This window comes from Aulonocara sp. 'chitande type north' Nkhata Bay, linkage group LG12, assembly GCF_057382095.1.
Source record: "Aulonocara sp. 'chitande type north' Nkhata Bay isolate Kocher_YH1m ecotype deep benthic linkage group LG12, A_spYH_male_GT1.1, whole genome shotgun sequence".
In the NCBI taxonomy this organism is placed as follows: domain Eukaryota; kingdom Metazoa; phylum Chordata; class Actinopteri; order Cichliformes; family Cichlidae; genus Aulonocara; species Aulonocara sp. 'chitande type north' Nkhata Bay.
The window spans coordinates 32,499,494-32,643,672 of NC_141355.1; the positions used below are offsets into that span (position 1 = coordinate 32,499,494).

Genomic DNA, 144,179 nt, shown 5'->3' on the forward strand with positions numbered 1-144,179 from the left:
ATAATAGGAATACATTACCATGATCACAGACCTTTGAATCTCTACCCACATCTTTGATTTATACCCTGAAGGTAATATTGTAAAATTAGTGATTATAGAAATAAAAGCACCATTGTCAACAGCCTGGCTGAAGAATGATTAGCAGTACCTTTACCTCATTATTATTTTACCACAAAGTGTTTACAGTGTTCCAGGTGTCTACTTTAACTTGTGATAGTCACACTTTTTCCTCTTACGAACTATAAAAGGTGGAAGAAAACCTTTGACGGTATATATTCAAAAACACGTGTTGCTGGAAGAATGGAGTCGATGAGAAGAATCAGACGGAACAGCAAGACTCTTCTTCAGGATCTCTTTTACAGAGGAGTTCACGGAGGAGACAGAGACACTCCTGTGAGTCATTCTATGGGCATGTTTCTGATCCATGGCTGACATTGCATCTGAACGTTCTCCTTTTCTGAATATTTTTTAAACAGATCCCAGCTCAGCCTAGAGATGCTAAAATGATCCATTCCATTGCCAGTCTGATTAGAGCAAAAAGCAAGCTTCTCCTCCTTGAGAATCCAGACACTGTGGAGATCTACAAGGTCGGAAAAATCTTGAACAGCATGCTAATTTGATGAAATTAGTAACAAGTCCCTTTTTCCCAACACATGACGCATGCAAACTTCAGGAACCTAACATATAATTTTATTATTTTGCTTAAGAATTATGACCAGGTAAACTCTGAGATCTCTACTTGCAAAGTTTATTTACTGAGTGTGAATTTAAATGAGAATTTAAAAAATTACAAAACTCAAAAATAAGACAAAAAAAGAATATACTCACCAGCCTTTTTATTTATAGGTGGATCACTGTAGTATTAGGATGGACTCACTTTTGTCTTCAGAACTGCCTTAATTTTTGTCGGACTAAAATGGTGCTGGAAACTTTCCTCACAGCTTTTGGTCCGTGCTGACATGACACATCAAACAGTTGCTGCAGATTCATCAGACCAGGCAAAAGTTTTCCAATCTTCTATTGCTCAATTTGGGTCAACCTGTTCAAATTATAGCCTTAATCTCTGGTTCTTAGTTGACAGGTGTGTCACCCAGGGTGATTTTCTGCTGCTGCTTCAAGGTTTGACGTGTTGTACATTCAGAGATGCTCTTCTACAAACCATGATTTTAACAAGAGTTATTTGAGCTATTATTGGCTTCCTATCAGCTCAAAGCAGCCTGGTTATTCTGCTCTCACCTCTGTCAAGAAGGCACCTTTACCTAGCAAACTGCTGCTCCCTTCATATATTTACCTTAATAGGGCCATTCTCCAACAATCACACAATGTTTAAAGTCACTTAAATAACTTTTTTTCACTCATTTTGATGCTCAGTTTGAATTCCAGCAGGTCATCTTGACCTGCGGTCCGCAATCCCCGGGCCTCGGACCAGTACCGGTCCGTGAGTCGTTTGGTACCGGGCCGCGAGAATTGAGGCTCAGGTGTGAAATGTATGGTTTTCAGGGTTTTTATCGGTTTTCAGCGTTATTTTGTTATCGTTTTTATCGTTAACTCGGTTTTCCTGGCTCTTTTCACGTGTGTTATGAATAAATCCTCTTTTTTTCGGTACTGGTACTAGTTTTATTTTGTTGTATTTATCCGCGACACCTTAAAGGCTGGTCTGTGAAAATATTGTCGGGCATAAACCGGTCCGTGGCGCAAAAAAGGTTGGGAACCGCTGATCTTGACCATATCTATAAGCCAAAATGCAGTGAGCTGCTGTCATGTTGTTGGTATTAGATATTCACATTAACAAGCAACTGAAAAACTATACCCGATAAAGTGTCTGGTGAGTAAATATATACATGGATTGCATACGAAATCACACAAAAAATATATAAGAAGAGTGTTGGTATGATACCCATCATATAACAGACCTGCTTATTACAGTGGATGTAGCAGCATTTCAGTCTTGAGTTAATTCAAATTTTAAGATTTAAAGGTGAAAAATGATCAAAGAGGCAATCATCAGGACTGAAATTTTACCAAATAGGTCATTTCCTACACTATAACTACTAAATAGTTTGTTCCTTTTGTCTATTCAAAAGTCATTCAGAATTTAAAAAGAAAAAAAAAAGAATAAGTAAAGCATTACTTTGTTTGATCCCCGCAGTGAAATGTGTTCTCTGCCAAACTTAACTATCAGCTGCAGCAGCAGACAGCAGCCCTGGGCTCCCACGAAGCAACTCCAGCTGTTTAACAAGAACCATGATGCAGAAGAAGCACCTTAACATGTTTTTATGTTCCTTGGCAGCAGCACTGACTACTATGCCTGTGTGCAATGCCTATTAACATGTCATTATTATTACATGAGTAAGTAATACTCATTGGTCAGGCAATACCTGTCGTCAAACTTATTTATTTATTTTTAACCTCAGTTAAAGTTTGATGTCTTATCAAACACAGTTGTGATGCAGTTGCATGGCAACGACAGGCAGACAGACATGTGAAAGTGTTCAAAACAGACCTTGAGGTAGTTCCAGTAGGTGTCTCCAGGACCATATTTTAACTGATACAGACACAGAGCCACAGAGTGAAAACAATGCCAGCTACACTATCATAGGTGGGAATGACAGTAATACAAACAGACTGGGAGAGGGAGACACAGAAAATTTACAACACCTTGTATTTTATTTATTTTTATTTATTTATTTTTTTGTTTATTTATGTTTTGCTGCCATAGATATCTGTGGCTACCAATATATGTAGAGAAGCAGAATGTAGTGTAACTGTAAATAATTTCTTTCGATAACATTGATGAGCTATGAAAAAATAAAGTATTCTTTTTAAACTGTTCTTTGAAATGTTGCATGTATCTTGTATTCTTATAATTTGTAACTTTGTAATAAATTGCATTATTTAATTTAGTTCAGTCTGTTACTGTTCTTATTGTCTTGGAGCAACTGTAACCAAATCATTTCATTAGGGATTAATAAAGTATTCTGATTCTGATCGTCTCATGTAGCTGACTGAGCCTGGAGCCCATTCTAGCAGACCTGGAAAAGGTGATGTTTATCTCCCAGCCATCACAGCTAAGGCTTCAAGCCTGAACTCAATCAGAGGCAGTCTGAGTCAGTCGTGCCCTTACCTATATGACAAACGAAGAGGATCCTTCTCCTCAGTGGCTTCTCAGAAAACAGGAGGTCGCACAGCAAAACAGGTAGGCTGATATTTTGCTTGCAACAAAAACAAATTCAAACATGTTTTAAACCCTTCTTCTTACACTGTGCACGTTCTGCCCTCTTCTTATCAGAGCAGCCTTAAGGCACAAAAAGAGGCAAAGAAATCCAATGTCACTGTGACAATGACCTACCTTGGACAAAGACATCGGAATCTGGGGCTTGGGTCAACTCAGGATGAACTGAAAGTACTCCAGCAAGTCAATGGAGGAGAGAATATTTGTGTCTTCAAAGGCCTCGTAACTCCAGGCGGTAGGAACTGCTAAAGCTGAAACCGTATCGTTTGAATGGCCAACAATGATTCAGAAATTCGTTTTTTATATTTCTTTATATTTGACTCCCTTTTGCAGATTTTAAGGTGTTTTCTGCCATTAAGGGGGTCAAAGTAAGAGAAAGAAATCAGTGGCATTAAAGTGTCCACTGCCACAAGCTTAATTCCTCATCAAAGCAACATTTTAATGAGAATGATGAGAACACTGCCCTGAGGCAGAATTTCAGCCGAACACCAATAAAAAGCTGATGTGTGACCTGATGCACTGTCATCGCATAAAAAACGTCAATAGACAAGACAAGTTATTTCATCTTTGCAGTCGGTACATGTTGATATACACTGTACAAGCATCACTCCAGGGAAGGAATCTCAAAGTCAGGCAAGAAAGAGGTTATGGATTTCTGCTTCAGACTGCATGTGTGATGTGTTTACAAAATCCTTGGTAGGAATAAAACAAAGGAGCAGACAATACACAGAAGCACAATCCAAACAGTCGATCCCACAAAGTCAATGAGATATGTCGTGACTATTATTGCATTGGTTTTACACTTTATATACAGTGATATGTGATTTTGATGGCAAGAGTGCAGTGACATTACATACAGATTTAGTTATATCTAACATTTTGACATAATGTTTTGTTTCCAGTTAAGTTCATTTTAAATAGTGATTATGGCAACTTGTTCAAGGTTTACCCTGCCTCTCGCTCTATTGTTGGTGGGATAGACTCCACCTCCCACTGTCTTTGAATTGACTAAGCAGAATAAAATGAAATAGATAGTATAAAATGAAAAAATAGCCTTTTTTGTACTGTCTGACATATCTGTTTTTTTAAAGATATTTTGAGACACCAATCAATGGCTGGAACTGCAACATAAATTGCACTTGGATCTGCGTCCTGTTTTGAGTATTGCATCTCTTGATTGCACCTAAAAAGGGTCTCTTTCTAAGTTAATGTTACTATTCCCAAATGGGAGTTGCAAAAGCCAACCAGGATGTGGTATGTTTCCAGTGCTGTCAAAGTGGAGGTTCATTCTAAAATCAAATAAACATGTTGTCTTTCTGACCTTGGTTCCATTTATCCATCTAGATAGTTTCAGTGTGAGTCACTCAGTTTTGGAGATATAGCATGCAGAGAACTATTTTCCTTCCACTGAACTACACCTGCCAATCCCACTGAGCTGAGGGAAGCCTATGGTCTAGCCCCAACAAAAAGCTTGTGCACAACAAAGCAAACAACATTAACATTGATGGTGTCTTCTAAGAACTTCTGTTGACTCTGGTGTCTTCTTGTCTGCGTTGTAACATTAGCTAGCCACATTACTTCCTTTGGTTTGGTTAGAGGACATAGTTGAAAAAAAAGAGAAAAGAGTTCCTGAATGAAACTGCTCACACCAAAGTTAATGTTTTTTGTGTTTGTTTGTTTTTATTGAATCATAATTTCTGAAACAACACATTGCTGGTAAACATCTCAAATGTATTTTTTGGCACTTTGAGCACCACAAGGTGAGTTCTGTCTGGATCCAAGATTTTTAACAGAAGTCTGATACTGTATCTCTACAGCCAATGTCACCAAAAACTGGGCAACTCAATCCAAAGCAATTTAGATGAATAAATAACGCTACAGGCCAGAGGAAGAAGAATCTGCAGAGTGATTTTGAGGTAGACTAGCGCTGTAACTCTGTGCTTTTTAGGCCTACTTTTAAACTAAACCAGTTGAGGCAGCAAAAGATTGAACACAGTGTTTAACTAAAGATAGAAGCACTGCCAAACATCACCACATGATGACAATAAGCAAAGATAAAGTAAAATTTGATTAAAATCATAAAAGTGATTTCAATCTCCAAATGCAACCAGTGATGCTATCAATTATGACTAGTGTTTTGGCCCCAAGTCTTTTTGTGGGTTTTGCTCCGTGTGTGTGTGTGTGTGTGTGTGTGTGTGTGTGTGTGTGTGTGTGTGTGTGCAAGAGAGAGAGAGAGAGAGAGAGAGAGAGAGAGAGAGAGAGAGAGAGAGAGAGAGAATATGTGAGCTGTGTGTTGCAGGAGGGTTTTGTGTGACACATGAGACTGCAGGAAGTGCAGAACACCTGGCCACTGTTTTTGTGGACCACAAGCCGTTTGTAACACAAGACAAATGCATAAGAAACCATTACCAAATGTGATGACCTGCAGCAAGAAAAGCCAAACAAGACTACCTTCTAAAAAGATCAAACAATATCTACAATCTTAATATTTGTGCTGCTTGTATCTTTCAGAGCAGTTCCAGTTTTTGTCTCAGAGACATAGAGGTTACCCATTCAGTGCTTCCTTTTATGTCAATGGCATCATGGTGACCAGGATCAGTTCCTGCTGTGAGTACCGCTACACTCCTGGCTTCCAGCAGGGCAGGAAGAGCTGCTTCAGATTGACTTGGCTGGCTGGTGGGATACCCTGCTACAGGTAAGATTACATCCTCTGAGAGACAGACAGCATGGCACTGGCAGAAAAATGAGAATTTAATACCAAATGTCAAAACATGTTGGGTAAATCCATTGTTTTGCAGATATAATGTGTTGTGGGTGGACACTGAGGAAAAAGGAAGCATATTTTACAAGATCAGGGGGTGATGTTGGTACAGTAGGTAGAATATAATGAAAGCACATTTCCATCCCTTTCAGATGCACAAGTCTCCGAACCAAATACAGCTCTAGCCAGCAGCTGAACAACGGCGCAAAGGAGAACTTAAATCTTTCTCTCGAGCAGAGCACTGGCAATGGTACTAAGCCTGGAAATGAGGGTCTCAATTTTCCATTACTTCCTAAAGCTTTTCATCAACATTTTTTGATATCAGGCCCAGTCCTTGCTTTTGATCAACTACTTTAAAGACAAGATGTCTCACAAAGCATTTTTTCCTTCTCATTTTGTCTCTAATGTTTCCAAAGCAGGCGTCATCGAGTCATGTCCATCATCCCCTCTATTTATCCCAGCCAAACCTGTGAAGAAATCAGTGAGGAGGACAAGAAAACACACCAAGGAGGGCAGCAGAGGATCAACAGACAGCGAAGACCTTCCTGTAGCTGGAATTAAAGAGACTTCCAAAAAGAAACGACGCAAGGGTCAAACTAATCAGAAGGAGAGCAAAGGCAAGACAGCTGGAAATGACAGAGGAGAAGAGAGACAAGACGGCAAGAGCTCAACGAGGTCAACAGTGATGGAAAAATTTGAAGACAAGGCATTGTCTGCCAGACAAGAGCAGGACAGAACAACCAGCCCTGTCACAATCCTGCATACGGGGCAGCCGCCATCGAACATGATAAGCAAATTTCCCGGTATGCAAATTTTAATTTTTATCTGGTTTGATTCCTGTAAGACAAGATGGAAAAATAGTGGAAAATAGAATCTTCTGGCCTTTCAAGGGGAGATACGGATGACCTTCAAGCCTTCTGCCTGTGGTATCTCCATTTAATATTCTTTGCAGAGAAAGAAAACAGAAAAGAAAAAGAGTGTTTCTTTTTAAAGATTCATTGCAGGATGAGGAAGCACTGACGAAGCAGAACAGAGAGAAACAGAAGGGCCTTGGATCAAATGGGAAAAACAGAGATGGGGAAAAGCTGAAGGACTTCTATGAAGAATGTGTGGAAATGAGTGCTGCGTTGAAGCAAGGCCCAAGCAAACATCACTGGTTCAAGGCAAACAGTGAGTAAAGAAACCGCAGCACAGTAGGACCAAAGTGGAATCCCCCTGGAGAGCTGTAACTGATTTACATAATACACTTAAGCAGAAAAAGGTTGAATTTGCAAGAAAGTGATGCATTGAGAAATGTCTGCTTAAAGGAAGACGGATGACGTGTGGGAGAGGTTATGCAGATACACACATGCCTGTGTGCATAAATTTTAGCTGATCTGCTTTCTCTATTGCTCAAACAGAGGCACAAACTGAATTTTAGATTTTATTATTTACATTTTCAAATTAACCGCGGATATCAATATCACTGCATGCACTTGGCTTCAGGACAGTTGGTTTTATTGCACCTGAGTTGTTTAATTTTCTTTCTGTATGCCAAGTCCTGGAGAGGTGCCGGCTCCAGAAGAGGCTGTCATCGGGCCCCAAAGCTCAACGCTCAGATGTGGAGCTCAGTGCAGAAAGTGACACCATTCTGCAGCATGATGGAAAGCCAGAGGAAGAAGAGCACATGGTTAATCAGAGCGCTGGCACGGAAGAGTCCGTTAGAGAGCAAGACCTGCAGGCACAGGTGTGTGTATAACACAAATTACTGTGGTGAAACTGTGTTTTTGCCAGAAGCTTTCCTGGCATTAAATCACTGCCAAAAGCCTCGATTCAAGCAGATTCTTCCATTCTGTGTTTTTGTCAGAGCAGGAATTGTATCTGCCAAATAATATAATGAAATGTCAACATTAAAAAACAATTTGCCCATTAAAGTAATGCACGTTCCATTGTCCCACTTCTCAACTAGCTTTAAGGTTGTTCATGTTTTTCCACACTCTGACTATATTACCATGTTCCAGCTATTCACTAAATAATGTAGTGTTTACACAGAGAGAAACACAGGCTTTTATTGAGTGCCACCATTTTCTCTTTTAATTACTGCTTCATATTTTTAGCTTTTAAGCACAAACGTCCCCCCTGAGGAACTTGTCCAACATGTAAAATCTACCCTGATAACAGAAAGGTGGCAATATGTCTTAGGCATGTAACACTGATTTGGCAGATAAAATGTTGATTTTATTTCATTTGGATGAATTCAGAGGATTTATTCTATTATTTGGGCTTTGAATACAAAGACGAGTTGTTCAAATGGTCGCTGAGTTTTATCTGGGGCAGGCAGGCATTTCACTCGGTCATACCGATCATGATGAAAAAGCTTCCAACAGTTCCTGAAAAATTCCTCAAGGTCTAGCAAAATGGCAAAGTAGACGTGGCCGGACAGCCAGACCATATGTCTCCGGACTCTCATCTTGTCTGTGTTTAGAAAACCTCCAGCACCTGTCTCCCCCACATCTCTTTCCCACCCGACAACACATCTCACATTGTGTGCTGTTGCGCACATTTACAAACAGTAAATGCTTAATGTTAATATTCCTCTCAGGGCTCAGATGCAAAATGCATTTCTGTATGAAGGACAAAATAATAATCTGCACTTGTGCAAATGTGATTTCTGTATTTTATAACAGCTGCTTCTCTTGTAATTGAGGTAACTTAGAAGTTAAATGTAATATGTTTTTGTCTGTATCATATCTTTGCAATTCTGTGCTCGCGCATTCTGCACCACTCTACAACAAGATTACAGAAAAGAAGAATTCACAGATATAAAATATATATTCCACACAGCACAGTGCTCTAGTTTCACAGTAAGAAACTGTTCTTATGGATAACAGTATAGCGACACTGCATTATAACAGTTTCATTTCCCGCACTGTCGTTTTAGAGGGACTTACAGTTTTCTGTGACTTTCTCCTGGTTTGTAAATGTAGCTTCATGCCATGATGACAGTGCTGAGCATGTCTGATGAGGTGGAGCAGCTGGTTCTGAGGAACACGGACCTCACAGATGACCTTCTGTTGAGCCTGGCGGGGTCACTAAAAAGCAGTCTGTCTGAAGTCACACTACTCAATCTCAACCTCAACCTCATTGGCCCCTACGGTGCTCACATTCTGCTGGACGTTCTGAGAGTGAAGCCCCAGGTCAAAGGCCTGCAGTAAGTCCTACGCTCCACTGAGTTGTGTCTTATCAAAATCTGACAAAGAATAACATTAGAATTCAGAAAACATGCCCCCATCTAAAAGCATTTGAATATCACTTTTTTTAAAAAGAGAGAGACAGGAATATGAACGGAACTGAAGAGATAGTATAAAAATGCAGCAAATCCAAGAAACACAGCAACCAAAGTAATGGATATATAAGTATCACATTAACTGTGTGGGAATTTCAGCCATTTTTATACACAGTCCCCCATTTTCAGCAGCTTATATTGAATTGGTTTCCTTATTATTATTGTGATGCATTAGGCAGATAAAAGTCTGGAGATGATGAAGTTGTATTTGGTACTTTCCAGTGGAATTCTCCACACGAGGTCTAAAGAGATGTCCTTGCAAGTGAGAGAGCCCATCTTTAGGCTATGATAGCAAAAACAATTTAGAAATCTCGCCCATTCTTACAGGAAAACACTGTCGATAACAGCAAGACCAAAATATGTTTTAAACCACAGAAGACAACCAAAGGGAATGATGGAAGCATTCTTCCCTTGGTTAGAAAAACAACTTCACTGCTTAAAACCAAGTAAAGAACACAGTTGCTGCACAGCTGAAGGACTGATGCTTCACAGTGCAAACAATAAAACAAACAGCAAAGGTGACCCAAGAGTTTTTAAAGGCAAAGAAATATTGGATATTTTTTAATCATCAAGTCAGTCAACTGATTTTTGATTGTTTTTATTTACTGAAGCCAAAACTTAAAGCATAGAGACCCACAAACAAGCGGTAAGTGAAGGCAAATTATCGAGACAGCGGCAGAGTGGTGAGAAAGACCGGCCCCTCTATTTCTAGAAGGCCTTTGTTGGCGACAGTCAAGCTTGTGACTCTGCGTAATTATTCTGAGACTTCACTTTTTACAGATTAAACAAATGAGATGAGATTTTCAGCTGGCAGACTATTTCTAATACAGCCAATGAAAAGTGTATCTTCATCTCTTAAAGGGGAATAGAGGCAAAGATATTCCTGTAAGGGCTTAAAAATAATTTACCTGTGAAAACACATGAATATATTTCAGCATTATTCCCAAATGCACCAGTTCAGTTCTTCAGTTATTCAAAAGCCTTAAATCTGCATTTAACATACCAAATACATCAACCCCTCAACAGGAAAAGATGTAACAAATTAGTTTTCTGCAGATTCCATTTTACTGCAAAACAAAAATACACACACACACACACACACACACACACACACACACACACACACACACACACACACAAAATCCACCATTTGTGTCATCCAGTGTCATCCGGTGTAAAAAAAAAAAAAAAAAAGGCTTTCTGCCTGAACTTAGATGTCACATGAGAGAAAACTTAATATCAGGGTGCACACAGCTACATTTTCAAGTGAGCGGTTCATGGAGGCTCAAAAATAAATCTCCACAGTAACCTCTATTTTCTCTCTCTACAGCTTGTTTGGGAACAAACTGCGTGACCATGGAGTGCTGACCCTGTTGAACGGAATAGCTGAGCTGCAGGAACAAACAGCAAGAGCAGCTGCTGCTATCCAACAGGCTATGCTTTTCCCATCAGAACACAATATGCTACCTCAGCTGCCCTCTGGATGGAGCTCTTTCAGGCTTTTTACACTTTTAGAGCTGGATATTGGAGGAAATGGTTTGAACAGTGATGGGGTGAAAGTGTTAGCATCATATATGAGATCCCATTCCTATCTTCAGTATTTAGGGCTAGCACAGACCAGCGGTGCCGATCTGGCAGCTTGGAAGGAACTTTTTGACAGCTTAAAAGGAAACAGCTCACTGACTCAGATCATCCTAGACGAAAATAACTTGGGTGACCCCGGGGTCAGGCTGCTGGCTGACATGCTGAAAGAGAACATGAGTTTGCAGCAGGTGGATTTAGACAAGAACTGCATCAGCGATGTGGGAGGAAATGACATCATGGGGGCTTTGCTTTGCAGGACACAGTTTCCACTGAGGCATCTGAGCCTCCAGGAGAACAACATCAGTGCAGGACTAATGAGCAGGATACAGGAGGAGGTAAAATATAAATGAGTCCTGCAGGGGTGGAAGAATACATTCGCAAACCCTGAAAAACTATGTAACATAAACAAAACACTGACTTGAAAACTCATAAGGTTTGTTGTTTACATTCCGGAGGTCAGAGAGGCAAAACCTGACTCATTTGACTTGTTTGACCATCAAACACACACAAACAAAAAGAGCTCTTCCTTCCTATACCTGGGTGGCCCTGCTAAGAAACACTGCATCTCAGTTTAGTTCTGGCAGGTAGTGTGGGAGGCATGTTTACTTTGGTCTGGATGCATTTTCAAAGAGATATCAATGAACTGAACCTTATTTCTGTATGCCAAGGTTACATCTTCATCTTGATTTTTTTTCCCTACTTCCCACCAGTGTTACCCCTCGTGACTCCACACCTACTTCGCTAAAATCGACTCCAGCAAGACTCCAGGCTCGTTGATCCATCTGTCATTCTATTGAATAATTTGCTGCCTTCGGACAAAAAAGAAACCACAGTGATTCATTCCACCCACAGTATTTACAAGTGGATGACTTACCCACAACATTTTCCCCCAGAGCATTGCAGTAGCTCTTCTCCACTTCTACAAATCAAAAGAGTTATGGACAGTCAACTATGCCACATCAACTACCCCTATTTTGTTAGTTCTTGCATCTTCATGCGCTAGACAGTACTTCTATTCATAATCTAAGAAGCAAAACTAGGCCACACTCATCTGGATTTCAGGGCCATCATCTCATTGTTCTATCCACATAGACATTCTGAGCATAACTGTACCTGTGATCAAAGCTTGTCAAAGTGGTAATTATCTCCTCCTCTCAAGGCTGCCAGTAGTGATTCTGTTGAAAATAACCCGTCCATATTTCATCTGCAGTCTCTGCGAATTCCTTTCTGCGGAACCCCGATAAAGGCGCTCCTCGAATCCCCAAGCGGATGACAGATAAATGAGACTGGTGTTCCTGAAGATTACATCTGCAGACGTTATCCGGCGTTGCCGTACCACACTGAATAAGCTTCTGTTTGTGGTGTTTGTACATTTAGAATAAAGATGTCTAAATTGGGGTGTCATGATTTGTCAGGTCAATTCTTAGTCCTGCAGAGGGATGTTATCACAGCTAAAATAAGCCCGTGTTTCTTTTTAGTTTTGACTGCTGATATTCTAAGATATTAACAGCCACGTTTGCAGTAGATTCAATACAGAACAAAGTGGTACACCATAACGCTTGGCTAAGCATAAGCTGGCAAACACGAGTCACACTGTAATTCACAGACTCCTTCGATAAGGACTTTGTGCTTCTCTGTTACAAGTAAACCTCGGATCACTGACCCCATTGTCCATCTGCTAATGTATTTAGCCTGAAAGAAATCCTGCAGTGTTACAAGCTTCTTTCAGCTGCTTTTCCAAAAACAAGGCCTTCAACCAGAAGCTCAATCTGTTAGGAATTTACAGGTTGGCTAAAGAAACAGTTCCCCCTTTCAGGCCTTTGTAGATTACTGAGCAGTATCACTTGCTGCTGTACAGTCACATAAGGTCTTGGAAGTGCTGTGATGTCCACTGTTGTTTTAAAGTCAAGGTATAATCAAATCAAACACATCATTCGTCACATTTGCAGATACTGCTAATGGATGAACTACCTAAATCCTTGAAAAACAAAGAATCGCTCTTACACAGCTGAAAGTAGCATACGTAGGTGCTGCTGATACACTGTTACACAGGAGTAAGGTTTCAAATAAGCGAGACTGTGCTGTGGGGAATTGGATAATGGAAAGTCTTCAGAATCGAGTTTCTTGTCTCTGACTTAGGGCAAAAACAAAACAAATGAAGTGAACAATAGTTACCTATCCTCATGGGAAGTTCAGTGATTCAGACATTCTTTAGGGCAGGGTGATGCAATTTATTTCCACTTACAGTGTATAAATGGTCAGTGTCTGTTTCCAGAGCCATTAACTTTTGATGTCTTTGTAATTTTGCCCCACGGATACGCACAGGTGGATTCAAACTTCAAGTTAATTCTTGCACTGGTCACAGAAAAGTGTTAAGATTTGAATGAATGAAAATCCAGGATATGAAAAGAAGAGTGAAACCTCCTAATCTTTAATCAACAGGCTGAGCTTGTGTACTTGTTAGCAGTTGGCAGAGAAAGCAGCTTATGCAAGGAGAAGGCAAAAATCACATTCCAAACTATTCCATATCTGCAGTGTGAATTACTGTGAAGAATAGGGCAGCTCAGATCTTTACATTCTTTGTCATGCAGTATATATGGAAAACCAGAACCCAGCACTGTGCAAGACACTGATGTTCTTCTTTTGTTGCCTGTTTGTGTTAGGTCCTGCACCTGCCCCATTTCGATGTGATTCTTCATGTATTTTTTTAATCTTTTAAAAAGCTAAAATACCATATTGTATTATTTCCAGCACTAAAGCATGCTGGGGGAGACTGAATCCACCTGCATCTATTCCACCATAACAGTGTGAGTCACTGTATGACATGAGGGAATGGATGCGCAGAGGTGTAGAGGTGTTGTGTGTTTTTATGGAAGCCTGGGGGTGGTTGAGCATCTGTTCTATATGCCAGATCTATGCTGACCACAGGGATACAACAATTTGTTTCAGCTACACAGTCCAAGTTGTGAATCTCTACCAGATGGAAGCTGCTTTTTGTTCATTTCAAATATTTCTTTATGGGGACTGGAGACAGGCTGCAAGCCCTGAAACATTGCTTGGCTTTGCGGCAGGCTAATTATAAAGAGTCAGTTTGCCAATTCATGACAATGCAAAACAAATCAGCTAAGCCCTCGTCTTTACAGAATACTCTGCTCTCTTTTCATCTGTTGCAGTAAACAGAAGGGGAGCAGGAAGCTGATGTTGGCTCATTCTTGCTGCACATTCAAAGCACAAGATAAAAATGAGGGTTTCTGGACTTGTGACATGTTCTGTAGAGCTGCAGAGATCAGAGATCATCACAGGGTGCAATCCATGACGGAAGAGCAATTCACAGACGAGCTGTGAAGCTGTGATGACGATGAATACAAAGCTGCAGGAAAGTAAACTGTTAGTACTTCTACTGACAGTCAAACGTAGTGTGTGGCATATTATGACAGGACTGGTTTAGAAAATGAGCAATCTAGTGAGTGAGGAAATCCTTTGAAACCTCAGTTATTAAACCACTGTTTGTTTTGCACACGCTGCATCGCCACCTTTACTAGTACACTGTGTGACACAGTATTATGAGGATGCTGAATGAAGAGTTTTAGAGTCCGCTCCTTGAACAATTGCTCCTGCTGCTGTTTGACATTTGGCAGAAAGAGCAGCTTTTCAATATGGATTATTCATCAGCGGTTTGATCCCCCACTCAAATGTCACCACAACAATGCCTCTGACTTGGCAGCAGCGTCTGTCTTTCTGCAGCTCCACGGGGTAAGGAATTGGCAATAATTACCACATCTAATGTGGCCTTCAGACAGATTCAGTCTTTGTGTTCTAGCACAACTTCAAATTATTATTATTACACTGTTAAAGAGGGTTAAAATCTTGAGTTACCCTATCACTGCATTATTGCGTTCAGTGCACTCACTTATAATATATTCTAAAAAAGTAGCAAAGATGGCCGATACATGAACTGGTGCAGCATATCAGGATGAACCAGATGACTGGTGCATTGTATTATGCCGGAGTGTAGAGGGGAAAAAAGGTTATATGTATGCATGCCGCAAATAATGTGTATTTTTTTTTAAACCTGCATTCAATAACTGTTTGTGTGACGTAGCACAATAACATTAAAAGGAAAACTGAGAAAACTGCCAATATACTTGAAAATGTTAAATATTAACAAACTGAAACAACTCAGTGGAGCAATATTATTAACTTTATTTTCCCTTTTCTGTCACCATTGACAAATTTCAGTCCAATATTCTGTCTCACTTTGTTTCCACAAATGCCTGAGAAAAAAAAGTTACTACAAAATGATCCACACTGTTGAAAGCTAGTTCTTAACTTTACCAGTCTGTAAAGTTAATATTCCCACAGCTGCCTTCTGTAGGAATATTTAAGGCAAGAGCCGTGAGACTAAACTGTAAAGTTTAAGTTCAGGTACAGCTAGGTAGATTTGGTGTGCAGTAGTCTTTACATGCGCACAGACAACAGACTATAGCCTAGAACTAACATAATATACTATTGTTATAGTAGAACAAAGTACAAAGTATTTCTGGGCTGAACATCAAAACAGTGTGCTTTCAGATGTTATCATTCTTTTTGTAGTTGAGGGGAAAAAGCAGAATTGTTAGTAGGGAAATGAAATGAATATAGTAGTATTTGATACTATTATATCACTCTTTTCCTCCCCAAATTTCCTGTTGTAATATATGGAATGGGTAAACAGAACACCAGGGCATCCTCTTATTGGATCCAGCTGTGCCTGAGCAGAGTCTGCTGCATTCAGCTGGCCCCATTTCCCCAAGACATGAGAGTAAAACAAAAGAGTCTGTGTTTATCAGACAAGCGTTTCCATCTCTAGAGCATGAAATGAAAAGATGTGCCATGTGTTAAGCTCATATTTTAAGGTTTGTTATAAAAATAGAACAGAATATCCAAAAATATCCCGTTTATGTTTTTACTCAAATTGAATCCAAATTTAATTGAACATATCACCATAAATCTTAAACTGTGCAAACTGAACTGTTGCTTATAACTAATTAGCACTCAGTTGAACAAATTTGCCTTCTATGCTAATTGCAATGCTAGTTACAACGACACTGTCGGCAGGAAAATCCACCAATTTTCCACACACACACACAGAACTTCTCACTTGGGTCCTGTGAAGAAGAGAATATGCTATTAAAATACTCATAGAAAATCCTGCAGCTTTTCCATCAAAGCTAATTCATGCTTTCCACTAAAACAAGCTTTTGGCCTGAACTGCGAGTATGCAGGAAAGTATTTGCTTGGATTGGAAGACGACTCTTCTGAAACTGCTGTCAGGTAGAAAAGCAGAAATTTAAATCCCAGAGGCCAAACTGAAAAGAGCTCTCAAACTTCTTCATGTCAAGGACCACCAACATGCATCAGACCACAAACCTTTATGTGCCCAAAGGAACCATATCTGGAAAGACTTCAAATATCTACGACACATAACATTTTACTGCCTGTGTTACATAGGAAAGCTATTACTGAAGAACACTCCCTTACACAAAAAATGTGTATTTTATTGGACAAATGGGCCCTGGCTAAAACCTAAAGGGCCCAGCTGATCTAGAAAATCATTTAGAGTGTAAATGATTTAAATATATAATTATTTTTTTCAGGAAGCATAAATAGGTTTGGGTCTGAGTGCAGCGAGGATGGAAAATACATACGCCATTAGTTTTGATTGTTGATAATATGAAAGTAAAATAAAAGGTTTTGCTAGGAATTACCTTAAAATTTAGGACAATTAATTTAGGGAATTACTAATTAAAATAATTAGCTTTCTTTTAGATGTGTGGAGAGGCTCGTGCCCTGACAGCAATATGAAACTATCGCTGGCAATTATCTTAACTTAGATACTGAAAAACAATTTTAGGCCTATCAATAGGCAGGATCTCTGAAAAAAAAGAAAAGGAAAATTCACAAAAGGTAGGCGAAAATGTAAAAACTGAACAAAATCAAAAATAAAAAAAAAATAAAGATGGATAAAAAATACCACATATCTTAAGACCACAACATCGCAAAAGCCTGCTAACCTTTGTTTGTTATTAGCCGAGAACTCGGAATAAAAAGTCACTGATGACAGTAAACACCCAGGCACGCAGGGGTGTTAATAAGTCCTTCATGGACTCTTGAGCAAAGTCATTTAATGTTTTAACAGTGATTACCAAAATTTTGAAATCAATATGGAACTTAACAGGCAGCCAGTGTCAGTTTGCCAGTACTGCAGTAATGTGCTCATACTTCTTGGTGCCAGTTAAAATCCGGGCAGCAGGGCTGTAAAGCGAGCTCTAAATGATGCCTGTATAAAAAGCACTGAGACAGTCGAAGTGAGAAAAAAGACCTATAAATTACGTCCATCTTTCATATACAGTTTGTCTAAAGACAAAATAAAGCTCTGAAGCTCGTTCTGTAAAACGCTTTATTCTCTTACACAAAAGCTGAATTGCAAAAACAGCAAACTGGCAGATCTGTTGCACTTAAATAGACATGTTACCTGGTTTATATTTTAATGCTAAGCTGAGCTAAAAAGTAACCATCTGCTTCTTCTTCTTCTCATTTAACTCTTGGCAAGAAGATAAACAGGCATGCATCTAAGAACCCCTTGGCAGTTCCTGGGCAACAATTTGAGAATCACTTGCATAGGCTGCTGCAATAATCATTACAAACCCCATGAAACTTTACACTCCAGATTGAAGATCTTCCCCTAGGCTCTTCCACAGGACATAGCTCTCCTTGTCTGTAAACTAAAACGTGTGGTAACAAAAGCTCACATCCGGCGATGCTGAGACAGGTACATGGGAAGTGCTCTTTCAAGGTGGTGAGCTCCCTTCCTTCCTGGTCATGAGAGGACGAACTGTGTGGGGACTCTGTGCGAGGAGAAGAGATCCAGTTGCAGACGGCTGAATTGGTGCTCTGTTGGGTCTCCCCTGGACACTGTCATAGCGTGTTTGTTGAAGGCGGGTCAATGAGGACTTTATTTGGCAGAGGAATTTCGCAGCACACGACAGTACGCATGCACATACACACATACATGCACAAATTGGAATCAGTGCAGCCCTGCAACCCTGTTATAATGGTGAGAACGGAAGTGAACAGTGAAGAGGCAGGGGGTTAAAGGGGGCTGTCACAAAAAGCTGGTTTAATGGTTTAAATTTCACTTGATTAAATTAATTGTTCATTTGTCAAAGCGGAAATGTGTTCCTCGCTTTTGCTGGGGTTCGGTTGGAGTTTGATGGAACTTGACACAGACAGAGTAGTTGCGAAGCACAAACAGCAGGAGTGTTTACACTGCAAATTTTCAAATGTCAGACAGATTACTCTGAAAAAGTTCGGTCACACGTTTCACAAGAAGTTAAATATTTTCATAGAGCGCAAGTGGATTGGGGGTGAGTCCACAAAAGTACTTTCATGTGGTTTTGCTTCACCTCAACTGATTATGTAGATGGAAAAAACCCTAATTCAAATTCCTGGGGGTTTCTGACTCTAAAAATGTGTAAATTGCAACAGTTTCAGGTTTTTGTGACATGCAGGTTTGGCCAATAATATTATTTGCTGACATAAATGAACAGAGGTATACTTTCAATATCAGCAGAAGTGCAGAACAACTGAGAACGCACACACAGAAAGGTGCAGAGCAGTTTTAGTAGTTTTTGCAGTTCATCAGTGTTGCTTTTGCTGGAATTTGGCAAATTAATAACTAGAAAGTAGCTGGAGGACCTGTTGTCATGTTGGCATTTTTGAAGCAAAGACTGACCCAACATGGTAGAGTTCTGGGTTATCACTAAATGCTTGAAAGCACGACTAGTAAGTTGCACAGATGTTTGCTATTTAGTAGGCTAACAGTAACAGACTAATAAAAAACTGAAATTCACTGATAGCAAACATTGTCATTTGTGAGATCAAAACCTGTGTGCCTGTGTTGGCACACTTATAACATGGCCACACCCTGCACATCTGGTAGAAACTACCTACAGAGACAATTCTGCTATAAAGTTGGACATTTTAACATGAGAATCTGTGGAGATTGCTGAGCCAACCTTAACCACAAGAGGAAGTGCAGTAGTTGAACTTCTGCTTGTTCTTCATTTCTCAGCCCCACAGTTGCCATGAAGTAGTAAAGCGGTGAGGTCGCTATGCCAAAACTGCAAAAACAGTTTAGAAGTAGATCAAGTTCTGGAGGGGTGAATGCACATCCACCACCTTTAGCATGCAGCTGACTTGTTGTGGATGCTATGTGATTAGTTAGATTTCTAAACAAAAATACTCCAGGTTGTTAGTTGCTTTATATCCCTGTACTCTTAGCAGATTTGTGGCAAACTGATGTTGTAGGAGCATGGTGAGTATAACTGGAGCTTCCAGGTGCTAAAAAAACCCCTTTACTAATCAAATCTTTCTGATAATAAACCCACAGAATCTTTTCGCTAAGTAAAACAGTGCTTAGATCAGAATGAATTAACCTTTATTATTAACATTTACAACGCTCCTTTAACTCCAGCAAGATATGACAGTGAGCACCATTATCCACGTCATAAGTGGAAACATCTCAATCATCAATTATCCTTAACTGATCAAAGCCAAAACTAACAAGCAGGATCTGTTTTAGAGCTTTGTTTTTATGTCTGGTCACCATATTTCTACAGAGGGCTGACCATCTGTTTCTAAAATGGTTGCTATGGCCCAGCAGATGCTGCAGATGTGATTGTTTCTAGCACATCCCGAAAACTACACGATTTTCAGTGATTTGATCGGCAGTACACAGACACACGTGCACACTGACAGGCTGCTGCTTTCTGAAATGACACACCTTTTGCTGAAGGAGCGCCTGAAAACCGCGTGTAGCTCCAGATTTGCTTCCCTTGGATTTCAGCTGAGGGCGACAGAGGGAGGTGTTGTCCCCCCTCTCCCGCTTCTCAAGATTTCCCTCAGTCCACAATAAACTTTCATTTTGGGAAGTCGACACACACATACACACACCGCTGGGCTTCTACATCTTGTCCTGCATTGATTCCCCGGGAAAGCTGGACGAGACTCTAACGGAAAGACGGAAAGAAATATCGGAAGCGCACAGGTGAAGCTCTGTGGAGCGTCTTTTCTTTTCCTTAAAAAAATCACATTGCTGTTATCTTCTGGAAGGAGACTCAAAGAATTAGAGGCAAGACAATGGCAAAAAGAAGCTTTTTCACTGCTGGTTAATCCCGCATCGTTTCACTGTTTTATTTTTGCTGTCTTGCACTTTTTTACTCTACGCGCGACTCTTCAAGGAACACCTGGGATGGAAAAACTTTATCTGCCTCCTCTGGACTGTAGAAAAAACTCCCAAGAAAGAATGAAGTAACCGCTATGGAGCCGGATAATGCCCCGTACTCCAAACTGAAAACCACTGGAGTCGGGGGGTGAGTCGACATATTCAGAAGTGCATAAATGAGCACTTTTCTTTCTCACTTTTCTGAATTAAAGAGGGATTTCTTTTTTTTTTTCGGGTTCCCCCGAATCCATGTCCTTTCGAGAAAGATGTTGATGTCTAGCAGCACTGATACAAGCAGTATGTTTTACAGTAGTTGTTTGAAAAAACTTGTGACAGCATTTCTTGGGTTACTAAGACAAATGACTTGAGCTTTTAGAGGTATTTGTTTGAGAAATCGTGCAGAACAGGTGGTGTAATTAATGGCTTGCAGAGATAAGCATGTGGAAACTATTTTCTCTGCTCTTAACATCAGTTCAGTGAAAGCCAGTGTAGTCTGCTGTGCTGTTCTACAAGTTCTGCCTTTGCAGCTTGTATCTGAATGAGCTGCCAAACGATCTGGGACTGATTTAAGGGAAATGTATGAGAGGAGGAGACACTCCTCCTCTTCCTCCTCTTCCTTTTCTCTCCTCCCTGCTGTGCATCTTACTCAGCTGGTTGGCCTGGCTGACACAATGGGAGGAGATGTCCTATAAAAGTCCAGATGTTGCATCACATAAAATCTGCAGGACATACAGGAGGCTTGGTCACAAGTGGCACATACAGTTTCTGCTGCTGCTGTCAGTTTAGCGAGATTACAGTGAAGGTGGAAGGACTAAAACTTTCTGAAGCTCAAACCAGCATTCATTGTGCCAGTGGCTGACCAGTGGTTTTGTGGCTCTTTGGAGAAGAACCGCAAATGTAAGAATTCCTGAAAATGCTTTAATTATAGCACTTGTCACTAAGTGTGTGCCACTTCAAGCAGCACTTGTACCACATTCACCCAGATTCGTCTGCTGCATTTAAAGCCCAAATGATGTGATGCGTGAAAACCTGATATTATCATAGAGACAGCTGAAATTCACACCCATTTGAGATAATTCAGCACCTTTAGAGCAGCTCCATATGAGTAATCAGCATCTCTTTTATCACTTGTCTTGACATATAAATGTCACAGAAAAATCAATGGTGTAAAATTTGCCGTGTGCTGCTTGATGTTGGATATTAAGTGGCACTGTTGGCCTGTGAAAACAGAATTGATCTAAATCTAGTTGAATGATTACACGTCCCTGTGTAGGCTGAGAAAAGCAGCTTTTTCTCACTGCTGGGTTTAGATGAAACCCCTTTTAAAACCCACAGTCCAAAAGTGCTCGGCTAGGCTGCAGTTTGCCTCAGATAAAAGTCAGATGTTAGCGATAAAACACTGACATGTGAAACACTTTTTTTCCCCAAAGCATTTGTCTATCTTTCGCTTGGCATTGTGGGTTTTAAGGTGATGTGGTGCATCTTTTTTAAAGATTGTCAGAGGTGGCCTTATGGGAGCACTTACCTGCCTCTGCTGGGCAGTAGCTTATCTGGTCAGGCAGCAAGATAAGCCAGAGCTTGCTCTCTTGAAGCAGATGTTAGACTGTTTGAAAAAGCAAGGGCTGCTGCTGCTGCTGCTGCTAACTTAGTATGTCACTTTGCTTACTTAAACTGGTAATGTATCCTGCAAATTATTTCACATAACATTTTGCATTAAATTGGACTAAGCAAGAATGTGAAAGAGATACATTAAGGGCTCAGATGACATTTTTAAGGAATTTATAAGTTTTTTTTATGAAATGTGATTGAAGTGCACCTGAAAGCTGAGTTAATTGTAAAGCACAAAAATTACACAAACCTCTAACATCTGACATGTTTCCTTTTGTCTTTGTATTTAGGAGAGTTCTGATTCTTTGGACTTTACTCTGTTGTACCTGCTCTCTAAGGCTAACACAAGCACAAGGTAAGAAACTTTAAAGCAAAGGTGGGTAAATGTCTGTTATACATTTTCATTCAATGTATTTCTGAGCATGTGGTGTCACAAATATGCTTTAAAACCACTGAGAAAAAGAAAATTGAAATAAACTAATGAGCTGTAGAAGGCTGGGTAAGTATGTGGCCCTAACATGGACTTGTTATTGTGCAAACATTTGTCAGTTTACCACTGTTTATTTGTGAATAGCATAAATCCTGCTCAGCTTTACCTTTATGAGCAGTGCAGTCTGCCAACTACACAGACTGATTCATTGTGTTTACTCTTCGCTGGAAACCATATTAAGTTGTGGTCGAATGTGGGACAGCCACATCTTCTAATATATGTTCATAGAAGCAGGAGGTTTAAATACTTATAACTTGCTGACTTTACTAAACCAATTTTAAAGTGGTTTGGTTTCATTGCTAACGTCTCTGTTACAGCGAAAACTGAACTGGTAACTCAAATGTCGCACACAAAAACAGGTATTCTAATAATGTGCAATCAGATGTGGTTCAGACATTTATTTTGTTGGAAAAAAGATGAACCTGTGGACCTCTTTCATTCTGCAGGAGTTCATTTTTTTGTTTCTAAGCCTCTAAAGCTCAGCAAACCTCATACCCCCTCTTTGATAACTTAATTAAAGTGTTACCTGACCTATCAGCCACACTTTGCAGAGTCTTGTCTGCTTGAAGTACTTTCGCACTTTCATATTGTGACTCACACTCAGCTGTGCATCGATGTCTGCTGCAGTTAGCTTGCTGTTACACATCTGAGAGGCCATTATCAGCTTGTTGTCTGAGTCTGCTGTCAATCAAAAATCCGCCAGATTTTTATTCAATCGGCACTCATCCCAGTTTCTCGATGTCATTTGATAACGTAAGCCACTGTGTTCCCTGATAGCAGTTTCTGGCAGTTTTATCTGAAACTCTGCATGCATCAGATGATATTTCCCTCCTGTGATGACTGAGTGTCTAGAGACCTAGTATTTTATATGTGTTAATTTGCACACTGTCAGATCCTAACAAAGCACAATTTTGTGCTTGCAAAAGGCTAAAATAGAAAAATAGTTTTGCTGTTACACAACCCGGCAGATTGTTTGGATCATTTGCAAATAGATCACATGGAGCAGTCCTGCAGATATGAAATGTCTATGCATGTTTGGATGTTGTTGCCTGTACTTCACAGTCCAGATTTTGTTATTCTACAGCTTTTAGTCTGCATTGTTTTCTACATTTTGACATCAAACACCAGAAGAAATCTTCACTGTCAGTGTGCACAGGCCTTGAAGTTTAGTTCCTACAGTTACACATATATCAGCAGCCTGTGTGTTTTTTTCAGAAGTGTTCCCGATTGAGGTCAGCCAGAGTGCAGTAATCCCAGAGTAGATATGGGAGTTCGTTATGTATGTGTTGATGTAATACCAACCATCTTCTAGATGACAGCCAATCTGTCAGTGCCAGACACTGAACCAGCAAACCTTAGTGAAACTGACTGAGCAACTACATGTACTTCTGTTATGAAGTCAGTTAGGAAAGAAGCCTAAGACTGTTTTCAATAATAATCATGATAGTAAATAAAAAAGCATACATTCTGGGTGCAGAACCTCCCACAGTTTTTAATATGGAATAGTAAAAGTTTAGCCATGGCCAGCTAAACCACTGGTAATATACACTGCCCAGTAGATGGATTATTGTGCCTCATCAAAGGCCAACAAGCTTCTCTCAGATGAGAAATTTAGTGAAAACAAAACCCTTCTTGTACTTGAAGTTCTTAAAACACATTAATTTTTAGCTCATATGACCAAAAGGATTGTTGGCCTCATGCGTTAACGAGGCATCCATGCCCATCTGACCATTCACGCACAAATTAGTCCTCTTACAGTACTGCATGGCAATAGACATATTTGTCTTTAAGGATACTTTACCATTTTTGCAAGGATCACTTTTTCTCTTACTAAGCATCAGATTTTAGTGAGACTTCCACAAATCGTCTTGCACGTATTCACCAAAACTGTACCCAAGGTTGTGGTCGTGGTCACATGCGTCAATTTCTGAACAATGACCTGTGAACTGTGATGGATTGTGATTGTAAGCATGTTGAGCTACTACGTCACTGACGTTCTGGTTCTTCAAAAACAGGCTATGGTTTTTGGTTTTTTTGTAGTCATCCTACAAGTTTTGACCAAAAGGTTCTGAGAACTGTCTTACCATATTTGTGTTTGGTAATTCTCACATCAAAAGACATCTTCTCTTGCACACATGGACAGTTTTTAGTGACTGCTGTGTTTAGCCACCAGCCAGAAAGAGCCTTTCTGTGAGGAGTTTTCAAAGCTTGCATGGGTTCTCCAGGTATTCCGGCCTCTTCCCACTGTCCAAAGACATGTGTGGGTTAGGTAATTAGAAATTCTAAACTGGCTATAAGTATGAATATGAATGGTTGTCTGTTTCCGTACAGCCTGTGCAGTGTATCCTGTCTGTCACGCGATGACAGCTGGGATAGGCTCCAACCCCCAATGGATCTCCTCCAGTGTGTCGAAATGGCAAACCACTAGCCTGACTGTTATTTTTAGAAAATGGACAAAGATCCATGAAGGGAAATCTGGTGAGTGGTTGAGGACTTGAGCAAAGATTGTTTATGTCACGAAAAAACTCCTCCGTTTTCAAAGTGCTCTGAGCAGGCGCCAGATGCTACACTGGCATGTGTCACAATTAGGACGGTTTCCTATAAACGCTCCCTCGGATGCCTCAGGATGTTACTGTAGCACTCCCTGTTGACACTCTCACCCCGAGGAATTAATTTTCTGTGCGTAAACTGAAAAATGTTGAGAGAAATGCAGAACATTTCACATATGACACGCTACCTCTGGGCTTGGAAACTGTGGACTCTTCAATGGAAAACTGCTCGTAGCTGGAGACCCAGATCTCATCACAAACAATAGTCATGTGAAATTTAGGTAAGGTTTAAACAGAAGTTGATGTTGCCTCTCAATGCAGGCTTTAGGTCTTTGGTGAAAATGTACAGCACACAGTATAAGTGGTCAGAGCACCACTTCCTGAGAATGATCTAAAAATAGCAGTCGTGGTGAAAACCATCTGGTGATGGCAGAGAAGATGACCTTGAGCTGGAGATTGTCTAAATTGAAATAATGTAAGGATTTTTACGTACCTGTTCTCAGAACTTTTTGATCACATCACATAAATGTAAAGAGACATGATTTGTTATTCAGTGTTGTTGCTTTTCTTGATGGTATCTATAAAATAGACATTTTTTGTCTCTGCTAGAATATTTTTGCTGTCAAGCTGTTGCAGAAAATACAGAATCTACATTAGCAGCATACTAATAGTGGAAACATATTAATCTTCCCCTGCTTTCTGTGAAAAGTTTTTGTTGTCTGATACACTTGTACTTTAACTATGCGTGTCTCCAGGATGTGTCAGACTCAGTTCTCAGTTATTATTTTTTCAGCTCATCAGGAGGCCACAAAAAGCCAGAGGCAGCCCGCCTACCCGCTTAGATTTAAATATGCAGTGTAAGCCCTGAAAGTACATCACACAATGAAAGAACAATTTTGCTTTCCTCATACCATATTAACAATTCAAATCAGTTCTATATAAGAAATTTGACTGAAGAAGGCTTTTGTTCTTGTTTCACTTACTGTTTGATGTGTCTTTTCCATGTGTGAATTTTTCAGTCGAGCTGACCTCCCGCTGCCTGCACATACTGAGCTGGATTTCCCACCTCCTAGCGGGACTCGTGTCTATACTTGTTTTTCTTCTGCTGAGCCAGAATTGATCACTTAGCGATTTATATTTGCTAAGTGAAAAAGAATGGGTATTTACAATTTCTATGTGAGCTTTTAGTCTAAGAAGATGGGGAAACGTACAGAGAAGATTAATACATAATATATATTTAGCATGCGCTGATTGGTTTGAGATTTTTCAGCCCTACTAATTTAAACAGAAAAAAAAAACCTATATTTAGAATCACTGATTACCTAAATTTATGGCTAATAATAGAAAATAATATAATAATGTGAAGTGAGTCTGTTTTGATTTGAAGAGTTCAGTCCATTATATTTATAGTCAAAAGAAAAGGCTAATCCATGAAGTCAGGCCTGGCATGAAACAGGTAAGTTGGGATTGACATAGTTTAAATAGTGTAGCTGAGATTTGCCAGTTTAATGTGTAGAATGGTGTGAGCTGAGCTATAATGTGGGTATTGAGATCCAAATCTACTCAGTTTTGTTCATCACACGCTGGTTTATATCATAAAGATCCTGCAGTATTATGGTCTGATCATATAAACAAGCACTTGATGATAATGGGGAGGAAGAACTAATGATAAGAGACCCGTTGATGTGCTGAGATTGTGAGCTGACTTTAATGTCTTGACCTGACTGCCCGAAGTAACGATGTGCTTGATGTTTGACTTCTAAAGATGAGTAAATGTTATTTTTTCAAATGCAACATCGAAGTTAAAAGAATAAATAACTGAGACAACCTTGATGCTGTTACTTTAATGGGTCTCGGTTTGTGGTTTGGGACAAGCAGTGTTACTAAATGTATAATATTTCAGCTTTTTCTCTATTTAAATTTTGGTTAAATATAGGTTATAATGGTATTGGTTCATTGAAAGAATGTTTCTGACTCGATATTCTATTCTAATAGGTGATAAATGGACTGGTTTTTATGTAGCGCTTTTCTACTTGAGCACTCAAAGTGCTTTGTACTGGTTGCATCATTCACACATCTAACACAGTCTTCTAACACTCCAATACATTGGCGTTAGTTTCTTGCCCAGGGATATTTGGGATGCAGACAGGAGCAGCCATCGATTGAACCACCAACCTTCCGATCAGTAGATGAGGTCATCTAGTAATCGGAAGGTTGGTAGCTCTGCCTCCTGGTCACAAGAGAAATGGGACACTTTCCCAAGAGTGTACGTTTATCGCAAAGAGTTCTTTAGAAAAAAAGCACCCGTCTCTTGCTACAATGAAATGTGGATTTAATTAAACTTTAGCACAAAGGTGTGGATCCAATTAGGTGCAATGTAATGGATCACTGTTACCCACATTTTCCTCCCTTGAGAAGCAAGTAGCAATTAAAACCCGCAGAAAATACAGCAGTGTGTTTTCATGAGCTTGGGCCCCTGTCAGAGCGATCATCTTTAATCAGCAGACATTTCCAGATAAAGCGAGATAGCATTTCCGTTTCTAATGCACCTCTTAAAAACCCACCACTTTCCTTTCCAGGGACTCGTTCAGCCTCCTTACCCTGAAATTGTTCCAATTAAGCCTGATGTAACGATCACACAATTTCCAGCAATCCCCAAAAGCAAATATGGAAGTGTGACCATATATTGGAAATTTTATGCAGTCTTTTAAAATTGTCTTTGCCTCAGGTTTTTCCATTAGTTGGACTTTAAACTTACGATGCCATGACGGGAATTCACATCTTAATAGATGATCATTTATATTATTGCACTTTTGTTTTTACTTGAATACAGATTGCATTTGAGTAGGATGCTAATAATCAGATTCTTGTGTAAATTTAATTAGCTTATTAATTGCACACAGAATTAGCTGTCCGCTAATGTTTCTTTCTTGTTTCCTTAAAGATGTAGATGTCTTGCAGCAGCTTGGACTTACTGGGCGAAGGACTGGCAGCTCCCCATCTTCAAGCTCTCGATCCATCCATCATGGCATCATCCCCTTCAAGTCAGGCGTTATCCTCACTGAGAGGGCACGCATCCAGGCACCTCTGCACACTGTTATACCCTCTTCTTACAACCCCTCCAATCTCTCCCTTATCCTTAGCCTATCTGTTCATCGCATCAACAACGCTTTCCTTTTCTCAGCTCTGTCAAAGAAAAGAAAAGTTCAGCTCGGAGTGCAGTTTGTACCAGGGAAGATCCTTGTACACGTAGGACAGCAGAGCTCTGTAAGTTTTGACTACGATGTCTACAATGGCCAGTGGCACAGTCTGGCTTTGGATATTCGAGGCCAACAAGTGTTCTTACACACATCTTGTGGTAAGAAAAGCATACATGCAGATTTGCATTCTAGAAAACAGGAGACTCTGGATCCAGAGGGCTCCTTCCTGCTGGGCAGAATGGACCACAGCTCGGTGCCATTTGAAGGTGCCATCTGTCAGTTTGACATTTATCCCTCAGCCGAGGCAGCTCATAACTATTGTGATTACATTAAGAAACAATGCAGAGAAGCTGACACTTATCGGCCTGTATTTCCACCACTGCTACCTCTATTTTCCACAGACCCAAACGTTACTGTCACTCACATAACTCCTCTCTCTTTGACGGAGATATCCAAAAAGGCTCGGACACCTAATTTGGCCTTCACTGAGGAAAACATGAGGACTACAGTTCTTCCTTCAACCAACTCCGTGATGTCTGTGTATATGGCAATGAGTACTCCAAAACCTGGTGCTGTGTCCGTTTCTCCAACAGTTCACCCAGGGCTTGAAAGCCCATCTAGATTTCCAACTCAGTCTGTTACAACATCTCCTGGGATCAACATGACTCCACCGAACCCCAAACCAACCTCACACGCCATAAAAAACACAAAGCAGGCAGATACCAACTCACCGCAACCTTCTGGAAAAAGTATACACTTACCTGTTTTTACCAGATCATCAGAGATGAAGCCGGCTCTCCAAAGTACAGCTGCTTCCACGCAGGGGTCTCCTTCAAACGCCTACTTTTATAATAAAAAGCAGCTAACCACAGTAGCTCCAAAGAAACCCGAGCCAAAGGTGACCAGCGTGCTGGATGTCAAGCCCACCTCGCTCACTCCAGTCACTCCAGCTGCAACAGATGGCTTTCAAACATTTGACCTGGAACCGACCCAATTCTCTGCACTCGCTGGATCACCTGGACTAAAGGGCGAACCAGGACCGCCGGTAAGTGTGTCAGCTCTAAACAAACACAACACAAACATTTTGCTGAAATCCGTGAATGTCTGTGTTGAAATAACTGTAAAACGATTAGATGAGTACATTTCTGGTGTTGCTGTGTTTGAATTCAAGCATTATTTTTTATCTTTGTATTGTTATATTTTAGCTTAGTCTATTAACCCTTTGTTGAACCACAGTGACACATAAGTTCAACAGGTTGTTGCTTCAATAATGGCTTATTTGCTGGTTCACTCTGTGATCTCCAGACCTGCTCTGATGTAAAAACTGATGCTGCTCTTTATTGTGTGGTTTTGTGAATCAGGCAGTGACCCAGCGTGTACTGTTCTGATTGTAGAAGTGCTGGTTGTGTTAATGATGGGGAGTTTTTAAAAATCCACTAAATCGTTTTATTTCATGACTTTGATAAAGTACTTGCAAGCAGTGCTAATAATTTTCAAACCTCATTTTTATTTTCAAAGCTATGGTGAAAACAGTCAGGTTCACAGTCGGCATTTGCCAGTCAGTGTTTGTCTTGGTGGAAGGGCCGGCAGTGAGGTGTTAGATTCCTTTGGGAGGGAGTGGGACTGCTCAGAGAACGAATACTTTTAAAGCAGGGTCAAAGGTAAAAAGGGATAAAGCACTTGTGCCCAGTTACCTATTGGGACTAAATATTTGAAGGCCTTATAATATAATATAAATGTTACACTTGCATACAGGGCAATAATAAATACAATTGTATTGTTGTGTTTCTTACTAGTTATGTTGTCTGAACAAGTTGCTGAGTTTGGCTTATAGTCCAATTTAACTTATCTTATGTGCCATTTATTATTATTTTTAAATTCTGATGCCACTCTGCTGGGATACAGCTGACGTAAGTGGGCTGCTCACAAGAGTTTCACGAACTTTGTTTTGAAAATGTGGTTATGATAGGCTCAAATATAAAGTATAAATCTAATCTGAAGTGATGATTAGATGATAAAAGAAGGTTTTAATTTTGAAGAACCAGAGTCTATTTGGATCTTGAAGCATTTGGAGCATTGAGATACATATTGTTTGTTCACATGAATCAGATAAATATACATATATTTCAGAAAAAAATAGACAATACAGAGAATACCGATGTCATTGTAAAGTTCAGTGTTTCAGTTAGATAAGTGATCTTTTTTTCATGTTACCCTGTATGAAATTATTTCAACACCGATGTATACAATAATATCATAATTTATTTCATCGTGTAATATTCTCAGGTAAAGACATCCATCCATCGATCTAACGAAAAGTTCTTGATGCCTAACCAAACCAGTGGTTGTAAGCAAAATAAAAAAATTAAGTGCAAACGAAATTAATCGGCTAATGAAAACAAAGCCCTGGATTGATAACAGAGTCGGATCTCCTGGCTGGAAAACTTGTCATCTACACTCCTCCGACCTAAATATGTAGACTTTGTCTCTCTAAAATATAACAGTAGTATAACTCTTGAAGTCTGCTATTGCCTCATCAGCGCACTGATGGCAAGGGTTTCACTCTGGTATGACAGCGCTATCTGATGGAATGGCAGTATCTGTCACCATGGGAGCACATTAAGAATGGCTATCAATTAATATTCTAATTATATAACGGAATATAAATTAGATTGGATATTCAATTGTCAAATGATTAATTGATTGTGAGGGGGAAAAAAATTCTACAGCGCCAGCAGCAGTCTCTCTCTCGAGTGGCACAGAATGCGAGGGTGGCCGGGGGAGTTAATGACATGCGCTGCTCCAAGTGTAAGAGATAAATAATTTCGCTTAATCGAGGAACATATGATAGCGATTAGGGAACGTGAGTGAATGGGTCATAATATTTGTCTGATGTTGTAATTAACGATTCAGTTGCTAGCCATGAGCTAAGCTGGATGTTTAGGAGGAAGTTGGAGACATTTGGATAGTTTATTATTGTTTGTTTTGTTTTGGGGGTTTTTAAACAAATTATTATGTGGTTTTTGGAGAATGCTGACTGTCGAGGAATAGTAATGATTAACAGAAAAGTGAACCTTTATTGCGATGACGGCAGGAAATGAACCAAGAGACCAAAGCAAACAGGCAAAACACTAAGAAACAAAACACTGAGCTGGCAAAACACTAAGAAACAAAACACTAAAGGTACTAAGACCAAAAACTATAACTATGACCGAGGTGGAAAATAAACAGGCTAAGACTATGACTATGACTATGACTGTAACTCTGGTGAGAATAAACAGACGAACTGACAATGGCATGAAGAAAACAAAAGGCTTAAATACAGACATGAGGTGATCAGGGGAAGTGGCGACACATGGGGGAAAACAGCTGACAGACATAAACCTAATGACAGGACCAGGAGAGGAAAGCTAAATACAATGAACAAAGAACACATGACATTGTCAGAATAAAACAGGAAATGACAACACAACTTAACAGACCTAATACGTGATGAAATAAATAGAAAACCCCAAAACATAGAAAACCCAGGAACAATAACTGCCTAAACTAAAGGCAAATAGGAAATAACACAAACTAATAACATATCAAAAAATACAAAGAAAACTCAGAGTGCTGGGTCGGAGACCCAGCCTGTGACACTGACACCACTTTTAAGATACATACACTAATGGTGACAAATGTTACATGATGTAATTTTGTTCTCAGAAGGTCAAATTGGTGGTGACTGTTTGGCCCTTCTGTGCTGCCATGTTTTAGGATTTTTTGCTTCTTTGCGGTGATATTATACTTGAAGCACTGCTTACTGTCATATTTGCTGCTTACCTTTCTACACCAATCAGCTTTTTGACAGATTGAATTAATGTGATACTTTATCAAATTCCCCCCTTTCTGCAAACTGCAGTTTGACTGGTTGGTGGAGGCGTACAACTAAAATTTTAGTCATGTTTCAATCTAATGACTTCTCTGAAAACATGAGCTCCAGTACTGCCTTGGCACTGACCCTAGCAGCGACTACAGCTGAGTCTACTTATCATGTGTGGACAGCCTGATGGTTGCAATCTAAAGAATCTAAAAGTTGTTGAAAGACATTTGGATTTCCAGAGTGTACGGAGGCTGAAATAGTAGAATTATAGCTTGTGGTCTTGGCTGAGACAGACCAAAGTGCTCCATACATCTGACATTATTACAGTAGCCCAATTTCAGCAGGACTGCCTCGGGCTGTTTTAGGTCTATTTTTTCTTTTCCACTTTAAACTGCTTGAACAATGGGAAAGTAAGTAACAATCCTAACATTTCAAGCAAACTCAGGTTCCTCAGATTGACCCCTCATTAAGTTTGACCTTTCAGGACTTTGCTAATCCATGTATGAAATTGTTTCAAAGCTAGCTGATGCTTATAATTAATGTGATCGGCTGTGACTGGAACCAGCGCCGACCTCCCAACCAGTGCAATGACTCAGAGTTACAGTGTATGCACTTTAGTGGTTTTGGGCTGAAATAACATTGGCTGCTGAGGGAGAGTGCGACATTAGTTTCTAACAAGATATCCTCATGCCTGCCAGCGTCTCAGTGCCCGAGTGCTTTGCAACTTATAGCTAACTTCACCAAGGGACAAAAAAACTCAACATGTTTTTACTAATTGACTCTTGAGCTTGAGTGGCTTTTAAAGGTTTTTCTTTACTTTGAAAACTCCAAACTTGCTGTCTTTTATTATTCAAGAGTATTCAAGACTCTCTTAAAATAACACAAAAAAGGCAGCAGCTTCTATTTCCTCCTCTGTATTTCACTCGGACACTGACAACTTCTATATTTTGCTTTTAGGGTCTTCCAGGACTTCCAGGGTTGCCAGGAAAGCCGGGCAAGAGGGGCCCACGGGTGAGCGTTTCCCAGTCAATCCAACCAGTGACAAGTTTAACCACAAATACCCACAATTCTTCTTTCTTCCCCTTCTGGGCTCTTCTACAGTTCCTTTCATGCTCAAATCTCTATAATGCTCTAATGATAGGGTGATAACACCACTAGCTGTTCACCGATGTGCATGACCTTTTGAGTGTTTTGATCAAGCGCTCAGTGGATCACAGAAGACTTTTCAGTCACTTGTTAGTTCACTTTGGCTCTGGGTTTGATCTAGCTGACCTTATGTTTTCAAGGTCCGTTTGCAAAGCTTTAGAGCAAGCAAACACAACCTACACATATGTGGGTTAAAATATAATGGATCACATTATGTAGATATTTAATAGACACTGAGAAAAATGAAGGTTGCAGCACATTAACAGTACTTAAATTAGGCATGGGTCCTAAGTTAATGTCAGTGAATAGTTCTATTGTATTCCAATGAGTATAAGTCTTCTGGTGCCATGTCTTTAATTTCTAGACTCAGTGTAGCTCGAGAACTGATGGAATCAAATAGAGAAGGTGGAGATGTTATTTTAAGATCATGTTTTCAGAAGAAATTTAAGAAGTGAAAGAACACCGGGGCATAATTTGTCCTAAGGGAAGGTTTATTGTTATAATTTCTCTCAAAGACATTGTCATTGATGGGTGTTTGTGTAGTTTCTGACCTGTGAACTACTTCTTCACCACCCATGGATAGAATGAAAGAGGAAACATTTTCAGTGGTGTGATACTGGTCTTTTTGTTGACCTGCCACTAAAGTGTACCTGCAGAGCACTTGTGCATCTAAAGACTTTGCATATCAGCTACCTACTGGAGCCTATGAGACTGCACCCTGCAGTTGGGCCTCAGGGGTGGGTTGTGGAACCCAATCTCTTTAAACAAGGAAGAAAGAGGGCTTTGTCCCCATCTTATTAAAGGCATTTAAGACCCTGTCTGGAGCTCAGTAGCTCTCTCCAGTTGTACTCCATACCCTCTATAGAGCTCATTCATCATCAAGCTCTCGAGACCCAACTATAGGCCACGCTGACTCAGATTGCGAGGGTGCAGTTCAGGTTTTTCAACGTTTCCATGAACCGTCCTGGTTTACACGATTAGAGAGGGAATACCAAACGGCTACACGCATGACCTGCAGAAAGCTAACAAGTGGACTCTGATCTAGTAAATCCGTTATAAACATTTGGATTAAAACTGACGTTTGCTGTATTTTTTATTTGGTGTTCATTTCCATGTAATTCAAAACGTAGTTGCTTTTTTTGGCCCCATTTTGTGCCCATTTGTCAAAAAAGTTTAAACTTAAAACAACAATGTTTAGTAGAAAAACGAATGACTCAGTGTGGAAACAAGGCCAAGTGTGACTGGGAAGCCTAGTGACTTTGTTTTGGTTGAATTCAAACTCACCAGAGCAGAATCCAATTTAAACGAATGAGTCTCTACACTGTGTACGGCTAAATTTACAGAATTATCATACAGTTGCCACAGTTAGTCCATTTTTCAAGAATTTTCTGTCTGAAACATTTTCGTCACTAATTCAAGAGTTATATCTTTCATGCAAGAGATATTTGGAAAAGGCAGGATGTAAGCAACTGCAGATTCAGTTGGCTGTATAAGATGCTGGTCACCTATGGGAAATTAAAAGGCATGGGGAAATAAAGAATGTGTAAAAGTATTTTCTCAAGTTAAAAGAGCAATCCAATCTTTTGCAGATCAAATTTCACCTTCTTTCTGGTCAGATATAAACCAAATGTTCCAGGGAGACACAATATTAAAGAAGCTGCTCTGCTATTGCAGAAAATATGTGAACAGTGTAGCATTTCCGGGAAAGTGTAGTTCTTTTTCCCATCATAAACTTTACAACGTTTGGAATATCCCTGCACTATTAAGGCTTTACCTCTCTGACATCGAGGTGCCATGTCTGACCGAGCAGACAGTCTCACCGCTGCTACCACCTTAAAGCACCTCTTGACACGTGAAAACATCCATGTTCCTTGACACAGCCGTAAACCTGGCAGGGTGCCGAAGATCACCTGGCACTGAATGTCAGGCTTGAGAGAAGATCAAAGAGGGCTTTGTGCAAACAAACTGACCTGCCAGCGTATAATCAGTATGCAATGCTGGGTTATTGTGAAACTGAGAATATTTGCACAATTGCCTGAAGAATGCTTGATACATTCTGACACAAATTGCAGGGTAAGCAATGGAACTGATTAATTCAATTCAATTCAATTTTATTTATATAGCGCCAAATCACAACAAAATCGACTATGATTATGCAGGGTACATGCTCCGTATGTAGCCATGACTAAGAGCTAGATTACATTTGCTATTTTTCACACATTCAAGTTAAGAGACACTGACATTCTGAACAGTTTGTTGATCACCAATGAAATGATCCTGAACATCAACAGAAACACTGACCATATGCCAGTGTCACATCAAGAGAATTCAGTCCTAACCACAGACATGTCAAGAAAATGCCAACTCCACACAGACAGGCTCAGTCGGTCACCATTGATTGATTGATTGATTGATTGGTAATTTATTTCAACATGTGAACAATATACAAGTACATTTAGAAAAGAAATGAGAGAAAAAAAATATACTATACAAATTACATACAAAAAAACATTCTGATTAATTTACATGTTGAAAGGGAGTGGGAAGAAGTATACACTTATTTAATCCCACCCCTGTCCCATAAATTATCAGTGAATATTTAGTCAGCTTCCTTACTGATATAATTTGTAATAAAAATAGTGAACAGATTTCTGATATACTATATACTATAATATCACATCATGAATTTTTTGTTTGTTTGTTTTTAAATAGAGACATTCACTTAATTTAAATATGTTCCTTTTCTTTATAGATCGAGAAGATCATATTTTTATAACTCTTTTTGAACAGTTTTATGTTTGGACATTGCTTTAATTCCATATTCAGTTTGTTCCATAGTTTCACTCCTTGAACAGAAACACAAAAGCCTTTTCTTGTAGTACGTACCTTCATTGTTTTGAAGTTACAAAAACCCCTTAAATTATAACTTCCTTCTTTCAAAAAAAACATACTCTGAATATTACCTGGCAGTTCTTTATTTTTTGCTTTGAATAGAATTTGTTTGAAAACCATTGTTTTCAATGTGAAACAAGAACCCTGTTTGATGATTGCAAATTAAGTTGTTGGGGCCAGATTAGTCATTGCACAACACCAGCTGTACTGATGACCGTGCCACTGATCTTGGGGAAACAATTAGTGCTCAGTTAGGACTCGAGCTCATAACTCAATAAAATTAATAAGCTAAGATCTTTTAATGTACATTATATTGCATAAGCATCATATAAAAGCTAGTAATTCCGTCCCTGTGCTCCAGAGAAGGCGTTAGCAGGTCTGTTCTGGGTTAATGGCCTATAAAACTGCAGCACTCCACGCGCCACTCCTGTAAAAACCTTGCCCCACATCATAAACCTGGTCACAGTGCTGGCACATAGGTACCCTTCATCTGCAGACCTCAGGTGTGTTTGTGTGCTTCTATATCTTATTAGTATTCATTATCTTGCGGTTATGTGCTGGTGGTCTCTAAATGACCACTTGTCAGGGCTCATTTTAATAATTAATAATGTGAAGGCACTTTGACAAATGTATGCATTCTACTTATTATTCTTTTCCCTGCTGGGATATCACCCAAACAGCTTGTCATCATTATTAGGCCTCCTTACCTTATGTACTGTGAGAATGTAATTTGTAATACACTATCCTGACCTGTCTTTTTCTCAGTTTCTCTTTCGTCCTTGCTTCCTATCTGAAGCTAATGACTTCCATACGTTTTCATATTGAGCTGAAAGGCAGAATGGTCTGACTAGAAGAGGAGGAGGAAATCTGTAGATGAGCTTCTGTTAAGTGTCTCCATATGTCCAGCAGCAAGCGTCTGCTTGGGGAGAGGTCTGGCCAGTTTGAGGGGAACTGTCCAGGCTGTGGACTCTCCACAGTGTGATAATACAGCACGATAAATAACAGAGACAGAAACTGGCTGGATCACCCAACCGTACACTTACACCTTTTGGCCCCTGTCTATTTTACTCAGAGTAATTCAATCCCTCACTTTCACCTCCAGCTTGGGGGGGAATGTGTCTCTTCACAACTCATGGAAACTCTTTGCAACTCAAAGAACTGGTTGAAGTTACAGTAGCTTCCCGTTCAGGGCCTTTTCAACATGTTTCATTGCTTTCAACTTTGCTGGAGAAGATTTTCCAATGCTCAGCATTTCATCCCCACCGCACAAGGTGTGGTGCAGATGAACTGAAGACTCTTCACTTGAAAGCCTCAGGAAGTCGTGGAAGTCCAAACATTCTCTTTTTGCAGACTGCTTGAATTTTTAATAAGTTCAACTTGAAAAATAAAACTTGTATCCTCGTTCTTTTTTCCTTTACCATCCCCTGCTTTGTAGGAGATGGCGCATTTGATAAAATATTTGGCAGAGATAGGTCTTAATACTCCTACAGTTTGTGGCACAAAGTTACCACGCAATATGATGTGGGACTGCAGAAAACAGCGGAAAAGTGTAAAGGTGAGGAAAATCACAATCATATCTGGACAAGCAGGCACAGGGCACCCATACTCAAGCAGAGAGGACCTCATGTCTCACAACACATTGAAATTGTGAACTGCACATCTGTGAATAGCACACATGTAGGACTTCTTTCTTTTGCTGCTTCTTTAATGACTACATTTCCTCTGTGTCCTCTTTTATCACACGAATCTCTGATTTTTAGGGTCCTCCAGGCCCCCATGGAAATCCGGGTCGTCCTGGACTGCCTGGAATGAAGGTACATCTACATTTTAAATAGTAGTGACTGTCATGACTTATGCTAGAAGATTATTCATGTTAGTCTATCTAATAAAACAACATTAAAAGAGTAAGACTTTTTTATTTAATTCCTCTGCTCTGGGTGTCATGTTTCCATCCACCACATTGAACATTGGCACTGTTGTTTCATTTTTATACAAGCTACACTTTTGGCACCAACAATTACATTGTTAATAGCTAATAAACAATACTGGAATGAAATAGAAGGTTTTACAAAAAAATGATATTTACAACTATTGAAGTGTACCGTGCTATATTAGTCGGATGAGAAACTTGAGTGTTTTTGAGTATTTGGTGTGACCATCAGTTGGCCTTGCTAGCGCTGAATAAAGTATAATTATCCTTCGGCAAAACTGTAACGAGAACCCCTCAGGGATACAAGTACTTGCAGTCAGGCAGGATAGTATAATATAACTGAAATGAAATGAATGGCAAAACTTTTTATGTGGCATAAAACATTTCCTTCATTCTCCATATTCTAACTGAGGACATTTCTTTCTTTTTTTTCCTAGTCATCCAATGCTTGTTTGGGATTTTACTTAGTTTGCATGTCGGAGGTCAGATCCTTTTGGCTCCTTCTACCACTTTGAAAAGCCATTTGTTTCCCTTCAAAAGAGAACAGCAGTTTTAAGTTTCTCTGTCTCAATCATTTGCATGTACTTGACACCAGCCTGCTCTTCAGCTGATTTCAATTGTCAGGCTGCTATCATAAAAGGATCTCCTTGTTTAACTTTGTTGGAATAAAACGGAAATTGCCCATACTTCACGTCCGTACCTAATCCATTTGAATGCATCCAATTACAGCGTTTTCCAAAACTCATATCTTGGTTTGGCCTGCTATAACTGTGAGAAAAAAAAGTCCTATTATATTTTTGTTAGGTCTTATTTAGTAAATATGCGTTATCTGGAACAGAAAACCTGAGCTGGTTCATTTTGACTCATTTGCACTTAACCGTCAAACTGCAGACTGTCTGATTTGGCCCCGTTCGCTGCACTTAGAAAAACCGAGCCAGTCAAATGAAAGCACGCTATGCTGTTTTTTTGTTTGTTTGTATATTTAGATGTAATTATGATAAATTGAATCAAAAATATTTTCACTTACTCGCTACTGTAAGTACCTGACCATTAGGCTTAAAAAATGAAAAGGAAGGAATAGAAAATGGATAAATCAGCAGAAGGTAAAAGTGCTTATTAAGGTCTTGAGCTTGCAGAAGTTATTAACTAATTCCACATCTTTTTCCAACCCTTAAACCCTTCAGATAATCTAGTTCAAGGAGAGTGAAAAGACAGTGTTTGTATATGCGTGTTGCTCCCTGCACTATAAAGAAATCAGTCTGGAGAAACTGCAAGAGGTTATTCAGTGCCAAGTGGTAACTGACACAAACATGCAAGTTTAAATGGGCCGATATGCTGTGAAGGGGGGAATTATCCAGTACAAAAATGAAAAGTGTTCTTTTAAAACTATGCATGACTTTCCATCTATGCTCATATGCTAATGTGCTGTTGCTATTTGCTATAAGAAGTTTACTTTCTTTGAAAACAGGCTTTGGTTGCAAGCTGCAATGTGCGTCATAAAAGAGGATGATTTATTTCCACACTTTCCACACTTGGAGTCAAATGTAATGTGTTACAGCATTTTCAATCACCTCGTTGATTATAGCTGTACCGTTTGGGTGCTTTATCACATCACCTGATTACCACTATGATAACCACTAACACAGGAAATGCTATACTGTGCTTCCACTTGGACATGGTTACACAAATTACATGGCAGTTCTTTCACTATTAAAATTGAACACTGAATGCTGACTCAGGCCGCACTGACAGGATTCCCACTGCCCGAAAAGGGAGAAGAATGTCACTCCCCATTGCTTCTCCCTAGCTTGATGTAAACTGAGTCACAGGAGGGCATAAATGGACTGCACAGTTGCGTAAATACAACCACCAACAATTTAATGAACTTGTTACTCTTTGATTATATAAACCAAAAAATAAAATTCAAAGTTCTCTGCACCTTGTGAGGATCAGTGTTGAAATTTGTGCAATAAAAAGCTCTGGCAGACTAGAACATGTTGTACTCGTCATGAAAAATTAATGCTTTCTCTTTTTTATGTTCTAGGGACAAAAAGGAGATCCTGGACTGTCCCCTGGTCAATCCCCAAAAGGACAAAAAGTATACACATTATCACATTTCCTTCCTTAAATCTGTTGGATTATCCGCAGACATAGGCATGTAAATATGTCGATAAACTGAATGTGTCCTCATTTGCCATTTTAGGGAGAACCTGGTGTCACGGGCCCCCCTGGGCTGCCTGGCCAAGACGGACGAAAGGTAAAACGGCTGCTTTGGCTCACAAACTGAAACTGTGTATGTATTTGTTTGTAAATCTGCCAGGAAGTAATTAATTGCCATCACAGTTTGCTGATTCTCTTCCATGAAAGTTCAAATTCTTGGTTTCTGTCCATTCTTTCTCCTTTCTGACAGTGTTTTCACACATAAATCAGACACATCAAGAATGAAGGACTGACTCAGTCCTGTATAACGAGGATCCGTAAATCAAATGAACACTCTTTAGCTCTCTTGCCTTTGAAGGTGGAATCTGTCGGTCTGTGTGGGGCTTTCAGCCAAACATGAATGTTTGAGTTCTTGTTTGGAAAACAGCCTAACATAATGCAGAAGTCAAGGAGCATACCTGTGTTCTAGCTCCCCACTGGTTTGGAAAATGAAATATTTGAATACCAGGCCTGTTACATCATCTGTGTCGCAGGCCTAAAATATAATGAAGGCATCTGAGGGGAAAATAAAGATTGCCGGGTGAAAAGTTTTACATGGTTTCCTCGGTTGTTATGTCATTCACTCTGGAGAGCAGTACTTCTAAAAAAGTAGGACAACTTATGAATGTGGGTTAGCGCTGTGATCTGGTCTTGTTCGCAATCAGCATTATTTAACGTTCTTTGGATACCACTGCGCTGGGTTATCCTGACAGAGAGTGACGGTTAGCAGAGTGTTTTCTCAGTGGCCTTGTTCATTTTATCTTTGGCCTTTTCCCAAGCCCCTCACAGTAATTGCACATCTCAAGTGGTCTGGCACTTGTCTGGATTTCTTACTATGCACAGTGTACAAATAAAATGGTAAATCTGATCGTACTTTTGCATAGAATTTGTTTTACAATAATAGTTTTACATAACTGCAGCACTGTAGGAATGAAGCCTGTCTACGCGACTTCTAGCTAAGTCTTTTCATTGAGTTTCTTAATATTAAGAAAAACGTAGAATGTCACTAGCCTCGCTCTTTAATGATTAAAGAGCCTGAAATCTTTGGAAATGTGTCAATGAGAAATGTTGATTAGGTTTGGAGGTTGTCCTTGCCAGGGTTTCACCTAATTCTTCATTCCTAACAACAGCAGCTAATGTTAGAAAAATGTTTACTTGCCTTCTCCAGCTATGGCTCATTCCAGTAACCAGCAGACCTCACGGACACTTCTTCCCTCTAATTTCCAAAGCTTCCTCCAGATTCAGTAAGAATAAATCTCAGAAACACTGTAGGATCCACAGACTGAAATCCAGATGTATTATATTCATATGGAATTTTTCAATGAGGCGACCTGCACTGCCTACTTAGCAGCAGTGAATCTAAATAAAGAATTGAATTAATATGGTGTTGAAATAGTTTGAAGTGTTTACAGGTTACACACAGCTTTCAGTCTGGATAAAATGAGACAGAAGAAAGGAAACTTGGCAGAGAGCGTTAGAGATGAGTTACCCGATGGGCTGCTGCAGCAGTAAACAAAGTCATAAAAGCTTATGGAAGAAAATCCACAGACAAAGCTTCTTTTAAATTGCACTTGACAGTATGTGATCACACTGCTCCTCTTGTGGGCAGCTCTCAAATTTATACTCTGGTGAAGATAGAAAGAAGTAAAAGCTACATCGGTACAGTAAAAGGTCAGAGAAAGGTCAGGAATCGGATGCCTGAAGAATGCTAATTAAAAATGGCTGTTACACAATCTGAGAAACCCCTTATAAGCAACTTTTGTTCTCATTGAGACGCATGCACATACACACAGCCGTGTTCTCACTTGGGACCCAATAATATGAGTGCAATAATGCTTTGGCGGGAGCGCCAGCAGTTTGTTATGCAATCAGACAGGGCTGACTGTGAAAAACCATCTGGTGTGCTCAGTTTCCCTCAATTCAGTTTAGTAGTGGGGAAGGCTCCAACTGGAAAAAAAAAGGAAGGCCTCTCCTCGTCTTCTGAGTCATGGAACATGGAGTCATGGGAAAAGCTGATATTCTTTCAGCTGAGTTATGGTAATTGTGGATCTTTGGTAGGCTGAAAGCAGCATCCTTGCGGAGGTTAAATAGCTGTAACAGATCCTCTGTTCTTGTTCTGGTTATAAGGTCAGGTGAGATTCCGGTAACACAAGTTCACGTTAAACTTAAAAGGCCCGTGTCTGTGCAAGAAACTGCTGACAGCCCTAAAAAGTATTAAAATGCAGTTTGTATCCAGCTAATAAAAACAAAGCAATCAGCTTGGCTCCCCTGAAAGCCACGAGACACCTCATTGCTTGCAGCTGTTCTTGACTTAGACTTTTTTTTTGATTGTACTAAGTAAGGCAAAACTCCCTATAGTGCACTTTTGTATTACAATTACGCTGAAATTCCATCACCTGCCTCTGATGAACCTCGAGGGTTGTTCCTTTGTCTGTCTAACCAGCCTGCAAAGCTATGACCTGTCACCGCTTCATGGACGGTTTTCGCTGAGTTTTCTTCTCAGTCCCTTGGCTTTCTGCCAGAAACAGCCTTTCTCGCTGTGGGAAATGTGTAAAGATGTAATGGGAAGGTTGCCTGGGAGTCAATCAGTGGTTTGCGCTGTAAAATAAGAAGAGACTCATGCATGTGTGTGTCAAACCAAAACTCTGCAAAGAGTACTACCGGTTCTGAACCTGTGTTCCATTTACACAGCCAGCTCTGATGATGGCACACTGCAACAACACTCAAACTTTTTATTAGGTGTGCACTCCTCCACATTTTTTACTTCCTGCTCTGCAGCTCCGTATAAAAATATTCTCTTACCTTTATTTGCTGATTTGTCCAAGAAAGAAGCCCAAGGCTTGCCAGGTGGGATTAGGTTTTTGTTATAATAAAATTAAAAATCTATGGAAAGAACAATGTATTTTTTGTCTGCCAAGTACAATCTGTTACTTATTCTTCACGCAGCGGAGACGGTGCTGCTGCTTCGCTTCGCCTGTTGGCTGTAGGGTTGATCTGGTGTGAGTTACACTAATTAAAACTGTTTGCTCTTCATGAACAAGAAGAACTAATGAAGATAATGATACCTTGCCATCTTTTTTTCTCGCACAATGGATTCTGCCATTTTGTGTCACACAATGGATTTACAGAGCCGTGAAAGTGGTCCAATTTTTGTTTAGCCCACATACGACACGCATGCACAGATTTCTTTTCCCTATTTTTACTGTACTCGGCTGTATTGGCTGTGCTGGAAAGCCCAGACACATTCTTTTGTTCTTTTGTGGCTGCATTGCTTTGGCTCCAGCAGGAGACTCATCTACCCTCGAAAATCCTATCAATTATTTCCATCTCTCAGCACTGTGTGGCTTGTCTGCAGATAAATAGACAAATAATCAGGAGTTTCACAAAACGTGAATATAACAGTGTCTGAGAGAATTACTGTGGCCGATCGGCTGACATCTGGCTTTGATCTGTGCAGAAAATATGAATCTCAGAAAGACAGTTGTCCTTGAAAGCGTGCTTATTTCTTTGTGAGGACCTTTTGAACTAAGACACAATCACAGAGTGTTGGTAAAAGTCAGCTCATGAATGTTCATGAAGCAAACTTCAATGAATGCATGACTTTGTCTGCTTGTTTAAAGGATGAGTTCTTACGCCACGATGACATAATAAACTTTAGTTTTGTTTAATTGGTTTGTGGGATAGCTCACATTTCTAAGATGTTGCACAAGGCTTTTCTTTTTTTCTTTTTCTTTTTTTATCAGTTCAAGATGTCAACCTGCCAGCCAGATTTTACTTATCGGCTCTGTGGCTGTCAGTGTCAATCTTTCTCAGACTTTCAACCCAGACTCATGCTGTCCATTAATACTTACTATCTTTGGACAGCCAATCATTACGGGAAAAAAAAACAGCCAACCAAACAAATAATTAAAAAAAAACACACACTTTACTTTAAATTCTAATGAAGACTCTTTCTCCAAAAACACAGAAGACAGCAGAAAACAGAATGTCAGCTCAAAAAAGTCAAATTACAACTTTAAAATGTGCCCAGCTGCATTATTTTTTTATCGAGTGGCATTTTCCTTCACCGAGCCAGCATGAACTAAGTAAAGAAACCTTTAAAGTTGACCCTTTACATCGATACTACCATATACCTCAGAGGATGTTTGTGTAAGGAGAATTTTGATGTCCCTTTTTACACTCTGGTGTTTGGTTCGGGAGTGCTTTGCATTGATCTCTTGATGTCGACTTTATTTACTGTACACACAGTTACTAATTTTTTCAGCCTCTGTCTGACTGTGGTTTATTTGTGCTGCTGCTGTCAGGCCAAAACAGCTTGTGGCTAATGACTTTACACTTCAGATAATCAACTTTTTCTCCCCCCAGAGATGACTTCATGTCTTTATTTATTGCTGCAGATCTTGACTGTGAAAAGATTAATACATTTTGTAGCCAGCTGGCAAGCTCATTTGAGATCACAGGGCATGAAGGTGACCATTAATTACCCTTTTGGGTTTTACGCATTACTGCCTAATTGGTTTATTGGTTTAATTAATGCAAGATGATACTGAATTGTTTTGTCAGGGTGCGGCGGTGGCAATGATTAGACTAACCCAAAGCCAAGTAGCTGTGCCACAACAATAAATAAAATGTCATTGTTCTTGTGTAGAAATGGTAAAGAAATGCCTTATTCAGGGTTCACCAGGCAGTAAGTGGTTTATTAGTTTCACATTTATTACGTTTGCTTGTGCTGTGGAGCCTTTTAAGCTAAGCCTTCCAGGTTTTTATGAAGTCATTTTATTGAACTTTTTTATAGGAAAACAAAGTCAAATTTTCTCTAAGGCAGCTGGAAACTACTAGCATAATTTAAACCCCTGCAATCTTAACTGAGGCACTCTTGAACGCAAGGTGATAAAAAGAAAAGAAAAAATTAATTGAATTTGACGAGTGACCATTTAACTTTTTTCCCTTCCAAGATAAACCATCTTTTTGCTCCAAGGCACTTAACACTGAACTTCCTTGTGGAATTGTGACTGGAATATTATATGGCACAATCATTTTACTTAGTATTAATTATTAGTATTAATTTTTAACTTGTTGCTTTTTTTGTGTTTTTTTGTCAACAGGGACAAAAAGGATATCCTGGTCCTGCTGGTCTCCCGGGTGAACCTGTGAGTATTTTTTACAGGAGCATGGTAACAGTTTAATGTCATGTACTGAGAAAAGGTTCGGTTTTCTTAGCCGTCACACAGTGTTTACATGGAGGAGCCCGTTTGATCCTTCAGAATGAAACAGGCGCCTCGTTTGATCATAGCGTCAATATCCAAATAAAGGAGATTGTGTCTGTTATTGTGATGTGAAAAAAGAAAGATTTTGTGAAAAACTAAATACAAACCATGACCCAGTAGCCTGTAGAAGCACCTTTAGCTGCAATATTTTGAAGCAATGATCTTCTATATCACTTAATCAGTCACTTATTTTCTTGTGGAGGAATTTTGGCCAAGCTTGGCTGTCAGATAGCTGTCTCAGTTTTGACTCATGAATGTTTTGGTATACAGAGGAGTTCATAGTTGACTTAAACACTGCAAAGCGCCCAGGTCCTGTGGCTGTAAAACAGAACCAAACCATTACTCCTCCTCCACTATGTTTGACAGCTGGGGTGAGGCATTTGTGCTTTTACTGTGTTTGATTTTCACCATATATGACGCTCTGCATTGACACATCTCCACTTTGGTTTCATCTGCCTAAAAGTCTTTGTTCTAGACGTCTTGATTTAGATTTGACATTGCATTTTTGTGATCATTTATATCACTTTTATAAAAAATATGCTTTTATTAAAATATATAATTTTCTAGTAGGAATGTACTGTACTTATTTTTTTATAGAGGTCCATAGAGCCTGTTAAAGGGAGACACAGAGGCTTAACCTATTAACTTAGTACTGGTTTAAATTCAAAGTCCATTTTTTCAAATATTGATTTTAGTTAAACTGATATATAAATATTTTTCAGAGCCTAGTCCGTTTACTTTTATACTTGTGACATTTATCATAGCATTTCTATAATATATTTTTTGTCATGTATAATATAAAAAATGTTTCTGTCTGATGGCTGCAGCGTGTGTTAGCTGTTTGTCACAGTATGTTTACTTACCAAGTAAAAGAGCCAAGAGTCTACAGAGACAGTTCCCATAACGCTTAAGCATTTCTTTCCATTTATAGTAACAAAACAGGAGAAAGGGAGAGTGACAGAGGAAAAATACTAGTAAAAGAGGCACACCCGGGTTCATTAAAAAAAAAAAAAAATAGCAGTGATTATGTCTTTACACATGGTGACTAGAAATGTTAGATATTAGTCATTTGGGAATCTTGGCGGGAAAATAGTGGGAGTTTTTTGGCAGAGGTGCAAGTAGGCTAAATAGTTTGAAGACTCTAAATCATTCCCCTCCCTAGTCCTTTCCCATCTTCATGAATCTAAAACCTGTGAAATATCTCTTAGAAGATTGCATCGTGTCACAATAAAGGAGAAAAAGGTTTAAAGTTTTTCGGATAATGTAAACTGTGTCAAACGTTAAGCTGATAGTGAAATAGTTAACTATATATTTTTCTTAAAACACTTATAAATGATATGTTTTCATAAATGCAACACGTGAATGTGTTTACATGCATATTTTTATTAGCTAGAAACTGCTTATTGACTTATTACTTCCACCTGGAGGTTAACTAAGTGTGGACAATGGGAAGAGTGAGGATTGTAAGAACGAAATATTTTTTTATGTATTGCCCTCTGGAGTTAAGAATGTGTGTAACATCACTTCTATGGCTGTGTACATGTGCTGTGTGTGTGTGTGTGTGTGTGCTGGTGCAATATTTGTAAATAAATTGTAATTAAATATGCCATTTGATAAAGCTTAGTAATTCTGGAAAAATGTCTTGCTCTTCCTTAGCTCGACACTTATTATTTTATCTTAACCCTCTGTTGTGCAATATTTCTTACTTACCAATGGTGTCTGCTTTATTTTGCACCTGCACAGTCTAATGCAAACCAATTAACGGTTAAGCTTTAAAGGGCACCTTTTGAATCTCTGTAATGCACTTTTTGCAGTTTCTGCCATCGAGGAGTTAATTATAGCTTTAGCTCTGATGTTCTGGTTAGTGGTGGCATTTTACTGGACTGCAGTATATTCTAGAGTGTGTGTAATATTAAGGGGGGCTGCAACAATGACTGCTGTTTCTCTGATTATGGTTTTTAATGACATTATCCTTCTAGCCTGTCTTAACATGTTAATCCAGTTTTCCCAGGAATCTGAAAATGCAGAAACCTCAGTTTTAAATGAATATAGTGTATGAAGGGCCTGTAATTTGCATTCCTTCATTAAGTAATTTAGTAATTTTCTTTTCCCATATTTACAGAATTAAATGTTACTCTCTGATTGATGCATTTCATTTGGTCTCACCACAATGAAGGGATGACGCATGCATTATACAGTGTGTCGATAAGGATAAACATACCAATGCAGAGCTGTGCTCACAGTAGTCTTAACAGCATGCAAGCTTGACCACATTATAAAAGCACTTACTGTTGGATTAATTGAGTGGTTAGAGTGGCAATGTCTGTAGTGGCGCCTCTTTCCTTAGGCAACTCGACTAAACAATAGGACTCTATTGAAAAGCTTGGAGGTTTTGAATTCCTCTATAGGACCAACTGACTGTTGTTTATTACGGCATAAATATGTCTGCTTACAGTTTTAATTACTCTGTTTCCTAAGTTTCTAGGACGGCAATCAGCGAGGCTGCAGCAGAAATCATTTGTGCACAAAAGAGGCCCTTATTCTAGGAATATTTCCTTTCCTCATCCTCTTTTCCTTCCTTTTCCTGCTTTTTAGTCTCTCGCATTCTTCTAGCACGTATTTCTCTACTGTCTCTGTCTCCACAGGGTGAGCGGGGAGATGATGGAAGCCCTGGGGCAAAAGGCTATCCTGGCAGGCAGGTGCAGTAAATCTAGAGTTGTGGCACTGGTTGAGCAGGGATACACACACACACACACACACACACACACACACACACATAGACACACAGACACACGTGTGGAAATAAAACAATAAATGGAGGCCGGCACATTTTTTCTATTGTGACTTCAACTTTTTGAAAAATTAGGGCTGATTTGGGACTTTTGAACAAATCAGATTCCATCTTGTAATTTTTACTTGCTGTCAGAATGATGAACATACTGAGAACTACAGTGGAGCATTGAATTCTTATGTTTTCTTAAGCAAGGAAATAATTACATGTAATAATCCTGGATGGTAGCAAAACTATAAAAAATCTCTGAAACCGGCGCCTCAACAAAAAAACCTAATTTGATAACTCAGAATGAAAAGTGTGTAGCTGCTGATTGAAAAGAAAAATTACCTGTGGTGGAATTTCAGCGATGGATGCCCCTGGTCTTGTGAGAAAATAAAATGTCAAAAGGGTTTCTATCGTAAGCGATACCCTGAAGAAAGAAAAGGTAATAAAAGTGTGACTAATGCCACATGTCCCCAGGTACACACACACACACACACACACACACACACACACACACACACACACACACACACACACACACACACACACACACACACACACACACACACACACACAATAAAAGCTTCTCCTGTCCTTTAAAACTCTGAGCATTATCCCTTGCTTCACTTCTAGGAGTAGTCTAACTGAAGAAGTCAAAGCTGGGAAGTATTAGAGTTTCTCCACATTAGAAATCTATTTTATCTCAGCTTTAAACTCCAAAAACAACTGGTTGGCTATTCCCTCATTTACAACCCTTGAATGTTTAAGATAACTTAGTGTTCAGGCACAGGTCTCTGTGTTTGCCTCTGTGCTTTACTGCACTGACTATGCCAAAACTCTGATCCCCTATATGAACTTAGAGATGTGTGGTGGATTAGGTTTTAGCACCCCCTACCATCTGTAGGCTGGGAATCAGGAGGGCTATATGTTTATGTCAAGACTTTACAATTTGCTGTTGGGAGCTCTCCTGAGCAGAAAGTTGATCTTTATAGTTGCAGAGTCATGTTCTGTGCTGGTGCATTAGACGACAGTGTTTCTGGGAAACAGATGTGAATGCTGCTGAAGCATTAATGTTGCAAATGTCAGGGTTTATGCTAAACAGAATTTTAAAGAGGATACAAAATTTAATATCCAAAAGGTGGATGCTAATTGTTAAGTAGACTAGTCAGCCGATTTAAATATATAAATTTACTTGTATGGCATCTCAGATGAATGCAGCTGTTTGTAACTACTGAAATATGTTTTTTTTTTATCTATTACAATTAGGGCTTTCCTGGGCCTGCAGGAAAAATGGGGATAAAAGGGGTGAGGGTAAGTAGATGTTGCAGTTCTTCTTGGTGGTGGTGTTGGGATGTGTGTTTTTGTAAGACTCTCTATGGTACTTTGCAAGTCTTTTGCCATTTCTTAATGTTTCCTGTTTTTGTCATGCTCCCTCATGTAGCAGCTACTGATGGCCACAGGGGAGAGCAGCATGTTTCTTCTCTGTTGGACCTTCGCTTTCCTTAAATGAGCTGTGAAAATCATGCTAATTTAATTACCTAACCAGTGTGGTTGTATAAAACACCCAGTGTCATAAACACCACTCATCTTTCCCCGTTAACGCGACGATAATGGTAACAGATGGTTTTCTTCATATAGTTAAAGTATGTTAGAGTCAATACAGTTTTTAGTAATGCTAGCCAGAGATCATAAAACTTTATAGCTGTGCTGCATAATGCATCCAGATGTAAGCTTCTCATTTCATGTCATTGTTATTTCTACTTTTCCACTGAGCAGGTTTGGCACGAAGATCTCCAGAGATCCCTGATGTGAGGGTATGTGCCCTTGGACTACATCGTGGAAGCCAGCACCATGCAGTCCATGGGCATATACACTTGCTTCAAGGTTTGGCTCTTCGAGACCACTCAACTGTAACATAAACCTTGCAGAGCACTGTTGCAGATGGACCCATCACAGCTGAAGGCTTTATAAAGATTTTTAGACACGTGTTAGTGTTATTGACAGTCCTACACAATGCCCAGCATCTTTGCTCAGTCTCATTATGTCCCCTTATCCACCTTTTGCTTTTCCATCTATCTTCGCCTTATCTGTTCCTTTACTCCATCTTTTATTTATCTCTCCAGGGTCACATTGGCATCCCTGGGCTTTTTGGCTTTCCTGGTCCTGATGGCGAGAGAGTGAGTATTAGTGGCTTTGAGAGAGAATACCCACTGGGCTGCATTATGTCCCAAAAATTATGAAATGGAAATGAGACCCAGATTAGATTTACTTGAATAAAACAAGGGCATTAGATCAAAACACTAAGACCACACTAGGCAAACCTATCCATTACTCTTGAGTAAAAACAATGAATGCACAATTTTGTATCCAATAAGTTGAGCTGCAAATGTCTTATCTGATGAAATAACCTCACCTCATGATCCATTTTATAGCTCTTCTGTTTATCAGAAGTTCAGATTTCAACTTTCTCCTGAACACTTCTGAGGATCATGATGTAATAATATAGCAAACTACAGATCAGCTGTTAAATGGACCCTTTGAGATTGTTTTGTCATCTGCTGATACCAAGCTGAAGGATGGAATTTGAATATTTTATCCCCTACCCCCCCCCACAGTTGGTAAAGTTTCAAGAAATGGTGTTCTCTGCTTTCAGTCAATAATTTTGTTCTTGTGAGGAGCATCAAAACTACACACCGCCCAATAGATTGAGTCTTATTGCTGAATGTTGTCCAGGTTTTGAAATGATGTACTCTTCTTCTTATCCATTTCTTTCCTGTTCGTAGGGAATTCCTGGTGTTCATGGGAAGAAGGGCAAGATGGGTAGGCCGGTAAAGTTTTCTCTCAACATACTTCTCAGTTATTAATGTAGCCTTATGGCAATGACAGTGTTTGTGATCTATGGGACCTTACTGCAGTGCAGAGCTACTATAAAGCCCATTAAATGACCATTACTCTGACAGAGACTTCAGTTCAGTGTGAAACCCCTCCTGGCCTTACTCGTAAATACATATATGAGGCACAAAAAGCTCAGCCTACTACAGTCTAAGAGGAAGCATAGATTCCTTTAGTACATATCAGAAGATTATAATCATATTCCCACTAAGCTTATTGCTAGTTTAATGTTAAAAAATGCTATCTGTCTATAAATCTCATGATCAGTGCAATTAATTTTCTCTGACTGAAGTTGATTTGGAAACTTTATGTGTTAAACAGTGTGCTTATTACTGTTCTTGTGTTGCGTTAGACTGATAGGCTAATATAATGTGTCAGTTGTGGGTTTGGCCCTCTGGAAGCTCTACCCACAGACGAGAGAGGTCTATTGTCATTGGCGCCTGGAAGCAAATTTCCCGTCCTTCCAAGCTTACATGGAAAATACTAATACTGCACATAACCACTTGTATGAATCACATATTTTTCCCAGGCTTAGTCCGGTTGAACACGATTTTTCAGTCTTATTATGCTGCAATGGTCAGTGATACATGCCAAGGCCTAAGAGTAAGCCCTTCATTGCCAAGTCATGAGCAAGCCATTTCTCTTCCTCTGTGGTGAAAAGTGAGATCAGTTTGTGTAAGAAGTTGGGTTTTTTTTGTTTTCCATCCTGACTCAGCAGCAGTGCAAGAGAACCAGACAAGCAAAAGAGCTGGCACATTCTATCAAATGGGAATATGTGTGATGAAAATTGTCTTTTTGAATTCAGATTTTGAATGACATCAAACTGCTCCCATTTTCTTGTGTCACCCATACAGATAGAATGACTGGCTAGAATTTGCACATAGCTTTGAGAAGAGACTTTCATTGGACAGATCCTATAATTAAATCCTCACTGAGATTTACTGTCGGCACGAGAAAAAAAGAGTTGCATGTGTTTCTGATCAAAACTGAGAGAGTTATTGACAGTTTGGGAGCAGCAAATTTTTCCGTGTTTCTTGTTTTTGCACCAATTACTGTTTATTTCTTGATCCACTTTTGCCTAATTTTCTAAAAAAGGAATGATTGTTTGCCACACAAGCAGCCCCTATCTTTGCCATCTGTTTAAGACTCAAGCCCTTTTTGATCTTTCCCTCTGTAGACACGATAAAAGAGACCTCACCGCAGTTCTGCCATTTATCATTCCCCTAACCCTAACACTTACCTTCTATAGGCAAGTACTGAGGTGTAATGTGCAGTGGGTTGCATGTTGACCTTGGCATACTGACAAGCACACGATGAGCGTGTGGCCTCTTGGCTGCATCACTCCTCTTGTTCTGCCTCTATAATGGAATTACGAGCGCCAAGCAAAAAAAAGAGCACAGTCAGCAATTCCTGGGCCAAGCAGCTTTATTCAGCCATTTAGGCGCGTCCTGGGGGTTTGGTTCGCGGGCTGCTGAGCAATCCCTGCCAGTGCGTGCACACACAGACACTCGTCGCTTGGAAACAATCAGCCATGGAATTTCCTGCCGGTCTCTGGGGAATGAAAATGCTGGGAGCACATCTGATAACTTGGCCTTACTCTGGAAACTTCCGTTTTGGAAAAACACTTTGTTTATCCCCTGTGTTTGCTGTAATAACTTAACTGACATCCCGTGTGATATCTAAATGCATTCAACATCAAAATGGGCATTTTGAGAGAATGAATATAATAAAGACTCTCTCTCTATGGTTACATGACGATGCTGTCTCTTTGTGTGCTCAGGGCTTTCTTGGTGACGTTGGAGAGAGGGGACCACCTGGCCCTGATGGGAACCCAGTAAGTGAAAAGATGTGGATTCCTGCACGATTTACTCATGATTGGTGGAATCCATTTCCTCCCATTTGTCCCTGAAGTCCACAATGTTACACCTGACACAGATTTAATCTGATTTCACATAACGATCACACTGCAGTGTCATTTAGAAGATTACATACAAAATGCTGTAGTGCAACAAACAGGTGCACTTCATACAAATTTTAATGTAGCACTTAAATTTATTTAGTCTACATCAAGTAACCTAGAGGGATAATTCTGAAAAAGTTTTTAACACAGTCAAAACTTAAAGCAGGAACATTTTATACTTACTCAGGACTAACCACGAGTCAGATCTTGGCATTCTCCCTCACTCATCATTATCCATACTGATATGAGGGCACCATCAGCAGTTTCATTCGCCACTCATCTTTCTTTAGCTTGACACTCACCACTTGTGATTGACTGGGTCAGTGTTAGATTGTGATTGGCTGACCTCTGAGAGCATCCCCCTGGCTTCATTTCCTCTCTCTCCAGAAAGAAGAGGGGATGTTCCATTTGGCTAAATCCACCTCCTTTCATTCATAGAGAAAGAAAGGAAGCGACAGGAAGGCCACACTGGGCTGTGTGTCATCCATCTCTGTATTGGATGCGTGGCTTGGAGAGGATGTAGGCATAGCATGTGGCTGTGGGGTAGATCATTTGGGCAACAATCTGCTCTGTGTGTTAAGTGCCAAGTCGCTTACTCAGTGCTAAACTGAGATAGAGTAGAGGAAAACATTTTCTCAGGATAAGGAAAATACTAATCAACAAAACAAATATAGAAACATGCCGCATTCAATCGCATCTCGTACTGACAGCTCTATGCTCCTGAGTGTGCACATGTATCTCTTCTTTCTCTTCTTCTTTCCCATTCCTCCTAGGGTGAGCTGGGAGCTCCTGGCCCATGTGGAGTCCCTGGTCTTATTGTGAGTGTTGCGCAGTCCTTGTAACTGATTTCATAAAGTTATATTTGTGGTTTATGCACTTTGATTCGTTGTCTGTTGCTCTCTGCTTTTTCATTTTTCTTCCTTCTAAAATTAGTTCGAAACAACTTTTTTGTGGAGTATTATTTATTTTCTTTCTTTATGAGCATCTGCTATGAATTTAAAACAACACTTGTTTTGCTATTGAACAAAATTCCTCCAAAGGACATTGTTTTAAGGCTGTTGGTGTGATTGTTTGCAGGGAGACATGGGCCCTGTTGGCATTATGGGATTACCTGGACCACCAGGACTCAAGGTAAATGTTCCAGTTTCACTGTTTTGCCTCTGTCTGTTTTTGAGGATTTTTAACTGTAAGTTGTATGCATTTTGGTATTTTAGTGATTGGCCTTCAAAACTTCCTCCAATAGAGGCTAAGCTTGCATTGGTCAGACATGGTTAGTCTTGGGATTAATTATGCTACAGAATAGATGTTCCTCAAGCGGCAATCGCTGGGCTGAAAATGATGCCAAGTGGAAGTGCCAAAAATCTCCATTTCTACTAACAGCCAAAAGGGAGTCATGTAAAGATGTATGTAAATGATGGACTGAGCCACCATAACGCCAGTTGGTTTTGGATTGTATTTTGAATCCTCAGTGTTAGTGTTTTGGTCATTACTGTTTTATCTTTGTGGAGGCAGAAACAACCCTGTTTAGTCAAGGGTATCAGGTTGTTTTAAGTTAGCTGACACTAGCAATCTAGGTTAGCAAGTTGCATGCATAAGCTCTACCAGTTCAAGACACAGACGCCCATTAATACAGACTAATAAAATAGCAGACTTAGTGTTGGGGGAAGCCTCGAGTGACCATTAAAGGAACTGGTGGTCAATCCCGATACACTACCATATTAGAAAGGCAAACTAAACTGCATTGGAAAGCATACAGCCTCAAACCAAAACAGTTTTCCCTGTGTAGCTGTGTATGTGTCTGTTTGTTGCACTTGTGCCGTTTATGAATACAGCTTGCTAACTACGTTTGCTTGCTTTTACTTACTTAGCATTTTGCACTCTTAGCAAATGCAGTAACGTTTAGCACCAAAAAATCACTTGGTGACTGTTGTTGAGGCTTCAGAGCACAGAGATCATGACTTATCTTTCAGGTCTGGCTGTGTCCATCTTTAATACACCCTTGTGAACAGGGAAACATGACAGCGCTTTTTTTCTTTGCTTCTAAGGGAGTACCTGGAAATACAGGGGAACAAGGACTGAAAGGTGATAAGGTGATCTGCATATGTCTTTCTCAAACTACTACCTTTCTCTACAAAAGAATGGTTAATGTGACAAATCACAAAATTGTATCTCTCTCCTGAGAAAGCTAACATTTAAGGCAAAGCTATAAAGCATGTGCTAATCATAGCTCCTTGTTGATAGAATTTTTCTCTTATTAGCATTCACACTATTTTCTATGTTTATTTCTGTTTCCAGGGGGATGTTGGCCTGCCAGGAGAGCCGGGAGAATGTGGATTCCAAGGGGACAAGGTAGGTGTATTTTTGTATGTGCTCAGGTGATGGCGCAGATCATCCATTAATAAGATTATGGATTTAATGGCTGGCTTCTCGTAAATGCATCTGTTTGGGTCCGTGTCAGATTCCCCTCAGCAAGATGATTCACTCCAGATTGCTACCAATTAGACCAGCACAGAGTGTGTCATCTTTGCAACCATCTGTGTGTGCATGGATTAATGGGACTTGTTGTAAAGTCTCTTGTACTGCTCTCTTAAAGGGAAGTACAAACCATTTACTATAGCCGTGTACCAGGTTTAGGCACTAAAAGGTAAACAGTCTTTCACAAATGCCTCCAATGTATCAAATAGGCTTTGCACAGTACTTTTTGTTTTGATGCATTTGATGCCCCTTTTTGTCTTGTTAACTGGCATTTATGTTACAGGGCAGCCGTGGCTCACGTGGGTTGCCCGGTCCTTGTGGAAAACCTGGACAACAGGTATTTTACCTTCCACATGCTTACTGATTTACAATTATCCATTGTGGATAGTTTCATGCAGGAAAACTCCATTCAGTATAGTTGAAACCTCATTTAGTTAACATCTAACTGGATTGCAGTAATGGCTCCCCCAGAGCCAGTGCAGTGAATTGGAATTTATTTGATTAAAATTATTTAATTAGTGATGTTGCAATGATCTCTAGACTGAACATTATAACCTTATTTAGAAATAACAGATATTTCTTTTCTCAAGCAAGAAAACATTTGCTTTGCCTGCTTTGCAATTAAATTATGATGTGAAGGCAGTTTCTCCTTTTTAAACTCCGGATGAGAATTTTGTTCTGAAAGCATAGTGGTGCACTCAAAGGATCCAGTGAGTCTTAAGATGCTCTCAAGAAAAAAAGGCTGGTCTTCTTGAAGAAAGATGAGCAGAAATCTTCAAACGTATACAAAAGCAAACTTTATGCCCTTATGTGTGTGTGAGAATTTTGGTCTAATCAAGCACATATAGCTCAACTCTTCAAAGAGTAGGGCACAGGCAAATTCCCAGTGTGAACGCTCTCCGAGCTTTGGCACTTATGCAATCTAAAAGTTTCCTTAATGTTTTCAGTGCTCTCTGATCTGATTTGAGGTTCTTGCATAGAAAACTAAGCCTCATGCTTGCTTGATCTGCTATGTGATTTATGCATCTTTCAGCAATGATAACAGCCATTCCAAGGAGCTAAACTCATTCTTCATATCAGGATCTTATCTGATTTTCCCTTGTTTGAGGGATTTGTTGTCTGGTGCAATGAAAATTAAATTTCCTTTATTCTGCATTGACGTAACCTTGAATTGCATAACATGTTTACAGGTGCTAAAGGGCAGGTTTATTATAACTGAAAAAAATGAAGATGTATTGGATTGTTTCATTAAAATGCCACATTATGTTGGTTCCACAATCTAGTAAATGTGCAAATTTTAGCTTTGTTGTTGTTGTTTTTACATTTTTAATTCTAATCTTGGTGATAATTGTGTGACATTTTTAAGGGCAAACCTGGTGAGAAGGGTCCTGTTGGTTTACCTGGTCCTCCTGGCCTAGAGGTAGGAATTATAGATACATATAGATTATAGTCACATACAAACATTTTATCTAAATACAGGAATTTGAAATGGTCCTGAGCCAAACCTCATTTCTTTATATTTGCTAGGAAAAGGGGTGCAGTGATTTACCGAAACCTGCAAACATAGAAATACACTCAAAAATGGTGTTGAAAGTCAATGTTTTGTATGACCACCTACTCTTTAACACAGCCTGAACTCTCTTGGGCAAGCTTTCTTCTAAATCCTTTAAGTAGCCTTCGGGGATAGTTCTTCAGGCTTCTTGAAGGACATTCAAAGCTCTTCTTTGAATGTTGGCTGCCTTTTGTTCCATTCTCAAGTTTTCATCTAGTAGCTCTTTGGGAATCAACTTTTTGGCTTTTTCTTGTAGATTCAACTACAGAAACGGGTGTGAATTATGTATTTTTGCAACAGACTGCTGGCAACAAAGTGCCTGAAGATAAAATTTAGAATTGATTCTTGCTAAGTTGCTAAACACAACAATGGTTCATCTCTTGAGTTAGGTGTTTCATAGGTCAGTGTTAAGTCACTTAACAAATAAAAACATTCCTCTGAAAATGGTCAGGTATAAGAATTGGACTGAAAATGAGCAAAAAAGTAGCCAATGTCCACAGAAAACTCTAAAAAGTCTTCAGAAAGCCTGGCTAACTATTGATAAATGGACTGGTTCTTGTGGAGTGTTTTTCCACACAAGCACTCAAAGTGCTTTACACAATATGCTTCATTCACACACATTGATATAAGCTTTTTCTTTCTATGTATAAGTGCTTTCAATCTAACATTCACACTTGGAGAGAAATTTGGGGTTCAGGATCTTGCCCGAGGATATTTTAGCCTGCAGACAAGAGCAACCAGGGGTCAAATCACTAACCTTCCAATTAGTAGATGACCTGCTCTACCTCCCGAGTTTTAGCTTTCTCATGACAACTCAGGAATTGCACAATGCTTCCTGGAAACAAAATCTGAAGAAATGAGGAGTTGCTCAAGACTTTTGCTCAGTGCTGTTTATCATTTTAACAGTTTAGAGTAGCATAAACCATTCTACCATATGGTGATATAACTGGGGTTCATTTCTTGTTATTTCTGCAGGGCTTTCCAGGTGACATTGGCCCACCAGGACAAAATGGCCCTGAAGGTCCCAAGGTTAGTAGAACCACATCAGCTCAATTAGAACCACAGAAATTAACTGAACCCTGAACCTCAATGTCTCATTAATAGGGAAAACAAGGAGCAAGAGGTTTGCCAGGTCCAAGTGGAACTTCAGGACTTCAGGTGTGGTTACATTTAAAAGTTCATTTAAGCTGAAATAAATGTTTCTTTATGTAATGTTGACTTTTTTTTATTTGTTTTTTTTGGTCAGGGTGATGAGGGGCCAGTTGGGCCAGCTGGACCCGCTGGACCCGAGGTGAGTACAACCTAAGACCAGACACAACAATAACAAAGTTGTCATTTAAAACCTCAGCACTTACTACGCTCATGTGTCTCTGCCTAAATTAGCATTGGAGGAGTAACTTTGACCAATTATGGATAGTAAGTCCTTTGGCTGACTGATCTCCTATTGTTTTCCAGATGTTTTCAAAGACTTCCTATTGGACACTCTGTACTCATATTACCAGATTGGTCAGCAAATTGCTGCCTCCTGTCTATCATAAAAAGAACGTGAAAGCAAACAAGAGTGTTGTAAACAAAAGAAATTCTTTAAAAAGTATCTAATGATTGAGTTATTTTTTAAGATAAATGCACAAGAAAGATAATTATAAAGATAATTAGATAATTTATTAAATCTATTTAAGAGTGGAGTCAAACAAGTTCCCGTTATTGTTTGTTTATCAATTGACTTCAACAGATGTAGATTTTTTATATCTGAATTGTGACCATTGTTGATAAAGATGCTATTCAAGCCAAATGTGACTTTATAAAAGACGAATAGGATGACTTTGAACTGCTCCACAGTATAAAAAAGTCCACAGTGACCGTCTCTGTCCAAAAATGTGTTTGTTTGGAGTCATCCCAGGCTAAACAATAGAGAAGCCTTTTCCAATAAAACAATCTATTTTTGCAGTGGTAGACTTCAGTCTGCCATCTCCCAAAAGTAAAACCCACAAGTGAATATGAAAATACAAACACAAATGACCCAAAGAGTTTTGTGAGTAATAATAAGCCTTTGATGCTAGAAATACCTCTTTATTTTTTGAATCATTAGCTGTCTTAAAGGGGTGCCTTTGTTTTGGCATCAAATGTTGGTTTGTTTTGTGTCGCAGCCTCTTGAGGGAAGCAACACCTTTTTACTGGAGATACAGAGTTTATTGTTTGTTGTGTGGAGCTTCAGTACACTTCTCTCTGTCATTTCTGCTTTCTGTTCAGGGCAGGCCGGGGAGGCAGGGATTCCCTGGACTGACGGGCACAGATGGACTCAAGGTCAGACTTAATTGTCATACGTTCACAGACGAACCGTTGTCACCGTAACTGAACACTCTCTCCCTGGTTTTCTTTTATGATAATGTATCATCTGAATATGTATAAATTAGATGTTAATTCCCTGCTACCACAGGGGAACTGGCCTCTAAGCACATTTCAACTGAATTGCACTAAAAACGAAAGGCATGAATAAGTTTGTGATATGCTAATTGGCTGCTTTGCTGTAGGGTGAGACCGGGATAACTGGCGAGGTCGGAAAGCTTGGCGAGAGGGTAAAGGCTTTTCTCCCTCTTTTTTGCTCGTTTCTGTTTGATGCTCACAGTGTGTGTCTGTTTTGTCAGTGCCCCAGAGCTGTGCAGCCTATTATGAGAATTACAAGTTCATAAGACTAAGAGAAATAAGACACAGTTAAGACAGCATTTTTTCTCTCCCTCAGGGACTGCCTGGTTTTATTGGGCCTGTCGGAGAGATGGGTATCGCGGGAGAAAAGGTTAGCGCGGTCTAAATGTGTCATTCTTTGCTACTGTCACAATTTGTAGTCTCGTTTTGACCTTTTGAAATCTTTTCTGTAGTGCTGTATGGAGTGGGCCAGCAAATGCACAAAAATATATTGAACACAGTTTTTCAAATAAGTTCTCATGCAAGTAAAATTGCTGTCTTGTGGTTGTACGCGTGCACCAGCCGATCACCAGTTATAGTTTGAGTAAGATTTGTAATATTTTTCATGTTTCTGTATAAATATGACCTAATTCATCATCAGATATTAACACAAGTCCCAAAAGTAGATGAATTCAACTGAGATAAACATATACAATTTAATTATTATCAATTTATTTTTTGATGGAAATGATCCAATCATACATTGACCTTTGACTAGCCACATCTAATCAGTTCTCACTGAGTCCAACTGAACTTGGAATAAATAGTAATGAAATTCTAGATCACAGTAAGCTTGACCAAAATTTAATCTGCTCAACTGAATGATAGTTTTAAAGATGTTCCAGAAATATTGCACTCATAAGAACTGGATGTACAACCTAAAAAAGTGATCCCACCTGCAATGACCGTTGCCCACATGGAGACATTAAAATTTGCATATTTGCTAACTTTCTCCATATAATGTAATTGTACATTTCTGATAAAACAAAAGCAACAATTTGAGAGCATTACTTTATTATGTTGTTACTGGGTATAATTAAATGTTTTGACATATATTTGACTGTTGGATCGGTTGCAATCCTACTTCCGTTTCCCTAATCGTGGCTTTTGGTACTTCAGGGTGATCGAGGGAACACAGGCGTCCCCGGGCCACCAGGTGAACAGGGGCCGATGGTAAGGAGTAAGTCTGGACCCCATCTCTCATACCAGGGGGCATTCTGTTGTAAAGGGTTGGGGTGTGATAACAGATTTGATTTATCATGTCACATCTGAGGACTTATTTATGCTTTCTTTGAAAGATTGTATAGATATCATTCAAGTAACGTTGTTTCATCAGGGTCACCCTGGAATACCTGGTGAGATGGGGCCACCTGGACTGCAAGGGATTCCAGTAAGTTTACCATTATTACTATCTGTATCATAGCTGTAGAGAAGGTAAACTGTCTTGGTGTGTGTGCATGTGTATGGTGTGGCTATACTAACCTATTGTGCCATCTACACTAACAGACCTTATCTAATCCATGAAAACGGTGCCTGTATGCAGTCTCAGATTGCACTTCTCACCGCACCCAACTACACTGGTGCTATGTTGCATTTCTCTTGCTTCTGTAGAGATACTTTCAATTTAGTTTTATTTATAAACTGAGATTTCCTAGAAGATGAAAAAACAAACCTTACAATATTAGAGAGAGAGAACTCCAACGATCAGACGATCTTATACGAATAAGCGCCTGGCAACAGTGGGAAGGAAAAACTCCCGTACAACAGGAAGACATCTCTGGTAGAACCAGGCTCAGGGAGGTACAGTACTGTACTGCAACCGTTTGGGGGGTAAGGAGAAAGTGAAGATCAAAATAGAGAGTTTAGGCCTAAACACAAATTACAGGAGAGAGCAGACAAAAGCTAGTTTCATGCAGCAGTGGCATGCAAATGCATCAAGAGTAAAAAGAGGGGAGTGGAGAAAGAAATGCTCAGTGCATTATGGAAAGTCCCCCAACAGCCTGATCTGATAGCATCTTCACAAGATGGTTTAGAGTGACCTGATCTAGCACTAATTCTAAGCTTTATTGAAAATAAAGTTCTTAAGCAGAATTTTAAATGTAGATTCCAAACTCGGAGCTGGTTCCACAGGAAAGAGGCCCAATAGCTGAAGACTCTGCCTCCTGTAGTGGCTACTTTCGGCTGCTGCCATGTCACAAAGGGTTGCCACAGAAGGTATTTCCACATGTTTGATTTGGCAGTTTTACACCGGATGCCCTTCCCGACACAACCCCAAAGGGCAGCTAAAGTTTCTGCCTCTTATTCTTTTTTTTGCGTTATTTTTTTTTATAGATTGATTTTCAAAAAGACAAAATGCTGATGGACACTTTGGGACAAACTACAAAACAAGACAACACAGAGTTGATACAGAGATTAGAAGAGATGTGTGTGGTTAAGTGTGAGAATGTGCTTTTCGGTTTAGCTTGACATCAATGTGATAGAAAGGGAGCAGAAAAAAAGTCACACAGTAATAGTTCAATATGATTATATGGTGTTGTGTTTTTTTAGCAGCCTTTGATGGTTGACAACATATCAAAAAAAGTGAGGTAGTTGCATCTAAGTCTCCATTTTCAAACTCAAAGAATATTTTTTCATACACATGCAGGGGCCTCCAGGTTCCCGGGGATCTGTTGGTATCAGAGGACCCAAAGGCAGGAGGGTAAGCAAATGGAAGCTATAGTAAACGATGATATCTCCATTATGTGACTCTTAATTACTGTCTGTTAATAAATAATACACCATAATTATGTTTGCACCCAGCAAATGAAATTAGCATCATGATCCATGTCCAGTAACCTGCTAAAAGGCACCATGGCTGCTAAACACTAGTGTCACTATTTCTGTTGAAATGCTAGCTTACACTTCTACAGTCTTACTCAGCCTCTGCCATTACTGTGACTGCTTAAAGCCCTGATTTATTGTAATTGTAATTTTACATCCCCAGTTGCAGTAACAATAGTTGTTTTTTCTTTTTTTTCCACAATAATGAGAAGATGAACTGTGTAACATTACCTCAGCTCTAATTGTCTCCAAAAGATCCAGACATAATGACGTCTCTTAAAGTACTTTTCTATAATGCAAAACCACAGATCATTTTAGAAGATAACCTCAGTGAGCCTCCATCTGTATATCTTTCTATATAGAAGATGTAGCAGCTTATCTCAGAATCTTGCTGCATCTGCAGGTTTAAATCTGTCACTGGTGCTTCATTGTTTTCCAGCTTTGCATAATATAATTAAGGAGTTATAGACTTTAATGGAAGAGTGCAAAATTTTGGACAAAATAAATAATTGATCTAATATGTCATTTTAGCCACATTTTTACCCCTCAGCCGTTAAAGGCTAATGGGGTATAGTTGTCACCCAGGTGGGCATGGTGGGCGCATGATGTGGACACCCAAGTTTGTGAATGCAGTAACTTGAGAATAAGGTAATGTAAGATTTTGAATTTGATACCAAAGGCGTAGCTACTAAAAATCTCAGTTGAGTTTGAATCTCAGTGACCTCAACCTCAAGATCAAGGGTCAGAGGTCAAGCTTGCTGAAAAACCTTTGACTATGATAACTCGTGAATGAAGCGGTGTAGGAGTTTTAAATGGATACCATAGGTGTATCATAGTTTGAATCTGTGACCTTGACCTCTTGGTTGAGGTCAAGGGGTCAAATTTTCTGAAAATCCTGTATATGCGAATAACTTGGCTAACTTTGAAATAACTTTGAAACCGATACCTCAGGTGCATACATAGGAGGCTGAGGGCTACCACGGGTCGCTGCCAGTATTTTTGTTTTGTTTTTTCCAGGTACTCACCCACTTGGTGGAAAGACTTAATTTGTCCCTAATGATTCATCTCACATGCAAAATATATCCATATGTGACTGCTATACATTTGTGTCTGTTATAGAAATAATTTTTATAAGTACCTACACACATACAAACATTAAAGTTTTCACAAGCCTGCAGCATCCTGTGAAAACCTGCATATATATCATATCATATATCATGATTCAGTAGCTTGTAGAAAAGCTTTTAGCATCAGTAAACTGAAGTAGTCTTTTTCTATATTATTTTATCAGACTGTCAGTTTTTGAGGGACTTTTGTTACGGAAGCGTTTATGGTCTGAAAAGTTTCCTCGTCCTGTGACTATAAAATAAGTCCAAGCCATCATCCTTCCACCACCATTCTCGATAATTCGTATGAGATGTTGACACGTTGTATTTGACTTTCACCAGAAGTGACGCTGGCATTACGACCAAACATCTCCCACAAGGTCTTGTCTGACCAAAGTATATTGTTCCAAAGGTCTTGTGGATTGTTCAGATGCAACTTTGTAGACCTAAGCTGTGCTGCCATGTTCTTTTTACAGAGAAGAGGCTTTCTCTTGGCAGCTCTTCCAAATAAGCCAAAATTCTGTCTTTATGTATTGGTACTGTCGTGAACTTTAACTTTTGTTGTGCTGACTGAGGCCTGTTCAGTTTGACATGTAGGGTTTTTTTGGGTTTTTTTTGCAATTTCTATAAGAATTAGACAGTCTGAATCAGATATGAGTTTGCTGAAATGTCCACTCCTGGGAATATTGTGGCATTATGTCAACATGTGGTCACTTGCTGATCATTTAGTGAAGGGTAATTTGCAGCACCTGGTGGATACTTTCCTTCTTAATTCCTATGGAAGCAGTAAAGGTGTACCTAGTGTTTCATAGGGCTCTGAAAGAGTGCAGTGAAAACTTCCTTTTTTACATGACTGTAATAAACAGGACTTTTATATGTTTTTGTTTGCCCTTGTTATGTTGTACTTCTACAGGGTCACAGAGCTCAATGCTTTTATCCTGCCTAATTACTATAAATAGAACTAAATTTTCAGTCATCACATTAGGCATTTTAGGTATTTGCAGGTTATTCATTAAAATAATTTTCTTTCTAGTGATTTGACTGCACCATTCATTTCTTTTTTCTTTTTTTTAAGAAATAAAGAAAGACTGAGTGCGAGTGAACTTCAAACTAATGTTCCTGTCCCAGTTAAAAGGATGTGAAAAATGATTATCAGTGGAAGGATGGATGGATGCTAAATGTTTGCACTTTAGATGTTCAGTCTGAATAAATAACATAGTCAACCTTGTCTTTTGTGCTAAATAAGTGAAAAAAATGATTGTAGGTGAAGTTAGATTAGAAATCTAATGAAATTGTATGAATCTGTTTAAAGATTTGTTGGAAACAAGTCAGAGTATCTTGAATTATGATCACTTACTCTCCTATTATGCATCAAGAAAGTGAGACGTGATTTAAAAAATTATTTAAACAGGAAACAGTTAAAATGATCCTACTGACGTGTAAATATTTCTCATTGTCAGACAAAACATTATATTTAAGGAAACAGACTTTTTGAGTGAATCTATTAATCTCAATTTCAGTTTCTTATTAAATTAAATGTATATTTTACAACCTGTTTAACACAAGTTTTGAACACAAGCTGAACACAGTTACTACCTCAAAAGGTTTCTCACTCCTAACACTGCTGAGTTTCTGAACAACAGAAAGCATAATTTTATTCTGACAGCTTAATGGAAATAGCATTAAATTAGCGCTCTGTATATATTCTACTCTGTCTGTTTGCATTATTTAGGATACTTAGAAAAGGAAAAAGAACTAGAATCACACAGAATCAGTTCTTAAGTATTGACTAAACAGTTTTGTTCATTTTAAAAGCAAGTATGAATCAGCTAAAGGATTTTTAGCCTTTCCCAAGGCTTCTTCAAAATTACTTTAGTGTGAAGGCAGCACTGCTGTGCGTAGTCTTGGAAAAATGAGGACAAAGTGTTCACAGTGTGGGCACTGTGTGGAGCTAATATCCAGATGCAAACTATTTGCTAAATAGCCACAATCTTTGATGATGTCTCTCCAGTGTGGGCTAAACCATAGTATGCAATCAAACCAGAAGCACTGCCTCCCAGGCTCTGCTAAATGGGAATGACAAAAATGGAGATTAATTGCCCAAAATCATTAACTTTATTTGTTAAACAACATCCCCTTTAGGTCTGTTAAAGGCCAGTGTTTCTCAAACTATTCCTCAGCTTTTATTTCTTTGCATAGGGTCCAAGAGGTCCAGATGGCCCAGTGGGGGAGAAAGGATCTACAGGAATAAAGGTGAGCACATGGTCAAAAAAATCAAAGGTGATGCTAGTTACAAGATACGCAGAGTGTGATGTTCAGTTAACGCGCAGGGATTCATTGCTGGTCATATTATTCTGCAGCTGCCTTTGAGGAATGTTTGTCATTAGGTTTCCTGATTACGCACATCAAATATGCTCCATGAAAAACAAATGGCTCAAATTTCTGCAGAGAAAACGACAAATCATGAGAATCTTTACAAGAGACTTTGTTCTGAAGACTGTGGTTATTAACTGTTTTTAGCATCTGAAGAATCTTTAGAGGGCACTCTTGTTAAAAACAAATTTAACAACTGAGTCTTAAATCAAAGAGCATTAAAATATTGATGGTGCTGGTAGTGCTTGTCAGTGAGAAACACTTAAACTCTGGGGGATTTGAAAAAGCTCAGTTAACCGATGGTTTTTTTTTTTTCTTTGCAGGGCCCTGATGGTCCACGAGGAAAATTGGGCCTCCCTGGAGACATGGTGACGAAATTTCTTCTAACAGTAATTTTTTGCATTAGCACAAATCCTGGTTGCATTTGATCATTTAGCCTTCCAGCTTTCTCAGAAATAGCATTTCAGATAAACGGGCACTGTTGATACTGTAGAAGTTCAGTATTTAATGTTGCATGTATATGATGATCATCAGGTTTGGTTCCACTGTGATGGAAGCATTACTCCAGCTGTAATGTCCTCAGCTGGTTCACAGTGTTCTGCAGATTCTTAAATGAACAAATAATTCATTTTATTACACTTTTGTAATGTATTAACCATTATTAGTTGAGCAGTGAGCGTTGCAAAAGTTACATAAATAACCTTCCTGTCATTTTCGGGTCAAATCGCCTCAATTTACAACTTAAAACACTCAGAAATATTGTGTTTTACATCTGATTGCCTCAAGGCCTTATGGCATCCTCCACACTATGCACTTGAAAATATAAAAGTGATGACCCTGGCCCCTGACCCCCTGAATGGCCCACTGAACGACTCATTGAACTGAATTTGGTGGTGAAAAATGTCTGTTATGCTAATTTAAGAGCTGCTAAAACTGACTAGTCAATTTTGACCAGAAACGCTAAAGTAAGAGGGTGGGTGTGCACAAAACTGGAGGGATAAAAGTAAAAATACAGTAATGTAAAAATGGTCAATTAAAGGTAAACACATTTCTTCAAATATAAATCTAAAGTAACTGACAGCAAAGATCGTTTACACTTGCAGCAATTTATTTTAGTACATGCAACAACAGGTAGGTCCAGCAGTTCAGCGGTGCAAAATCACAATTTGATCTTATCGTGTTAAAAGCATTGGCACTGTGATGGGAGAAATGCATTTTTTTCTTACTGAGGCACCCCCACTCTGGTGGTAGAGACTAAGATAAGAGGAAAAGGAATTGAGGATGTGCGGTTTGGAAAATGAGAAAGGGGCCAAGTTTGGTGTGAATATATACAACAGTTGGTGAGATATGATCTCAGGTTCTGTTTAATATCAGTTGGCTGTAACAGTCTTAAAGCTCCATTAGATCATTTTTGTTCTGGGTTTGAACACAATCAGGTCTGAATTAGGTTAATTTTTTTTAAACTTATTGATACATTTCAAAATGACTGTCACTTCAATTATTTGACATGAACGCTTGGCAGTTCTTACTCTTGGCACCTCCTGGTTATTTGGCAAATACATCAGCAGTTATTAGGCATAAGAAAATAATGAAAGCAAAATGCACTCACACAAATTTGGGTCCAGATTCCATTTACCAAACTTGACTTTGATGGATAGAAACTTTACCAAGATAATTTCCTGTTTGTCAGGAAATGGTTGTGGTTCTAGTGGCTATCAGAGATTTCAATGCAAAACGTAGCTGTAACGTTAAACCTAATCGAGGATAGAGAGAAAGTGAACCAAGCCCTATCCTAATTTTAACACATGGAAACAACACAATTATATCTAACTGGCTGCTCAGATTTCAAAACCTATTTTTCTGTGTGTGTCATTGTCTGCAGGGAAGACTTGGTGAGCCAGGTGAATCTGGGCCTAAAGGATTTCAAGTAAGTTATTGGGGCTAACAAAGCTTTCTTTTAGGTCAGTGTTGAATTTGTTGTAAGCAATAGTAGTGGATAAGACATAGGTGTGCGTTGTTTATGTTTATCTCGTGGGGGTTATAGCATTTCAAAATATTTATGAGTACCTGGAGTGTGGGTGTAACAAATGGCTATTATTTTCAGGGTATCCAAGGCCACTCTGGACCTCCAGGAGCCAAAGGACTTGCAGGAGAGCCAGTGAGTTTTAGTACTTTTTTGAAGCTTTAACAATAGCTGCTTTTGTTGGTCACATTTTTTCTCTGGTGTTCACTCCATGTGGTTTAGTTATGCAAAATCTAGCTGTTGCAGAATTTCTTAGAAGATACGTCATAAATCAGTATCTCATTGTCTACTATAACTCAGAGCTCTGTAGCAGCTACTATGCACCCTACGTGCCCCTGCATATTTAGACTGATTTTCTTCATTTTTGACCCTACTTAGGAACTTCTATCCTGTTTGAAAAAGCCTTAGACAGCCTAATCCTCTTTCTCTCATGCTTCCCAAATCTCACAAACACAAGCAGAAAAGTAGTGAGTTGGAGACAAGTTGATTTACACCATCTCCATCCTCCTTCCCTGGCAGCCTTATTGTAGCCTCACTGTGTCTCTATGACAGCAGCCCAGTTTTTACATCTTTTAGGAGTTTTGGCTCTGTGTTGTGATGGCTGCAGATTAACTTATATTCACAAATCCAAACTTTCTGCCTATTACTTGTTTCTTTTCACCTGTTCTTTTTACTCTTTTAATGTCACTTTCAGAGGTTTGTCCAAGATTAGAAAATGCTCTTAACCTTTTTATTGAGGCTCCTGTTTTATTGCCACAGGGACCAGCAGGGCCACCAGGAACGACTGGGCCACTTGGGGAGATTGGGCCGAGTGTAAGTTGATCACACAGTCTGTGTAAAGCCTCCAACTGACTTTTACATTTGGATAGAATAATAAAGCTGTGACTGTTCCTAACAGGGGCTACCAGGGAAGACCGGAGAGAGAGGACCGCCTGGTGATCTTGGAGAGAAGGTGACGAGGATGATATGTTGTCAGAATTGCACTTTTTTTTTTATTGAATTATAATATCAAAACTGCCTTTGATGATTTAATCATGTCATTTGTGTCTCCAGAAAGGTCACATTGTTTTAGGTCTACTCTGGGATCATTGAGAAATTGTGATTTATTTGCTTTATGCTTTACAGAAATATATAGTACTGAATACATTCAGACTCATTTTCCCCAAATTATCGGTAGCATAAAATGTAAAGAAAATCAGAATACAGTACAGCAATGGTACAAGACTATTTATTATTATTATTTTAAAGCCTGTATGTATCGATCAGCATTAATGGCACCTATGTGTCCATATTACTTGCGCTAAAGCAGCCCAATACAATCAGGGATGTCAGACGATTCCGCTCCTCTTTAAACCAGAGGATGCGGTTTCCAGGATTTCCAAAAAGAATTTCAAATCAGGCCACAGGATTTTCCTGTCTTTTTTCCATGCATAGTGAGCTCAAGCCCAGGAGGCAGCAGCAGTGTTTCTGGATCTCGTTTATATGGTTATTCTTTTGCCTAATACTTTTAATTTGCATTTGTACATGTAGAGATGAACAGGGCTCAATGGCAGCGGGTTTCAAAAGTGTTCCTGAGCCCATGCAGGGCTCTGCGCTACAAAATCATGCCTGCTTTTATTGCTGTGCCGCCTGAGAGTCTGAGGCCTTTCATTTCGGAGGCCTTTCAATTCTGGCTTGTCCCTTGCATGCATAGATTTCCATTCATTCTTTGAATATTTTAATGATACTATATATAATAGATCAATTCAGTTTTAGTTATACGGTGCCAATTCACAACAACAGTTGCTTTATATTGTATTCCAACAATATTGGAGAGAAAATCTCCACAATCAGATGGTTTAGTGAAATCAACAAACACACTAAATCAAGTTTAGTGTGTTTGTTCTATACACGCCAATTTCTTAAACACGCAAAACAGATCTCAAACTTGTAGTAAAGATAAAACTTGTATAACAAAAAATAGTTCTCCAGTTTCCACAGGGTCTCATTTTTCTTGAAAATAGTTTTGTACACAGCCAGAAAACACTGTAGATACTTTAGAAAGGAAATGTCATGTGAAATTATATGTCATATAGTCGAGGTGCAATGCTGAAGTTAAGAGGGCATCATCATAGTTGAGGGCATACCCAACTATGATGGGTAAGGCTGTGTCTGTCTGTTTAGACTTCTGCTACAGGTCATTCTGTGATGCTATGGATATATATAGCTGAGATTATTTGACCCTGTAGTGCTTCTATGACAAATGTTTTTCCATACATCATATGAGTTCAGAAGGTCTACAACAATTTTTATTTGAGAGGTATCTGTCAGACTAAACTCCACATGAAATCCGAGACTCAAGGTTTTTCATTACAATGTTGCACTGTAATGGGATAGGTGTTACTCCCTTGACCCGTCAGTGGGTTTAATATTGATGCACAAGAATAACCTACTGGATTTGGACTTATCTACTAAGATAGGTATCGACCTGTGAATACAGTGTAACTGCTCAAAGTTCAAGTTTTAAAAAAGTAACATTAATTCCAAAGCTGTATGAACTGCTTTTTGTATATATGTGACTGTTGTGTTCCTGTATGCTTTTTATCCACTCAGGTTGCTGTCTTTGTCTTTGCTGCCATTGTTAATAATTTCATTACTTTTCAGCACAAAAAGTACCGGTAGTAGTTTTGTGCTGGCAGATTAAGTTAAGCTATTAGTTAGTTAAGCTTTTGTAAAAAGTCAGTTTTTACTCCCATGATTTACATCGTAGTACCCTTCATAACAGGTGGCACTGATTAAATTTATCCTGTTGATATCAAAGATTGCATGTTAGACATTTAACACATTGATGGTAGCTTAACGGTCACGCTTCACTGTTTGACAGGGTGACATTGGTCTACCTGGTAGCATCGGCGAACAAGGCTTGATTGGCGAGAGAGTGAGTTTCCCAAGTTTTCTTTCTGTGATGTCTTAATGATTATGATGTACTTGATTTATTTAGTCTGCACCAAAATCGACACAAAGTGCTAAATGTTTGAGTGTGCAATTACATCTGTTTTTGCTTCCATTTCATTACCGTCTTTGTCATCAGGAAGAAATACAACTATAATGTTTTTGTGATTTGTCTGTCAGGGTGAGCCAGGCATTGATGCGGAGGCTGGGCCAAGTGGACCTGATGGTGCCAAGGCAAGTTTTAAAATACTTTAAAAATATAAAAAAAGAGATGTGTATTAACTGTTTTTAATTGTACAGTCCCGGAGTGATTATAAAAACATTTATCAATTATTCAGCTAGTAGTTAAATAATTGTTATTAACTTCGACGCTGATTAATTTTATCCTGAAGCTGTCGGTGAACTTTGCAAACTTTCCTGTTTACGGTAGCAGCTTACTGTAATTAGAACAAGTCAAGTATTGTTTGTGAGATATTGGCCTTTGTACAATTGGAGTACATTGTGTTGATGCTCAGTGAAAACAGATAGCAAGCTATTTTAGGAGCTCTGCTGTCTGGCAGATAGTGTGACAGAAAAAAGAGGAAAAGCATAAAAAGTGTGCCTATTCAGCAAAGCCAAAATGTTGGAAGTACGGCTGATGGACCCACAAAGCGCTTTTTGCTCTGTCAACGTGCTAAAATGTGAGCTGAGAACACTGAGGATTAGAAGAAGCAACCTGAGATTCTTTTCAGCTTCATGCTGTACAGGACTTTTTCTTCTGTTCAGCGGAGTAAACTACTTTGAGAGGTTTCTGGCCACAGTGCAGCTACCAGAAGAGATTAGCAGCTTTTGCTGTTGTTTGAGGAATGAAAGGGGAGTGAAAATCGGTGCATTGTAGTGGTTTATTGCACAAATATTATGTAAACCATCAGCAGAAAATCACAAGATTAAACTTTTAGAAACAATGTTTACCAAACTATGTAATTACGATACTTTGACATGGTATGAACCCCATTATATTTGTTTTCACTGAAATGTCTTGCAGTCTTGTCTCGTCAGAGCTACCAGCCAGTATTCTATTTGAGAAGGTGGCAAAATGTCCCTGACTTTGCCAAATAAATGCTTCTCCTGTATTAAAGTGTTATTAGCTCATTTGGCTAAAGTAACAAACTACCAGTCAGAAACTAATCAAACTTACGGACGATGATTGCTGAATGTGTCTTCACCCAAAATCGTTCTCAAGGTTCTGGTCACGCTGTACAGGCAGTAACCTGTGAATTGTGATGGATCATGGGCCGATGACTTACACATAAAAATCCTGTAACAGATAACGGAAATACTAAACAGCCTGCATTTAGATTAAAAATAAGGATCACAGCATTTGATTGTTGTTTCACCATTAGTCAGCATTAGTTCACAATTACATCTTAGAATATGAACATGGTTGTCCTGTGATAAACGAGGAGCAATATATTGGGGAGTCAGACCATACTCTGTAAGTAATTTAAATAATCTTAAAATTGATTCTAAAATGTCCTGGAACCTAATGTAAAAGGGCTAGATCAGGAGTAATGAAGGTCACTTTTCATTCCCTGCTAATAAATGTTGACTGATGACTTAATAACAAAGTGTTAATTAAGGGTAAGGGGTAGTGGGGTTGGAGATTTAAACATGTGTTGATGTTTTAGATGAAGAACATTTTTTGAATTGTTCTAATTTTATTTTTAAAGAACTTCATGATGTCAGTGCTAGTTAGCACTAATGCAGCCACTCTGGATCAACAGGGGTTGAAGATCGTGGCACGGCTAAGATTATAGTGACTATGATCGTGTTGCCTTTGAAATGGTTGCTTTGAAGGCAGGGACCAGATCTGTGACTACACACAGTTAACTTAATTACATTCATAGCACAGCCAGAACCTCGTAGATTTGAAACAGTAATTGAAAAATGTCTCCAAGAATACAGCGAGTGCAACACAGTTGGTGCAAAACAATGACATAGATGCTCTGCATCCTTGATTTTATATAGAAATAGAACCAGAATAGAACCAGTTAAGTCATGCAAACAACATGACATGCATGCACTGAGTTGCAGTAATTGTTCCAGGCTGCCTCAGATTGATTGCAAAATTGAAACTGTGTCTACATTTATAGACAACAATTAATGCAAACCTTTACCAATTTCTCTCAGTCTCTTTTTCCTAGTCACAAGGAGGTTGCATTTTATTTTTGCTCTGTGACTGAACCACAAAGGACCATGAAACCTGACAGAACTGTCAGCCTGACTACAGTGCTGGAAAAAAAACTGAAGTTGTTCTCATTTTCCTCTGTTAATAATGGCATAATAATAATATGCCGTGTTCTCTAAAGTCTAAGTGCGTTGGGACACCTCAGTTCAGTCTTGCATTCTAATGAGATACTCATTTGGGATAGTCTGTTTTATTTCTCGTTACTTTACATGAAGAAGGTCCACTATGCCTTTTCCTAAAAAGTACTGTCAGACAGCAAGACGGGTAGACTTTCTTAGAAGACGACATTTCGGCTGTAAAAAGTTAGACGGCCAAGAAATTGTCAGTGAAACAAATCTGTCCTCATGATAATTTCTGATGATGTAACATCATATTTACAGCCAAACTTTGCCCTACTTTCTTATGATACTTGATACTCTGGGAGCACAAACACCTTAAAGAATATGTCAAGTCAAAATGACACTTTTATTTATTTATTTTTTATCTCTGAAATATTTCCAGTACGGTGCCTGTTTGGTCTAATAAATTAGTCATGCTTTTGTGTCATCCTGGCTTAACGGCTGTAGCTCTATTTACAAGCTTGGAAACTGCAGCTAGCTCAGAGTGCTGGAGTAAGACTTTTAGATACAGTTAGCTGTACCGCTTGCCTTTTCTGCGCTTAGACGTCTGTTACTGTACAGAAATGCTGAATACCATTAAAGATTTTATATATAACCTGAAGCTCTCCTCGGAATCAAACTCCTCCGGCTGGTAGATATTAACTCCTTACACTACCAGCAGGCATCTCCATCCGCTGTTGTGCAGGCCTCTCAGTGGGCAGTATCATTAATGGCTTATAAAACACTGTAACATATTTATTTTGGGCTTGTAAAATACTTTATTGGATATAAATAATGATACTTTGTTCAAATATATGAAGCTATGAATGTTTGTAATTATTGTTACAGTAATCCAGTTTATTCTCACTCAACTGTTAGATCATGGTTTTCTTCTTTTTATTTGACTCGTTCCACTCTTCCCAGGGTGAAAAGGGGGATGCTGGTCCTGAGGGCACCACAGGAGACAGGGGTGAATTTGGCCTGAAAGGAAAGGAAGGACCCCCTGGGCCTCCTGGGCTTGTGGGCGTGAGGGTGAGTGTTTTGGTAGCCAGCTCCAAATTTCATTCAGTTCCAATAAAAAGACAGCTCTTTTGGTCCACTAGAACCCTGTTTGATTTTCTGTTATCAGGGTCAGGAGGGTAAACCTGGCAAAATTGGGGAAAGAGGAAGGCCAGGAGAAAAGGTTTGTCAGTTCACTTGCTTGAAGCTAAATACATCTTTCAATCGTGGATGTCTGTCAATTTACTCTCTTGCACTGGGAGTTAAAACGTTCTCTGCTGTAGTAGTAAACAAACAGAAAGGTCTGTAACCTCAATAAGCACAACACTGAAGGTGCTTGTCAAGTAGAGTTTTAGCATTAGATGTTTGATTTTGACAAACTAACTGCACAACTACTTAGGGCTATTTGTATGCTCAGTGAATAGCTGCTCATTGATGGCCTTTCTCCAGGGGAGCAAAGGTCAACAAGGTCATCTGGGTGAGACTGGGCCAGCCGGTGTGCCGGGAGAGCTAGGATTTTTTGGGCAGAAGGGAGCAAGAGGAACCATCGGACCAGTGGTAAATTCTTTACAGTAGGACTAAAAGACTTCATTAGTGTGTTTGTATATATGGGCTAAATATATATATTTCCCTAGGGTGCTCCAGGGAGAATGGGCCAACAAGGAGACCCGGGCATATCAGGTTACCAGGTAAGCCTTTGTTTAATACAAGCATCTAATTGTGGGGTGTTATGAAAAATGAGAGACCCGAGGGGAATATTCAAACAGCCAGGTTTTCATCTTCAGGCTCTGTACAGACTCACATAAAAAGGGATGTTTTTTCACGGGTCATTGCGATGATTCTTGCGTACAAAACGATCCCTATGAGTGGCACCTACTCCAGTCAGAGAATATATGAGACGACGATCTATAAAAAATATAACAGTAAAATGCAACACTATTACTGCATATAAGACGGAATAATATCATTAACCTGGGGATTCATCTTATCAAGTAGTAAAATAAACATTTTCATTCAAGTTAATTATTTTATGACTGTATGCACGCTATTGAAGTAAAGGCCAGTGACACTATTGGATGCAGTCGGATGTTTTTTCTGCTCTTCTTCTGTCTTACAAACACGTCACACTGTGAAGCTTAAGCTCAGAGCTTGCTGTTCTGAAATGAGGTTGGGTCATAATCGTATTTTCTTGTCATAGGGTCACGCTGGACCACCAGGCCCACTGGGACCACCTGGGCCAAAAGGTGAAAAGGTACATTCCCAGTCTTATTTACTGCCTCTAATAGGCAGTTGCTCTTTGTGTCTAATGAGCTCTTCCTAACAATGTATGTAGCACATTGTCTTTGAGTGCATGGTCAGGAGTGTTTTTTGGGGATACACTTGAACTTCAGTTGTGTCTCTAATTAGTGCTTCCTGTGTCTATCTTGTTGTCCTTGCAATATCCCCAAAGTCATCTCTAATTTGATCAGTGATATGAACTAGGACACACCCAATTAACTCAGTGTATCAAGTGTATATAATTAGCCAAGCACCTGGACTCTTCTGCACATGATTTTGGTGAGATTAGCCACATAATTTGTGTTTATTTGACAGGAGCAGCATAGAATGTAACTCACTGCACCACAGTTTTAGTGAGATGCTAATTTGCAATTTTTTTAGTCCCTTGGCAGAAGCCATTTGGATGTGGATATTTGTCATTTTCCCTTTGCCAATATCCTAGATATGATGGCTATGCTTGTGCTCTAATTAAATCAATATCATCCAATCACATGGATGATTGCAAAATTTATGACTGTCAATAAAAAATAGTGCAGATAAATACAGATCTGTCACAGTTCTGTTTTTATCATTTTTGCTACAGTACATTTTCGTTCATTTACTTGGCCCCTGCTCAGCCCTAATTATACTTCAGCTTTTTATTTTCCTTTCTGGGCTCTTCAATTATTTATTTCACTTGATACATGCACAGCACATACCTATTAAAATTATACACATATCTGTGGCTATTGTTTAATGAATCTCATAAAGACCCTGGAACAAATATTGGCTCCATTTATGTAAAATGGAATCATTGTGGGTAATAGTGCATGTAATGATTTGCCATCCATATAAAGAGAGCAAGCCATGTGTTTCAAACAAAGCATGCATTGATTTTGCAAAGACTGCTGGATTTAAGGGAAAATCTACTGATTGCAGTTGTTTTTTTTTCTATGTTGCTCAATTAGGGTGAACAGGGGGATGACAGCAAATTAGAAGGTCTCCCAGGTCCTGAAGGTGACAGAGTGAGTTTCCGAGATTTAGCAGTTTTTCAAGTGCTGGTTCTCTGTGTGCTCTTCCTGATTGTTTATTATGTTTTCCAATCTTAATCCAGGGCCGTCCTGGAGACAGAGGAGAGAGAGGAGAACCAGGTGACCCAGGGCAGACTGTAAGTAAAGTTTAAAAAAAAAGTGATATGCTCCTCTTTTTACATTATTTTTGGTGCAAACGGGGTTAAAATCAGCATTGAAATGAAGAAAATAAACATTTTCAGGGTCAAATAGGTTTTGATGGAGCAAGAGGGGATCCTGGTGCCCCTGGCCTTCCTGTAAGTATACTTTTTCTTGTAAACTGTAAAACTCAGTTGTATGAATATTGTGTAAAATTGTCCATAAAAAAAACTGCAATCTTTAAATCAAACACTAATAATCATTTCAGGGGAAACCTGGACCAAAGGGACAACCAGGACTGAAAGGATCCAAAGGTGACCAAGTAAGGACATAAATAGTTGCAAGATTTTACATTTATGAGTAACTTAATCACCTCTTCCAATATTACTGGGATATTATTATTACTGTATTTTCTTTTATGTACCCATGTCTGAACCTTGACATGAATTCTTTGTGTTTCAGGGTCAGAAAGGAAAATCAGGGGCAAGAGGTGCATCTGGTACCAAAGGGCCACCAGTGAGTTGGACAAACTCCTTGTCTGCTTATATAATGAAACCTTAACTTAAACATTAACATAAAGTTTTCTGATCGTCCAAGGGTCCCGAGGGCTCCACTGGTCCACGTGGGGTTGTTGGGAGGGAGGGACTTGAGGGTCCACCTGGTATGGATGGCCAGCCTGGCATAGATGGAAGTAAAGGCGTTAAGGTGAAGACACTGTCAGTGGTGCCTGTTTCATTGAATGAAAAGAAAATATTGCTCATTGATTGCCTCCTGTATTTAGGGGGAGCAAGGAGAAGATGGAAACGTGGGCTTTCCTGGAAAACCTGGGCAGCAGGGTGAAAAGGGTGTAACAGGGCTTCCTGGAAATCAAGGATCCTTTGGTCCAAAGGTGATGATGATGAAATGATGCTTGACAGCTTGCCTGGCTTTGATCATATTCATAAGGAACATGTTAACAGCATAAGAATCTTTATAGACTGCAGTGCAGGCAAAATTGTTGCTGATATTACTCGTAATTGCCAGAAAGCTTTTAATCTGCTATAAATGCCTCCCTCAGCAACATAATGCTGCCTTTATATGTGGAGCCTTATGTAATTTCAAAGGCTGAATGCTGCATAAAGTCTTTATACTGTTTCTCAGAAGACCTACTATCCATTGCAATAATGTCGGGAAGTTTGTGTTGGAAAGTATCAATGAATTGCCACAGTTTTTGTTTGCATGTCCTTGCAAATATTATATAAGATGCAAATATGCAAGACAAACAGAGAGGCTGTATTTATGAGATCTGAAGCATTGGACAGTTTTCACCTCGCTGCCCCACTCAGGGCATCAAGTTGCATTCTAATTTTGTTATATGTGATGATCTAAACATAAACATGCCAAGTTTTGATGAACTGTAGCTTGGTTCTTCTGCATCTAAATCTAAACCGATTTAAGGGGCACCCAAACGAGAAAGCAACAGGCCAGCACAACTGTATTTTAGGTTAAGTTTTGCTACTGATACTTGCTACATGATTAGGGACCACACTAAATGCAATTAGCAGTGCCTTATCAGAGAAAACATGAAGTAGGTGCTCGCTGAACTATAGTGACTTCTTCACCTCTATATATAACACCTCGTTGTCCTGTTCACTGGTACCATCCTGTTTCAAAGCAGAAACCATCGTTCCCATCCCAAAACAGTCAAATGTCACATGTCTGAACGATTTCAGACCTGTGGCACTCACCCCCATTCCCGCCAAATGCCTGGAGAGACTGGTCATTAAACACATCAGAGCTGCTTTTCCACCATCCCTGGACTCGCACCAGTTTGCATACAGGGAGAACCGGTCAACCGAGGATGCGATCGCCACAGTGCTGCACACATTACTGAAGCACTTGGAACACAGGAACACCTATGCACGGCTCCTCTTTGTAGACTACAGCTCGGCTTTTAATACCATCCGGCCATACAAACTCCGTCCCAAACTCCACCAACTGGGACTTAACTCCTCTCTGTGCAACTGGATTGTGGACTTCCTCACTAACCGTAGACAGAGTGTCAGAGTGGGTAAGAACACCTCTTCCACCCTTGTGGTCAACACCGGTGCCCCTCAGGGGTGTGTTCTGAGCCCTCTGCTATACACTCTCTTCACCCATGACTGTATTTCCTCCTGCGCGTCCAATCTCATTGTTAAGTTTGCAGATGACACTACAGTGCTCGGACTTATATCCAACAATGATGAGACAAACTATAGGACAGAGGTGCAACAACTAGAGTCATGGTGCCACGACAATAACTTGGTCTTAAACACCAAAAAGACCAAGGAGATCATTGTAGATTTCCGGAAGAGGGGTCATAACAACCATCTGCCTCTCTTCATTGGCAGTGAGGCGGTGGAGAGGGTGAGCAGTTTTAAATTCTTGGGGGTAACTGTGACCGAGGACCTGTCCTGGGGCAACCATATCACCTCAGTTGTACGGAAGGCCCAACAGCGCCTCTACTACCTGAGGAGACTGCGGAGCGCACACATTCCCAGATCTCTGATGTTGAACTTCTACAACTGTGCCATCAGCAGCGTTCTGACGTATGGATTTCTAGTGTGGTTCCCCAGCTGCACCAAGGCCGATCAGCAAGCACTCCAGCGGGTGGTGAAAGAAGCTGGCAGAATTATTGGAACAAGTCTGCCAGAGATCAGTAATATCTTCCCCACTCGCTGTCTGAGGAGGGTGCACAGTATCCTGCGGGACCAACATCACCCTGCGCGCCACCTTTTCCATCTGCTGCCCTCAGGGAGAAGGTACAGGTCTATACAGGCCAGAACATCCAGACTGGCCAACAGCCTGTATCCACAGGCTGTGAGGCTCCTGAACTCTCTGCCCCCCTCTCACGGACAATAACCATATCCAACTTCTTAATAGCAATGAACTGGTCTGCATTGGTGCATCATATCTTTGCCCCCCCCCCCCCCCCCCCCCCCTCTTTCTTAAATAGATAACTATCATATCTGATATCATATCTCACAGTACAATAATATTGAATGGGTTGCATTGTTGTATTTTGTCATGTTTCTCAGGTCTTTGTCTGAATTTCTACGAACATTATTGCTAAGGATTGTCTTATTGCATTGGAGTCACACTGGGTTAAATATGTACACTTGGGTTTTAAGGGGTATTTATTATTTTCTTCTTTTTTTTGGGTTGTATGGAAGCCCCAAACGCAATTTCATTGTTCTTGACAATGACAATAAATAAATAAATACTAAATACTAATACTAAATACTTCTGTATTTTTGTTAAAGTATCTATATAGAGGTTATGGCATGGATGTAAAAACGATTCTCGTGTGATTGCATTTCTTCTATAGGGCGAGAAGGGGCTCCCAGGACAAATTGGTCCAGCTGGGAAGAGAGGATCCATTGGCGGGATGGGATTACCAGGAAAACAAGGAGATCAGGGAGTTAAAGGGCAACTGGTGAGGGCTGACAACTCAAATTCCTTTATAGGACAGCATTCTTTTGCTAGGGAATAAAATCCATACTTTCCCTTCCTTCTTTTTTATTAGGGGGATACTGGTGAACAAGGATTTCCGGGGGTGTTTGGTCTCTTTGGACCAAAGGTAAGCTTCTACGCATTCTCCATTTAGAAGTGATGACCTCAGGCCAACATTTTTAGACTGAATAAAGTTTTTAACCTTTAGAATAGGCTTATTAAAGTAATTTGTGGGTTTAAGTCACCTTAAGGCTGAAAAACTTTTTTAGTCTTAAGTTGTCGAGAGCTGCATAATATTATATGATTTTTGGAAATATTAGACATGAAAGCTGTTTGGTATTACTGTAACATGCCTCAGGATGACATCTGCTACACCATAAGTTTTACTTACAGCATTGCTGAAGTATATATCATTACAAGCTGAAGAAACAGAATAGGCTTTATTGGAGTCTGAGTCTTTAATTTAAAACCCTGAGAGTGATGTTGGATATTTTCCTGCAGTGGGGAGTTGAACAGGAGTGTCGAGCGCATGAGCTTTGTGCCGGTGCTCGGTAGAGTTTATAATGGTCGTTCTTACTCAGAAGAAATGGGCAAGAATAGTTAAAGCATGACAAGTTCTGGAGTGATGTTACGTTTGTAATGTCAACAATATTGATAACTGTAATAAGTGTAAAATGTAGTGTTTTTGTAATGGCACTTTTTATGGTCAGGGCTTCTGTAAAACACTGTGCTTCAAACCATTTACTCCTTTTTTATATACATATTTAAAAGGAAAACTGTCAGCGCATGTGCTGTTCACCTGTTGGATAAATGTTTGAAATAGCACATCTGTAACAGCACCTCCATGTTTGTGAAACCAAACTTTAGATTTATAAGAATATTCTGCGCTGCTGTGTTCTGTGCTTGTAAACCGCTTAGCTTTAGATTCCAGACTGCTCGTTTAAAAAAGTAATTTTTAACAACTTACATACTTGAAGAATAACTGTTTATTAATTTAAAAAGCTGCCTAATTGATGTAGTGTTTGTTTGTACTCTTACCTCTGCAAAAAAAGAGATGCTAACACCTTGAAGCTAAGTTGCTTTTTACACAATCTAAGGTAAATCCACACAAAATTTCTAAAGCAACTTTTTAAACCTGATATTAAAAACATCGTTTTGTTTGTTTGAGAAAATAATCCGCTGATCTGTATAGTGCGGTAAAACATTATTTTACTGTATTAATATTATAAAATGACTATTATAATAGTAGATGTATAAATTTAATGCACATGGGGCTTTGACACAGACACAATCTTAGACCTGCTTCTTAATGAATTGCAGCTAGAGACATTTCTTCAGCAGCTTTAATGGTGATGGAGGACAGTTTAAAACTGGCATATAGCTGTTTAAACATATCAACATCAGACAATATCATGAGAATCAGGGTTTCCCATCATCCAGTTTCCCACATGTAGCACACAGCTTTGGATGTGTTCTCACTACTTTAAATAACATGTTTGGTTTAGACAAAGAAATACAAATACTATTGTCTTTTTTTTCTTGGGCTTGTTTCTAGGGACCTCCAGGAGACACTGGCCCAGCAGGAATACAGGGACCAAAAGGACCACGTGGTTTGATGGTAAGATGAAGATTAACGGTAGTTTGGCAACTTGGTGCAGTATTTCAGCCAATTTCTGTGCACTGAACTCTCACAAACTGCACACTTGGCATGAAAATTAAGTACCACTTCATCAGATGCTACATCATCCGTCCTCAGTCACTTACATGCTTCTGCTTTCCAGGGTATGGAGGGTGCTTTGGGCCCCATTGGCATCATTGGCCCCAGCGGTCATCCTGTATGTACCTCGTATGTCATCCCATGTGCCAAGCTTTATGTGACTTCTCCCTGGTTTTTTGGCAATGATGGAGTGATCCTTTGTCTTGTTTCTCTCCATCAGGGACCCCAGGGTGACAAAGGAAGTCGAGGGGAGACGGTGCGTGGCGCTGTTTTGATGAATCCTTTTCTGTCTTTACTGTGAGCACAGAATAGGATACTTAGTATGGAGACAGCACACCGCTCAGCCTCCTTTGCCCTCAGGACTTTTCATTTCCTATTGTGTTCCACTGTTTGTTGTTACACTCACAGTGACACTTAGCTGCTGTGGAAATCCTGTCAGGGTGATAAATGTTGGCTGCTTGCTCCTCTCAAGCTTTTTAAGAGGTTTGTTGAGTGCTCATACACAGGGATAATTCGCAACCTCACTCTTAAAACGCCAACAACATTCATGTATGGGTTTGCTGTGTGGAAATAGGATTTGCTGTGTGGAAATAGGATTTCTGAGTGTAGGCTTGCAAAGAAGCAAGAGGGCAATTCAAAATACAGTAGATAAAGACTGTCTGTTGAATTGGTAGCACTAAGATGCCATTACACTGTACAAGATAATATAAAGTCGTCTCTGCACTTATATTGATTGTATTGCTTTCATCTCTCTAACAGGGGACGCAGGGACCTAGAGTGAGTAATTAATCATATCTGTAGCTTTTACATTACTTTTTTAAAGCATGAAAAGAAATAAATGACCTTAATCACTTTTTATAAAAGCCAAGTTATAAATATTTTGAAGCCTAATGTGTGAATGGAACTTTTTAGGGATCTCCTGGTCCTCGTGGACCACCTGGACCAACCGTGAGTTCTTCTTTTTCTAAGGCAGATTTCTGTTTCAGACAATCTGGGGTTGATTTTGATGTTTCATGCGTGTGGGGGGAAATGCCAGGGAAAATTATGTTTAGTTGAAATGGATGACTTGTATTTTCCAGAAAATATAAATAAATTAATTGATCTCTGGCAAAGACAGGATGATTTAGTGGGAGAACAGACTGAGACACGCTGAGAGTAAAAAGTAGGAAAACGTGGGATTCCCTTTAAGTCTGCTGGAAAATAATTTGAAGAGTAAAAAGTCATTTGTACATGTACACTTTAAACTATAAACATACGGTGCTATTTACAGGATAATCTAACTAGTTACACCTGCTTTTCCCCCCACTGTGATCTAATACAAATAGCTTTTGGCTAGCAGCTTTTCTTTTCTGCATTTGATACGCTTTATTTCCTCCTTTTTCATGCCTCATTTCCTCTGCATTCATGATTGTGTCTTATCTGCACGTTGGGAGAAAATTAAACACCACCACCGACAGGGTAGATCAGGATTTACAGAACTGTTTCATGAACACAAATGCACTAAACGGCTGTTGTTACATAAATGCAGATAAGACAAAATAAGTTGTAATATAACAGGTTTTTTTCTGTTGTTTTCTAGGGGCGTCCCAGTTCTGCCCTTTCACTTGTAAGTGTGTTTCACCTGTTTTGTTAAACTGGATTTTTCTGGGATTAATCACATAATGCAAGTTACCTTCATGCCTTGCTACTTTTTTTTTCTGGCAGAGAAATGAAGCCCTCGGTGCTGCTTTTCAAGACATTATTGATTCTCATGCTGCACTGAGACAAGAGGTTTGTATTGATGGAAACTATGCAGCTAAAGTTAATTGGGTCACTGCAGCAGTACAGAATATAGTCATGACTATCACAGTTTTCAAGAATAGCTACAAATAAACCAACAGTTAACAATGAAATGAAGTTTCATGTACTTAAAGACAAATTTCAAAACCTCAAGTGATTTATTTATGTGCAAATTAGAATTATCCGAGCATGGACCTGCCCATGTTAGACCAGGGCAATGAGATATTTAAGATGCTGCAGCATCTCAGCACTCTGATCCAGAGTCTTAAGAACCCGCTGGGAACCCGCGACAATCCTGCCCGAATCTGCAGAGATCTCTACAACTGTGAGCAGAAGATGTATGACGGTGAGGAAATATTTAAACAGGACCATCATTTCTGCGCACATATGGTCTCTGTTTATGTAGTTAAGGGTTGTTCTCCCATCCTTCCTTCATGTTGAAAGGCACTTACTGGATTGATCCAAACCTCGGATGCGTAGCTGACATGATTGAGGTGACTTGCAACTTCACTGGTGGAGGACAAACTTGCCTGAAGCCTCTCACAGTTTCCAAGGTTAGGTTATCTATTTGTATCCATTTGCCTCAGCTAGATACAATATCCTGTAAAATGTAAATACATGTCACTTAGATACAGACAAGATTGCTTTGAATACTATGCAGACGGTGGGTAAATATCAAATCCACTTGTGTCCTTGTGGAAAATGTTTTCCTCGTGTTGGCTTCAGAAAGATTTCTGAAAAAGTAGAGAGGCTTGGGGTTTAAGATGGGCCATGTGTGTGCATAATGACACTCGTGCAATAAATAAAGGAGCACAGCTGTTCAATTTCTGGCTCTGCACAATAAACTCTAGGACTATTTGGAAAGATCACAGTCGTAGTGAATCTTAAGGCATCACATTTGGTCTTCAGACTTGGCCAAGTCATCATCAAACACACACTGAGTTGGCAAGTAAATCCTCAGACTCTGAAAATACCCTTTATCCACTGATTCTTTTGTCATTTCAGCTTGAAGATATTGCAACAAAACACCGAATGGCACACAATAACACAAATATGGACTGATCTATTTCCTTGGTAAACTGTGAATATAATAACAGGGTTAGATAGTCATAATTAAGGTACAATCTGTGATCCAGATGTACCTCATTCAGATTCATAGCAGAGCTGCAGTCTGTTATCAACATCCAAACAGATTGTGCTCAAGTCTGTCCATTAGAAAGACTAACAATTGGTTATTTTTAATTGTAAATTAACAATTGTTAGGGGTTGCTATCATTTATCTTAGTTTAACTGCTTTTCTGAACGTACTATAGTACATTTACTTCAAAAATCATGGTCAAAAAGAGTAAATGATGTAAGATGAAGCCAATACACTCAGTATACAGCAAATTAGTTTGTCATAACACCTCGTCGTCCAGATTCTGAACTTGACCTTTTCACATTTAAATGCATTGAGAAAAATCTACTTACTTTATAGTTGGACACCGGGGTCGGTCGCATCCAGATGAACTTCATCCACCTTTTGAGCACTGAGGCTGTGCAGCACATCATCATTCACTGCCTCAACATGTCTGTGTGGGCAGCAGGGCCTTCACTGCAACGTTCATCCACAGCTGTAAGCTTCAAGGCCTGGACAGGGGAGAGGATTGGAGCAGGAGACCTCCTGCAGCCGCTCATACCCAGAGATGACTGCTGGGTATGCGTCGTTACCGTTATGGCACTGAAGTCAATGCAATACTCAGTACTTTGGTCTTAATTGTATTATTAATGTATGTTGGGGTTTTTTGTACAAAGCAAAAAATGTTTTTTTTTTCCTTTTAGGGTAGCGGTCCCCAACCTTTTTTGCACCACGGACCGGTTTATGTCCGACAATATTGTCACGGACCGGCCTTTAAGGTGTCGCGGATAAATACAACAAAATAAAACCAGCACCGGTACCAAAAAAAGAAGATTCATTCATAAGACAGGAAAAGACCCAGGGAAACCGAGTTAATGATAAAAACACTAAAAAAAATAACGTTGAAAACCATAAATTTCACACCCGAGCCTCAACTCTTGCGGTCCGGTTCCAAATGACTCACAGACCGGTACCGGTCCGTGGGCCGGAGGTTGGGGACCGCTGTTATAGAGCATCACGTGCTTTAAAGACTTTATGACAAGTTCCTCTAAAAACATAACTTAATGTTTTAACAGCCAGTTGGCTGTTTCATCAGTTATACAGAGATACTGGTTAACCAAGTTTTTTGTTTAGTTTTTTTCTTTAAGCCTTCATGCTTCACAAAGCTAATCACCTTCTCACCCCAGCTCCATTCTTCAATATTCAACCTAATATTTTGTGGGTTAATGCAGTTTGGTTTGATGTGCTCAAAAAAAGGAATGCAGCATTAGCCTTCTTTCCATAAATCCTGTCCCGGTTACTTTGGATAATCCACAAAACTCTTTGTCAGTAGTTTCTGGAAGGAGCATTTCTTTGGTAGAAAGTCATTCCAATTAAAATTATTCCCAGTGACGTCTGAGGATTATCGAGAATAGACTGCTTTTTCAGTGAGGGGCCCAGTTAAATTCCATTTACCTCTTTTTGCACTGGTTTTGAAGACAGTGATGGATATCTGAAAATGAGCTGATAAAATTGTGTCAATATAGAAATGACGCCAGGCGACGGAGAACTGATTCTTTCATGCAATTTTGTGATTATATCCCATAACACTATGCAAATCTGGCTTTCAGATCAAGGATGGGCGCTGGCATCAGACGCATTTTATCTTCCAGAGCCAGGATCCAAACTTACTCCCCATAGTGGATGTGCACAACCTCCCAACTGCAGAGCCCGGGGCACACTATCACCTAGAGGTTGGACCTGTGTGCTTCTTATAAATGACTGTGGCACGCTCCTAAAAGCAGTGACTTCATGGAAGATTTTGGATTAGGGAGAACAGCACTTCAGTGATTTGCAAAAAAGAAAAAAACACAAAAAAAACAACCTCCCATTTTTTTTCTACCCAAAATATGCTTGGACTGCAGAAACAGGAGGGGCGCCAGATAAAGAAGGCCCGTTGGAATCGCAGAGATAAGACTTCTGGCACTAATCAGCATATGCAACACAATAAGCTCCTTTTGTTAGAGACTTGTTTTTGTGACACAAGACCTGGATGCCCCTTTTGGAAGGAAGTATTATGAACGTCTCATTTCTGTCATCTCTCAGACCACGGTGTATCATAGTTTCTTCACGGTCTGACTTGTATGGAAATACAGAACAGTTCAAATTCAGTTACTCCTTCTTTCAACGTTTAAGTATTATTTAAACATGTATATGTACTGTATATTGTAAGATAAAGTGCAATAGTTATTGTTACACAGCCTTTAAGGATACACCGTATCAATGTCATATCACTCATTCAGGTATAGTGTGCTTCAAGCACACACACACAGTCTCCAGGTAAGTCTTTTTGAGCCTCTATTAACTGTCAAGTGCTACGAGACACCACATTTATGCGGATATCTTCACACAAATAACTGCTGTGGGGTGCCTTAAATGTCAAGGTGGAGCAAAGATTTCTCGTGTGAACTGAAAAAAAAAGTGTCAAGATGCTACCTCGTTCTGTTCCTCCCATCCCGCAGCAAAACAAGTCGTTGCCTGATATGATCTGGGATGACACAGAGGTGACACCTGGTGCTGCCGCAGTCGACACGCGTATGATAAACTCTTGTCAGCAAAGCTAGGTCTGTGCTTTTAAAGGGAAGACTGTTACGTATACATACAGGCCAAATTTCTTAAATTATATTTTCAAGGTATTACCGTTTTCAATATTCTTTGTATGATTCTGACAAAATAATTTCAGTTTGTCAAAATGTAAATGTATAGCTATGCAACATTTATTATCAGTGGATTCTATTTAAAGATTATTTAAAATCTTCAAACTAGGCACCGTTTTAGGATTGTATTTTATTTTTTTGTCATTCGGAGGTTTAAAGGTTCTTACTGAAATATGCAATAATGATAACGACTCAGAGGATATTTTTTTTGTTTTTACACTATACAACTCTTAACTACCATGGTACACAAGCTAACATTGTTTTGGTCTGCACAGACGTTTAAGTCTAACGCCTCGATAGGTAATTCGATAAAAAGTCTGAAAGCTTTGTTGATAAGTAGCTTTCCGAGTTTTTCTTCAAAGGAAAATTTTCAAACGCAACAAAATAAATGCATTTAAACTGCCTGTTTGTGACACTTTACTTTCCTTTTGTTCATTTCACACCTGGAAATTTGATGTCGTGCCAGCCACTACTACCATTGTACAGATGAAGGTAAATGGTGTCTGTGATGTCTTTTTTCTCTAGCAGCTTTCATCATCATTTAAATTTTAATGCCATTAGGGGCAATGTTACTGCAGTCTTACGCAATTCAAAAACACAGACAGACTCCAGGTTTAAAAGTGTTATATTAGCAGAGTGCTGTATGGGTGTTGATAAGACCAGTTAAGACCATGTTTGTACAGGATGCTGTACATACACGGTCTTATCTCGGGCACATGGCATGACGGCCGCCATCAATTGGCAGGTTGACTCCAGTAATGAAGCTGGCAGCATCAGATGCCAGGAAAGCAATGCTGTGGGCCACTTCTTCCACCTCGCCTGGTCGACCGAGGGCATGGGTCTGCTTACACTTATCAAGAAACTGGTGGTAAAAACATAAAACAATAAGAAAATAATGCTACACTTTTGGTTCTGTTGCTAAAAAAAGTTAAAGAAATAGATCCTCACATTTGAGATGACTTGAGTTGCATGACTGAGATTCTATACATATTTATTCAGCTGAATACAGTAAATATTACCTGGGTATACTGTTCGTCATTTAGTCCCGCTCTCTTGTGGACATCGGTGATGATCACACCAGGACTAAACAAATAAAATCAGAAATGAATTTTTTCTCCCCATCAGAGTTTTGGACAGTCAAACAGCACAGAATTGAAAGCAGTTTTCACACATGGACTCTTGAAAAAGTTTGGAGAACCAGTTCAGGAGTTTGAAGTTGCCCCTTCTTTGTAGCACACAGCAGCAGGTAAATGGACTGATACTTATACAACACCTTTCTATTCAGTTGAGCACTCAAAGCACTTTCTACTGCAAGTTCCATCCACCCAATCACACACAAAATCACACAGTGCTTTCTAAGCACTTTGTAACAGTGGCGCGCACACTCGCACTCCGATGGATGCATCAGGGGTGCCTAAGAACACTTCGGCACGAGGCTGGATGAGTCAGAGATTGATCCACTGACCGTTCCAATTGGGAAATGACTTGCTGTGCCACCTGAGCCACAGCCGCCCACGGGAGTTGCTTGAGATGTCAAATTCTTTGTTTGGTTTAAACCAGGGTGCTGCATCGTTAGAGCAGGCAGGAGGCATATGATGCCCACTTTGCTTGTGCTATTTTCACTATTTTCACTTTTATCAGCACTATCCGCTGAAAATCTGAAAATGTGAAGGGCCGCACTGCACGTTTGAAAAACTTCTTATTAAAAGAAGAATGAGAAATGAATGTGATCATAAATCTGAACCTGTGCAACGATAACATGTTTATTGCACTTACCAGACAGAGTTCACTCTAACCTGCTTTGATGCCAGCTCTGAAATTTAAAAAAGTAGTTATATGATGGGCCATTCTTATATGCCAATGCAAACTTTTATATTGCTGTCCACATGAAGGTAATAAAGAGCTCACCAAGTGCTATGCAACGTGTAAACTGATCAATAGCAGCCTTGGACATGCAATAGGCCAACACACCAGGGAACTACAGAGAGAAAAATTACACTTCTTTGAAGATGCTTTATAACACATAAGTTCATAAAGATATTTCATATGGATGGTGCTGTTTAAATATTGCGTCTACATGCAGAGTACCCACTGATCTCTGTCCGTTCACACTGGATACATTGACGATGGAGCCTTTGGTCTTGATCAGGTGCGGTACACAAAGTTGGGTCAGGTGGTATATAGATCTGTAATATATGAACTAAAATTACTTTTAAAAGTCTTTGAACATTAAATATGCAGTTATGACTCAGTATAATAACCAGTGCTTGGTCAGTTAACATCCTGACATCTGTGATTGGCTTCACCATTGTAATAAAAGCAGTATCTCACCAAGGCCTACATTAGTCAGGCTACATCCAGTCTAGACAGCTGATGAATGGTTCTACTGAGATAATGTTCCTGTCGATAATGGCAGTGTTAAATCTGTATTTGCACAGAATTCACTTTCTGCTTGTGAATTCCAACCTGTTTTTACAGCACAATAGAATTAATGTAGGACTAAATGGATCCTACATTAGAAGGATTGGCCATCCTAAGTATGTAAAAAAATCGACTTCAAAAGGATACCGTGTTCTTATCAATTGTTTAACATTTTATATTTTAACAGCCTCACATTTTCATACATGCAGCTTCATTGTGTCCATGGTGTGGAAAAATGGTTAAACATGCTTAATTCTACTTTTCAAGCACGCATGCACACGTTAAAGAGAAAGCACTGCTAAACTGCTCACAAAATAATAAAATATTAACTGTTAAACGTCACGTACAGTTTAGAATATTTAAATAAAATAAATATCATATTCAGTTGTATTCAAATGCAGCATCTTAAAAAATACCCTCACAGGTTGACAAGTATCATTATTATAAAGATATTCTTAATATATGAAGAGTGCCATGTAATAAATGATTTCTCTTTCCCAGTTTTATATTTAACCTCTTCTTTAATCCCACCCACTCCATGACATGCTGGTCAGTCACAGGAGCTCGTTCAGTGAGAGACTGAGATTACTGAAAAGCACCACTGAACAACACAGGAAATCATTCCTGCCTGTGGCCATCTCCCTGTACAACGCATCCACTTAACACACTGTTTGCTGCTACAACTACACATGTTTCTTTTCCAACTATTATTTATGAGTGACTTATGTATGTATGTATGTATATATATGTATATATTGTACTATTCTTAGTTAGTGTATTGTCTGTCTTGTCTTAATGTTGGTTTAAAATGGAGCACTGTAACAAAAAATAATTTCCCCCAGGGATCAATAAAGTATTCTGATTCTGATTCTGATTCTGATAATCAACAACTATATGGCTTTGTGAAACTGACACCAATACATCTCCTACATAAAGCCAGGTCTCCTACCTCACATTAACGTTCATGACCTTGTCATACTGAGCCAGGTCTGTTGTCTCGATGCTGCCCATTGCCAGTATGCCAGCACTGTTGACCAGCACATCCAGCCGGCCGAAGTGAGCGATAGTTTTCTCCACCGTGCTTTTTACAATCTCCTCATCAGTCAGGTCTCCAGGAACGAGTAGAGGCTGCATGCACACACAACCTTTCATTAAGAACTGGTTTTTAAATTAGTTATAAAGTTGACAAAAATGTATGCCTTCAACACTAAAGTAACAGTAAATACAGAACAAACTGTTTTGTTAATGGCACAAATAATGGTCAAGTAATAACAATAGTGGCACCAGCCTTAAAAACTGCTTCTTTACACTCACCAGTCACTTTGTTAGTTACAATGCAAATATCTAATTAGTCAGTCTCTGAGTATTTAGAGTATTACTAAATGCAACACATTAAACCTTGAAATAGATGGACTACCACAGCAGAAGACCACACAGGGTACCACAGCAGGTGCCATTCCTGCTGCTTTGGATGGTAGGCTCAGAATTTGGCGTAAACAACATGAAAGCACAGATCCATCCTGCATAGCATCAAAGGTTCAGGCTGCTGCTGAAGGTGTAATAGTGTTTTCTTGACACACTTTGAACATGAAAATGACTTTGCACTTTGGTCAAATGCCCTCCAAAATGACCAGAGTCCAACAGATGAGCTCTGGCATTGTGGTGAAATGGGAGATTTGTAAAATAGACATGCAGGAGACAAACCTGCAGCAGCTGTCTGACACTATCAAGTCAATATGGACCAAAATCTCCAAAATGTTTCCTGTATGTTCTTGCATCTATGCCGTGAAGATTTAAGGTAGTTGTGAAGGCAAAAAAGCTACTAGTAAGGTGTAACTTACAAAGTATACAGTAAGTAGGTATATGCATCTCTATGCTTGTTTTTGTAATTCTGATGTAGTTACAAACACTAAAATTGTTTAATAACTTAGTTCTGCTCATTAAATTGACCTGCTGTTGGTCATTAAATTGACCACCAGGAGGTCACAGGAGGTTGTACCAACCGCTAGAAAATGTATAAAAGTATAATATTTTTATTACAGCATCCAACTTGTGTTTATTCAACTACATTATGGAAGTGTGTGCATATATATATGAAGCATACTACGTTATGTACCTCGTCGGCTCCACAGTCTGTGCATTCTTTGGCTACTTTGTTGAGGTTTTCCACATCGCGGCCGTTCAGAGCCAGCAGAGCTCCGAGTTTAGCGAACAGGACGCTCGTACCGGCTCCAATTCCCGAGCTGGCGCCTGTTATCAGGGCCACTTTCCCCTTCAGAGATGACACCTACAATGCACAGCAAAAACACTTCCAAGTCTTTCTCCAAGGTATCTTAACTTGCAGAAATAAGCCCGGATTTCGTTCATTTTTGTTGCCCTTATTAGCCAGGTCCCTCTTGGAAGTTAAATGTAACTCTCAATGAGTTTTCGCCTGGATAAAATAAATGAATAATAATAAATACATGACCAAACTCATAAATGAGCAACCATGAAGGACTGTAAACCCACGCAAGGCAATAAACTTACTTTAAACGCATCACCTGTAGCCATGATTTCTACCAGGGTCCGCGTGACAGTTGTCCACTACTGATGACGCAATGTGACGCAATAAGTCATTTGTAGTTCAAACTAGTTCTTAGGACTACAAGATGTTAAGCGGACTCTCACGGAAAAGATGCTGCATGTAAAACATATTCTGAAAACATGCTAAAATCAAAAATGTTTTTATTATAAAAGTTTTTTTGTTTTTTTTTTTAAACACGCAACATTGGCAATTTATTACATTCCCCTTTAGAGTACTTGAATAAATGGAAAGGAACCTGTTAAGGACAAAAATAATTTCAAAACTGATTTAAAGCACAGACAGTGTAAAATACGGATACATCTTCGTCTGAAAGGTGAAACGAACTTCAACCTGTATATCTTTTTAACGACCAGCAGGAGGCGACTCGTAAAGTTCCAAAAAGACTTGCGTTTACAAAGAAGTCTATGGGGAAACAATCCTCAGCTCCTTTGTTATGTAACCTCAGCAAACACTTTCCTGATAACTTTGGGTTCAACTGCTAGTTTCAGGTTAACTAAGTAAATCATAATCAGTTTGTAAAATATAGTAATTTTTACAACCAGAAACTAAGAAATTTCCACGCTATTTTCACTGGTTAACAACATATCATTCATGTGTCAGTAAGAAGTGTGTGGCCTCCTCTGGTCTCCTGTTTAGATCCACCTCCATCTTGTGACAGTCAGCTTCAAAAAACAACTTTGAAACACTTCAGAATGAGACTTCACTAACCAATGGGTGACATCATGGTGGTTACATCCATATTTTATTTTTTGTTTACAAAGTTTATTGTCTAAAGGAAACAAGACATCCCCCTGATTTATATATACTTTTTACATGAAGTTGCAAAATGAGGAACTACACCGTATAAAAGTTAAGACAATTTAACACTTTGTAGCTTTGAAGTCAGCACTCTGCCCACTGTCTGGGCATGTGAGTGGACTCTCCAGTTCTACCATTTGAAAAGTATTTCGACTTTAGCAAGGCAACAAGCATTGTATCATATGAAAGTGAAAATCTGCTATCCAGCAAAAGGATTAGCATGAATGGTGACATCCTTTATCCGAGTTTCAGTCAGTGGCCGGAACGTCTTTTCATTCACAGGCAGCTTCTCCAGCTCATCCAGTGTTTCCAAGCCGTCTATGATCCTAAATTTTAGAGGGTAAGCAGTCAGCAAATGTTTCAATTTTACCTGAGGTAACAAAGCCAGTAGGTGGTCACACAATCATAAACCTGTTTTGTTGGCTTGCATAAGATGCTTACTTTCCAAACACTGTGTACTTCATGTCCAGGTGAGGCTGTTTGGCATAAGTGAAGAAAAACTGGGAGCCATTCGTGTTGGGACCATTGTTTGCCATGGAGACCACTCCTCTTACATTATGCTGAAATCAGAAGAACGAAAAACATTCCCACAGAATGACACTTGGGTAAAACCAGCTTAAACCAACTAGCTATAGGATTTACTCACTTTTAAGTGTTCACTGAACTCATCCTCAAATTTACGCCCCCACATGCTTGTTCCTCCTTTACCTGTACCTGGAGGTTTTAATAAGAAAACAAAGATGCAATGAACAGGAAGTTCATTTTATATATTTTTTTGCTACTTCAAAAACAACAATAACATCTGTACCTGTAGGATCTCCAGTCTGAACCATGAAGCCCTTTATATTTCGGTGGAAGACGCAACCATTGTAGAAGCCGCTGGCACACAAAGCAAGAAAGTTCTGCAAAAAAACACCAGCAAAATTAAATGCAAATTCTTGTATTTGTCATGTTTTTAAATTACACTTACAAATGTTATTATTACATTTAAAAAAAAATGCAATCTTAAACACCTTCATCGCCCTTAAGAATTGACTATCTTTATTTACCTGACAGAATACGATCATTTCTGAGTCTAGATTGTAAAGAACTTTATCTGCCAGAGGTGACCACATCACCCCTCTTCCATCTTCATTACAGACAGTATATCTTAGAACTGAGTTTTTAAATTGAGTTTTTAATGCTCTTTGTAGTCTTGTGCCATGCTGGAAAGTAATTCCGACACATCAGGTGCACACAAATCTGAATAAAGTCTGAAATCGGGTCAGTAACCTCTTAGAAATGTCCTACATCAGTCCAATCATTCATTTGATTTGATTTATCAATAATCATCATCATCATTTACACCTGCATTCAATTCAGAACTGGCACGCCTTTGGACTGTGGGAGGAATCCGATAGACCCATGCACACACACAGGACCAACATGCAAACTTCATACAGAAAGCCCCCAAATTGCATTTTAGCGTACTTTCGTACTACAACAACACAAGATCCAAGTGGGTTAGGATAAACGCCATCCCACCTACGACCCTGAATTAGTGGAAGAAAATAAATCGAGTGCTGGATCGTCTTACTTTTTCACGTAAAGGTCCATAAAATGTAAGAGTTTTAAAATAAAAGGCTTGATTGCTAGGGAGAGTTAGGGTGAGAAATACATTTACCTCACATGCCCTCGGTGTGCGCTCACAGAACAATTCAATTTTAATGTCTCCTAGATCTGTGTGAAGTGTAACAGCCTGCAAAATAGACAAGAACATCAAAAACATCACGAAGACAAGGAAATTCTCCCGAACTTCAACTTCCACTACTTGACTAGCTTAGCCTGCTATCGCAAAGAACTACATTATTACACAATGCTTTAAGTGACTCGTAGCCTGTTTAGAACCGTTATAACGTAATATTAGGAAACAACCTCAATTTGACAAATAGCGACTGTAAATGCGACAATGAAACTCACCATTTCAAATGTTGCGTCTGTGAATAAGTGTGTCGAAGAAACATGTCCGTGTGGGGATGGGTATCCAGCGGTGAATGGTTCCGCAAGGAATTTTCACAAACAAAACGAGAGGCGCAGACAATTGAAAAATTAAAGAAAAAAAAAAAAAGAGTCACTGGCACTAACAGTGAGGGGAGGGACATTTTGCTGACATGGTTTGGGCGTGGTTGTCCAGTTTCTGGAAATGGCCCTTGTAAAAAATTGTTAATGAGTGATCTCCTTTATCCTATGATGAAGGATTTTTGTAAAGGTGGGAGTGGTATCTTCCTGCATGACAATAGCTTTGCCCATGAGGGCATAATGGGTCAGTCACTAATGGCTCAGTCACACTAGAGTACAAATAGGATAGCCTAGTCATTGTGACAAGGAAATTTCAATTTGTAGGTTTGGTCATGCCACTATCTCCAACCTCTGTTTGAACGTGTGTGACTGTAGCATGATATGGGTCTTTGCAGCCAGTTGAACACCTACAGTATGAGAGATGTTATACTGGTATATATCAACCAGTGCCAGGGGTTCCATAGTGTGGTGGTTTACACATTTGCACACTGGTCAGTATCTGTATCTGCACACTTGCACATCAAGCTAAACCTTTATGTAATTGTTTAACCCTTCTTGTGCAAAAAGCCCAACACACACCAAGACAAATGTGGCTTACTTCATTTTTTTATTTTACTGGAGTCAGTGGTGTACAAGAAATGAAGAGAAACATGTTCAAACACACTCAACGTCAGTACTGATGCATTGATGATGTTCCTTTGGCAAAAAACAAAACAAAACTGCACAAAACCAAGTGTGTCAAGATAACACGTCTGAGAGAAACAGAGAAAGATGCAAAATTATTTTGTACCCAAATTAAACATTTTAAGAGGAAAAAAGACAAATTAAAAATAGAAAACAGAAACCAAAGGGTAAAGAAGTCCCATTAATCAGACAAACTACTTGGGCTTTATCTATTGCTCACAATAAAGACAATTCAGACATGAGATGTTTGACAAAAACACAAGAAAGGTCAAATAAAGTGGTTTCTCCTTGAAAATACAGATACACTTAGTTTCAATTCAGCAGTTAATATTAAATACACAAAACTAAAAAATAATGTATAGAAATTTGATATAAAAATGTTATCACAACCGTTTAAATTATTAAAAGAAATAATAATAAAAAAATAATACCGTAATAATAATAATAATAATAATAGGCAATCAACTAAAAAAAAAAGTGAGTACTGGCTGCTTTCCTGAGAAATTTAGTTCTACAATAATCCTAACAGATATCAAAATTAAAATAATAAAATTAGTCTAATAATAAAAATGAAAAAAAGAAAGATTAACAGTGACTAAGACAAAAACATGTTTATTTAATGTTACTACACTATGCACTGACCACTTATTTACAGTACTGATTGCAACAAATCACTCAGAGGTGATGACATGATGTCTCTTTTAAATGGAATAGTCGATTGTCTTACTAAATAGGTGTATTGCTAATGTGTTTGTGGGTGTCATTCAAAATGCTCCACTAAAGACCAAAATTCATCTCTTTTTTTCCTTTTTAATATTTCTATGTAAAAGCGTAAACTTAAATTTAATCTCGTGGCTGGCAGTCATTCAGGTAAACCTTCCCACACTGGAAAATGCCCAAAACAGGTTTTTCTATGTGCATACAATAACTTGTACACTATTGTTTGCAACACCTAAAAGTAAGTTCTGAGAGAAGTGCTATAGTGCAAAAGCATCCTTTAAGCACAACGATCTCTAATCTACTTAATGTGAAAATCTCACCATGTCTTTAGTAAAACCAATGTGACAAAATGAATACAAATGCACATTAGAAATCTACGGTATATCGTTACTAACAATACAGCTTAAATAAATGTAATACTGCACAACATAGCATAGTCAAACATGTCACGGTTATAGATGCGCATAGCTGAAATGTTTTCTATTATGTATATTGCTTCAGTCAATCTTTATTAGAACAGGAATTGTATTTTTCTTGGGGTAAATACGAGAATTCCTGTTGTGTGTTGTGCTGCATCAGAACTGTGGATCAATAACAAATTCCAAATTTTTAGCTTTGTCTTGGTCACTGTGTCAAAACAAAAATACAGAACAGTCACTCTCAATTGAGCAAAAACAAGTAAACCTTTACCTAAAAAATCTCTCTTTCTTAATTAAAAACTAGTGAAGGTTAAATATGCTTTTAACTGTGAGAAATAAAGTTCATATTTTGAGAAAAAGAATGCACTGGTTACTTCCAATTAAGTCTGATTATTGATTTAAAAAACAAAACAAAAAAACATATCTTTTCTTTTTCTTACATCTGGTACTAAAACAAAGACGGGTATAAAAACAAACAAATAAAACCCTTCCCCAAAACCCAGAACGTCAATGACAAAGTAGCTTATCTGACACCCGATCCATCACAACTCAGAGGTTATTGCCCATAAAACAACAAATGACCTTGATCTTGAGCATAATTTAGATGATGATTCGTTGGGTTATTGTGTGTGCAAGCTTGATTATATTGTGACTAATACTGTCTTTTGAATGAACAATGCACCATGGATGCCTGGCATAAGCTCAATGGTCTTTTGGACAGATGAGCTTTTAAAAAAAAAAAAAAAAAAAAAATCAAATCAAATAAATAAATAATAATAAAACATTAATAATAAACTACACTTTGTGCATCTTCAGTAACCAAAATCTAAACTCAACAGCTAGGTACAGCCTTGTAGAAGTTTTACCGGACAGCTTAAATTAAGGAAACTATGACAACAAAAGCTCCATCACTATCTGGGGCTTATTATTATGGTGCACTTTGAAAAACTAACAATTTTCATCTGACCAGACAACAGAAATATAACAAATCAATGCATGACAACGAGAGGAGAAAATAAGGCAACTAATCTGATCAACTTGTAAGATTTACTTCATTTTCTTTTCATTTAATTGGAATGCAGGTTGATTCTGTAGCAGTAAAATTTCAAATTTCTTTACTACTAGCTTTTTAATATCAGCAGAAAACAGTAAAAGAGACTTTTATCCTCACCTCAGTGAGTAATATGTAACATTTCCAACATTTAACATTTAGGATGTGTGTTTTCTCACACATAGGTGAGCAGCTTCTTCACTGAACATTGCACACTAATGCAGTCCAGTAATAATAAAGTAACAGAATTTGAGTATAGTAACAAACTAAAATGAACATGAGGCTAGGTGCTTAAAAAATACATTTAAAGACATGATGACATGTCTGGTCTTTCTTATTTGTAGCTATTGAGCTATCATTGCTTATCACCAGTGATTCTTTTTACATCTGTTACAAAAAAACGAAGCCCCAATCTCATTTAAGCCTCTACGTTTGACAGACATATTACAAATACTTTCAGGCTCCATTTGAATTTCACCACTGTCATTCTGTATAAACTTAATCTGAATTCCTGTGAGGCAGACACGACTCATCTCATTCAAAATCTTTAAGCATTCCCCCGCATTTTATTTTGTTATGTGCAAGTTATTGCAAACATATCATATACTTTTTTTGCGAAAATGTTATTTTCCATTAAAGATATACTAGCAGTAAGGTTAGGGTATTCTGATAAGCTTCACTAATGCCATTTTAATGCTAGTGCAATAAGTGATATGCAGCAGAATAATTGCTTTTCCTTTAGCACTAGGTCAAACACACATCTTTCCATAGAAAGAGGGAACCGAACCCTACATTCTGCCAAATTGTCCATTCTAGTATCAAAAGATGATCAGCCAACCAACCAACAAAAAGCCCTTTAGCGCTACAATACTAACAGTGTCCTCAATGGCCTTCTTCTTCCCACTTTGTAAACCACCTTTAGGTACAAGGCTCTCAGTATAATCATATTCCACTCATCTATAGTTATTACTGTTTTGTTAAGTCATACTATCATATCACTCTTAATAGTGTCTTTGTAACTCAAAACAAGTGATTATCGTCTATATACAGAAATAAAGATGTCTTGGAAGTAATTTTGCCATCTCATTGTGCCTTCAAACCGGAACACCTGACAAAATATTTTAATGTATTAAACCTTATTTTTTTAGTATTGATCAGTGGCATACACTGTCTTCTATACCATAATCGAGAGGCATAAAAATGTAAACACAAGATTCAAACTATATTATTGCTAAAAAAAAAGCATCATTACTGAATTATAATGTAAAGGCCTGAGAAGTTTTTTGTGAAGGAATTAATAAATCAAATAGACTAAGAAGACAGCCAAGAAACTGCCAGGATTTTGGTTCTACCTGGCACTGGTTCTTGATGCCCAAACTTAGAAACGGCACAATGCAGCAGGAATACTGCCTGTTATGGCAAGCCTCTGGGACCAACTTGTAGGTCCAGAGCCAGTAGATCAGTATCTGTACTTGCAGAAGCAAACCTGTTTTTTAAACTTGTTCTTTGTCCGCTTTCCACAACTGCTCCTTGACCTCTGTGGGCAGTGTGTTGAACAAGTCCTCTTCCACCACAAGACCAGTTCTCTTCAGCTGTCGGCACTCTCCAAGTTCCACCGGTAGACACTCCAGGCGATTTCCTCTAAGCTCTAGTTGTGTCAATGCAGTCAACTCTCCAAATCGTGATGGTAGAGACTGCAGGCAATTGTTTCCCAAGTTCAAAGTGCGAAGCTTCTTGCACTGGAACAGTTCATTAGGCAGGTTCTCAATCTGTATTTTAAAGAACAAGGAATTTTGCATTGGGAAAAAAAAGGAAAGAAATTATGACTTGTAAGTTCATTTATTGTTTTATCAGCAAATAAACAATACAAATAAAGCATTATGGATAAACTCCAATCTATAATTAGGATAATATTAAAATGGTTGGAAACTATGCTTATTACATCACTTACCCTATTGGCTGTCACTGCCAGGTATTGAAGATTTTGGAGGAAGCCAATATCTGTTGGGATATAGGTTAGGTTGTTATGGCTCAAATCCAAGATGCGCAGCTTGCGGCAATAGAACAGCTGACTGGGGATCTTCTCAATCTTGTTTCTGTTCAGGTACAGCTTCTCCAGGTTGTTCAGGGTGCCAATCTGAATAGGAATGTAGGCAATCTGGTTGTACCAGAGCTTAAGGCAGACCAACCGATGAAGATGCTGGAAGCTGATGATCTCCTCAATGGTTTTCAGGTTGTTATCCTTCAGGTCAATCTCTTGCAAGTTGTGTAAACTGAAGATTGAGTGTGGTATGCGTTCAAGATCACAGCGAATAAGCTCTAGTTCTGTCAGATTTACCATCTTTTTTAGACTATTGAGCACCATGAGCTTGGTTCCTTCATTATTGATGGACAACTTCTGGAGGTGCATGCCCACATCAGTGACCACTTGAGGTAGCTTGGTGAGATTGCTCTTCAGCCGAAGCACTTTGAGTCTCTTGAGCTCACGGAGCCCATCAATGACGATGTAAGGGTTGTTCTCAGCACTGAGATTCCCTGTCAGATGAAGCTCACTGAGATTCTTCAAACTGTAGATCCATAAGGGGATTTCTTTGATGTCGGTGAACTTGATATGCAGAGACTTTAAATTTTCACGCAAAAAAGCCAAAGCTGGAGCTTCTATTTTGGCTGGGGTGTGATAAAGCCACATCTCTCGCAGGTTAACCAGCTGAGCAATGATTGGGGGAATGGTCACATCTGGGATTAGCTCCAGTTTAAGAACCTCCAACTCCATCAGATCGAACACTGTATCTGGAATGCCACTAAGCATGAAAAGGTGCAACTCCAACTTCTCCTGAGAATTCTTAGTTATCCTCTGCCTGAGTTTGTCCAGTGTCCACTCGTTGTTGAGGTTGAGTTGCCTCAGCTTATTTTCGCTTACTTCTGAGAGGAACACGGCAAAGCGTTTTGAGTACAGAGGATCATACTGATCTATCATGTGCAACATGAATGCAAAGTCATTCTTCACATCAGGTATGTCACTGTAGCTGCTCTCTTCCCGGATTGACTCAAAGGAGTACTTCTTTAGGGAGCGCCGAAGCATCCAGCAAAGCGTGTACATGCAGATCAAACCATACACCACCACTAAACTAATGTAGAAACATGCTAAGATTTTAAAAAGTGTAGCGAGTGGGTGAGCACAACGGTACACGCTGTAACCAGTCAGGCTCTCTATATTTACAGAACAGTCAACACTAAATTGAATATCATGCACATAATACCCTGTGTAGCAGATTATCAAAATAAACTTGATGACTTTGATAATAGTCTGGCGTATGTACAGTCTGTACACAATGTCTCCTTCTTCCACGTGTATGCGGAACTTCTTCACTTTTTCAAACAGAGCTTTTGCCTGTTCACCCTCCTTCTTGTCCAAAACTCCTGTTTCCGTTCTATCTACAATGCCCTGCTCAAAGCGTGATTTTGTCCTTTGAAGCATAGGAACACTTGCTTCAACATCCTCACTTATTACAGATTCTTTGTGGTCCATCGAGCCATTCATTTTCATTGGTTTTGGGTCACTTTCTTCAACCACTGTCTCTGATAGTGCCCTTGTTGTCCATGGAGAATCGAAGCATTTTAGCAAGATAGATACAAAGTGTTCTAGTTTGGAGCTAGTCCGTGGAAACTTGAACCAAAAGTTGCTGCAAGCTAGAAAAATAAGGGTGTGGAGTAATACTAGGTAGGGGAAATACTTGGCAAACCAGTGCAATGTATTTTCATAGCAGACAGCGTCAACATAATTGTACTGGTGGCGGTCCAAATCATACTGGATCCCTTTGGGCACTGATGATGTGATGCTTGAATTGAAGTTCCTCTTGCAGGTTTCATTGACCACCCATTTGCAGGGCAAGCAGATCATCTTGTCCTGGGTGACCTGCAGTGTTCCCCCAAAAACAGAAATCATGAGCATGACAATGGAGATATAGTCGGTGAAGACATCCCACCAAGGTTTCAGGATGCGGTATGCTGGCTGTGTGTCCACAAAGTACCGCAGCTCGGTGATGGGGATCATGGTTTATCTGTGGGAACATAGAAAATGTAGACAGTGATGTATTGAATTAAAGACCCCTGTCAAACATCAGAACAATACAGAAATGTCTGTTTACAAATTAAACGCTCCTTCCCTGTAATGCTTAAGCAACCTTTGCCTAAACGACGACACAAAACCTAGCAGAGAAATCAATGCTATAATTCTAACTAACAAGAGCACACATCAGAACACTGACCATGGTTAATTTGAAGGCTGTCAGGAGTAATGAATAGCGATTGTGACAAAGACTTTGGTGTTTAACTTTACTTAACTTTATGTTATTGATTTTCCTATTGTTAAGCAGGCTCAATTAATCTTGCTTTGAAAGGACTTTCATACCACACAAGTCATTTCAAATGTTAGGGTTAAATGTCAATCAATAAAATATAAAGTAAATTTATCTGTGTTTTAAATTACTCCTACAAGATTAAGGTGAAGTGTTAATGGGCTGCCTATGTTAAGAAAAAAAAAAAACCCATACAGGCAAAGAAACAGCTGCCTTCAATATGTATGCAGGGTGTAAACGTGATAAATGACTAAGTTAGGTAGGCAGTAATTTCACACTTGTTAATCGTTAGAGGTTGTATTATTACTGTTCATCAGCAGTAATAACACATAAATTCCACTTCTCTATTCTGATGCTGATAATAACACAAAATCTGAATACCAAAACTAAAACAGGCACAACAACAGCCACCTCAAGGCACTTTACATTGTAAGATAAAGACCCTACAATAATACAGTGATGAGACAACATGAGATTCATCCATCTGTTTAACATGGGGTTTTCGGCCTATACAAGTAATGGAGCCAATTAATGAGGCAGGGTTTTCAATGCATATTAAAAGATTTTGGCACTCAAGTTCAGAAACATTTGAATCTGAGTGTTCAAATTGAGTAGAAAAGCACTATATAAGTACCAGTTCATTTATCATTCAAATGTGTAGACAACCTCAAAAAGTGAATTTTGAACAGTTACCCACAGATTTAAATTGTTCTTATGGTGGGGTGGCCATGAATACATTCACTGAACAAAGCACATACACATGTTAATGTAATAACCATTGCTAAATAATTAAACAGAAACTCGACTTTCATTACTCATTCATTTACATCACAACTGTGGTGATATAGCAGATAGTGGAGTTGCTCATAATCCAGTAGAGCTGGGCAATATAAGATTTTTTCAAATCACGATATGTTTTTTTCATTTCAGGCGATAACGATATATATCACGATATAAGCCAAATAACTATATTTGTAAGATTTAAATGTGCCGTTGCTCACAAGTAAAATGTGAAATAATCAGCAGCTTGTTTTGATTTAAATATTTATTTCCCATAATAAGTTCAACAGGGTAGATGTACTTAAGGAACATGAGACTTTCAGATAAATAAAGGCAAATATTGCAAACTACACAAAAGGCAGCCACTAAAGCGTTTCAAAATAGAACAAACAAAACAGACTACTAAATTGTCAATTCCACTTAGAAACAAAATATTAATTCTAAAAATAAATCCTAGTTTGTTTTACAGAAGATCAGACAAAATTGACTAACTTTTGTCAATATCAAATAAACTGAGAACTAAAAGGAAATTCTCAATCTCTCCTTGTTGTATAGCTTCGCTTTTCAAACAGTTTTAACAGTTACTTTAGTCTGACAAAAGCCGAATGACGAATTAGCGCTTCCAGTCAGAGATTGAGCATGCACCGGTTTATTGTATTTCCAGACTTGCTTTTGGCACAATTTACAGTGCGCGCTACTCTGTTTTTTGTCAGATTTGAAATAGCCGAAATACCTCCACACTACGGAACTTCTATGGCACTTCCGTTCGACAATCTCTCCAGCATTGGAACCATCATCTGTTTTCTCTTCGGTAACCTTCGGTCACGCTCTCGGTTGATTTTTCTGTAGTTGGCACACTCGGGTGGCTGGCTGCTTCCCAAACCAATACACATGTGCGGCTTGGCACTTGTGCTGTACGTAACAAGTCACGTGACGTGACGCTGCGGCTGTGATTGGTTTGGCTCTGCGCTACTTAATTTGAATTGGCTGTTCTTTTTAAGAGGACAAGAGAGATGAGGCCTATCGCAATAGTAAACTATTGTTTAGTAAACTAACCTTTTCTATCGAGAAAAGGTTATTTCGCAATACATATCGTTATCGTTCTATAGCCCAGCTCTATAATCCAGCATGTGAGACAATTTCACACTGGATGGAAGATACACGCAGACAGCCTTACTAAGCTGCTGAGGACACAGTCATCAAAATTAAAAATGAATTCATTTTGTTACATATTTACTCACTGAAGAAAGGAATTCCTTACACTGCTCATTATATAACTTTTGCATTATTAACAAGGTGGTATGACATAATGTACGCTGTCACATTACCATGAGTTAACAACATAAACCTTATGCTACAGTCCCACAAAATGACACAAACCCATACTCTATCAAGGGCACACTCAAGATGTTTCTTTTAGCATGTAGGTATTAACACAAAGGTGACAGTAAAGATAATTAAACCAGCCCAAGGAGGATCCAAAGAGAAAAATGCTGTAGCCAAAGCAATGCTACTTTGGAGGCTATAGCGTTATAAACCCGACTGCTAATTACTAGTAACTTGTGAGCATATGAAAATGCCAAAACAGGTAATCCAACACTTTTTTTATTAAACCCTTTGAATCATCGTTTAACATCGTTCTGATTTTGTCCCATCTTTGTCCCACACGCCATCAGACTGTTTAACTCCTCTCTGGAGGGGAGAGGGAGGGGAAACAGGAGGACAAAGGAGGGGGGAACAACTAAGCTGTAGTGCCTCTTCACCTCACTGTGCAATACCTTTTGTGCAATACTTTTGTAAATAGTCAACAGTGCAATAGACCTCAATACTTGAAATGTGCAATTCACTTGTATTTTTTATTCCTATTTATTCTATTTATCCCCTTCGTATATTTTATTTATATTGTCTCTGTATATATATATATATATATATATATATATATATATATATATATATGTGTGTGTGTGTGTGTGTGTGTGTGTGTGTATATATATATATATATATATAATATTCTGTAACTTCTGTCGGTGCTGTGCTTTTTTGGAAATCGAATTTCCCAGAGGAACCCACCCGAGGGATTAATAAAGTTCTATCTAATCTAATCTAATCTAATTTCTTTGCTATTAGTTTTGTATTGGTTGTACTAATACTAATACCAATATTTGGTGATTCAAAAAAATCTGATCCGATTCCAATATGCTGTCTGATACAATTTGTCCTTCAGAAAGAAGAAACATGAATAGATTAGTCAAACTCCAATAAAAAGTAATATCTCCTCAAAAATTTTAGATCACACAAAGTGAAGTCAGCTGATTAACACAAAATCAATTCATCATCCAAATATAACTGACAAACTTATGAAACACAAGTAATGACATACCAGACATGATTACTCAGACATGTATGTCTGAGTAAATACATGTATGTATGTATGTATGTATGTATGTATGTATGTATGTATGTATGTATCTATGTATGTATTTGCAATTAGAACAAAAATGCATTGCAGGAAATTTTTGTCCCAATACTAGGATATATCACCTTCCTTATGATGAATGTTTAAGAAAAGTGAAGAACAGACACAAACATACAGAGACTCTTTCCTTTAGTAGGTAGGTAATGCATTATCTGGGGGATATTGCTGGACCAGCCAAAGTCATGCACTGCCTTAAAAAATCCAAAATAAAAAAAAGGCACATAATACATAGCTTATATAAAATGATAGGTTAACAATGTCCTATTAGGTATGAAAATGTGTTTTACTTACAGATTCTAATTGTAAAGCACAAGTCCTCCATACATAAACAGCCAAGAGCAATCCACAACTAATCTCCCTTTCCTCTGCTGTACATCAGAGCCAGATAAAGCCCTCTAAATTGCCACACCCAGCATGAAAGCTCGAGAAGTCACTCTTCTTAAGAAGATGTTCCGTTTTGGCTTGTTTAACCCAAACAACGTGACCGCCAGAGGAGCCACCTTGCTCCCCTGCTCTCTATTCTTAGTGGTTTCCGTTAATAATACCCAGAGTATTGTCTGTGGGGGCCTTGAGAAGTACCTCCCTCGACCTTCAGGAAGAGATCCTGTTTACCTTATAGAAGCTGCTGTCTCCAACAAGTGTCTCTCTGGAATACTCTACCGTCAGCTTTTGCAACCTCCCATAAACACACACACACACACACACACACACACACACACACACACACACAAGAATCAAGACCTGGCATTCATCACAGAGCTTGTACTTTGGTAGGAAACTGTAATGACAAACAGTCGAGACGCCTAGTCTGATTCTTGGCCAAATAAGCATATTTAGACTGGCCAGTGTTCAGAGAATTTTTTTTTCGTCACACAGCTAGCAGCTGTTGTATTGCGACCGCCTGTATGGATGGATGATGAAGCAGCAAAAAGTACTCTTAGTCAATAAACTCACAAGTTTGGAGGTGTTATCTGTGCTCCAGTGCCTGATGATGTCCCTGGCGGACTAGCCACTCACTGAGTATCCAGAACTCTTCATGAAGCATTGCCTGTTTTATCAGAACGCAGTTGAATCTGAAAGAGAAAAAAACAACAACCCACTTGGTATGAAAATGCAGTCTTCTAGACTTTCTGAAAAAGGCAATTAAAGTTACGCAAGCGTGCATTAAGTGATGTTTTAAGCTGATGCTTCTTAAACGAGTGATTATTTATTATAATAATAATAAAAATAAGCTAGTTTGAATTTGTTTTTGTCACCGCTCATAACCATAACATGGGATGCCTTTGTCATCTAGCTAGCTGAGCAAGCTACTCAACATAAAGTTAAACCCGGGTGCTTTTTTTCTTTACATGTGCCCTTAAATAACATGAAAGGCTGTTTTTAAGGGCGTGAACTAGAATCTGACAACAACCAGCTTATTTGTCAATACCGACCACGAATAAAGGCATTTTGTTGTTAAGACATGTTCGCAAACTAAGCTATACTGTTCAGCTAGTGAGCTAAGCTAGCTACATGCAGACCAGGGGTTCTTGTTATCGTTACATCCTCGGCAAAAGCCGCACCTAAAACGACACTAGTACACTACTTACAAACACTGAAAATTTTGTGAGGTGCTCAGCTTACTTCAATTGGTGTGCTGTGTCCAAAACTAAGGATACTTTATCAATAGTTCCTTACAAATTGCGTTTGCTGTTGCCAGCTAGCTGTTGGTTTTCCATCGAGAACTCGAAACCCACCGAGCGGCGGCAGTGTGGCAGCATTACAAAACGTAGAAGAAGAACGCTCTTCTTCCTTTTTCCTTCCTTCCTGTTTTTCCGGGAAGAGATGTGTTTTGGCAGCGAACATTTCGTGTATTTATTGAGTGCACGACAGCGAGTAGTGCATTTTAATTCCAGAAATGTTGTCTGTCAACTCTTTGAGGATTGTTGGCTCATCCCGGGCTGTACTGCACTCAAGCTGGCTAACCACCAACCGAGTGCTTGTTTCTAAAGCTGTTACATGTACAGCTTACTGTATGTCTACCAGCCTCCACAGGAAGGGCACATGGCACAGCAACATGAACTTCAGAGCACTCAGAAAGGGGAGAGAGCTGTTTTACTTCACTAATCAATCCGCTTCACCCAGGAATTGCTGCACAAGTCAAATTAAATTGAACTGTTGGAATTGTAAGCATCTTCTTGACAAAAGACCTGCATTTTTCTGCGTGTCATGCAAAGCAGTGCAGCCCCCAGTAGAAGGGACATCCTACTTCAAGATCATGGATTGGTGAGTTTCTTGTTTACCTTAACATATGCCACCATCTTTAAAAGTTTTCCAAATGAATCCAGTCCATTCATTTTATCACGTGTTACCTTTTTCAGTGACTACACATTCACACTGGACACACAAAAGCTGCAGAAAACATACTTGCAGCTCCAGCGGTCTCTTCATCCAGACAACTTCAGCCAGAAATCTGTGGTAGGCAGGGGCAATGTAAGGGGGAAAGAGATCTGCTGAGTGAGATGGTCTGTGAGTCAGAGAACACTTTCCTTTCTATTAGTCGCCCTGTGACACAGGAAATTGGGTCTGACCCCTTCTCCCCATTTGTCCACTTGTGTGTGCATTTTTGTTTTGTCGTGATAATTCATTGTGACTTGGCCATGGGAGTAACTCTGGGCAAAGTAAGAAAGATGGGCTTGTTAAAAGACACTGACAAATGTAGGGCCTGGTTAGGGAACTTGGTCTGTTTTAAGCTACCAAGCAAGCTCAATTCATAGGAAGCAAGTTTAAGGAATTGTAGATGTGTAGACGAACAAGCATTTGTTTCTCAGGGAAAAGAAAAAAGGGGTATAAAATTGGGAAAAATGGACAAATCTAGTAATATAAACAGCTTTACATGTTGAATTGCATCAGTGTAGCTGAAGGGATTCTTGGCTGCTTATTTCAGCTATGAAAACCAGGAGGCAACTCCAGTAAGCCAACATGAATTTATGTTATTTATGCTGATAATTAAACTAGTGCTTTTCCTGCTGTGAAATGTAAAAGTGCCTACTAGGACCTGCGTTCCAAAACATTTTATATTATAACTGCAAAATCCAAAATGAGAAAAACAGAGGTATATTAAATATATTAAATATTTATACAGGTTAAGAAAGCAAAAGTTAACTTTGGTTTAGAAAGTTTTCATTCAATTACTCATCTTGCCTTATGAATGGACACTTTGTAACTCCTACCAGGATAAAAGGTTTCATCACAAGCTGCTAAATTGTGACTCAGGAGTCTATTTGGATAGATTAGGGAAAGTAAGTAGCTGAGATTGTTCCCCTGAAAATAATAGAGTGAAAATAGGGGGTAAGATGTTGTGACTATTAAGATGTTTTATATGCGGATTATTTTCTTTATTAGTCAAATAAATTTGGACGGTTTGGCTTAATAAGATCACTGAAACAATTACTTCATTGTCAAGACAGTCCTGATTGTGTTTGTGTATATTGACCCATTATGTAAACTCTAATTACACTAAGGAAGGTCCATGTCACCGTCTTTTTAATTTGGCCTCTGTACACCACCAAGGTAGATTTAAGATGTTTAAAACTGTCAAAATTACACTGAAATGCAAACTTTTAACTTTGATTCAATGGGTTTAATACAAAGTATTGCATTACCTGCTTTGGCATTTTCAGATCCTCCTAATTGGACAGTTGATTGACAATCACAGTCGTGGTGAGGCTGAGGTTGATTCCTTGTGTATTTTATGAAACTTTATGTAGATATAATATCTGACATTCATTCAAAGTTTTGAACTAATATCTAGTGGATTTTCACTGAAGTTCTTAATATGATGTCAGATTGCTGCGAGTAAATAGGGTCACCATAATACTGAAAAAAGAAAAGGAAAAATTAGGAAAGCACTGGCCAGCTGAATAACACCAAAAGCCTTGATGGACCATTATAAGGCAACTCTAGTAGATGGTTTACAACAAGACAACACCAACAAAACACTGGTTACACTCAAGAACAAGGAAGTCATAATAGGAAGAGAGATGGCTCATCATCTGCCAATCATGGTAGATGCAGTGTTATGGGAGGGACATAATATGCCCCACAAGTGTTTACTGATCAAGCGACCGCTACCAGAAGTAGCAGGATCTATTCTCAAGTGCAGTTTCTTCTCACGTTCACCCAAATACAGCAAATCAGACAGCACATAACAGATAAGCATACTGCAAACGCAACCCAAGAACTTCTCAAGGCAAAAGAATAGGATAATCTTCAATGGCCAAGTGAGTCACCTGATCTCAACATAGAAGAGCATGCTTTTCAGTAAATGAAGATAAAACGGAAAGGAGAGACATACAAACAAGCAGGAAGTGAGTAGTTAAGACTAGCAGAGGGTCTCAATGGGAGAAACGGCATTTGGTGATGTCCATGTTTTCTGGACTTCAGGCAGTCATCAGAAGAGAATTTTTGTCCACGTATTAAAAATCATTCTCATATTTAAAGTTATATCATCAGTTTTCCAAATTTTTGTGTGCCTTTGTTTAATCTAAAATCCACTGCAGTGGTGTACAGTAGCACGGCAGTATTTTTGTTTTGTTTGTTTCCCCCCCCCCCCCCAGCTACAAATAGGATGATATTGTCTATTGCTCTGGAAGAGTTTTGACAAGTTGAAGAAAAATGACACAATTTTGCTGTGATGTCATCAGGGGTATTTCAGCTTGTGCTGAGAGATGGCAAATTTAGAGTTTGAAAGATAAAGATATGTACCAAGGGGAGAGGATATCTTGGAAAAACCTATCACTTGCATTATTTTGCATTATGTCACTCTGTGACATACTTTTTTTTTTTTTTTGTTCATCAAAAATTAATAAGGAGCAGTATGTAGGACTAAGGCTGGGATTCTGTTCCCTTTAGACGAGCACACAGAATGCAGCTAACTTTAAGGTTATATAATTATATAGCTTTGGTTGTTCATTTGTTTACATTTTTTGCTTTAAAATCCAATTAGCTTTCATTTAGTTTCTATATTTTTGTTTTCTAAATTTCAGAATATTTAGTTGTAATTAAGTAATTAAGTTGCATATATTTAAAGGATATTTAACAGGTAGCAAATTTCTGATGTAATTAAGTTATGTAAATATCCCAGACTCAGCAAATATACAAACCAGTGCCTTCTCATGCTTGATGTTTTGACAAACTCAGCCAAATTGAGTCTGACAATGACAAATGTACAGGTAAAATCGCATAGTGGCTGGGCAGAGAAGTTCCACAGGCAAAATAAATGGTAGGTTATGTAACTGCAGAAGGTAGAACACCCATATTAGTGTCATCGAGCACAGAGGGTGTAGTTTGCAACAATATGACTACCCCTCACCTTACTGTTTGTTTGTTTTTTTTTATTGGGGGGGGGTTGCATCATATTTTTAGCTGAGCATACACCAGTGTGCAAACACTAATTTAATACTGAATGTTCTTTTCTTACAATAAATCCTGTACAATGGACATTTAAGAGTTCCATAATTTTGTGAGGTAAATACTAAACCACTAGAGATCTTTTTTCCATGAAATAGACAATAAAAGGAAAGAAGTTTAATTTAGGAAAGAAGTCTGATGTTTTCTTAATCTTTGCATTTGTAAATTGTCACTTCCTTTAGTTCAAAAAAGAATTTTGTGTCAGGTTTGAGGTTCCTGCCAAATCTTATTGAGCCCACAGCTCATTTACGGTGAGACTGTAAGGGTGATCACTTGCCTAATAATTTCACATAAGGAAATAAGGCTTGTCCCAGTGCATCGGTTTTAATGTGTTAGATGTTATTTTACAATGTGGTAAATAGTGTTAAAACTCCCCATTTTCCATTTCCCCCCTTGTAGATCATTAAGAAAAATGCATGGCAGTTTACGAGAATAAGCATTATGAATGCAAGATGGAGAGGAGATGTATTGCTTTGGGTGTAATTTATTCTGTACACTCAGGTGGAAAAGCGAAAGGCAGAATGTTGTCATGATATGATATGAAAGCTAAACTCATATTCAGCAGAATGTGAGAGGGGAGAGGTAGCCTAAATTGTTTCTTTATACACAACCTGTCCAATATTGTACTGAATCTGTTTTATTTATCACCACCTCTGGCCATTTTTTTCTTAATTAGACATCTTCCACCCTCAGGGGTTTGCATCATATATAGAAAAGTCATTACTTATATGAGGCAGCCACCTACTGCATTGGTTGTTATTAGAGAAACAGCCTCACGCGATGGGCCCATGGGTCAGAGCTTCCGACTATTGATTTTCACCAGAGCCGACAGACCTGATAGCTGCAAAATGTTCTCAGATCTGCCAACCATTTCGGAGCTCTCACCCCCGCTCCCACCCAAACCTCACATCTTGTTTCCGCACATTTGTCATGTCAAACTCACACCTGCATCTCCTGAAGGGTCCCAAACTGCTTGACTGCAAGAGTTGATGCATGTCATACAGATAATTATCAGTATCATAAAGGTTTTTGACAATGCTATAGATTGCGATTGCAAAGTGTAAAATCACTCACATTTTCTGTGAATATTGTAAAGGTTCATTCTTTCAAATCCATAGCAATACAAATAAAAACAAAACATTATAATACAGCCTTGCTTTTCCTTTTTAATAAATGATTTTGGATTGAACTTGCTATGCTTAGAAATAATCCTAACACAACACATCCCTCTTTTGCAGAAAGAACAGGAGTATTCAGAAAGCCAGTCTGCTCTCATTAACAAAGCATACGGCACTCTGCTTAAGCCTTTGAGTCGTGGTCTTTATATGGTGAGTTTCAAATCTCTGATTTAACTTGTAGCAAAATTCGTAATTACAAGGTCTGTCTGTGTGATCACGTTCGTCACCATTTGGCAGTCAAGACTGGTGTCTTACATCTAAAGGAGCAACCTTTGACAGATTCCCATCATATGTTTCAGCTGGAACTAGAGGGAATGAATATAGAAGAGGGCACAGACTCTGGAGCTGATTCAAATTTTCTAATGAAGCTGATGGAGATTAATGAGGCCCTCGATGAAGCACAGGCTCCAGAAGAGGCCATTATGATTGGCCGAGATATAAAAGGTAAACAAGTTGTTATTTTAACTTTACTTAAGTAGATTTCTAGCAAGTCGTTTGCCTAATGTAGCAAAAGTGGATGTGTAATGTACATTTTTCTGCATGTCAGATGTATCTACTTCAGTCTAAATCGTCAGTTATTAAAGTGTGAGATGAGAATCACTTAATGGCTGAACTGCACACATGCTTGATTTTAAGGGTCAAGGTTGCAATCCCTTAGATTTCAGCTCTGGTCTATCTGGAAACACCTGTGGTTACCATAGTAACCTCAAGTGCAGTGTAGCACTACATCTAACACTCCTCAAGGAGCTACTCTTGTCAGAAATACAACAGAGAAGCAAGGGATTTACCCATTTTCACAGCAACCAAACAGACCAGCACTGGTGGAGTGCATATGTAGGCAGATTGAATCCAAGGTGAGAATGACATGAACAATGAAATATAGTAAATGAAAAGGTCATTAAACACTGAATACACAGTAATTACTCAGAATCATTAATGCAGAATAAATACTAAAAATGAACAGGATAAAAAAAAAAAAACTGGATTATGGAAGAATGTACTCGTGTCCCAGGAAATGCAGTGTGAGCAGCTTTGAATTTCTCATTGTGATTCAAAACTGCTCACGCTGAAGGTGTCACAAGAAAAACATTTTTAAATGTCAATTGTAGTGCAAAACGCTCAGCATAATGTATGTCTGTTTGCTACTGCAAGGGGCTTTATACATGGCAGACAGCAGTCTCCACACGCCGCTATCTATTAGTCCTTAAAGACAATGTCCCTATACAATTGTTTTGGATTTTTCAAACAGAGCCAGTTGCTGGTTGATGGAGCAGATACAATTGTGTGCCTTCAGATTCAATTCAGTATAGCTCACATCATGCCGCATGTGGCAGAACTTGCAGATTTTGATGAGTTTTTATTGAGCTTAAGGATGATTAAAATTTAAACTTGTCTCTGAAGAGGACAAATCATAGGATATTAGGAAATGTGCTTGTCCAATGGGAACAGTTTCACTGACTACAGTAGTTTTTAATTTGCCCCCAATTTTACATAACAAATGACCCATTACATTACAGAAACAGTCATAATTGCCTCCCAGTAAAGTCAGTACGTGACAGACTTGCCTATGTGTATAGAATCTGTACAGTTTCTAAGTAGATCTCTTCACTGTGAATAAACAGCACCACGTGTGGGGTATGTTGTAAACACGTGCAGATATAGAACTTGCCTTTTCCTTACCTGCAGGAAAACTGGCAGACTTGACAGCGCATATAGATGCTGCTCTTCGTAAAGGTAATAATATTCAGATGCTGCTTTGAAACAGTGTCTATTCCTCCCACTCATTCTTCTTTGTGTGTTTTGTAATCTAGTTGAAGCTTCCCTTTAAGTCACTGAGTGAGTCATTGATTAAACCTCCTTTTTCACCCTCTTTCTTTCTTTTTCAGGAGAGCTACAGGCCGCAAAAGCAATACTTGTCCAAATGAAATACTATGCAAACATTGAAGAGAAAGTAAAGGAAAAACTTTCAGAATTCCTGTAGTTTTCTCACTATTTAAACCACTTTATGAAACATTTTTGACACTTTAAAATGTTCTGTATAGAATTGCACAATCTATTGTACATTTATCTTGGGAGCATGTAATGGTATTTTTAAAGCTGAATAATAAAACTTTACTTGTAATGCATTATCTACAGTTGCATTAATGGTAATAATTGCTTTTTTTCCCAATGAAAAACTATAGATATATATCTGTAATTGGATGAGTACAATATCTCCCTTGAATTCCACTAATTTCACAAGGCTAATCGTATCAACTTGTACCTAATGTGTCATTAAATATGACAGAGATCTATAATTGGCTCTGATTAAAATGCTGCTCTGAGTGTTTATATGATTATCCTGCCTATCAGTTCAGCTTTTTGTCATGTGGGGCTCACACATAGATGAACGATCCCCACACAGTTCCTCGGAGTACCTTTAGGTGGAGACATAACACCTTAACAATCATAAAGAAAACCAATACTTGGTGTACAAGCCAGATATAAGACCAGAAGGAAGCCCTTAATTGAGGCGGACAACCTTATGAATTATTAATGGTTGTTTCATATGTCACTTTAATGCTATGATAATCAGGATGACCCCCACTGAATGACGATTATTTGATGAATCTAAGATTCCTGCTCTGTCATTTATAGCTCATAAAATGAATGTAAATAGCCCCTGCACACCTGTGCCAGCAGCGTACTGGTGCATGCATCAGAATGCAAATTCATGCACCTTCACATACACATGCTTTCATTTTTCATTTTTTTTTTAATGTAATAGAGAAAAATCCTCATAATTTTGTAATTACAAATTGGAGTTCAAATCACATGTAGAAAGATACTGATAGAGGTGTAACTACTCTGACATATGTGGTGAGGCACTTCATCTGAGAGAGCCATTAGCTCACATATCCTGTAAAAAATATCATTTGTATATACTAGGATCACACACTAAACTGTATGTGTATGAATAGTTTTACTCTTTTTTTTTTTTTTTTCTGTGTGTGGCAGTCCTCCGGAACATCCTACTGTAACACATCCTGACTGGTGGTTTATCAAGTCTGGAACAACAGTGTCATACGTCTGAGGCTGTTTGGGTTTTTTAAACTATGGCGAAGCAGTTTCCTTAATGCACATGGATAGACAATGAATTAAACAGCAACTACGGTGCCTTTAAATTAATGAGAAAATGTGATCGACTAACAGTGAGGCCACTGCTGTCTCCCAGAAGTTGCTGAAATTGAGTTTGAAAGAGAAGAAAGAAGGGAAAAAACTCACTACAGGCGAGCTGTGAAATTGACTTGGATGGGATGGCTTGGCAAAGGACCTAGGTACATGTGACCACTGTGCAGCTTCTGGAATGAGTTACGTCAGCTTCAGGCGCACTACATAATGTGCTGCTGCTGATGGAGTGTTTACTAGTTATGCTGCACTGGTTTAATCCAACAGTTATATTGAGGTCTACATGACCCAGGACATAGAATTCCCCTTAGTTACTGTAATGGTTGTACATCTGGCAAAATAAGCTTTTTTGATTTCAAGATTTCGATGACATGGGAAGATACCGCTGTTATGTGTGGTCACTAAATATGAAGTTCCAGCCTGTAGCTGGTCAGCTTAACTAAAGGTTTTCAAGAAAAAAGTAGTGCAAACTTGGCATCTCCCAGTTATTTGTCTGCTCAATTTTTTAAAGCAATTTTTTAAGCATTGTTCAGTTATCTAATCTAGAATCACCAGTCACATCGGACACAGTTTTTTATATATATTTTTTAAATTCAGACTTGTGAATTCTTCCTTTTTTGTTTTTGTGAAATTCTCTCACATTCAAAATTTTAAGACCCATGTCTCTTTTTTCATATCTCTGGATTTGCATATAGGGGTAAAAGAAGAATAGCTATCCTGGTTTTGTCCCAAAGAAATAAAATTAGCTCGCCATCGCCTTTTACTTTGTCTCTCAGTGTTTTAATCGTCAGAAATACCAGTGTACAGTTTAACTAGATGATATGTTCTGGATATGTACTTGCACAGTGACAGCACATAGACTGTTACTTTGATTCGATTCCAAAGCAACCGAAGGCAATGTGTCTCTTTTCTCCCCCAAATTTATGCAAGCAAAGTTAACTAGCTCCTGGCTATAGTTTAATACTTAAAGGATCCACATAAGAGTGATATAAATCTTCTTGTCAAACTCTTAGCAAGAAAGCAGATGTGTACGTCCCAAAATTTCAAAATATTCTTTAAATTCTGTTGCAGTAATAATGAGATGCGTACTAAAAAGTAATACTTTTGCTGATCTAAAGTCAAATGATAGACGATGCTTATTTTGTACTCCAGGCAAGTGTTTCACTTGATTTTAGAATATCAAAAGCCTCTAAAATTGTGACTAATACTGGTTGTAGTCAGAGCGTAATTCATCTCCGTATTAGCTTAGCATAAATATCACAACAAGATTAATATATCACAATGTTGTCATAATCCCATTAAACTGCAAAGGTAGTGAGCCATTGCAGCACTTTTGACTAAAACCTACTGGAAAAATCCCTCATTACATCATCTTTGGCTTGCAACGAAGGAGTATAAACACCCAAGGATTCAATATAGACCTTCAGCTATGGATGTAAACAGTCAGCAGATAAAGGTCTGAGTGACAAAGGTCAAAACCAGTAGAGGATGACTCAATGGAGCAACGCTCTTTTCTGCTCACAGCTGAGCAGAAGTCTTTATGATCCTCACCCCTCTGCTTAGCTTGTGTGTGACTCATCCGCTGAGTGTCAGTCCCATCATCCCACAGACACCTCAAGCCTGCTGCGTGTATCCTACTTGTGTCTCACAAAGTAGTAATACCATTATAATCTACCACCATTAGGCTTTCTTCCCACTCTCAATTTAGTGTGTTTTCTGTTGTTTGCCTCATTCTTTTAATAACTGGAGTCTCTGTGTCATAAAAGAGAGTCTCTAAGCTATAGCTTACTTAAAACATGCTGCTCTATAAAATGTTCTCTTTGAATATTTGGATCGGGACTGTCCACACTTACTGGCCACTTCATTAGGTACATCTGCACAACTGCTTGTTCATGCAAATATCTAATCAGCGATGGAAGAAGATATACAGATGTCTCTGAATACTTCGCCTATTGAACCTTCAAGCAGATGGGTTATGTCAGTTAAGAACAGGAAACTGAGGATACAGTTTGCATGAGCTCACCAAAGCTGGACAAGTGCAGATTGGAAAAATGTTGCCTAATCTGATTAGTCCACTGCGACATTTGGTGGAAGGGTCAGAATTTGGCATAAACAACATGAAAACATGGATCCATCCTGCCTAGTATCAGTAGTTCAGGCTACTACTAGTGGTGTAATAGTGTGAGAGAATGGCCACTTTGAACATTTTGGGCCACTTAGTAGCAATTGAGCATCATTTAAAAGCCATAGCCAACTGTATTGTTGTTGCCCATGTCTATCCATTTGTGACCACGGGGTATCCGTCTTGTAATGGCTGCTTTCAGCAGGGTAACACGCCACGTCACAAAGCTCAAAATCATCTCAAACTGGTTTCAAGCTGGTGAATCTGACATTAAGTTCTCTGTAGTCAAATGGCCCCACAAGCAGCAGATCTCAATCTACCAGAGCACCTTTGGGATGTGGTGAAAAGGGAGATTCACATCATCGATGCTATCATGTCAATATGGATCCAAATCTATGCGGAAATATTTCCAGAAACGTATTGAGCCTGTGCCAAAAATGGGTCTAACCCAAACAAGCAAGGTGTATGCAATAAAGTAGGTGTCAAGTGTAAATTAATTATATAATCATTATGTTATAACTTTCATATTGCTTACTTGCACACACACATTACCCTTTCAGAATACTCATTTAAATGTACGAAGAATGTTATTTATTTTGAGTGGATGGAAACAGTCATTGGTGACAAGTAGATATAATTTCTTTTTTCTGTAGTACACAGTAAGTCCTTTCCCTATGTACTGCTAAATGGGAGGGAGGAGGAAATCAATGAGATCAGAATCATAAGGGCATTCATACAATGTAAATCACCTTTCAACATATATCATGAAAAAGTCCGTTCAAACGCCAAAAGCACACTGCAGTGAATCAGCACTGATGATACCTGTTCTGCCTGCCAGTGTTATCCAATGCTTTGTATGTGTCATGAATCGCTGTGCGGCAGGCAGGAGTTGGACCCAAAGTGCAGGACTCACAGACTCAGGGAGGTGAACTCAAAACTCAGCTTTATTTGCTGGCAGGGAAAAAACATACAAACTAATCTAAACTGGGAACTTGGAAAACTCACAGAGAGACACACAGGGAGATCCACACAGCATGAGGGACGACGCGACACTGACTCAGAGAAACACAGGGTTTAAATACACTGGGAAGTAACGAGGGGAATGAGACACAGAAGGAGGGCACAGCTGGGAGAAATCAGGACTGACGAGACAAGCAAAGCAGGACGCATTCACATGAGACACGGACCATCAAAGTAAAACAGGAAGTATCACACAGAGACGCGAACTTGACACAGTGGAGACAGCAACTAAGAAATACAGAGACATAAACCATAAGGCAGAGGTCTAAGAACCAAAATACACAGGGAAATACTCAGCTGGGAACACAAGAGACTAGACTAGAGAGAGTAACAAAAAACCAACCATGAGAACATAATGCACAATGCAGAGTGACAGAAAACAAGAAACTCAAACATGCAAAGACACACAATTACACAGAACAGAGGGGACACAGAGAGACATGAAGGGCAAGGGATCAAAACTAGAAGCCATAGAATAAATCACACACAAGTACAATAATACAAAAATCACAAAGAACTAAAAACGCTGGGTCAGGAGACCCAGGACCGTGACAGTATGTTTGCCAATGTTTGTCTCCATCAAGAGACCACACATAGCTAAAATAAAAACAATACTAATACTCTTTGTCATAGAGTATATCAGCAAAACTGTTAACTCTCCTGGCTTTAAACTAACAAAGGAAGGTGGATATGCTGCACTTATTATGTCATATAATGTGATGTGTATACATCAGTCAGGTATAATGCTAATTGTGAGGCTAAGATGGTCTATTTTTTAAACACACTGTTAATAACATGAGAGTTTTTTTTATTGTACATAGTATAAAATGGCTAGTTTCTGTATTCAAGCTTGGGTCAAGTGAGAGACTTGTAATACCAATTGCAGAGACCCTGTTGGTGGGTTAAACACTGATAATAAGTTTTCACACTCTGTGGTGTATGAAATTCTAATTTCAAATGTCCTTTGTTAAAAAGGTACTTTATGATTCCAATCTCATCTTTCATCCTTTCAAACTCTGTTTAAAATTCATGCAAAGACATGCAAAGACTGAGAAAAGATTTGTGCCTGTCACCACCGACTTAGGTTCCACTGATTGCATTGAAGTTTTCTGTATAATTGTTGTGTTTTTGGTTTTGTTATTTTCTTTCTAAAATTTTCTTTTTTTGTTGTTATCGGTGCATTTTGCATGTCAGAGCCCGTCTGCGACCCTGAACTGAATAAGTAGTTACAAGGATGTATGAATGGACAAAGAGCTGTAGAATTTTTCTGAGGCAATGTAAAAAGTTGAAACACAACAGCTCAAGAAATGAAATTCCTGAAGTCAGTATTTTACACAAAAGTACCCACGAATTATGAAGCACAGCAGTAATGTTCTGTTTTATCTGAACTTGCACCAGCATTTTATATTAAACATGAGCAACAGAAGTTTGTAGCACGATACGAATACTGTAATAATATTTTTTCCCTCTGCTTTTTAAATATGTGGGAAGCTTGCATCACCTTCCTCATTGATTGTCTCAGTTTTCTGCTCCTTGTTTCATTTTATCTTCAGCTTTTATGGCAAATCGGTTCATTGAATCTTTGGATGTGATATCTCACACAGCCTAGATTGCCTTGCTTTTCCTCATTGAATGTAATTATAAGTTAAATCAGAACACACTTTGACAATAACTGCCTTTGTTCTCAGCTACGTGTTTGTGGGGAGAATTCCCAGAGGTGTGATCCTTGCTGCAGCAGACTAAGCTTTTGATATAGGCCCTGCCGGGAGATTTCTGGTGGGATCTGTGCTCTCCTCAGCAATATGAGGGAAAAGCTCGAGCATTTAGACACAGTGTTTTTGTGTGTTTGTGCACACATGGTTGTATGTGTATCTTCAAATCCCTCTGACTTCTAAGAATGGGGTATTGGCTTGCCAAAAAGCACCAGTCAAGTAATCCCCTTATCAACTGCCCTGAAGGACCTCTTGTCACACGTATTCCTTCAAATGATTTTTGGTTTGATGGGGTGCATTGCACCTGTCAAATACACGTGCTTCTTCTCATTGCAATTTCTTTTTTAAATGATTCACACAACTTAGATTAGCCTAGTCTCCCACTGGTGCATATTAGGTTTGTCTTGTTAATTAGCTACACAATTTGTGAACCAGTCAACATGGTCTGTAGAAAACTTAGTAATTGGGTCACCATAACCTAGCTGAAATGGAAAGGTGTGATCTTTCTAGTAAAGTGCTTATACAGGAAGCTTGTTTCAAACTGCACATTCGTCATATCCCATATGTTACAGCTGCATTTTCTTACCCCTAAACGTGTGGGTATGCAAAAACAGAAGAAGAAGACACAATGCATTTACGTCAAATAAGCCAATAAAAACAAATATCAAATATCTGCTATGTTTACAACATTTCTCCCACTCAGATGAGAAATCTCAGTGGAAAAAGTGGGATCCGCTTTTAATTAAACATCTGTGAAGCAGGAGGCTGCATGTAGATCTGCAAGTTAAGAGAAATTTTTAGGCGCACGGCTGTCCCATTGAAACACCAGGAGATATTCCTTCAGAAGGCTCCTTTGTGGCTTTTGAGTTTGCAAAGCCTTTGAAGGAAAAGAACCAGGGGTTTTAAACAAGGTGTATGCATGTGGATGCACAGATCAGCCATTCACTTTCAGCTGAGTGCAGAGCAAAACACTTGCCTCTGGTGAGATCGCTCTCCTCACCTTATCTCCTGTCGTACACTGCAGACACTTCCTGCTGCCTATCTTACAGCAATCACATTGTCCTCGGTTCAGATCTAGCCTGTTAGTTTCTCATCTCATCTGAATACCATAGGCAGTATTGTGTTTCGTTGCCTAACCGAGCTCTGGATTCCCTTCTGAAAACTCAAGTGGCTTAAAATTTTGACCGAGCTGTGTAAACTAAGAAATGCACTCTTTGAACTGATTTTATGTGGTACACGGCACTCAAAAATCTGTCAAAAAATGTTTTAGTGCAACTTTGGTAAGCTACAAAGCCACACTGCTCGATGGATTGTTTTGAGCATTATGGCTACCATAGTCAGGAGCCTCGCAGAGGAATCCGGGTCCAAAACTCTTTCCGCTTCAGGTCCCAAAGTCAAACGAACACTGCAGCATCACTGAGAGTTAAAAACTGTCTAATTCTTTCATCTTTAATAAAATGATCAATGTTGCTGCTTTAACAGGTGTAACAATGAAGTTTAACATCCAAGCATCCATGAAAACAGAATGTATTAAATTTAACGGAGTTAGAAGTTAGCAAAAAGTTAGCTCACTAGTTTCTACCTAAACATGATATACCATGTTCTGAAAGAGAGATTTGTGAAAAAATTTAAATGTACAGCTTTGCTATCACTTCCAACATAAATGAAGACAGGAAACTAAACAGCAGTGACGTCTGTAGGGTTACTGAAGTTGGGCTACCTTGGTATATAATGATGTGCTTTGTGATCGCTAGCAACACAGCTATGTTAGCATAACATAAACAGTGAAGCTGGAGAATGAATGCTAACTTTTTTCAGTGTTGCCAACTCCTCAGTAAGGAAAATCACTGTTGGCTATCCTAAAAGTCGCTAGAAGTCGCTAAATGACGTCCTCACCTAATTTGCATAATTTGTCCTGCATATGTAATTGTATCAGTAGCTGTAGCTGTAGGAGAGAGACATAACATCGTGGAAGAGACAAAGTGATTAAAAAAAAAAAACACACACACTAAAAGCATTTAGAATATATAGAATATTTTTAGAACTACAAATTAAAATTTTCTTTCTCTTTTCTTATTATTGTTTTCAGTAATTCCAACCCTCCTCCTTTATCCGGACTTGGGACCGGCAAAGTGACCCAAAATAGGCACTCTGGCGGAGTAACTTTTTTTTTTGTGTGTCTTTTTAAGTAGTTTTAAACCTTGTCATCCACAAAAAGTAACAGTAAAAGAAGAACATTTTTAACCATTATCAATCAAAATGGACATAGCAGCCAGCCAGCGGCTTCGCTCATGCGGGATTAATTTGCAATTTGTAGCATAGGGGTGAATATCTCCTACTCTGACATCAGCTGGGGGCGACTGCTGCATGAGGACTACCTGCCGCCTATAGTATTTAGTATTTATTACTTAACTATATAACCATGTTAAGATGAAATGGTGAACTATGACCACAGTTAAATGATCATAATGGCTGTTTGTTACTTCCTTCTAAAACAACATGTTGAAGTTTCCACTTTAAAATGATTTCTTTTCAAACACACTCTATTCACAACATCAAACAGTTGGAGTTAGAAAGCTCCATTTTAAAGTTATCATGCCGCCGACTTTCATCACATTCTTCACACCACATTAGGCCACTGTTACAACTATATACTATAACAATATACGCTGTTTTTACATGGATAAGAAAACTGAGCAGTGTTATGGTTTCTGTTTAAGATAATGGCTCTACACATCATAGAGTCCTCGTTGTCACTTCTTCGTAAAATTGAACTGAAGTGAAAGCATTTATTGTAAATAGCCCAACCTTTTATAGATTGTAAGCTGCATTGGTGAGGCTCGGTAAGCTTCCCCAGACAGTGTGAATGCTAATGTGCAATCTTCAAGTTAAAAGACATCACACTGAGGCTCAGCTTTACTGCGTGTGGGCCAGCCAAGATTCATTTTCGAGGGGAAGGAAGACAAGATGATTGCATTGTAGTGCAGGTACAAACCAATTCTGTGCTTTGAAAACAAAATTCTGTCACTGACTTTTATTACTATGCAGGAATTCAGCCAGATCCCTGCACCTGTGGCAGTATTATTGCCTTGACTCAATATTGCCCCTCCGTCTCAACACATTCTCCTGCTTTTTCATATAGCGGAAGAACATTTGCAGTCACCAGCAAATAATAATTTGTAAGGCTTTGCTTTCTAAGCAAACAAAAGAAGCAACAGTCGCCTCTTCGCTTTTGCTGCTGATATCTCCCATAATGATGACTCTTTTCGCTCCATGCATCCTACCAAGTTCAACAACGAGCTAACCTTTTTCTACTGCAGCTGTTTCTATGACAACGCAAGCCCCTGCTGCAACTTTAAAGCGTGATAAACACAAAAGCCAGATAATGGATTTGATCGATCTCGTTACTCTCCATGGGAGTGATATCAAGACTGATAGGGATATTTCTGCTAACAGGCAAGATCAAAAGGTGATGTTTTGCTCTACACACACACACACACACACACACACACACACACACACACACACACACACACACACACACACACGTAGGAAAATATTTAGTATACACATCCAGAAATGCATACACTATTATATATTGTACATATATTTATTAGTTTCAGGTTGGCCATTCTTGTATTTTGCTCGTTTGTGTTGTTGTGTTTGCACATCTCTGTTGCTTGTGGGGCTCGCACACAAGAATTTCACTCGCATGTGCTGTGCCAGTGTGCCTGCACATGTGATGTGACAATAAAAAGTGATTTGATTTGATTTGATTACTTACCAATTTGCTGCAGTTGATTATTTATGAACAGCCTGTTAGGGTTATCGCAGGATTTCTTTAAACTGTCATTTTGTTTTGAGTGTGAATACATCACGACGTTTAGCAGAATGTTTACAATAATATGCTAATATCCAAGTAGATTTATTTCTCGGGCAGAGATGCAGCCCTGCCTGTCCACGGTAGGAAAACATAACTGCATTAGTGCCAGCAGCAGTTATTGAATTGTGTGCTATATGAAGCTCTGGTCACTGGAAGAAAACCTTGGGCTTTTCACTTACTTGCTTTCTTCATTGCATTTGACAGGACAGTGTCCACATAAATCAATCCTGTTGCCAGCTCAAATACCTTTGAGAAAGTATTGTGTCATTGACCCTTGGGCTTCAGTGCCCCTTCGGTTAAAAACTGAAGAATATGTTGTCCACTTTACTGGTGCCGTAAGCTGTAAAATACGGATTGCTGTTGTAATCCAGACTCTGGGAAAAAAAGTGCAACACGTGATGATGTGTGGCACAACGATGATGCAAGCTCCTCAGTTTGAGTCTCTTGCCAATCACCCGAGTGGAGTGAAATTAATCACTCTCAGGGCTGTCAGTTGGCGTCAGCCAGGAGACATTTATCTTTGAACCCATGTCAGTAATTTGGCAATAACGGTTCCTTTGATTAATTCACTGCATGAATCTCTGCCAGGAGAGCAGGAGTTCACAGACAGTGACAGATTGATGATGCTTGTATCCTGTAATTCTGTGGCCCTCAAACTTTACAGTGATTAGACTTGCGTAAAAAAAAAAAGACAATACAGATAAATGTCGTATACTAAACTACACTTATCATGATTTACTGTATATGAAACACTGCCTGAGTGCAGACACATCTTCTAAGGTGGGTTGTCAGTGTGGATGTTTGTGTTGTTAGACAGTTTCAGCTGATTTCAGGCTAGTTATAGAGCAGTGCTGCGGATTGCTTTCCAGCACTGGCTGACTGTGTCCCCAGATCAGCTTTAGTCATGCTGCTTAAGCAAAAGTGTTGACACATCTCAAGCTAACAAAGTTCATTTGAGCATGCACCGAAAAAATTCCTCTAGGAAGGGAAGACACAATACTTTGTCAAACCTGAAAGAGAAAGCGCTCATTCAGCAGGTGTCGTTGCACATATTGCCACCATCTCTTGATTTGTCATTTGGACAAACTTGATGTTCACTTCAATGGCTCTCAAGGGGTTTGCCTGAGAGGTAAACAACGCTCTAAGGATATCTTATTCTTTTTCATTTGACAGCTCAGAATGCAATCCCAGGTTTCCCAGGCATTATTTATTTATTTATTTTCAGATTTCCACACAACCTTTCTTTAACAGGCTAAATGGAAATTAATGACTGTTATCTTCCACACTGTTAAATCTATTAGTGGGAAACACTGAGCATCACGTGTGTTATTATTTTAATTCATCTAAATGTCAAGATGAAAAATTGCCATCTTTACTGAGATTAGTTGGTATTCTGAATTTAAAAAATGTTTTTAGTGTCAAATTGGAATTATTCATAAGAAAATAATACATAAAATACATAAAAAGTAAACCCTCCATGGACCACTTGTCAAAATGACTAATGCAATAAAGCCAGTGTTTTAGAACAAAACAGCTCTCAAAGAACAATGAGCCAAAGTTGTTTGGTAACTGGACAGACACATACCGATGAATGGAAGTCTTGTGGCAAAGACTGCAGGAAATAAAGCCAGTCTCGATTTAACAAGTACAGTAGCCGGCTATATCTGACTTGTTTGTCAGATAGAGACAGCTACTGTTTCCAAAGTGAGTTCATAGCTGCATTTTTGACAGTGTAGGTCGTGGGAAATTGTTTCTTTGCCAGCTGGTGGTCTCATCTGGCTTATCAATTTCTCCCCTCTCCATGGATCCTTCTTCATCTCTCGCTTCTTGCAGTCATCTTTCCTCCAGAACATCTCAATAAAATGTGTGCTTATTTCTTTTGTCTCACCTGTTCATTTTCTGCTTGACTGTTTAGACAAATATAACCTTCTACCTATCCATCATTTACACGAACTCCTGCTGCGGGGTTGACTAGTGTGACTCCGTGTGTTTTCTAGGCCTGACAAATACTTGCCAGTTGATGGGGGGGGGGGGGATTTTTTGAAGTCTTGAAACTATATAGTGTGTGGGTGATATATTTCACTCTATATTTCATTCAAGTGTAGGTTTCTGGCTGTAGCCATGGAAAGACAACCGCACTGTGACCCCTCCCTTGGTAATACCTTATTAAAGTTAAATTCTGTAATTTAATGTAATGGAATAGCTGTAATTGGATTAGTATACTTTACAGCCATTATGCTTATCTTCACAGCTTTCCCTGAAATCTCTTAAATGTTCTTCTTACTGATGTACGTTCTTACACTGGTTAGTCCCCTGGCAGAGCGATTGCAAGAGGTCTAGCAAGCATATCATCCTCACATTCAAGTGTAGATATGCAGTAACCATTAAAATCACAGATAGTGACCTTATATACTGTTCTGGAAAGGGAACACTTTATAAAAAAGAAATGACAAAAAAGAGGTTCTATTTCAAGACTGGTGACTTTTTCAAAATACATAAAGAGCTCTGAATGGCTGCACAGCTGCTAACTACTACTCCATCTTTGGCATGCCCCCTTGGCTGATTCCAGCTGCCTGCTGAAGGAATTAAGGAGATTTGGAGAGCCTGGGCAGATGTAACAGCTGAGTTGACGTTAGCCTGCATGGGACAACATACTGCTCAGATAGAGAGAAATGCTCTGCACTAGTAACCAGGAGGCTTAAGGATGTCGCTCGCTTCATTATGTCCCAGACAAGCTTTCTGACTTGCAAGCCAAAGTGTATTTTCTGCCCGCTGCCCACGTGGATTTTAAGGCATGGAGATAGAGGACTGGCGTGTGCAGGTGCGAAAACCCGCTAGACCTGCAAAATTTGACCACCTGAGATGACCTCAGGGAAACTAGCTGCCAGCTTAGCAGCATGTAAGTAGGATGCAAATTAGGTGAAGCTCTGGAAAAACAACTTCTCTTTCATGTTACTCATCCCAGAAATAAGCAACAAATTTAAACTGAAGAATTTAATCAACTGTTGGCAGGTTTCAGAACCAGGTTTTACGTTCTATTCACATGTGCTGCCTATCAGGATGCTGTGCAAATGGAATGACTATTTGGTCTCTGTAAGATATGTGATGGGCCCCTAGGCCTCAAGACCCATTTCCTGTTAGGTTGCTTGGCTTTGGGAATGATGCTGAACCCTGGATTGGTGTGACAGCTCACCTACATATAGTCTCTCTTTCTCCCTCTCTCAGTGTGATTGGTTGCTTGCTTTATTTTCTGTTTACTTATACACTGAGTGCATATCTAAATTTGTTTCATTTTTAATAACTAGACTTAATGAAAACGCTATATGCGGTATCCAAAGTTTGTCCTGTCCTTTGATCTGTCTTGCTCTTTTATGGACAATTGTTCGATATTCCACGTACCGCACCCTACAAAGTTACTACAAATGCCATAGTAAGTAATTTATTGTGCCCAAAAGTTTTGCAACAAAGTCATAATAGGAAATGATAAATGAAGTCATCTCTCTTAGCAGTCTGTTTTTTTGTTTTTTTTTACCCATGACAGATTTGTTTATTTTCCTTCATTTGTGGCTGTGTGAGAACAACTTGTACTGCATCAGTATATGTGAACAGGAATATTAAATATTAATCAAGGTTAAGGGGCCCTATGTCTGAATGTGAGAATGCAAGAGAATTAAATTTGTTCCAGTTTATGAACTCAAAGTGTTTGCTCTCTGCTCTTTCAGCTCTTCTGGGATAGTGAACAAAATGATGCAAGCTCTCACCTGCTCTCCATAAAAATTTCAGTGATCAAGCACATCTTTAATAATTTCATCCCTGTGGACTTTCATATGTATGGAAAGCATACAAATTAGGAATGTTTCAAGGCTGGCTGGGAGCATCATTTTTATCACACAATTACACATATTCACTTAACCCCCTGTATCCCAAAGCAGTGATGTTTCCATGTGTCTTCTATTTGTATTATCTTTACTTATGATGCTAAATACACTATAATCAACAGGATTTATGAAGAGTTTATTGACTCTTCTGTATCTACATTATGTTCAATCCAGTTTATTTTCGCCACTTACAACTTTGTTATAGAACTGTAATGTTACATTTGTTGGAATTTCTGCTTTCATGTTGGTCAGATCTCTTTACCTTGATAAATAACATATAAATTAAAGTCACTTTGCCAAAAACTAATTGCAGCTTCTGCCTTGGGATAAAAATGATCTAACTGGCTTAGAGAGACTTGATAACATTCATGACAGATATGTTTGAGATATTCAACAAGTCATATTAAACAGTTCAAACACCTACAATTATTTTTTGGCATATAACGGAAATCACTTCATCACACAAAACTGGAATCTTCTGTTTCACCACAATGACCACAGCTAAAAATCACAAATAAAAAAACATATGTAACAATTAAATATATTGCAATATTTTATGTTTTTACGCGAGTCGCCTGTAGGCTTTCAGATCACTGGTATTATGATGCATTCAATGAGTCAGTGAAGCTCATCCTCGTTATTGAGGATTTCCAAAACTTTTCCATGGGTGTTAATGAAACACGGGTTAGAAAGACATGATGAAAACATAAATCTTAAATTGTCTTATATAATTTTAAACACATATTTGCAATATTTTAATTAAAAATGCTTTATCATTGACACTTTACAGGTGTTTTTAAACTATACGTTTGAGCTATTTAGAGTGTTTATCAGATTTTCCATTTCTTTCAGAGTTCTCAGAAATCTGAATGTTTGATCTTGTGTTCTATAACAATTAACATTATAGACTGCAACAGCTGCAGTAGCCTGACTAATGACTGACCAGCAGATCTGTACGTCTCTTTTTCAAGTGGTTGTTTTTAAAAGTGAAATTACAAAAACAGTTGGTATAAAGATCTGCAGGTGGTGATGAATTCAACATTTTGTCACACAACAGTTAATGAGCTCTCTGCAAAAAGGATTGCATGTATAACAAACTATTTCCATCTGTGCTCGCTGTGCTACTGTTACTGATACTGATTGCATCTTGATTAAGCATTGATTGGCTTATTTCCCTGTTCCATACATGATTCAAATTCATCAGACCTCCAAAGCTGCTTAATGTTGCATCTAGCAGTAGATAACTTAAATCCACCTCTGAAGAAGGAATTACAACATCACTGACAAATCTCTTTACTACACCGCACCCTAAACCCGTCTCAAACTCTACAGGGATTGCCGACTCAAAAAGTCAAATGATGCGGTTTTCGCATTAGAGATATATAATCAAGTAATTAAAACAAAAATTGACTATATGATCATATGAATGTGATCATATAAATTTAATTAAAAATGCTTTAATAACAAATAAAAATATTCTGAGTTTAGCCTTCTGTATAGTAAACCTCATGAGAGGGATGCCTTCAAATATAGATGCTAGAATTTCTATTTTTATTTTAAAACAAAGTTTCAAGCAGTAAAAGAGAGTTTTTAAAGCATAGTCCTCTGCAGATATATTATGGTTGTTTTCTGCTATAGTAGCAGTAAAGACATACTTATTGCTACCTTCAAGGGATAGTTCGGGTCTCTAATAAGTTTGTTTGTTTTGCTGTGGACTGGAAGTCTTTTCTCTTGCTCTAAAACTCAGCTCAGTATTAATAACTCATTGTTAATAAATAAAATTAACGTATTAGGGCTATTTTCACAGTTTCTAGTTTCACTTGCCTTTCTAACAAGAACTTGAAGCACTTTAATATTCAGAAACTTAAGTGCTATTGAGCTGGAATCCAAGGACTTTTGCGATTGATCAGAATAGTGCTCTTAATTTTTGTTATCCGCCTAAAATTACCCATCAATTCCTTTGATGCACAAATTAAACAAACAGAACTGCAAAAGCTAATTAAAAATCAAATGCTGCATTTCAACATGAGACCTTGTATGATGAGATAAAGGCAAAAAAAAATCTGAGACTGCAGTTGTTGCATAATTATTGCTGGTGAGATCCCTGCAGGCTGAAATGTTTAATCATACAAACAAAACATCTGCTTTCCTTTCACATTCTTCTCTCGGCTCTAACACCTCTTGCTCTAACACTGTTTTATTTCATATATTCACAATTATTTTAGCCCGCTTCACGGACCAGGCGATTACCACGGTATCGTGCCGGTGTCCCTGGATGCAGTGCTGACCTTAACTTCCATGTCTGGTGGATTAATCTGCCAGCAGGTCATGTTTCTGCCTTCCCTTTTGCTCCAGCTACACAGTGTTAACAGTGCATCAGACTGGGCAGCACTGTCACCATTTCTTTAGGCTATATTGTGATGATTCACATGAGTGAGCCATTGGGAAATGGCTCATGTTCCATGACCCTGTGAGGAGAAGAGCGAGTGGGTTGAAAGTGCAGGCTTTCTGAAAGACAGGTGCCCTAAAAGCCCACATAGCATCTCTAGATGTGTGAGGCAGATAAATTTTAAAAACGATTTGACAGAGCCATCTTTATAATTGTCTTTAGGCTCCGCGTGTCTATAGTATGACTTGTAAAAATAGAATCTACTTAATATAAATAAAACAACAAGAGCTGTTAGGCTGTGTTTTCATGAGTAAAACCTCCAACAATGCTCCAGTTCTCCATCTCTTGTTTGGATAGCCCTGTTAGGCATTCAGGTTGTTAAGAGCACTGTGAAAACATGAGAAACACTTAGTCCTTGTGAGCAAGGATATGCTGTTTACAAAATGCCTGTGCTTTTAAGGATGCTACGTGTTTTTCTTCCTTTGACTTAGAAAAGCTTTGGGGAAAAAAGGTCCAAGGAGCCAAGAGCAACACGCTGATCTTCTGCATTTAAATCCTTAAAAGGGCACCTTTGCTCAATGTGTTTATTACGCCTCTTTTTATGTTTGACTTTATGAACATATTCAACTCTTTTCTCCTGCTATGGCTCTAGTTGGCTGGGCAGGCAGCCACAACACAGCCAACGAATTCACAGTCAGGACCACATCACTAGGCTGGTATCCCTCCCACTGAGAGCCTGAGGTTTGCCATGAGCCTGACCCATCACACACTCAAGAAGAAGCGGCAGTGCCAAAGAGTTTATAGAAGTCCACATGGGAGATGCCTGAGGAGAAATTACCAGTCCTACTCCTCTGTGCGTTTGTACATGCTGCCTATCTTCTCTTTCCCTGCACTCTCCTACACTGTACAGGCGTGGCTGGGGCCCCCACAGGGACCCATTTGCCTTCTATAAAGCCTATTGCTATGGAAATTGTGTGTAATTTCAGGGGCCGTTAACAGTGTGAGTGCGGGCGTGCATATAGAGCACTACTATCATCACACTGGAGCCGAAGATCACCCAGGGCAGAATCTCATATTTGTTGCTCCTTTGCTAGTCTTTGCCCCGCCAACATGACATGCATCGCTTGATGCTAGCAGAATAAGGAATGGATAGACTGGGGAGTGGGCAGCTGGGGAAGGGAGATGAGAGGTGGATTGACTGAGAGGGAAATTTGAGGAAGAGACGGCAGTTCTGAGCATCTGTGTCACAGAGAAAAAGAGAGTGTTTAGAAACAGAGAAGATTGGAATATTATATGAGAGATGGAAGAATCAAAAGAAAGAGTGAAAGGGATAGTGGAATGGGATTTGAAGAGAGAGGAGCCTAAATCAATATTTATACTGTGAGGCGAGACAATTCTGAAGCAGTAATTAAATTGGCGTGTCATATTTCATTTCATTACTAGGCAAGCTTGCATGCAAATGATCCAAAAGGCCTCGTTTTCAAGTGGATTTCATTTCTTTTATGACAGCAAATAGAATTGTGCAGCCAGAGAAAAATAAAATACTAAAATACTACTTCAGTATTCATGAGCCTATTGTTGGGAACTTGGGGACCATTCAGCTGCAATTCAGTAGGGGGTGGGGGTGCAGTCACTGTAAAGCGTTTACACTAAAACGAGGGACTAGGTGGGGGAAGCAAATCAATTTGAATGATGATTAGTGAAATGAGGCAATGCTGTCGGTGATTGGAAACACGGTCTGATTCCCAACATCGCCTCCCCTCCTCCCTTCTCTGGAGTCAGGAAAAATGAATAAAACATATCAAAGTAAATGTTGCACTGAGGCACTGCTTGTGCAGATATTTTGGGTCAGACGCAGCCGCCTTTAATCATTCAGTAGCTACATACCCCTTGTCAATTAGACAAATATGATAGTTTACAATTTGAATTATCTACTTCCTGACTGAATTAGCTAGTTATCTTATCCGGGAAATTGGAAGCATGACTGCTGAAGGTGACCAGACTTCTATAAACCCCGGTACCAGTATTTACAGTATGTATTAGTTTCAGGTGCCTGCCTCCCTATTGCAGTGCTCTGCACTTTTGACAAATGGAATTTTGGGGGCAACAACAAAACACAGCTGTGCTCTGTGTAGCCAATTAAAAGTTTCCCTTCCACCTCTTTGCCTCTCAGTATTGGCTATTCTTTTTCAGTTTCAACTCTATGGTGCAAGAAAAGGGATCAAAAGATAGAAGAGGACATCCAAAGCACAGCATCAGTGATTTTTTTTAACTAACCAAAATTGCTTTTCTGTACCTTTTTCAATTCTTACCCCAGTCTATTCAGCCTCCCGTGAGGGGGGAAAAACAAAATCACCCTGACCTATGTGTACTTGCAGAGGCACTAAATGGCAAGGGATGGAAAGCCTCTGGAGTGGTGCCATGTTCAGAGCACAGGTTCTGCCAATGGCATCTGAAGTGCTGCCAATGGGAAACACAACATTAACGTCTATAGCGGTGGAAAGAGCAACAGCTGCTTATGTTGTGTATTCCTTTGCCAGCGCCCATAGGGGAAAAAAAGGATGGCAGATATGAAGGTGCTTGTGAAAACTTCTGGAATTTTTGTGTTTGTGTCTGCTCCCTTACATGCAAGAGGTGCATGTAGGAAACACAGTATTAACAGTCACAGAAAATAACAATCCATAAGGCAGTGGTAGAGAATTTATTTACAATTTTGGAATAAGGACAAGCAAAAGACATGCATTTATGCATTTTTTTAAATCTTGAAATTAAATTTATTGGAGTATTACTGACAAACGGAATACTCTTTAAAACTATTACATGGTCATATTACTCCATGTGTTATATTAGTGGACTGTTATTACATTTAAAATATAATGAAACTTTTTGTACTGTATCTTGTCAAAGTACAGAAAAAAACTATATGGTTTAGTGATAGAAATACACACTATTCTAATACTAGATATTTCAATACAATACAATAATATTTAATCTGAAAACTTAATTAGATAACATTTTAAGAACAAGAAGATAGATGATAGACAATTTAGACACGTTTTTCGGCAGACAAGTTTAGAGAGCTAGAAAGTAACAGGAACCCTAATAACCAAGGCCAGTTGATGCTGGTGGAAGTTAACATACTCGAAAAATGAGGGAAAAAAGTTAATCCTTGTAACAACACCAATACCCTGTGGGATAATCACTCTGCTGGTGTTTCGGCAAGCTGATAACACTTCATGCATGGCTTGTTGCTTTGTCAGGAGCGGCCAGCCGGAAGAGTGACACATCTTCTCATTAATGTGAAGAACATATGTGAAAGCACACAGCTGCTAGACATGAGGTCTGGTGCGTGGTCACCCTCGGCAAAATGCTCCGCTGTTTGTTAGTACAGCTGAGACTGAGCAAGAAGCTTGAGCACTCACTGTGACACTGCAGGGTGAAACACAGAAGTCTTAATTTCTCCATAAAAAGCTGTAAAGACATGCAGAAAAAAAAATTAATTAAAATAAATAAATAAATCATTAAATTTTTCTACTAGCCTCCTTTTTTGTACTCACGAAGGGCTGCTGCTTTACTGAGTGGCACACAAAAACAACTGACAGTCATTCATATTCATTTATTCGTGTGAGTGATCGTTGCTTAATGGCAATCGTATGTCTTTGAACAGTGGGAGGAAATAGTGTGAACATGAGCCACCATGACAACGAAACTCCTAAAAACCATAATTGTAATATTAGCATTTTTCACTCACATTCGGGCAGTCAAACTCTAGATGGCACTGGAGACCCAGTGGAGTGTTTCCCCCCTGTGTTTACGTGTGTGTGCATAGCATGTGTGCGTGTAAATGTGTGTGCATGAAAGCACGTCTGTGTCTGCATCTGTGAGTATGCCTCCCAGATTCAATTATTCATCATTTCCAGTGCAAATATGGTTTGGCTTTTCTATGTCTCTTCTTTTTTTTTTTTCTTCCAGTTTTGTTTATTATTTATTATGCCGAGACTCACAATGTTTGGGTAGAATAGAAAGCCGGATAGCAATAATGTCACTGCGTGGGTGTTATAATTATGTTCAGATGCAAATACAGGAAAAGGTACTGGCCGAGTGTTGCAGAGTACCCGGTGCTGGCTAGTCGGACACATTTGTTTGCCTTGCGTCGCACAGATAGCCAGCATCTGCAGACTGCATTACTCCACCAATAATCGGCAGACATGATTCTCAAATACCGCATCTGTGTCTATGTTGAAATCTGCCAATATATCACGCAGCATGTTCCCACACTACACCATGGTAGCGACTCATTTTGCTCTCTCCATTCATGTTTTTTCTTTCTGTGAAGGGGGTTTCGCATGTAAAGAATTATTCATAATGACATATTGACTTTGGAAAGAGGCTTCCTATCTATGTAAAATTCATGAGTCACTCAGCACCCATGGTAAATACATTTATTGATCGTCATGCCTTGCCATGGATCTTGAGGACACACTGAGCGATTTATGGTGCCTTCCAGCCACAACATGAAAAATGTTGTGGTTGTCCCACTGTTATGAAAATGACTTAGGTTTTTGAGCTGATATTCATAAACATTATACTAATATTTGCAGTGAGCTTTCCAAATTTCTTCAAAATTGTAGCAGGATGTAGGATAGGAGTAATTTAAAAAAAAAAAAAAAAAAAACGTTCACAGAGAAGAAAGATGCAAAACACTCAAGAGGTCTCAGCAAGCACCGTTCAGCAATGCTATAATTTGCACATGAATCCACTGTAACATAATTTAGTCCATATTAAATTATTTTGTGAGTCTCTCACAAATGAAAATCCATCTTCATTAAATATTTAGAACGATTAAACATTTGAAATGTTGTGAACATGGCTGTTTCCTATGGTGAAAAAAAGGTTATATAAACAGGGTTATTAAATAAAAGCAGTCCAGCAATGATGAAAACATGCTTCACAATTGACACCCACGAGCCAACAGCAGGGTGTCCATTAATACTAATCTGTTAGCTTATGAAACTGAGGCTGAAACAGCATTAATAATTAAGCCAGTTATAGTCACAAAGTAACCCTGGATTCACCTTGAATGTTGTTGCTTAAGAATTTTGGAGGTTGGAGGATAGGTTCCCAGTCTAATACAGACAAACAGAAATTCACACTAATATTCACACCTATGACCAGCTTGCTATTGCAAGTTAACCTAACTGTGGGAGGAGTATCCGGAGAGATCCCACAGAAAGGCCCCAGTCAACCGGTGGGTAGCTCTGAGGCAACAGCGCTAACCACTGCACCACTGTGCTACACTTTATGGTTTTACTCTGATATTAATTCAAGTGTGCAACATCGAGTTTTCTGCTTGGTCAAAATTGAAGTTACAGTTACAGTCATGGAGACTGAAACCCAAACTTTCCCAAACATGACTTCTACTTGGGAAATTCTATGAAAATCAGTTGATTCAGTTTTATTTTGGTCCACCACATGGTTCTAATCTAAGCAATGATATTTAGATTCAGATATTTAGATATATAATCCCTACACATCACACCCGATACTAACCTTGATCTCCACATTTTTTCTCTCAGCTACCATGATGTTATGCTTTTTGGTTTTTAAGTGGGGAAATATCTTCAAATGCTCATAAAATAAATCTGCTAGCAAACTTTAAGGGTCAAGCACAGTGTTACTGTTGCAGCAGTTGAAAAATGGGGCCACTTCACTTGATTGCTTGGTGAATTGTTGGAACTGGGTGGTGTGAATGTGTGAGTGAATGATTGTCTGCCTTCCTGCTTTAGCTTTGTGAATGAAAGCCAACCTGTCTAAGGTGCGCCGCATCTCTTTGCCAATGTCAGCTGGGATACGTTCCATCTAAAACCCACATGCCTTCAAAATAAATGGATTTGGGAGATTTGCAATGATTTCTTCCAAAAATCCAAACACAAGAGCTATTTATTGGTTGACATGCTGTGCAAAAAAGCTCATTTTATGCAAACCATACTGTGGTAGATAGGGTTAGGATGATTCAAAGCACCCCAATACTGGCTACTCTCTTTATTAATCAGCTTGTACATATACTTATTATGAACTTATTCTGGATATATGGATGTCATTTATAGCGAAAAGAGAAACACTTTCCTTAGTCCAAGCTCTGGATTTTGATTTGTTCACATTTAAAAGTTTCTATTTCTTGTAGTTTTTGTGCTATTTTGGAAACTCTTAAGGGCAACATAAAATACTTCTTTTGGAATCTGTCCTCAGGTGCCTGAAAAACTTGAGTTATCCCTTTTTATAAAATTCTTTAACAGGCTGTGTATAGACACATACACAAGCATGATAACTAAGTCGACTGCTGAATCGTCTGAAGAGATAAGGTGTCAAAGGTTCTAATCTGCCAACTCAAGGCAAAGTAAAGCAAACCCTTTGCTGTTTTTTTTTTTTCGATCGCTCATGCAACTCTCTGCTTGCTGGCAGGCAGATACATGACCCGGCCAAAGCCGTGGGGAAGGAGAGAGGCAGAGAAGATGGCAACCAGCCAAGGAAATGTAAGTTCCTGTTTTTTTTGGTCATGGTTGGCATTGCTACATGGAGGCTTGAGATAAGATGGGAGCCAGGATTTTTGCTTAAGACTAGAAGAGGGAGGGATTGCGAGAGACATATACTGGAGAGGCAGAGTTAAAGGAAAAGGGGAGGAGACAGAGGAAGATAAGAGAAGAAGAAACAGAAGAAGGGGAAGAGAGCCCATGCTTAAGCAACAAAACAAGACGGGAGAGATAGATTTAGAGGGAAGAGCAGATAAAGCGGAGGGATGGGACTGTTGGGATGTAGAAAGAGGCCGAGTGAGAGGAAAGAAAAAAATCCAAACGCAGAATATTTAAGCTGACTGCTTTGTTCAAAAACAGAAGGATTTTGACGAAAGATGTGATCCCCCTGCACTTTCAGATCTTCTGCTCTTTTCACTTACATCAAGTTCATATATTTGCACCTTACACTATCAGGTAATGATAAATATTTATCAAAAATAATTCCAGTTTTAGTAGAATTTGGAAAAAACAAAAATCGATATGTCTGGATGTATATCAGTTTATCAATCAAACCACCCTCCTTTAGAATTAATTTTTAAATAGACCAATGGAAATTAATGTGCATTTTCTTTACTAATGCATCTTGTTTATGGAATGACAATAAAGAAAATTAAGAGAGAGCTGAGGACAAGGTTCCACTCCTGGCAGACTCTATGAAGCCAGTGGGACAGATAATTGCAGTGACGATTAGATGCAATGTCTTACTGTGGAAGCTCCCAGTGAGGCTCTCTGGGAAGGAAGGTTTACTTTGAATGATGCTCATTAGAAAATCATGCAAAGAGAAAAAAATTCAAGCACTAACCAGATTTTTTTCCCCTTGGAAATCTCAGTTTTGTTCTCGGAATAACAAAATTCTAGAGAAAAAGTATTAAAGCCTCAGAGGTGGTTGGAATACAAAGAAGAGAACCATTGTATTGAGGTTTGAAATATGTCATCTTGTTGTCCTAAGAGAGTTCAGCCTGTATTGGTAACTGTGAGTGCTGTCTGCCAGAGACTGAAACAAGAGAAAAGAGTTTGTTCCTCCCTGTTATCATAGTTAATGGAGCAGCTCCAGGCTGTACATCGATGTGACAATGCAGATTAGAGTTTCAGCACTCTGGTTTTGAAGCTTTGGAGGAAAGTTTTTCTACAACTCTGCATGAACTTTCCAGGGCCAATAGAATAACACACATGAATTTTCAAAATGAGTCTCTCTTCCATTTCAGAAGGCTCCAGCGTGGGGTGAAAAAAAATCTTTATAATGTTATCTGGGTGTGCGAAGTAACAACGCTGCTGAAGAAGATTGAGAAATCCCTTGACAGTATTTTGCAGTTCCTCTGACAGTCATCAGTGTACCCTGAGACTATAGTAATGCTGTTGACATCCTATACTGACACTGTCACATGAGTTGCAGTGCTGACAGGAAATGTCATTTGCTCCTGCCGAGCCTCTCTTTGGGTCAGGGCATCTTTAGTATGTCTGTCACAAGAGGAAAATTACAGTGGCCAATTGGCATAGAAGATATACGTTTTCTGCACATGTTTGCTATTTTTTTTACTCACATCATGATTGTCCGGGGTTGCAGGATTGGAGCCTGATGGTTGACTCTGAGATTAAATAAAAGCCAACCCTTTATTATAGCTTGTACAAAATCCACAGAATGCAGAAGTCTATAGAAAAATTAAAACAGTATACAAAGCAGCCTTCAACACATTACGAGGAAAACAGTGGAAAAGGACAACAGATACTGGAACAAGGAACACAAGCAAACTATGGCTTTAACTACACTCAGACACAGAGGGCAATCAGGCACAGATGGAAACATATTGGTAACACAAGTGAACATAGTCCAGATAATGAGACATGGAAGGAAGTAAAGGTGAACACGAAACATAAGCGACAAGATAACTACGAAAATAAAACAGGAAACCCAGAACAAGAGAACATGTAACACAGACACGGAGACAGTAAGACATAGGGAACACAGAGGAGACACGATAAACTGAAACTCGAGGAATCAAATATAAATAAAACTATATCCACGAACAGAAACTAGGTTGTAAACGGTGGCAAAACCAAGATGAAGAAAACCTGAGAGTAACATTGTCACAAACAGGAAGTGTCTGCTAGGTGTAAAAGAATGCAAGCTCAAAAATCCAAAAACAATTAAAAAACAGAAAAGATAAAGGCCAAACTCAAAATGTTGGGCTGAAAACCCAGAACCACAATAATGATTAATGTCAAAATGATGACTTTAATAGGAGTGTTTTCACAGGTGAACAAGACACTCTGTCTGGACTGCCTTTTAAAAATCATATCTATCCTATTCAGTTTAATCAGTCTACTGTTATTTGCCTTTATCCTTTATTTGTATCCTCATATAATCTAATTTATTTTTAGATTATTGATAAGAGCAGTCAAAGCTAATAAAAATCAAAGTAATCAGCTAAGGCAACCAGGTCCACTTATTGAAATTGACTACTGTCTGTTGCGGCTGATTCTAATCTCGACTGTCAACAACAAATGCCCTGCCCGTCTCCATCTTGAGTGCTTAAATTAAGTGACTAAACCTTTCTGTGGCTGTAGTAACACGATGTTATCGTCCTCTTTCCTTTCAGATGGGATGAATGGAGCATAATCTTGTTTTTGCCTTATTAGGGGAAAAAAGTGTCAGTTTCTACTCCATAACTCCATATTTGTTACTCACAGAGCAAATAATATCACGGATTGAAACATTGTTAACTTTGCCTGTGATTTATCATTTACTACACACTTGTCAGGCATTGTGCTGTCGTGTGTTTTTTTGTATGTCAGTGTGGACAAGCACAGATTGATGCTTAGGTAAGAGCCCCAGGCAAACTGAAGCTTCCATTGAACATCGTGTAATGTCTGCCCATCTTTCCTTCCCCACCTGTCTATCCATCCCGCGTCATCCTCATTTCTTCTTAATTTGCATAATTGCTGGAAAAAACTGTAAAATACTGCATTGTGTTGCATTATTATAAGTAATGTGATATCACTGTAACACACCCAGCCCTAATATCCTGCAAATACTGAATGTTATTCAGTTTAACATTATAATAGATGATTTAATTGATCACTGACTACAATTACATACACACAATAATGACTATTATCAACCCTGGAAAGCAATAGTATAATTAAGCTGTTAACATAATCCTCCACACTGACAGCTGCCTGTAATAATCCTGTGCATGTGAGTGAAGTGTGTAGCTTGTGAGAGAGCGGCAGGAATTCGAGTTTTGTGAAATAGAAAGGACACAAATGGGTTCTGATCCTGCCGCTATCAAATTTTACCCCCAAAATAATTACGGGGATGACTTGCAGGAGAACAAAGGCTTCTATTTTCTGTGACTTTCTATCAGAGCTGTTCTGACACCATGTCTACCTTCCTTACTTCTGGTTAACTGCCACCTGCACTGCATTTACACTTGTCCAAATTGAACCACAGCCACATTTTTTTGTTGCAACATCTGCAATATATGCCATGTGACTCTGCTAACCATCTGGACCTGCCTAGCAACATGGGAATGAACACCTGTACAACATCATGAAATTCAGCTCTCACAGTGTTTTTGCTGAGACTGTTAGAGAGCTATTAGCTTGATTCAACTCAAAGTTGGGCTAAAGTAGATTTCTTCACATTAAAACATGCATTTGTAATTTTGCATTAACACAACAAGAAATTAAAGAACACGTTTATCAAGCGTATGCACCATTCCTCATCTTATTATTCATTTGTAAGCTGTATGTGAACTGTAAAAGGAGCTACACAGTCCTGACTCAAATGACGATTATCCTCCAATTCTGTAACTCTACTCTGTTAGTGTCTTTGTTTTTTGGCTTGTCCTTACATTACCTTTTTGTGCACGCCAGCTGTCTTCTTATTACCTTCATTCTGATTCTTTGAAGTCCCTTGCATGAACACTCAGCACCTGGTTTAAGCTGCATGAGCAGGGGGCTAGGGGGCAAGGAGGTCTGCAGTCTGGAGGCCTGTCACGGACCTTTCTGGCAGTGTGGAGAGGGAGCAAAGTGAGTGAGTGCCATGCAGCTGCTTCCAGGATCACTGACTCTATGACTGTTGGCGTAGAGTGAACAGCCTGTTGTGGGAGTAGATTTCCTCTGTGTCTGGGGGTTTTCTCTGTCTCTGCTTTTCTTTCTTTCTTTTGTCTGAGCTGGGTAATGAGCACTGCTGGCGAGAGAGACAGTCAATGCAATTGTGTGCGTGCATGTGTCTCTCTGAGCGATTGGTGATTGCCTGAATATAAATTGGATGTGCTCATTCACCTAAATCAAGGCCACATGCTTGGACCCACAGTCAAGTGCTATGGGTGCAATGAAGCGTTGTACTGTATCTGCCACTCAGCTTAGGAAATAAAGCCAGCCACTTTCCCTGGCCTACATGAAATACTCGGGGTAACCTTCAAAGACTGTTGTTGTAAACTGACTTCATGACTGACCTGATTCTTAAAGGTTTTGTTATTTTCATGTGGACTTTATTTTTCTCATGAAAGGAAAGCTGGCATTTTTCTTACAGTTGGCCTAATTTCCTGCACATATACAATTAAATATAAGGTTATTCACGAGGTTTTATGATTTTGCTTGTAAGTGTAATTGTTGGTGCAGTTTTGTGCACTATATGTGTATGTGTGGGTGTGTGTGTGTGTGTCAGAGAGAGAGAGAAAGAGTGAAAGCCTGGGTTAACAAAGACAAAGCTAATTCAAAGAAAGCTTGGATATGCTGAGCTTGCTTTGTAGTACACACCTCAAGTGGGTTTCTAAGGCTTGACGAAGTCTAGGACTAAGCCCAAACCATCTGGGGCTGAGGGCAGGGCGTGCAAATGTAGGCCAAGAAAAAGAAAGCCACTTTCATTTTAAGTCAGCATTAATTTTGATCCCATGCTCATATTGGTACTGAGGTTTTTCACAGCACATTTTGAGCACATTGCTCAAGAGCTGTCCACCATATCAGACCTGATACAACCACTGATTGCTGTTTTAAGATGTGTATTCCCTGACTACTTAGTTCCTGGAGGTTGTTGTTTCTCACGCTGTAAACTCTGATGTAAAGACAGTGATGCACCAAAAGCCTGATGATTACTTCGGCTTCTAGCAAATTGCACACTTGCTAACTACATGGCTGAGCGGTAGTAAAAGTTTATAAAGTGCAAAGAAAATTGGAAATGGAGAAGGGCTACCTTCAAAGAAAAAATGTGCGTCAGTATTGCAGTTAAAATGCTTCAAAATATGTGCACGTTTTACTCTGAAGTCACGGTTTGGATATTCAGTTTATTCAGTACAGAGTAGCTGGCCAGTAATTGTAGACAAGTCTGTCACTTCCTTTCTAACTATGAGAACTGCTTTTGACGACAGGTTGGGGAATACACATTGTTCCCCAGGTGGTTCCTGGATGGCTGCAGATTAATCTATTGGTCTATGTGACTGGGACCTTATTTACCAGATTTCTAACTGTCACTGTGATTTTCATATGTCTAAAAATGGTGGACAAGTTTATGTCACATGATTAATAGACATGTGTCTGCAAAGCCTCAGTAGTTTAACAACTGTATCTTGCTGCCCACATCCAGACATAAATATAACAAGCAAACTCCACCAAGGAAGCTCACAGTCTGGGGAGTATTTACTTTTGAGGGAATAGTGTTGTATTTTGTATATATTCATTTTGTTTTTTTCTTAATTCATTGCAGAATTAAAATAAATGAAAAACATTCATTTTGAGTATAACAATTATGTATTTATTAATATAGTAGACATTAGCAATAATTTCACTATTTAGTAAATTTGTTTAAATGCTTAATAGTAAAGTGAAAAATGTTCAGAAGTTTATTTTGTATTCAGATATATTTACATCTTTATAACCTTCTACTGCAATGTACATAACAAAGTTATAATAAAGTGAAGCAATAGCAATAAGAAACATTGTTTTAAATAGCTCTGTCTGGCATTATTATCACTTTGATCTTCAGAATAATCTATTGACCTTAAAGGAGAGGTCAGAGGTCAAATAAAATTTTTAATCTTTATACTGTACTCTGTATATTTTCAACATATACACCACACTTGTAAGAATCATAGTTTTTAAATTTACATTTTTTGTCCATTTTAAAACCAATAAATTATTAAGTTGACCTTGAGAACCTCGTTGGACATATGCCAAAATTAAATGGATTGTTTATATCACTGCACTCTATAATCTTACAAAGTTTTATCAGAATTCTTTCAAAACTTTTTGAGCTACTGTGTTTACAGTCCCAATGACACGCACACACGCAAACGCTACTGAAAGCAAAACCTCCGTGGCAAAGGTAATAAATGCCTGTCAAGATCACTTCTCTTGGTAGTTCCTGATGTCTCCAGGAACATATGATGACACATAAACAAGCATATATTTCACAGGGTGAAAACAGCACTAACCCCACTGTCCAGTGAAGTATGCATGGCTTTCCAGTCGACAGTCTCTGCCAACTTCCTGCTGACCCTCAATCGATCCATTTATTGGAGAAAATCTGATTTCACTCCTTTGCTAGTTTTAATATAAAACATGATGTGGAACTTGTCAGCAATTATGAAATACAGAAAAAGGGCCAGGAAACATTGCAAGACTAAGTAATTTGACACTGACTTTAAAATCATGTATTGAGAAGCTGTGTAACCATTTGCTCTTCTGTGTCAAACCGAATCAGCTTCTGTAAATGGCGATGGTATGGTTACTTTGAATAATACATTACTACATGTTCTGTTTACTAATAATGTGCAGTGACTACAAAGTGGTGCCAAAATGATAAAAGATAAGAAGATCTCCACAACAGCAGCACTGTAACCATTTTGCATAAAAATAGCATTTTATTTCTTATGTCTCCTCTGAACATTTCTTTTGAAATAAATCATGTCAGAAATATTAAAAGCCGTGTAGGAGTTTTTGCATATCTCAGCACATTTGAGCTTTTTGTGGCATGGTTAAATATTGGACTGAATGCATAATACAGGCACGAAGTGGGGAAAGATATGAATCCATCGTGTCTTTCTGTCCCTCCTTCAGTGTTTTATTTTTCATTCTTTATTTTTTTAACCTCTGGCCAACTGGTGTTGGCGCGATATGGCAGCCTCGCTTCTGTCAGTCTGCCCCAGGGCAGCTGTGGCCACAACTGTAGCTGCCTCCACCAGTGTATGAATGTGAGAGTGAATGAATAGTGGTATTGTAAAGCGCTTTGGGTGCCTTGAAA

General features: G+C 39.0%; 6 protein-coding genes across 10 annotated transcripts; 3 read left to right on the plus strand and 3 right to left on the minus strand.

Moving 5' to 3' along the window:
* The first annotated feature begins 300 nt into the window (after positions 1–300).
* On the plus strand, positions 301–11,458 carry LOC147317832 (uncharacterized). The gene is given in 11 exon segments (XM_086257964.1): positions 301–393; positions 477–587; positions 3,002–3,196; positions 3,290–3,467; positions 5,744–5,927; positions 6,146–6,243; positions 6,413–6,761; positions 6,889–7,163; positions 7,532–7,719; positions 8,960–9,183; positions 10,649–11,458. Coding segments are annotated over 11 exon segments (2,499 nt in total). The 3' UTR covers positions 11,253–11,458.
* An 8,381-nt stretch (positions 11,459–19,839) lies between these two features.
* On the plus strand, positions 19,840–87,618 carry col27a1b (collagen, type XXVII, alpha 1b). The gene is made up of 62 exons (XM_086315193.1): positions 19,840–19,990; positions 20,184–20,315; positions 22,066–22,130; positions 27,759–29,059; positions 32,837–32,890; positions 37,678–37,731; positions 39,892–39,945; positions 40,051–40,104; positions 45,152–45,196; positions 47,959–48,012; positions 49,356–49,400; positions 50,213–50,266; positions 50,873–50,917; positions 52,762–52,815; positions 53,715–53,759; positions 54,019–54,072; positions 54,987–55,031; positions 55,237–55,290; positions 55,700–55,753; positions 56,783–56,836; positions 57,944–57,997; positions 58,073–58,126; positions 58,215–58,259; positions 59,219–59,272; positions 59,500–59,544; positions 59,709–59,762; positions 60,551–60,604; positions 60,768–60,821; positions 62,076–62,129; positions 65,557–65,610; positions 66,054–66,098; positions 67,613–67,657; positions 67,835–67,888; positions 68,513–68,566; positions 68,652–68,705; positions 70,617–70,670; positions 70,865–70,918; positions 73,934–74,041; positions 74,139–74,192; positions 74,459–74,566; positions 74,644–74,697; positions 75,207–75,260; positions 76,234–76,290; positions 76,380–76,433; positions 76,539–76,592; positions 76,703–76,756; positions 76,897–76,950; positions 77,032–77,139; positions 77,216–77,323; positions 79,781–79,888; positions 79,979–80,032; positions 81,461–81,523; positions 81,687–81,740; positions 81,843–81,878; positions 82,382–82,399; positions 82,535–82,570; positions 83,202–83,228; positions 83,327–83,392; positions 83,579–83,747; positions 83,846–83,955; positions 84,879–85,097; positions 86,129–87,618. Exons 2-62 carry the CDS (start codon positions 20,263–20,265, stop codon positions 86,273–86,275), a joined length of 5,094 nt encoding a protein of 1,697 aa, XP_086171319.1. The 5' UTR covers positions 19,840–19,990; positions 20,184–20,262; the 3' UTR covers positions 86,276–87,618.
* Positions 87,619–87,821: 203 nt separating this feature from the next.
* LOC147317834 (uncharacterized) lies at positions 87,822–92,235 on the minus strand. The gene is made up of 8 exons (XM_086315194.1): positions 92,162–92,235; positions 91,752–91,922; positions 90,585–90,763; positions 89,307–89,400; positions 89,123–89,192; positions 88,991–89,027; positions 88,234–88,297; positions 87,822–88,076 (listed from the first exon to the last, which is right to left on the minus strand). Exons 1-8 carry the CDS (start codon positions 92,183–92,185, stop codon positions 87,918–87,920), a joined length of 798 nt encoding a protein of 265 aa, XP_086171320.1. The 5' UTR covers positions 92,186–92,235; the 3' UTR covers positions 87,822–87,917.
* A 699-nt stretch (positions 92,236–92,934) lies between these two features.
* ppil3 (peptidylprolyl isomerase (cyclophilin)-like 3) lies at positions 92,935–95,119 on the minus strand. Of its 2 annotated transcripts, XM_086312970.1 has the most exons (6): positions 94,977–95,119; positions 94,681–94,755; positions 93,826–93,919; positions 93,664–93,731; positions 93,459–93,577; positions 92,935–93,343 (listed from the first exon to the last, which is right to left on the minus strand). In XM_086312970.1, the coding sequence occupies exons 1-6, from the start codon at positions 94,977–94,979 to the stop codon at positions 93,217–93,219; spliced, it is 486 nt and encodes a 161-aa protein (XP_086169096.1). In that variant the 5' UTR covers positions 94,980–95,119; the 3' UTR covers positions 92,935–93,216. The 2 variants fall into 2 exon arrangements, with proteins under 2 accessions (XP_086169096.1, XP_086169097.1); XM_086312971.1 differs by lacking the exons at positions 94,681–94,755; positions 94,977–95,119 and adding an exon at positions 94,067–94,270.
* A 500-nt stretch (positions 95,120–95,619) lies between these two features.
* lrrc8ab (leucine rich repeat containing 8 VRAC subunit Ab) lies at positions 95,620–107,320 on the minus strand. 4 transcript variants are annotated; one of them, XM_086315198.1, is made up of 4 exons: positions 107,187–107,320; positions 106,518–106,636; positions 99,901–101,865; positions 95,620–99,718 (listed from the first exon to the last, which is right to left on the minus strand). In XM_086315198.1, the coding sequence occupies exons 3-4, from the start codon at positions 101,848–101,850 to the stop codon at positions 99,443–99,445; spliced, it is 2,226 nt and encodes a 741-aa protein (XP_086171324.1). In that variant the 5' UTR covers positions 101,851–101,865; positions 106,518–106,636; positions 107,187–107,320; the 3' UTR covers positions 95,620–99,442. The 4 variants fall into 4 exon arrangements, with proteins under 4 accessions (XP_086171324.1, XP_086171321.1, XP_086171322.1 ...); XM_086315195.1 differs by having other exon boundaries at positions 99,901–102,010; XM_086315196.1 differs by having other exon boundaries at positions 99,901–102,010; positions 107,241–107,303.
* Positions 107,321–107,349: 29 nt separating this feature from the next.
* Positions 107,350–114,506, plus strand: hscb (HscB mitochondrial iron-sulfur cluster cochaperone). The gene is made up of 6 exons (XM_086315199.1): positions 107,350–107,828; positions 107,924–108,020; positions 112,253–112,342; positions 112,492–112,636; positions 113,879–113,926; positions 114,079–114,506. Exons 1-6 carry the CDS (start codon positions 107,461–107,463, stop codon positions 114,171–114,173), a joined length of 843 nt encoding a protein of 280 aa, XP_086171325.1. The 5' UTR covers positions 107,350–107,460; the 3' UTR covers positions 114,174–114,506.
* Positions 114,507–144,179: the final 29,673 nt, after the last annotated feature.

Bases quoted from the DNA above. Each gene is read 5' to 3' on its own strand.
- ppil3 (XM_086312970.1), bottom strand. The intron at 93,920-94,680 runs GTAAATGTATTT...GTTTTTTTGCAG, and splicing joins GCACACCGAGGGCATGTGAG to AACTTTCTTGCTTTGTGTGC. The intron at 93,732-93,825 runs GTACAGATGTTA...TAAAACCTCCAG, and splicing joins TCAGACTGGAGATCCTACAG to GTACAGGTAAAGGAGGAACA.
- col27a1b (XM_086315193.1), top strand. From the start codon at position 20,263: ATGGAGCCGGATAATGCCCCGTACTCCAAACTGAAAACCACTGGAGTC. The intron at 68,706-70,616 runs GTGACGAGGATG...ACTGTTTGACAG, and splicing joins CTGGTGATCTTGGAGAGAAG to GGTGACATTGGTCTACCTGG. The intron at 75,261-76,233 runs GTACATTCCCAG...TTGCTCAATTAG, and splicing joins CTGGGCCAAAAGGTGAAAAG to GGTGAACAGGGGGATGACAG.
- LOC147317834 (XM_086315194.1), bottom strand. From the start codon at position 92,185: ATGGCTACAGGTGATGCGTTTAAA. The intron at 90,764-91,751 runs GTACATAACGTA...GTGTGCATGCAG, and splicing joins CAGACTGTGGAGCCGACGAG to CCTCTACTCGTTCCTGGAGA. The intron at 89,028-89,122 runs GTGAGCTCTTTA...TTTAAATTTCAG, and splicing joins TACACGTTGCATAGCACTTG to AGCTGGCATCAAAGCAGGTT.
- hscb (XM_086315199.1), top strand. From the start codon at position 107,461: ATGTTGTCTGTCAACTCTTTGAGGATTGTTGGCTCATCCCGGGCTGTA. The intron at 108,021-112,252 runs GTAGGCAGGGGC...CCTCTTTTGCAG, and splicing joins ACTTCAGCCAGAAATCTGTG to AAAGAACAGGAGTATTCAGA. The intron at 112,343-112,491 runs GTGAGTTTCAAA...CATATGTTTCAG, and splicing joins TGAGTCGTGGTCTTTATATG to CTGGAACTAGAGGGAATGAA.
- lrrc8ab (XM_086315195.1), bottom strand. From the start codon at position 102,003: ATGATCCCCATCACCGAGCTGCGGTACTTTGTGGACACACAGCCAGCA. The intron at 99,719-99,900 runs GTAAGTGATGTA...TTTAAAATACAG, and splicing joins TGGCAGTGACAGCCAATAGG to ATTGAGAACCTGCCTAATGA.